Consider the following 140,738-nt stretch of genomic DNA (forward strand, 5'->3'; position numbering starts at 1 on the left):
TAAATACTTAACTTACTCAGCATTTGTGCTTTGCAATGCTTTCACTTGCTACAGTTTGATATGCTGTTATTAAAGAATAAGGGTTGGTTGGGCTCATGAATTGGTCCAGGGGAAATCTCGTGCATGTTTGCTGGACAGCACCAGGTAGCTTGCGCTACAGCTGCCACTAACACTTGTGTCCTGAGGACAAAGAGAGAGCTTTAATCTCCAGTGTCTTCAATTCAGCATCGCTTTATCTAAAATCACAGGTATTAAAAAACCTGCAAAGTTTAGACAGCTGTGTTTACTCTGAGCTGATCTGCAGAAGCCTGTAATGAGTGGTAGAACCAGAGCATTGATGCTTCACTTTGTGAGTGTTACTGACCTGATTGGAAGCAAGAAAAACTCATGCTTTCTTCTTCATACTTTCATCTCTCACCTAAACAAGCATTTTGAAATGAAGTGGAGGACGGGTTTGATAAGGAGCTCGGAAACATCAAAAAGCAAATCACTTATAGTCATCGAATTAGGACTGAAGTCCCGGAAAAAAGTAATTGATTGTAAAGGTGACTAATTCTTCATAGCTTCAGAGCCAATACCTTTGGGACGGGTAATCTTTCATGTGCTAATCGTTTCAAAATGGGAGGAGGGGTGCGAGCCAAGCATGACTTTTCAAATGCAATTATTATTGACTCAAAAACATCACAAGAAAAATATTTTTTAATAAGCAGATACATTTTCCGTGAGCCAACAAAGGAGCTGGTTGGCCAAGCCCTACAGGGCAATGCAGTTGATTTCACAGCTTTAATCTCAGCACAAAAACAATTGCTAATATTACTGGTCTTTCATGATACCATGTGCGGTGCACTGTGCCAATGAGCCAAGAAAGACTGAGAGACGGTTTTGCTGGAGAGCAGAATCTGGCATTTACCATTCTTTAACAGACGGCAATGCTTTGAGATCCTTCGCTCACAGCGAGGAAAGAAACACAATGAAACCATATCAATAGATGCAGATGCTAAGCCATTTGTTGATTTGTTTGATGATTTTTGAAATTATTTGTTGTACATTAGTCGCAAGGAAAGCATCTTATCATGCTGACCATGCATGCTTAAAGACTAATGGCTAATGCTGTAGTATTATAGGGACTGAATTACATAGAATGATAGGAAGATGCATTTTGGGTTCGAGATTTTCCAAGTGTCCAATTTCTGGAATACTTAACTATGGTGGCCTTTTATTACAAATACCCAGGGTGGATCAAACATAGGTTACTAATACTAAATAATACATGTAACAACAAAAAAAAACCCCAACAAGTTTGGAAGTCTTTTGTAATTTAATTATGTTTTATTGCTGTGGCACAAGGAATCACTCTAACGTATCTGTTGGGTGTAATTAAGTAAGTATGTTCACAATTGGGCCCAAGATACTACAAAACCCTATTTTTAGATCTGTTTAGATTTTCAGAACAGCTGATAACTTTCCCAAACCCCCACTCCAAAAAACCAAAAAAACAACAAAAAAAACAATAGCAGGCTGTTAGACCCTATTCATATCACATTAGCATGCAAGTAAATGCATTGTAGTTCTATATGCATGTATCGACCTGCTAATGCTCAATGAATCTGTCCCATTATGAACTCCCAGGTATGCAGCCCTCAGTCTGTTGCCCCTGTAGCTTTCCATTTACAGCTTATGCTGGATTTGCTAAATGGATCCCTTTATCCGGTTACAGGCACTTACTTATTAGTACCATAATCCCCTGCTTATAACACTGATAACTGTATTCATCTGTGTGACAGCTTACCGAACTTTAGCCTTGTTGCTTCAGCCATCACCAAATTAATCGCCATAAACCATATTCTAAATGACCAAGGTACTGTAGCGTTCGAGACCTGCAGATGTAACCATGTTTTTTTTTCTGTCCTTTAACTGTCTTTTGGAATGTTGAATATAATTAACCTATAATCTGAAGATGAAGAATTTTGAATTTAGCCCTCAGCTGGGTGCTCAGAACGTGGAGGCACTGAAATAGACTGAAAAGAAAGCGATACAGATTGTTTTTGCCTTAAAGGGAATTAGTTCCATTCATCTCCCTTTTGAGTTTTTTTTTTTTAAACAGATTTTTTTTTTTTTTTAAACAAACAGAAGTTTTTAAAAATCACTCGGCCATTAAGCACCAAGATGCCTTCCAATCCCTGTTCAGTATCAACACAGGCAGAGACTTAATCTGATCATCACTTACGTTTTCAAATAAAGCATGACATGAAATAACAGTTGACTGACCGATATCATAAGCAGATGGCAATTCTGTGAATGATGTTTCCTCTCAGTCTCTGATTAAATGAAGTCATTATTCTCAAGCAGATTTACTGAAAGAGGCTTTCCTTTTAATTATCTGGGGGTCGCACGGGGTTCATATCTAGTTTAAAAAGAAAAGCTGTGAATGTTACGCTTATGAAGTAATACTGGCCAAGAGCACAACTGACAATGCGCTTCAGTCTAGTGAAACTATTCGTTCTGGATCAACTAAAAATTACAAACTAAACCTTGATTGTTTCCAACTGTATTTAATTAAACCATTGTAAAATGTTTGCAAAATAATTGAAAGAGAATGCTTCTGGCAGTAGGAAAGTATCATATCAGCGACTCTGACTTGACACTTAGTTGATTGGTCAGATTATTACTATTATTATTATTTCTTTTGCACTTGTGAATAAAAGTCAGTATTTCCTGTTTTTGCAGCATCCCACTGGATTCAAAAGAACCAGGGGTGAGATTATGAACCTCGATTCAGGTTCTGATTACCAATACAAGTATTACACTGGCTATGTGATCCACACTACCCACAGGCTGATTCAAATGAGTGCCTCTATTACTCAGCGTTAGTTAAACATAGTCAGCAGCCCTCTAAACGACTGTGACAGGCTGAGAAGGGTAATACCATGCTTTGAGATTACTTTCTTTACTCTGTTTTTGGTAAGAAATCAAAATATAATGTCCGCCCCGCTGTTCTTTAACTGTAACATTGCCCCAGGCAACTTCAGTCATCATTTGGTTTGGTTTGGTTTCCATTTAATTGGCTCAGATGCTACAGTAGATATTGGAGTTGCTGTTCTTGGCTGTGTTTTGATGTTTAAAATGAAAAGGGGCTGGTCTTATGAGGTCATATATAAGCCGTGGCTTGCTGGGCACAACATGTAGTGTTCATCACTATGCAAATCAATCAATCAATCAATCTTTATTTTATATAGCGCCTTTCATAGTGGTCCACCATCACAAAGCGCTTTACAAAATGCAGTAAGAAAATCCATAATACTTTAAATACAGAGAAATGTATACAAGTATTACATAATCGGCAGGGTTACATGCTTTGTAACATTTGTAACCACTTTAATCTAAGCAGTGGCAGATCTAGCCTAATCTCATTTAGTCTGTATTACAGGTTGTATGTCTATGGCAAGCAACTAGAACTGAAGAACAGCTCTTGAACACAGATGTATCCCAAACACAGTATTTGAGTAAATTCAAGAAGAATCACTCAGAATGATTGCAGACATCATACAAATATAAGGGGACAGACAGTAAAGACAATCTCTCAGAAAAGATATGTGGATTAAACTACTGCTGTATCCCTGTGTTCTGATGCCCCTTATAAAAGTCTGCCATAGCAAAGTGTAATAGGGCATAGTGAAAGCATGTTATATTATGCATCATCAATTTTCATCAATTACTGGGCAGAAGAAAGGGGAGCCTAGTTTATATCATTTAAGCACAATGCAGATGTATAAAAGCTGCAGCCTCTTTTTATAAACACCTTCTATTAGCAGAACTGCCTGAATGAACCATTCCTTTGAGATTCCAGAGTTACTGAGATTTCTATTACTGAGTAATAACATTAATTGACAGCTCCAAAGAGTGTAATGGCTCGGTGTGTCACAACTACAGTGCCAGGCAGTGTTAGTTCAATTTGTTCTGTGTAGTTATGTCTTAGTGAAGAAATTTTACACGGCTGCTGTCCTCAGAGAGAGCATTGCTACCATGGCAGTTAACAGTAATAGCTTCCCTGCAGCTACACAGAGCAAAGAGAAGGACTCTGTGCACCAATTGGCTTAGTTCTGTTTTGGGGTATTGCGGCACCCTGCTTTTCATTAGTGTTTCCTGTTCTTCTGCTGGGGAAAAGCAATTGTCAGAAAGTGCAAGAAGTACAGGTCCCTGAGTGTGCTGGATGAGTCATGCAGTCAGGGGAGTGTAGGTCAGCATCCTGGTTGTGTCAAGTTGTCGATCTTCACTGGGGTTCCCACAAGGGAGGTAAATCAGCAGGGACCTCTTCACCTCAAGGACAGCAGCCTTTACTGACCCATTGAGCTTGAGCAGACACCTGCAGGGCTGGCCTTTGTCCTTTAGTGGGATAGCTCAGCGGCATCCACTGTCGAGGTCCCAGGAATATAAAGGTGATTGGCTTGGTGGTGGGATTAGAGGTCCTCCACTGGCTTTCAATGCAAGAAATGTAGTAACAAGACTTTATTTATGTTTTATTTCTTGATGTCAAATCTGTTTAAAAATAAAACTTGAGGCTACAGGTAACAGGGGTTCTGTTCTAATGAATCAATAATGCAAATGCTATTTACATGATCCTATTAAGAAATTAGATCGATTGTTTCTCAGCTTTCTCTATTTCCACAGGATCTTGCAAAGGGGGCACTAACATACCTAACAAAACATATTCCTGCTTTTTTTATTATTATTTGCTAACTTAGCCAGGTTAATATATACAGTGGGAAGGATAATCTGGTGCCAAATACCAGAGCACATAGCTTCACTTCACTCAAGTACCACATAGACTATTCATTAGATCCTCAATCTTCTTGCAAAACACAATTGTTGAGGGTGTACACATAAACCAGATATCAACCAGCAGGCATACATGACCCCGGGTCAACACATGATTGTGTTTAGGCAAGAAGCCCATTAATCTGCTGCCCTAACTGTATACTACATGTTCTGATGAACTATAAAAATAAACAGTATGACATATTGCAGTGACTAAGTGCAATCAAAGTGCTGACAATGTGCACTGGCAGTAAGTGTTGGCAACAGAGCTAAACTCATGTGAAGCTCGGTTATATGGGTGTTGGTTATGTGATGATAAATGGATGCCTAACGTGGGGAAATGTCAGATTTAAGGAACATGTAGTGCCTGCTTTTCCACTGTTTGGGCAGATTGCCCACGTCGTTGTTTTCTCTTTATTATGGAATGGGCATTTTGCCCACAGATCTATTACTGCCTGTGTACTTATTGCTTGATAGGGGCTATTTCCCCTGGAGGATACTGGGGCATGATGTATAGTGTGATAAATTGTGTTTAAGCTAAGCCAGAGCATGTTCTTGATACATATACACACCTGCACTGACAGAACAACAGCTGTCGCCACTTTGCATTTTATGTTTTAGGAATCTTGTAATGATTATCTATCTACCTGTGCAGGTCTAAGGAGTGATCATTACCTGTTAAAGCATTTTAAATATGTATTCCAAACTAATATATTTAATTTAATCTAGCATTTACATTTTAAAGTTATTTCAAAAGTGAATCAGTAGCTATCTCTTCTCTGTTCTCTCTTCTCTCTCATTTCAGTTGCAGTCACCTGATTTAAAAATGTGTGTTCCAAGCCGTGAAAGAGAGGTGGCAAGATTTTAAAACGTTGTGTCTATATTCTCCGTGTCCGCCTTCTGACAAAAGACGCGTGTCACAGATGAACAGAACTACTCAATTGGAGCGCAGATCTGTTATGAAAGGGTAATTACGATTTATTTCCATCATTAGATCATCAGGCGGTCTTTATTTGAGAATATCAACACTATTGCATCAAAAGTGCTTTCATTGCTGAAAGACATGCTCCTTTCTGTATCTTCCCAGCATGTTTATGGAATGTACGGGACAGTTGTGACCTTCTGGTGGGTCTATAGCATGAGCGCAGGATTTAGCAATGACGGCAAGCGGGTTCACAAATTGTTAACTACATGAATTGTCCACGCCCAAGATAACCCTGTTTGCAGCCAGGGAAAAAAACCTTTTGTTACAACATGCTTAAAATACTAACAAGCCCTGTCACTTCTTTTATCACACGTCCTGACCGAGATCACATACTCTTCTGTAGGTAGTTCATCCCTAACTCTGAAACACCCACTGGGGAAATATGTAGTTGCACTAAATTCATTGACAACCTTTTCATGACCAGTTTGTCTGAGCAGTATTTCTGAACATAAACTATGTGTTATGGTTACATACTGACTATGGCAAACACAATTTTGCTTGGTATTACTACAAGAGCACGTGCTGTAAAGCATCCTTATTTGAAAGGTATTATGTACCATATTATGTAACAACTATATAGTTAACTTTCAGATTGATTTTAATAGTACATAAAGTTGATTTTTAAAAGTAATTCGTTCGTAAGTGTAAATGTAAGACTGACTTCACGTCATACTCTAGATTAAAGGTAGGAGGCTTTAATTAAAGATGCAGGTAATTTTAGTCTTATTTTATTTTTTCATTGGAAGATAGTATTGCAGTTCTGAGCACAGTCTTTGAATTCTCAAGTTGAGGCCTCTATTTGTGAACTGTTCATATTTATTTCAATATATTCCATGATTCTTTTACAAGCATTGCTCTATCATTGATAACAAGAGCACTGGGTTGTGCGTCACATGCACAGAAAGATCCTGAATGGTCCTTCAAAGCATTGTCAATAGCAATGCTGTCACATAAGAAATAAACAATTGACATTGTGAGAAGTCAAGGTAGTTAAGACTCAGCGACAATGGATGAGTCGTGGTGTTGCGTTTTGCCAGCTGGAATGAATCTGAGTCATTCTCCAAGAAAAGATGATTGATTTGTAAAGATCGTTTTCATTTCTATGGAAAAATGTTAATTGATTTAATTTGACCTATGTGCAGAGATGAACGTATAAAAAATAAAATTGTGTAAAAGTATTGTTGCCAAAATTGTATATGTTGCTTCCAACATATAAAATTTGAGCTCTTAACAGTTAACTTAAATATAAACATTCCTAATTATATATATATATAATATATATATATATATATATATATATATATATATATATATATATATATATATATATATATATATATATATATATATTCATTCTTGTGGGGTGGGATAATGCCATGCTCTTATTTAAAATGCTGTCTTATTTGTTCTCTGTCATATAGAAAATAAAATGAGTGCTGGTTCACAGAGGGGTTCCTTACACATGTGTTAAATTTCCCAATGCATTTTAGTATTCAACACACCTGACTCGATACACAATTTATTGTTTCTGTGTGAGCTGAGATCTAGTTTACAATTTCTGGAAATGGGAGATGGACCACTTACAACAGTATGAGCCTTACAGGCATGTTATCTGAACTGTCCCCATTCTCAACACTCTATGAGTGGGACCAGTATTTTGTGAGGGTTTCATGCTTCACTAATACCATCTGATTGGGTTCAACATCATACCAGTTCATGTTTTCTCTTCCTACAAGTACATACTGCATATTAGATCTAGATCTTTTGAATGTTTGTGTTGTGTTTTTTGTTCTTGGGAAGTTCTGCTTCATTTAATCAGCAGTGTCAACAAGACTATAAACTGCAGAGTATCCGAGCCGCAATATAATTTTACAACATGAAAAGATTCCATGTGTATAACACCAAAGTCCATTAAATACTGCAGATGTTGGGGTTCCTGCAGGGTTATACAAAAATGTAATGCTTTTTTTTTGTTTTTAAAAGATGACAAAAAGGACTTGAGACAGGGAATGTATGTACTGTATATAAAAAGAAAGCCATGAAAACAATTTCCGCAGGACATGAAAAATAGTCGAGAAACTCCTTAGAAAAGCAGTGTCTCTCTCTCTCTCTCTCTCTCTCTCTCTCTCTCTCTCTCTCTCTCTCAAGCAGTGGCAGACTGAGAGACAGAGACCCTTTAAATAAAACATTCTTGCAGCCTTCAGTAGAGTGCATTGAGACAAATGCCGTGGATGTGAAAAGGTGTTGCTGGGATTACCAATGACGTGCTAATGGTTGTTCAGGCAATCTCTCTGCCTCCTTCCTTCTGACTCACTGGCTCCCCATGGGCCCAGCTACCACGTCATTGTGGGACTGTGGGTCATTCACAGACCATTGACTGAAGGCAAGCTGGAGCCCTGTGTCTGCCTTTCACCGATCATGGAACAAAAAGAGCCCAGGTCGCTGACAACCAGCACTTCAGCTTCAATAAATAACCCTCAAATAATTTAACACAACAGCTAATAAAACCAAACAAATTGAAAACAGAGAGTCTTAATATCCAAATAACAGTTTTTTGTTTAAATTTGAATTCTTGCAATCTTCTGTTTTACAAAAATATGTAAGTACTGTAGTTATATCATTACAATGTAACAGAGGTACCTCCAATAACTTCTTTTTTTTTAGTAATGTTGTACATGACGCAGGCCCTAGTGCAGGCAAAATCTAGAAATTATTTGGATCTGCATTGGAAACACAGCTCTGTACAGTACTCACAGTTTAAATGAAACTGTTGAAGGTTTAACACAAACTTTTGTCTAGGACTGAAATCTTGAAGGTTAGGGATGAAATATTTAGTATTAAAAGTCTTTGATATTATATTGTCTGTGACTTTTCTGCCTAGGAGTAAGCACAGCACATGCAAGGCAATGTGGGGTGCCAATTTAATGAGCTGATTGCCGATTGGGTGCTGTTTTATAATTGATTTGAAGCATAACTAAAAAGAATATATATATATATATATATATATATATATATATATATATATATATATATATATATATATATATATATATATATTCTTTTTAGTTATGCTTCAAATCAATTATAAAACATATATATATATATATATTATATATATATATATATATATATATATATATATATATATATATATATATATACTGTATATTGCGGATTAACTCAGGCGCCCCTCTGGGTACATAGTGTAAAATAGATTTTTTGCAGCACAGTTTCAGATATTTTTAACAGCCAAGGGAGGGGGTTGTTTTACATTAGTGCCAGACATGCTTCCATTACGACCTCCACCAACCAGGAGCTGTGAAGGAACACATGGATTCATTGTGTACTTGCCTTTGGGGCACTTTTCAAAAAACAAATCTCACTCCTTCTCATTAAGATGTTAGAAACGTGACTTTGGGGGCCTGCAAAACATTATGAATCAAAGCCTTGGTACAAGCAAGCACATATTTCAAAGGGACTCTGGAAAGCTGGTAAAACGACAAAATGAAAGCTGTGTTTGGTCAGACCAAGCAGTACCTTCCCACACTTGTTGTCTATTGTGTTCACGGCATTGGCCCTGTGCCACATTACTCTAATGACAATCACCAGCATAGTCTTATGGCTGATTCATGGGCTAGATATTTTAGCACTCAATAAATGCATTAGTTATTGGAGCTGTAAAGAGCCCAACACTGAATATCTCTCGGCTCACAATACAGTTCACACAGTGCAACTTTTGGCTAGTGCCTTCTTCAGAAAACTAATTGTACTCTAGACACTAATAAGCTTGAAAAACTAGAACATGGAAGCTGTATGTAGTCAGACAAAACTGCTTGTTCACTGAAGAAAGCACTAGCCGAAACATTGTTCTACTTGACTCGGTTTGAACTGTACAGTTTACTGATTGTTTATGAGTAATTTACACTTGTTATCTGAGAGCGGGAGACAACCTCATATTGTACGCCAATATTATCGTTGTCATATTTGAAGGACTCTCCTGATGTGAAAATGACATATAATTATGCACCACTGCAATTATGCATTTCAAGTAATTACCACTTAAAAATGTTTTGATGGCATAATCTGCCCTTTCAGTTAGTACTGTCAGCCAGGGCTGCTGGAATAAAACACACAACCCACACGTATGCCTTCCTGTATCTTTTGCTGGGTCCTAAAATGTCAGCGGTAAGGTATAATACTGACTGACGCTTCAGTGATGATTGGAGGCTTTAATAATTAATGGTCACCCAGCATCATAAACAGGTACTGTAGGGTAGTTATGCTATGTTGTGCTTTATAAATAGACTGAGTAAAACAGTGCAGTTGGTGATAGAAATGTGTGCTTCTTCTAAATCTAAACCCAAGTACAGAAGCTTTATTCCGATATCAGAATAAACCTTGCCCTTGAACTGGTTTTTGGTTGTCAAACTGGATGTCAGCGTGGTTACTCCTCTTAACAAAACTTGTCAACTGATTTGTTTATGGCAGCCAGTTATTGACAGCCCAGTGTAGACTTACTCTGTTTTACACCACAGACTGCAACAGGAATTGGGAAGTCCTGCAACCAGCATTGTTTATACAGCTCCCTGTTAGACCCTTGCAAATCTGTTCTGGTTGAGATAGACTATTTCCTTCCATGGTTGTCTGGATCTCCTCCAACACGTAATCAATAAAGACCTGAAGATATATCAATCTGATTTGCCAGCAACAGAAAGGGGCATTATAATTCCGCTTTTTAGTAGATGTATATTAAAACAAGAAATGTTACATTCCGTGAAAGCAAAACCATAAAATAATCAAACTTATCAAAAAGCCCCAACTTAATCATGAAAAAAATGTAAACATTTCAACAGTATTTACCCAGCTGAAGTGTCCAATAATGTGGCCAAACAGTATAAAGATAGCCCCTATTTTAATATATACGGGACACACCCTTGCTTTAGCATGCATTTTAAACAGCGTTACCAGTGGTACTAGTAGGTTTACTACGATTACCTACTATGTACGATGTATGAGGAAACATACTTATTCTGTAAATGCAATAAATGGACATGCAATCACTAATAGAGCTAAGGCCAAGATCAGTTAAGCCCACTTACGCAGACTCTGTAGAAAGATACATCAAATCAATCAATTAATCAAGTGGAATTTTCCATGTATCTCGTGGCTCGATAATTAATTGACTCAATTGAATTAGCAAACTGACGTTATTTGGCTTGTGCTGTTCTACAGTAATGGAAATAATATATCTGAAATCACATCTGTGTTGCAGCGTAATTGCTCATAATACAGCTGAAATCATCTTAATTAATATGGTATCTGCTGAACAGAATTTGAGTTATTTGTTCTAGCTGATTTATTCTAGGCAGATTAATTGCACATCCCTGGCCTAGGTGGTCTAAAACTTTTGTTTTGTTTTGTTTTGTTGTAATTATCAACACCAGTGAAATAGCTTTACATTTACATAAACTGCTTCTGATTTGCATAAGACCATAACCCCTGCTGTCCTGCGCTCGTGTCTCAATTAACAACAAGCTGTGCTCATTGTTATTTGAACATATTGTGTGGTTATCTATATATTTATGTTAGCTGGCAGCTCCCCTTCACACCATGCATCACAGCCTCCTTAGCACTCCCTGTTTGCTATTATTAATATTATTATTATTATTATTATTATTATTATTATTATTATTATTATTATTATTATTATTCATTTTATCATGTTGATTTTATATTCAGTCCTGTTTTAAATTGTGGTGTCCCCTTAATTAGATTGCTTCCTTCCTTGCCTTTCCTCTTCTGAATCTCATTGCCTCCAAAAGGTCATTTCTCTTAATTCAATAACAGCGGCAGTGGTGTCAGGATTTTAAAATGCCGTATGTTTTCTGTCAGCTGTTGAACATGCTTGAAAAAACAATGGTAATCATTAAATAAAAGCGGACAGGTAGGCCGCTTTGACATATTGCAAACTGCACAATCTCTGAGTCACTATTATTATTATCATTATTATTATTATTATAAAAGTGTAATAGTTACCCTTTAGCGTATATAGGTCAAGTGAATCACATGACATATCACCTGATCACTAAAAACTGCATACAGTACATTCCAGTCCAGGGAATGATTTTATTTATGTCTTTTTTATTTTTATTTTATTACTTCCAACATTCCCCATTTTTATGTCAAAAAACGGATTTAAAAAAAAACAAAAAACTTTAGTTAATAATATGAGTTTATCTTTGCAAACATGCCCCATGATATCTGAAATAAAATACTATTTGTTTTTCCTTAAACTAAGTTATTCCAAATTGCATTTTGAAGGCTTTTGTAAAGCTCTAAGCTTGTAAAAAAGTTATAGCAACAGGAAATGGAAGCAGAAACTTCTGATCTCAAGATTCCGCCCCCAATTCACGAGCTCTGGTTCTGAAAAGACACCCATGTGGACCTGATTTAAAAATCCACCCAGATCCCGAAGCAAATATTCAGCAAGACACATCCTGTCGTACAACATTAACAACAAAAAGCTTCATACAAAGGATTTAATAAAAATGTGTATTACAGATTATTTCATAGAGTCAGAAAAAAAAAAACCTTCGCCAAAACCTTGGTCTCATATATAATTAGTATTGAAGCATCCAGCATTGCATAACCTTTTCTTATTTCATTTTTTTTTTAGCTTTAAACATATTTTTTCTCCTATACGTTGTGGTTGTATGAACAGAATAATCAGTGAACGTTCAGGAGTTTTGTGGCTATTTCACTTATGAGTTGGGTTACCTGATTTTCAGAGTAAAAAACTGGGAGGTCTTTTTTTTCCAATTCATTGACGCCGTAACAACTCTGAAGCTGTTAAAACAACTGTATACAATAACACAATCATCAGGTGTATTTATTGTATGTTTATAAGTATTCTGTGTCTACCTCTAATCTAGTTGAGAGTGTATATTAGAGGGACTGGGGGGACTCATCATGCAGTGCATTTCAATATTTGTACGTGCTATTACATATGCTTTTGCACAAGGCAGATAGGATATTAATCAGCCTGTTCTCCCACTTCTAGTTAAAAGGCTGGTAAGCTGATCACTGGCTAGCGAACGCTTCGCTTTTTCACTCCAGGGTCCCTAACAGTGGGACAAGGAGATTCAAACCAGATAAGCATTGTCTCGTTATTTTCATGATACTGATTAAGGCCCTTAAAGTTATTCCCTTGAATTGTATGTGCATTTTAATGTGATGACTATCTTTCCTTGGAGGAACAGAAATACCATTGTGGCAAGACTTGAATGCATGGATTTCTCTTGTAAGTAGCAGTACCTGGGATGAATGTGTACCTATAACATGCGTTGGACATGTATGCGTTACAGTATGACTGGGAGCAGTACTACATACAACATGCGCTTCTTTAGGTCTTTTGAGTTACCCTAGAGAGAGGTAGGCAGGTTATACTGTATAAACAGGATGGAGAGGAGAGGGCAGAGTTAGTTTGCTATTGTCGGAGGAGCCTGTGATTTTGGCCTGTTGCATCTAGTTGGGCCTGGGAAAATGTAGCCACTCTGTTTAGGGTAACAAAATTTCTCTTTTACTGTAACAATTCAGAAGACACAGTGGTTCGATCCGCAGACTAAGGGTTTGAGGTTTAGGAAACTGAAGCACCAGCAAGAACTTGGATCACACCAGGAATCCTACGCTCTTCAATCAAGGAATTTAAGAACTGCACCAAAAAGCCAAGTTGTTAGGGAAAAGCCTGCTGCTGTGATCATTTAATTAGTAGTTAATCTGGTACAAAACAATGGCAAACTAAATATGGACTGAGTTACAATTGTGTCTGCCAAAACAAATAAAACAAGCAGAGGATATTAATAATGTCTGTGCTATTCGGCACCAATTGAATCGATGTTTCTTTGGCTGTTGCTTGAGTCTATAGTAAAGGCAGATTGAGAGAAGAAAGAAAGATCAGGTGGAATAGTTCTTTATCCCTGCTTGTTGGGATTAGCAAGACTCTGCTGTGTTCCGTTCACCCCACTCATCAGAATTAATCCTTTGATACAAAAACACATTTACATAGTTATTGTTATAGTTATAGTTATTGACAGAGGACACGTAGGGAAACTGAATGCAAAACCTGCCCAAAGTCCTTGACGTCACTGGTCTTATTCACACATATTTATATGCATTGGATTCACGCAGAATATTCACAAATCTGTCTATATCCGCACAAGTGGTATAGTACAAGATTCATTGGAAGCTTAAAAACATATTCCTACCACACATGAGCTTTTGTATATAATCTTTGATTAAGGGCACAGAGAGGGGATCTGTTAAGTGAGAATAAGAATGTCTGTGTGTTCTACTAGAAAAGATGGGATGCTGTTAAACTCTTCAATCGTATTTATGATCTACACACTTCCTAGAACCAAAAAGAAAAAGAGACTCGGGTTAAGAATGTGCATCTAAAACAATTAGAAGCTTCTGGAGAGGTTGCAGCACTTTTTTTTTTTAATGGATCACCCCAAATTTGATAAACACTTTTCAAAATATTGATAAAGACTGTTGATAAAGACACAGTAATTAGGAGATGACTCTAGCTAGGATAGATTCTGAAGCTGCAACAAGGTCTGTGAGATTTGGTAGTCTGGTAGAATCAGTTTGAGGTTTCCATCTCCGTCTCCAGGACGTGCACAGAAAGTCTAGGTATTTCGAAAAATACATACCAGCTGATATTCAATGAATTCCACCTGAAAGACACTTATTGTACTGCAAAATAAAAACAAGCCCTTAATTAACCTTGTGGTATTTTCCTTTTGACCGGTTGCAGATATTACTGCTGTGAAGGATGTGAGCAGCAAGCGCTGAGTGTACAGCAGACAGTCTTCAGGCACTTCGTTAAAGGTTTCTGTGTGAGGAGCAAGGGACCGGTAGGCTTGTTCAACAAAAACATTTGCAAAGAGCTCAAAGACCCACGAGCAGAAAGCATAGAATTAGTGCTTGGTCTTGTCAGAGTGTTCATTGGACTTGTCAGAGTGCTCATTGAAAGAGTCTAAGGGGGTCTAGAAGCAATATTCAGCTAGGTTGGTGCTGGGTTAATGCCCCCTTTATAGAAAAATCAAGAATTTTCAAGAAAACATGCCTATCTTACAGATATGTACATTGTACGTCAGGCTTTTGGTCTCAGAGAGAGTTTGGAGTTCATGGCTCAGGTTCAAGCACACCCCTAGTGAAAGTAAAACGAAAGCAAACGGAGGTGGATTGAAAACAAGAATTCAACTGTAAACTGCAATGAAGAATGTCTGTGGAAGATTTATTGACAGACATGAAGTGAGTCACTTTTCCCCTGATTAGCGCCTCAACTTTTAATTACCAACTTCATACTTCATTTATTAGCAATGTTTTTTTTTTTAATTTATTTACTCAGGAGTCATTAGTACAAAGTCTCTGTAGGAGCTGGATAAAGCTAGCAAAAGCACCTAACTCCTAACTTTATCTGATATACATGCTGCCTTCAGCTGGGATCAAACAACTAGCTTCAAAAACAAGAACTGAGCAGATTCAATGCAGAACTCAGCAATAACGAAGTATGAGGGAAACATTACAGCAATGGGTGAAATTATAGGGTTAATAATTACAGAAATGGGTGGAATTTAATCTTCTAGACTTTATATGAAGACATGTGGAAGATGCAAATGCATGATGACCTCATATGAGCTTGATGCCATTTGTTTCCCCCATATAAAGCAATGGGAAAAAAGTTAAGCTTTTTCAATTAAAAATATATTTATTATGTGTTCCAAACTACTTTATTTGAGCTATTTTCAACATGCATGAATGGGTTAATATGCCTGAATCTTGGGTGTATTGTGTAGATTTTTAATAATTGCATATTAATAAAACTAGCATGGAACAATTTAATTGCATTGAGGAGCTCTTGAATTACACTGATGAGTGTTTTCTTCACTTTGTGTGCCTTTCTCAGTAAATATAACGTATATTAGACTAGACTGTCCAGATATTAATAACCAACAAGACTTTTAGACATTATATTTTTTTTCAAAAAGATCAAATATTTTCCATTGCAACCCTATGCAAGCCAAGAGATACTAATACACCATTCATAGGAGCAGCTGTACTCTTCCCAGGTTTCTTTCCCAGTTCATTTAACTCTCCCACCAGCTGAGCTACCGACTAGAGGAGGAAATCATTCGTACTGCACCTGTGAACTGCAGTGGTGCGAGTAAGCCTCCTGTTGGACTCATCCTGTGTTTCATTTATTAATAGATATTATAAATACAAATAATAAGGCACAGCAGTCAGAGAGCAACCTTCAATGGTGGTAAAAGTTTGGCTGAATATCCACGTAAGTAAATTATAACAGATAAAATGTTGTTTTTTACATTTATACACAACAAAATATATATTGTTGTATTACATCTCAATTGATTTGAAAATGATGTTTTCTCACTCAGTGAGGCACATTAAAGTTGATTGTTGAAGGATACAATTTTCTACTACACATCTATGTTATAACTAGGGATTATTAAATGGCTCATGAATCGATTTGTTTCTGGTTCACATGTGCTGAATGGTCAATAACAATCCAACATCCCAAGATTACAAAAGCCATAGGTGTCCTCAAGCCAAACGCTTAACTTTGACACTGAGCAAGTTCTATATATATTGTAACAGACCAGGGGGAGGAAGGGGAAAAGATGTAGTCAAGGAGGGGCCAAAAGACTACATCCCCCAGAATGCCACAGGAGGGAGCCAGGATGGGGTACACCTGGCTCTAATAATAAAATGAATGCCACCTGCCTGCAATTAGCAGGCAGGTATTTAAACAAGGACAAATATTTGTTCCGGGCAGTCTGCAGTCAGTGTGAAGGACAAATATTTGTTCCGGGCAGTCTGCAGTCAGTGTGAAGGCTAGAGACTGTCAGTAAAAAATAAATAAATAAATAAGTAAATAAATAAAATAAATAAAAAGGTACTGTTTAAACCTTTTGTGTATTGTGGTTATGTGTAGAAGTGGTTTTGTAACTGGTTTTTGTAACAGAAGTGCTATTAAAAACTTCAAATTCTGGGTCTGATTTTAAGGGGCTACGAACCTTAAATTAAGTGATATCTTTCACTATCTATCTATCTATCTATCTATCTATCTATATATATATATATATATATATATATATATATATATACAGTATATACAGTATATACAGTATACAGTACTGCTTTCAAAAATAGACATGTTAATAGTTTATATTTATCAATTAACAAAATGCAAAGTGAGTGAACAGAAGAAAAATCTACATCAAATCAATATTTGGTGTGACCACCCTTTGCCTTCAAAACAGCATCAATTCTTCTAGGTACACTTGCACACAGTTTTTGAAGGAACTCGGCAGGTAGGTTGGCCCAAACATCTTGGAGAACTAACCACAGTTCTTCTGTGGATTTAGGCAGCCTCAGTTGCTTCTCTCTCTTCATGTAATCCCAGACAGACTCGATGATGTTGAGATCAGGGCTCTGTGGGGGCCATACCATCACTTCCAGGACTCCTTGTTCTTCTTTACGCTGAAGATAGTTCTTAATGACTTTCGTTGTATGTTTGGGGTCGTTGTCATGCTGCAGAATAAATTTGGGGCCAATCAGATGCCTCCCTGATGGTATTGCTGGGGCTACGTGGGGACACTGCTGCTGTACCCTTGAGCAAGGTACTTTACCTAGATTGCTCCAGTAAAAACCCAACTGTATAAATGGGTAATTGTATGTAAAAATAATGTGATATCTTGTAACAATTGTAAGTCGCCCTGGATAAGGGCGTCAGCTAAGAAATAAATAATAATAATAATAATTGCATGATGGATAAGTATCTGCCTCTACTTCTCAGCATTGAGGAGACCATTAATTCTGACCAAATCCCCAACTCCATTTGCAGAAATGCAGCCCCAAACTTGCAAGGAACCTCCACCATGCTTCACTGTTGCCTGCAGACACTCATTCGTGTACTGCTCTCCAGCCCTTCGGCGAACAAACTGCCTTCTGCTACAGCCAAATATTTCAAATTTTGACTCATCAGTCCAGAGCACCTGCTGCCATTTTTCTGCACCCCAGTTCCTGTGTTTTCGTGCATAGTTGAGTCGCTTGGCCTTGTTTTCACGTCGGCGGTATGGCTTTTTGGCCGCAAGTCTTCCATGAAGGCCACTTCTGACCAGACTTCTCCGGACAGTAGATGGGTGTACCAGGGTCCCAATGTTTTCTGCCAATTCTGAGCTGATGGCACTGCTGGACATCTTCCGATTGCGAAGGGAAGTAAGCATGATGTGTCTTTCATCTGCTGCAGTAAGTTTCCTTGGCCGACCACTGCGTCTACGGTCCTCAATGTTGCCCGTTTCTTTGTGCTTCTTCAAAAGAGCTTGGACAGCACATCTGGAAACCCCTGTCTGCCTTGAAATTTCTGCCTGGGAGAGACCTTGCTGATGCAGTATAACTACCTTGTGTCTTGTTGCTGTGCTCAGTCTTGCCATGGTGTATGACTTTTGACAGTAAACTGTCTTCAGCAACCTCACCCAGTTTAATTCCTCCTACACAGCTGTTTCTGTTTCAGTTAATGATTGTGTTTCAACCTACATATTGAATTGATGATCATTAGCACCTGTTTGGTATAATTGTTTAATCATACACCTGACTATATGCCTACAAAATCCCTGACTTTGTGCAAGTGTACCTTGAAGAATTGATGCTGTTTTGAAGGCAAAGGGTGGTCACACCAAATATGGATTTGATTTAGATTTTTCTTCTGTTCACTCACTTTGCATTTAGTTAATTGATAAATATAATCTATTAACATGTCTATTTTTGAAAGCATTCTTACTTTACAGCATTTTTTCACACCAGCCTAAAACTTTTGCACAGTACTGTATATATATATATATATATATATATATATATATATATATATATATATATATATATATATATATATATATTCTCACATACAACATTAGATATTTGTACTCTTTATTAACACAGAGCAAATTATTTACAGTACAGTAGTGTATTTGCTGCTGCAGCAGCAGGAAGACTCTTTGGTCAGGGAAAGGGTTAATGATTTGTATATATAATAAAAGACGCTATTATATATAAGGCAGCATTCAGAAATACCATGGTTTAAAAAGAAAGAAAGAAAAAAGAAATCATTTAAAATAGAAATGTAAGTTAGTATTGAGAAGCATTCCTCTTCTTATAGCTGCTCAGGTTAAATCACTGCATTCCCCCCCAGAGGACTACAACTTTACAAGTCTCGTTTTGATCAAAGTTTTAATTGAAAGTCTGTGAATGGCAGTGTTCCTCCCAGCTGTGCTCTCATTCTCATTTAACATCTTAGTCTCTTCAGCTGGATTTGATCTGACTCTCCTGAGTGTTCCGCCTTGCGTCATTCACAAAAATCATTCAAATTGCTTCGACCTCAAAGCTTTTCATTGAGAAATCTTTTTATAGCGGGGAATGTAGTCCCTACCTGATTAGCATTGCTCGCTGTATTCCTTCAGAACTCTTAGTGGAGGGCTGCAGTGCAGAAAGGCAATGAACTTGGACGCTTGTTTCCTACAGACGACGCCTGTGGGTTTGAATAACAACAAGCGGCTGCTGTTTGCAGGTTCCTGAGTCCTGGCCGCTGTCAGCGTGATTGAGCCACGGTGCAGGAATTAACTTGTTGTCCTCAGAAAAGCAAAAAATAAGGACAGGTATCTTTGCTTGCATGTAGATTAGTGATCATGTTTTATTACGTTTAACACACCTTTGAAAACATAGGCGGGTCTCAATTTTTCTCAATTGAACAATGCCATTATTGCTATTGAGCTGCACCTACACTTCTACAGTGACAGCTTTGGGAATAGCAGACGCAGAAGCAATTTTTTTTTAAAGCAGAAACAAACCCAATGAGATTCACACCTAGTTTATAAAGGCTTCCTGGCAAATAGCAGGATTGAATATATGCTTACACCTTTTTATAATATAAAAACAATAATGTAAACAATACTTTAAGAGCAGCACAGAAAACCAGGACCAGAGCTGGAAATAGACGCTTCTTTACACAGAGAGGGTATGGAATGGGTTACCTGGCCATGTTGTTGACGTTGAGTCGTTGGATCTTTTAAGACCCAACTTAACAAAGTTTTTGAGAACTAATAGGAACCAGATGAGCAATGGTATCCCTCCCCTCAATCGTAAAATGTTTTTGTTATAAAGAAGTATATAAAGAAACTTAATCAATTCAATGACAAACTTTTTGACTGGAGGTCTTTTTCAATGTCTTCGACTTCTAGTTGAAACGTTTGTCATTGAATTTATTCTGTTTCTTTTAGTATTTCTGAATTCAGTACTAGTGTTTAATTCTTATGGACGTTGTTATAAAGCAGACATCACCCAAACAAAAGGGTTTGCATATAACAAAACAAATACGTTTACCTGCATGTTGTATTCATTTCAGAGGTGTTATGCATTAAAAGTCCAGCAGGTGGTGTTGGTGTATATAGCTACGGTTAGTTCTGGGTGTAATAAAGCACTGTTTTAGATTAGAGCAAGAGTACATTCATGAACTTATAGTGACACCCAGAAAAGGATCTGGTATTTCAGGTTTGTACAGAGTCAATTCTGGTTTAATGTTTACAGTCTTAATTGTGACTCGCAGCTAATCCCATTTAGCGCATGCCCCTTATGGAATATTTTCAATATGCAGCTGTACAAGTCTGAAAAGAAGCCACTTAATCCATCAAACAAATCTCAGTATTTGCAGGCTTTCATATAATATCTGTACAATTTAAAAACGCAGGGAAATGTACTGTAAAGTGCCCAGTAGCACTTCTTTTAATATTTGGCCCTTGTTTTGTGCATACTTGTTAGGTGCCGACTATTCCCAGTCTGCCTTTCAAACTCGCTTTCCTTTCATCCCTACCTAGGATTTCCACTGTAATCAAGGATACAAAGGGATGTGAAGAAGTGTATCACTTAAACATCTGTTTTTTGTTTTGTACGTCCTGCATAAAGTTTGTTTTTAAAAATGTAAATGTTGTATAGAATATGGTCAAGATCCAAACTAACAAAGGAAAAACTTCATGTGTGGCTTATACTATTATTTGATATTATTTATTCTTGATATACTGTTCAGTTATTCTGCAGATAGAAAAAATGGTCTGATGTGGTGTTTAATGAACCTTTTCAAATACCCAAGCGTTATGTACTTTTGTTTATTTTTTCAGCTGTTTCACATTTATAGATACATTACCCAGATGTTCATATTCAAAGGCAGTGCAACTCATGCAGAACTGACAAACACATAAGAATGATAGTTTACATGGAGAACAGCACAGTTGGTTGGTTACACATCAATGTTTACATTTAATTGCGTGGATGGTTTATTGTTTCTATTATTTTGTAAGAGTTACTTGTACACAGATAGATAGACAGATAGATGTGTCTAAACAGTGCAATCAATTGCAGTAGTACTGCTGTTTTTATGTGAAAATCGATTCACGTCTGTTTAAGTAACCAATACAAAAATCTATAGTGGAATATGTTTTCCCTGCGTTTAGGTATTCTTTTAGAATTCAATGTCTATTTATTTCTCACAGAAGAGAAACATCCCTGCAGGTTAAGTGTAATTATTGTAATGATTCAAATGCATGTTTACTTTCTGTCATTTTCATTTAAAGGAGGCCGACAGGAGATAAAGGAGGAGCATATTTCCAGTCTCAATCCGAGCCCATGCCAAGCAGATTCAGGAAATCAATAGCAGCCTGTACTTCCCATAATCAGGGTGCATGGTTTCTTTAAAGCAATTTTATTGAAGGTACACTTCTGGATTATTTCTTTGTACTAAAACGGCTTTAATAAGAGTGTTAGGATTGCAGTGTGTGTCACAGTGCCCTCATTGCGGTCCTACACATTATACTCTTGACTTAATGTATTGCTCCGTGGTTTCCACTTAGCATTTCAGCTTGCTTAGAGTTTCGCTTCTATAGCTTCTGCTGCAAGTACGTTTTCTGAGAATCCTTTGTGAAGTTATTTCTTTATTTTTAAATAGGTTTTTTCTTCTTTATGCTTATCTGCAGGAGTTTCCCTGTGGAGATAAAGCACTGCATGTCTTGCACTGTACACCAGATATCGTTTTATTTATTTATTTTTTTATTTTCTATTGGCAGGTCCTCTACAATAGATAGCTGCCTGGTCTGACTAGCATAGTTTGCAGCATGAAATAGTCTGACAATTCAAAGTAGAGCAATGTTTGGTGTTTTAAAGAATATTTGATAACTATGAATGCATTTTAAACTTAAGTACAGTGAAGCATCGTATATTGTGTTCAGTGCAGTTTTGACACAGATAATTTTATGAAAACGTTGCTTTATATAATATATTCATATAATATATATCCATTCAGTGGATAAAATAAATGGAGCATTTACTAAGAAAAGTCCATGCCTATGTACAGGTAAAGAATAATACACAATTGGAGGTTCTGTCGAGATATTTCAGTTCTGTAATTGGATGGGACAGAGAGAAATGTTAAATGGTTTGTGTCAGCAGCAGTCAACAATGGCTGTGTGATGTAATATAGACCCTCAAAAGGGAGATGCTGCTCAATGTCAGGTTATGAGGGGTGGAGGCAGAATCTCTGCATTAACGCTGTAGCAAATACACTGAATTAGTGAAAGGAAGAAAGTCACTTTACATTAAGTGTCTAATTACTGTGTATTTACATAGTAGTTGCTTAGTAAATACATGTAAACTTACACATAACTACAATGTTAGTATGCATAGTTACAATGTACTAAATGTGTAAATCTTTTTTGCATGATACAACCCTTACCCCAACTCTAAACCCTAAACATGCTTCTGATACAATTGCATACTTACATATATCGTGCAAAATGATTTACACATTAAGTACAATGAATTATGTGTAAGTACATATGTATTTACTATATAACTACTATGTAAATACACAGTAATAAGAGACACCATGTAAAGTGTTACCAAAAAGTCAGTATAGTTATTTTGTGTAAATTCACAACCAGTTAACCAAACTCAATCATTAACTTCTTAAAAATGTTCAGAAAAATTCACAACTGCTGCCGTGCGACCAGGCAGCATGCTGTAATCTGTGTCACAGAGATAGGGACATGCTGCTCCCATTGTCTATAAAGGGTTTGCAATGCTAAATGCTGATGTGGTGTGTACATGTTTATCAACAATGCATTCATAATGAACGTCTTGTAAAGTATGATCATCAGTAAAATCGCATGCATTAGCAAATTAGATACATGTCTTGTATATTAGCAAGATGATAAACTGCTAAATGTCTTTGGCTATGGCATAAACAAACAGATACTTTATATTTAAAACATGTTTGATTTTTAATAATAATAATAATAATAATAATAATAATAATAATAATAATAATAATAATAATAAAATGAACCATAATTTAATAACACATTTTAACATCAAGTCGTGTAATGTATTTATCGTGAATGCTGTTTTGTTTTTTTATTTCTTTACACTGTTAGATTTATTTGCTGTGCTGCGTGTCATTTTTAAATACGTTTTATAGAGCAATCTTGTTTGTTTTCTTTGCCTTTAGTCATGTTAAACCACTTCCTTTGCTTGTCTACACGCTACCTGCTCAACAGCTGCATTTAGTCCCAGAGCTCCCAAGGCTGCTTGAGGCAAGGAGAAATATAAGCTGGTGCCCTTGTAATAGTTGCTATATTATGGGCGTGTTGTCAGTTTAGTGGCCCGTGTCAATGCCCAAAAGGAACATAACTGGTGATGTGAACCGGGAAATTTGTCCCCTACAGCAAAGCATGCCTGGTCCATGTTGATCTCTGCCATTTGTTAATTTGGTTTCTAATTGAGATTGATAACAATTTCCTCGCCCTGTCAAGCCATGCACATGCTCTGATTATCGTGCAGTGCGAGTCTCAGGTCTCTATCCAATAAAAACACTTGTGCTTGAAAGACAACCGTTCAATTATTGCCAAAATGTATTTCTCTGGTGCTTTCTGTCCCTAATGCAAGAGCTGGCAGGGTGACAGGATTAAGTGAGCATTGCTGTATATCCGTGGCCAACAGACATGGTGATACAGTACTTAACCCAAAATAAAGAACATAGCATTTCTGCTTGACAGAGCCCACCCACAACTGAGTTATTTTATTGCCCTACATTCATCATGCATAGGGTACTACAGTATACAACAACAGCTGGATTTCATATAAGCCATTGTGTGTTTTGTAAACTAGAGTAAATGAAGTACAAGGCCAATTATAGCTGAATGCATTACTCATTACTGCTACTCATGTTTCCTGTTGTGCTTGCTGGTCTTCGACTGGCATTTCATCTCCCCTGGGTCTGTTCAAGTCAGTACACAAGGATGAGGGCGCTGTTAGGTCTATGAGACCCATCTAACTAAATACCAAAAAAAAAAAACGACAAAAAGGTCAACTTTGCCTAGATTTTAAAATATCCACTGAACCAGAGTCCTTGATAGTTACAGTCTGGGAGCATAGAAGCTGAAATTCAGTCCCCTTGAGTGCGATGATTGCCCTGGGTATGGAGAGTAAACCCTGGTCTGTATACTACTTACACTGAGTAAGGACATCATGTATCGACTGACTATATTAGCTGCGGTCCATTCTGTGAGTTAATACACAAACAGTATTGCGGTACGTTTAGAATTGTCAAAGTGAATGTTACACGTATAGTTTCCATGGTAATCCAACGAACAAATTAAACCCTTCAGGAGAAGTTAACCTCCAAGGTGTGCTTGCTAATGCAGCCAGAAACTATTAAAAGGCTACCTGAAAACAGACCAGCCCTGTACACAGGAGGAAACATTTTGAAATTCAATATCACACTAAACAAGGGTTGAAATGATCATTATGTTTCAATAAATATTCTAACTTCCTTACATTCTAAATTATGTCTCCTTTAGAACCTATTGGAAGCGACTACCCCAAAGACAAAAAACTCAACGCTTTAAGCATTCTTTGTAAGCTGTTCAAAAGACGTTACTTAGCTACTCGTCAGTTCAGAGCTTGTGTATAGTAGTAATAACCACGACGAGTGCAGACGTTTATGAGAGTTTCTGCCTGGGAGACCTGCTAAACATCAGGAAAAATAAACACCTTCCTCCTATAATTGGTTCTGGAGTTTTGAAGGAGCTCTCTGTTTCCTCTTGTTACCCTGAAGTAATCCTCAGCTAATTCAACACTGAGCTAATGCTACAAACACCAAGATGAAAGAGGTATTTACAAATAAGTAATAGCAAGCCGTGGCTTTATTCCACACAGTTTTAGATAACACCGCATTGCTTTGTTTGCACTGCTTCCAATTCCCTGACCAAATCATCTAGTGAAATGTAACTTCCACCCCAGAGCAGGGACGGGCCCTTTAGAACAGACTGTACATATAATAACTCTGTTTAGCACAAGAGAAAGCAGGCATGCTTCATGCATGTGTGTATTTATTTTCACATAAGAGAAACATGAAATACATTTCAATAAATCTCTTGTGGGGGGAAAAAAACTGGGAGGGGAGGGAATCAAGTCTCTTCCTCATCTGTTTGTTCACGTAAATCCGTTTAGATACACGGATGGGAAAGTAGTGGCAAAATATTTGCACAGTTGGGAGTACGTTTAAGCAAGACTTGGAAAGAAAATGCACACTGTTACACCTCTGAATGATGTGTGTTCTGGCATTCAACAGTGACTCCGCACACCTAATATCCATTACATTGTTTCCAATGATCATTGGAGCGGGAGAAGCCCATGAGATCCCATAAACCTGGTTCATCTGATATCCACCTCCTTGCTTTCTCCCCATAGTCTTCTATCCATCTCCTCATCTCACCCTGAAGTGCCCATGCTTTCAACATGAATGTGCTAATGCCAGCCAATGGACCAACCATGGACACAGATCACAGACAGAACATAAACTTTTTTAGCTGAAGAACTTGTTGGTTTCAGTCTTCATTGCTTGAATTTTCCCTGAAGGAATAATATATATATATATTATTGTTCATAACAATAACTCTACTGCTTACTTTCTGTCTGTGTGCACCCTGACTCTGAAGGAAGTGGCTATCCTAATAATCCTAACTGTCAATGTAGGTGTTTCAATGGAGTCTGTTTCCCACACGACTTCATCAAATTATATACAGTGTTACCCTGTTATAACATGACCTATAAAAGTGCAGAATCGGTTATAACATGGTAAGGTCGTGGCTCCCATTTCCCTGGTGATGTTATCGTGAATTATGTTAGGATAAATTGTGATTTTGTTATATTGTTGTTTTTACCTTACCATATTTTGCATTTGTAAACTCCTGTGCTTGCACTGTATTTTTTTTTTTTTTTTTTTTTGTCCGTTAATGTTACAAAACAAGTAGGAAACAGTACAAGTGTGTATAAACGTCCTTGGATTCTGTGTTATTTATTTAAAGGTTACAACATTTGTTATAAAAAATATGCAATTTAAATAAGAGTGGTGTAAACTTTAAAATTTACCATAACCAATTACAGTTCAAGCATCTGTTGCAGCCAACAGAATCATAAAATCTGTCCTTTTTAAGCCTTTTTAAACAACCATTGGTTGCTTACGAAATGACGGACATCTCCAAAGGCTCCAATCAGGGACGGTTTTATATACTTTCAAAACAAAAGTAAAGTTAGATGGACGAGTGAGTTTTATTTATTTATTTATTTTTTCTATCGGGAGATTTGATCACAAGTACAAGCTTACCAGAAATCATACTAAATTGTCCAAAATGTTTATAAACCCAAAACTAAATTAACAAAATATTAACTGTAGTGAAATATTCACAGGATAAACTTCAGGGGTGACACTCCAATCAAAATGGATTCCACTAAAGCCCCAGGCCAATAGAGATAGCTTTTATTATGAGGTGCAGCATTTCAGTACCTTAGGTTTCAGTTTCGATTATTGTATATACCATGATTTTAAAACGCAGCATTACCAGAGAGCATAATCAATTGCTTTAAATAACCAAGAATGCTTACCAACCTTTTAAAAATGTTGATGAGTTGACAGATCTATCTGATGGCTAAACTAGGTATAATACTGTATACTTTCGGTGGATATTTGTCCTGATACACAAGCTGAAAGTCACATTATGGCAGTCAGATCGCAAACAGGTGGAATGTTCACCGGAGCATAAGGGTTAAAGGGAGAGAGACAATCGATACTGCAATACCAAAATACTTTAACCTATGCACTTGCATAGAAAACCTAGAACATCTGGTCCTTTATTTTATTTTCCTCTCATGACAACCCAGTTGCAATAGATCACATTTGACAAGGCTTAAAAAAGTCAGCTTGTAGCACAATCTCCCAACCACTAAACCACGCTGAGTTACCACCGCGCAGTGTGCTCAGTGAACCCTGTCCTCTGATAACCGAAGGGACTGACTACTATTGTGAACTGTTTCACCGTTTCCGAGCTGCTCTGAGTTTCGCAGATCTCCCACGTGGATTTTCCAGCACCTCCTGTGGGTCTGGAGTCAGAACTTTCTTCTGCACGTGGTGCCAGTTTGAAGAGCAGGGACCATGAGACTGCTCCTCATCATCATCCTCCTCCTCCTCCTCCTCCGCTTCACCCCCATGCTGCTCCGCCCAGCCCCTTCGGCTATGTCGGATCTTCTGGCGGACGTTGAGATTATGCGGCGCGGCCACGTCGATCCCGTGGAGGAAGCGCTTCACGATGCGGTCCTCCAGCGAATGGAAGCTGACTGCCACCAGGCAGCCCCCAGGCTTCAGGAAGCCCTCAACGGCCCGCAGCCCGGCATACAGCTCGTTCAGCTCGTCGTTCACAAAGATCCGCAGCGCCTGGAAGGTCTTGGTGGCCACGTGGGCTGGGCGGAGCAGCAGATCTCTGCGGGCGTAGAGGGCAACAGCAGGGAAAGCTCCTGGGTAGGCAAAGATCACAAGGAGTGTTATTTAATTAACAAGCAATATCAATTACGCACAGCTTATTCGCCTGGACGTCCGATCCCCAGCAGTGTGATAGTGTGTCAAGTCAATGTGTAGAGTCGACTTTGTGAACACAGTGAACAAATTCATTGTTGCCAGTAAACCCTGGTTTGATGTGCTGTGTATAACTGGAAACAGAATGTCGCTAATTGAAAAGGATCTGTGTTTAACGTGTTAACACCTGAAACAGAGAGTGCAATTTGCAGATTGCACACAACTGAAAAATTTGACATGGTGATGTTTCAATAAAGACAGGGAATGTGTGGCAAATCTTGAAATCAATTATTTTAAATTAGTCATAAATTAAAAACATGAATTAAAAGAGAGAAAAAGAGAGAGAAAAAAAATCTACTTTTCACTGCTCTTGGTTTCTCTGAGCATTCACATTGAGTGTTTTAAAACTCCCTTTCTTTTAACAATAGGAAATATTGCATCTCCATTCAGTTCTCCCACCAGATATGAGTAAATCGTCTGTGACCCTAGCCTCAGCCCACTTGCCATCAATAGGACTCTGTGCAGAAGACAATCACAAAAAGACAGCCTTTCTTATGACTATCAATTGAGCACACTTCAAGATGATTGGGTTCACTCCCCCACAATTGCAGCACAAGACAATCAGACCTTTCCCACAAAGAGTTCCTTCTGTGTGCTATGTCAGCAGGCTGAGTGGAATAAAACACAACATGTTACTTAGCAGGAACATGTCGTGTCATGATTCTGCTTTGAAGAAGACAACTAGTCATAGGTCATGAGAGTGAAAAGTTTATTCCCAAATATTTTTGTTCTTTATTTTTAATTTTCTGTAAAACCTCTAAAGATCGACAAGGTGATTCATATGCCAGTCATCATGACTACAGTTCAGGACACTTTTTAACACCAGCACATTCCCAGGCTATTGGATAGGTGGCAGAGATTGAAGGGCCTCCGACTCACTTGATTTCACTTACATTTTCCGAATTAAGGTTGGTTTTATTATAAATTATTAATATTTGTGGCTCACAAATAAGTTTACTTTCCTTAAATATTTTTTACATGACTAATACACTTCTTATACAAATGGCATCCAGCCATGCATTATATCATATCTATTTATCTATCTATCTATCTATCTAGCTATCCATCTATCTAATATACAGTTAAAGCTCCCGTTTCAGCCAAGGTGGGCAGACTCTTTGATCCAGGGCTGATGGAAGGCACTCGGTTGATGTTCTTCTAATATAGGACTGCAGAAACTACTGTCGTTTAAAGATGTACTCAAGAAACTTTCATGACTGCGGATCATTCTGGAAAACAGACTTCTGCGAATTCCCACCAGCAACAAAATGAATTGGAGGTGGTAATCCCCGAGGGACTGTCATGTATCTAGACCCCTTGTAGACCCCCTTTCACTGAATCAGTGAGGCCAGAGACTCATGATTAGATTTCAGCTTGCTCGCCGGTACTGGAATTTACCTAAGAATGCATTTGGTACCAGGTTTGTAAAGTAGAATGATTCTGTGAAGACTGTATCTGCGTTATACATAATGGATGACAAGTACATGGCTGAACAGTGTTCTTTGCAAAAAGGAAAGAAAAATGACAACAAAAGTGTTGTGACCTTCGGCACACTATGCTTTCTGACACTAAAGATAAGGGAATTGCACTCATTGAAAACTGAACACCACTCAGGGGGCCATGAAATTCCCTTCCAACGAACACAAGCAAAGATACTGTGGATCTTCCATTAGCTCGTGAGTCCCATAGCCTTTCTGTTTGAACAGTCACAAAGCACGCCCTTGGAGATCAATCCTTTGCTTCTTTCACAGAAATGTAAACTGTGCTTCTGCATAGCACTGGTTACGTGAGCCCGTATGAATCACTGAATCAATAAGCAACAGGCCCTTCCTCTTGAATAGATGTACAGAATTAACTGCACCCTCTTTGTATTCGTTTTTTTAAACACCTATGAGATGTAATGATGCTAATGGTCTCTGCTGACCAATTTCAGTAGCCATTGTGAAAATAAGCAGACTCCTAATTCACTATGGGTGTTCTGCTTTACTAGGGATGAGTGTGGCATTGAATATGGAGTTAGCTGCACACCTTCATTCATTTGAAAACTGTGAATGCAAGGCCCATTTTCCTGATGCTCTTCAGACACTGCAGCCAACAACAATAGTGCAGGATGCGGCCCATAGCCTGGACGTCGCCGGTTCGAGTCCAGGCTATTGCATTGCCAACCGTGGACAAGAGTTCCCAGGGGGTGGTGCACAATTGGCCGAGCGCCACCCGGGGGGGGGAGGGTTCAGGTCGGCCAGGGTGTCCTCGACTCACCGTGCACCAGCGACCTCTGTAGTCTGGCCGGGCGCCTGCAGGCCTGCCTGTAAGCTGCCCGGAGCTGCGTTGTCCAACGACATTGCAGCTCCAAGGTGGCTGCATGGTGAGCCTGCAGTATGAAAAGAAGCGGTCGGCTGACAGAGTGTGTTCGTCTTCGCTGCTCCCGAGTCAGCGCAGGAGTGGTAGGGGTGAGCCAAGCTTAAATAATTGGATATCCTAAATTGGGAGAAAATAATAATAAAAAAAAAATATTTTATTATTTATTCAATGAGGACCTGTCTTCTAATCTACAGCATAGCCCTCGAGAAACCCATAGTGACACCAGACAGACTAAATCAATACCCTTGTTTACTGTTTGAGCCAGGTTCCTCAATGTAAAACAATAGCTTTTTATTTTAAAGTGGTCCCCTGCTACGTCCAATCTGCTCTTAAAGTGGTCGTTATTTTTAACAATACAGTCCTGAGGGCCAGTTATTTGACACCCTGATCTAAAATTAAAGGGCGATTTCTCTCAGAAACTGTTGCAGCTCACAAAAGAAGTAACACACTATACCTTTCAGTTTGATATAGTAGGTTGGAACCACTGTATGCATATTTTAAACAGAAAGGAAGATGATGGTTTACGGTTTAGCTTACTGACAGATACCTAGTAAAAAAAAAAAGGCAATGGATTTTTTAGGTAATATGAAATTATCACGTAGAAGCAATAGCTAACTCGTTAGTATTATGTAAATGTATTAATACAGAAAAGATCCACTAACGTTCTATTGTCAAGTACCACATTCCTAATTGTAGGGGTTGGGAAATTAGATACTTTAAAACAATTGCCCGTCATCACAGGATTTTGCCAGGTCATGTCTGGCAATGATGTAAATAAATAGGGCATATGCTTCTACATATGGTACACTAACCAATCTGAACTCTACGCTCCTACAACAAGGTTGAAAAGTTAGCATTAGGGGAACGCAGAAACATGGACTTGACTTTCTAAAGCACATACAATCTGTAAGACACAGATGGTAGTCTAAACATCTGTTCACCAGCACAGCACTGAAGAGAAAGAGGTGTATGTTGGCTTTAAACCATTCTCAAAGTTCTAACTGTGCTTTTGCATGAGGTCTGGCGTAAGCTGGAAAGGGTTAATATATTAATTTACAACTTTACAAGGATTACAAACATTTCACCAGCACATGTATGGTCTTCTGTGTTTAATAGTTTCCTTCCATATGGGAGACATTACTTTAAATACCTTCAAATTTTACTCAACTTCCATTATAATGCTTACAAGTCACTGGGGTACAGCTTTCTCCTCGTATAAACGATATTAACAGAATGTTGATTGCTCTTAATATCCTCCGAGGCAGGTTAAATGGGGGCATTTCCCTTTAAAGTTAAAGGGGATTTTTTTTTTTTTTTTTTAATTTCATTGGCATTTAAATCAACGGACACGGAAACATAGTTTTGGAATATAAATTCCTATATAAAAAGGCTCTTGGGATTAGTGAAAATGTTTTCGATTAGCCCTGTCCTTTTTCCAAAGAAAAGACGTCAGCGTGCATTTCACCCAGTGTGGCAGTTGGAGGTAACGGTAAATGCAGCCATAAGCATCAACCACATGAAAGTGGTGGAAGCAGTTAATGATGCTTCTGTCTTGAAATCGAAGGTTAAAAAACGATGCATTTTTTTTTAATATATGGTTTTCTAATTCCTGGAGATTCCTTCAGTTATATTTCCCAACACAATGACAGTTTAGAGTTCTGTCCGTTAAAGCTGAATTCCTGACTGATCTTATTTCCGTCGGCCTGTCTGGTTTGTTATTGTAGGACAGGGCAGTGGGTCACTGGCTCTTCTATACATCACTATGAAGCCGTCCCGTGTCGTGTGGGTCAGCCAGCATCCTCCAAAGTGCACCAGCCCCAAAAAGAACCTTGTTAGCAGAACCATTAGCGGCTATTGATATGTATTTCACTTTAGTGCCACAAGAGAGCATTAGGTGGTGTGGTCTGGTAAAAATACACAGAGCCTATAGAATTCCAGTAAATCTTACCCAATTTCTACTGCCATCGTTCTGTGGGGCTCACATTTTCCTATAAAAAAATTACACTTTATAGTAAACAGGTGTTTCAATGCAGCACTTCTACCACCGCTCTGCATTGCACTTTAACACGTGGAACCTGGAGACCTTTAAAAAAAAGATGTGAGCCAAATACAAGTTTACCATAAAGCGCTTTACAGAGGTAGGCTGTGAACTGTGCATTATATGCAGAGTCACTTACAATACGACATTGATTTAACATCTCAGTATGGAGCACAAGGAGGTTAAGTGACTTGCTCAGGGTCACACAGTGAGTCAGTCAGTGGCAGAGATGGGATTTGAACCGGTGACCTTCTGGTTCCGGTCGCCATGGGTGCCAGGTTCCTTTCTTTTTAAAAAGTTTACTGTTACTGTGGTTGATCTCAGCAGTAAGTGTCTTGTCCTGCAACAGCAGCTGCATTGTAAGATGCATTTTTTGTTGTTGCCTTGTTTTTATTCCAATCTACATTTAAGACACCTGTAATACTGGGTATCATTTTCACCCCTTTTTGCTCAAAATGGACAAGATGTTCAGCAGCAAGGCTTTTAAATGAAGCAGGCGATTCGTTAGAGGAACAGATACAGCACACAACCCAGAATAACGTGTCATGAATTTCTTTGCGCAATTTCACTGAAAATAGATTATGTCTCATTACCTGTTAATGAAACATGTGGGAGTCTCAATTTATACAGAATATGGTCAGATTTGAAATTAACACAAGTAAGGAATACTGCAGTGGGGGGTGGGGGTGGGGGCTGTGTTGAGTTTGGAAGTTTAGGCACAAACTTTCTCCCAGTATTTTCAGTAAAAGGTCATTTCCTGCTCTAGGGGTACCAGAAGAGAGGCCAAATGTCTGTCCAAAGTACCACAGGTTTAAGAAAACAACTTCAAATGAACAACCAAAGTTTGGATTTAAATATACCACGTACAAGAAAACAAACATTCCTTCTAGGAATGGATGCATCACACCACAAAAAAAAAAAAAAAAAAAATCGCCCAGTTTAAACAGTTTTCAAAATGTCTATGTTTATGTTACTTCTCTGAAAGTAACTGAGAGATAATTCAGTTTGCCAGGGAACATGTTTAGGGTGTGTTAGCGTGTTACATTGTACAGACTTGTTTTTTGTAACCCTCTAGCTGAGAATAACTATTCGTTTTCAGCTTTGACTTGCAGCACTGGCCTCACTGCTTGTCGTAAACCTTTGAGCTGGATTATAGCACTGATTGCTAATTATCCCTTTTATGACATAAAAAAACAAACAGCAAGACTAATTAGAAAAATGAACTGCAACCTTCCCAATGCACAGATGCCTTTTTGCGAAATTCAGCAAAATACCACCCCATGCTTAGTGCTCACTGTGACGAATCCCTCAATAAATACATTTACATTCTTCAATCTACTGCAGGTGAATACCGCTCTTCTTTAGAAATGATAAAACGGCTATGCAAGCTGTCCCTTACATCAGCCATCATAGGCAGAATTGTTAATATTGAGTGCCTCTCTACTTCTTGCAGGTCTTTAAGCAAAGAGGAACAAATTCAGATGTGTGGGTGCGGCCAGTCAAATTAACAGAGAACATCTAAATCAGTATTATACAGTGACACCCTGTCTCTGTTTTCTAGACTGCCTTTACTTTCTATAGTGTTAACAATCATTCTGTTTTGTACAGCCGATATCGTGTCATCAGATTTCTCAAGAAAGCCTTTACTGGGTTTTGAACTTGCTTTGAGCTTGAGAAGTGCCAACTTTGAACAGCCTTACTCATTCAATTTAAATCATGTGACATTATGACCTTTCAACTCTTCCAGCCCCACCCACTCCCCGTCTGAGTAGATTGGCCGGGCGGGGTGAAAGGTCACATTGTCATTTGAGCTGAATAAAATGAGGAGAGGAAGGCTGTTCAGTGCCGGCAGTTAGGATTCTTCAGACAAGCTCAAAGCAGCTCAAAGCTGGGTAAAGGCAGATATAAAGACAAATGACAATAACTCAGTATTGAAGCAACCACTCACCATGAGTGCAAACACCATGCAACAGTACGGAAGATATGTAAAGAAAGCAATTACAATGATATCTGACACTACCAAAGAGAAACATAAGAGATGATCTTCAGTTTAGGATTTATAAATGAGTTTAGGATTCACTTCAAGGTATTTTTCAAGTGTCTGCTCGCTTACCTGAGTGGCAGTGATTTTTACAGTACTGTATGTACATAAAACACTAAAAGCTCCTGCTTGCAACACCTGCACACACCCCCCAGAGGGTATTAGCCTTTTCCTGCCTCAAACGCTCCTATGGAGCTGAAATGTCATACCACAAACTTCTAATGACACACACGGTGCGGTATTGATGTGTACCATTTGTGTAGTGTGAGGCATCCCAAACTCAAGGGGTTTGAAAATGACAGGAAAGGAAGCTCATGGTTGCAGGCAGCAGCAATTAAGGGGTATGACTCACGTCGTGTGTGCCCCAGCCAAACTTCACTGCACCTTTGACCATAGCCTTTTTTTTTCTTCTTCCAGAACTGCAGATTTAATGCCCTGACGCTCCCCTTCCTCAATAAATGGCAGCAACAGTCACCTCGCGTTACAGACATGTACCTAATTAAACATCTATACAGTCACTTGAGGTGCATAAACAGTGACAAACTGGTCTAATTACCACCACTGGAGGATGTTTGATGATCGAACGGATATTAATAACTTGCGGAAAGATAATTAAATAACAGTCTGGCTTGGGAGGGAGAGAGAGAAAGAGAGAGAGAGAGAGAGAGAGAGAGAGAGAGAGAGAGAGAGAGAGGGGCGGGGTGGTTGGGGGTTGCACGACACACTGTAAGAAGATTCTTTTTTTATTTTTTTTCGTGGAACTTTCTGCAATGTACGTCATCGAATCAGTCCTTAAAAGGTGTTGTCAGTCAACACCTCGAGAGAATCTCCCACCCACTCCCCATATTGCGCTGCGGCGGTCTAGTGGGCGTCAGAAATAAAGCTTGGAAGGGTATGGTACATGGGAGAATGAGATGTTACATTTTTTGCAAGCTGTTTTTTTATTTAAAATTCATTTTTGTTTACTTTGTAAAGTAAATGCGAATGTTAAAGTAAATACAAAATGTCTTTCTTATCATTAGATAGATGGATAGCTGGAGGATAGATGTTTAAAAATATGGATTGATAGACAGACACAGTACACAGATGTATTTCATTAGGTAGCTAGCTAGATCTATAGAAATCTGTATTCTTATTCCCCTCGCTGCAGATCACTGTGGAATGTGCACATGACCCAAAGCAGTGGAAAGATTATTAAAAGTTCAAATTAAATGTTAGCAATCTTGTCTTATAAAACACTACCAAGAACCCCTTTGATTTACAGTTAATATTCTGTAAGCAGTGGAACAAAAATGAACTGTGCTGTTTTTTTTTGTTTTTCAGTATTTTAGATTTTTTTTTTTACCATGATGCTCATTCATGAGATTCACATAACTACATTTAAATAAAGCACGAAAGCAACTTCGTGTTGAACAAACAGGAGGGATGTCGCTCTTCTGAGTCTTTTTCAAATCCCCAGTAGCCCATTGGAGTTCTTTATTGCCCCAGTCTATTAAACCCTCTATACAGGTCCTTTACCTACAGCAGTATATATAAATTAAGACACTCCCATTTTTCTTTCCCTTACCACTTGGTGGATCTCCATTAGAACCAAGTTTATTTATCTGAAGAAACCGAATACACCGCAGACAGCGTGGTACGATCTTTTGAGACAATTAGGTGAGGCTGTTCCTAGAGCAGCATTATCAGAGATGGTTTCTCGGGCAGCGCCACTCCTACCCCCCTCTGATACATATGCAGTGCATGCTTTGAGTCAGCAGCAGTGTGGATGCCAGCAGAGACATTCACAGGACTTTCACATCTGTTCAAACTACCAAGGTGCAATGACGAAGGCATTAGCCCAAACGTGTGTCTATAGTTATCATTTTAGTGTACCTCCCAAGGTGAATTACATCCAAGTGAGGCAAGCCAATGCAAACTTTGGTGTTGCGTTGCTTGTTCCTTTGCTTCTTGGCTTAATCAAGCTCACAAAATGTAACAGACATTTTATATTTTATATACACACACACACACACAGTAGATGCCGGTTATTAGCAACCCTGATAAAGACAATTTTCGGTTATTAACAACATTTTCCCAGGAACCAATCCCGGCCCCATAGACTTTAATGTTAATGTAATTCTGATATTAGCAACTGCACGCCGCTTATTGACAACTTCATTACTAGTTGCCAGTGCTACAGAGCGAACTTCCATGATTTATGCACATACTTCATGCAGCTTTTATAACACACAGACTTTGCAACTGCGTATTTCTGGCAGACTGAGGCAGAATCGTGGCTTTGAAACTGGCTACGAAGCTGCATGCAAAATTGAGATGGATTTACAGCGGGAGGTGGTACATTGTAAAAAGCAGACAACGTTGGACAATTTCTTACTTTAAAATTGTGCTCTTTAGAATTGATTGTAAGTACAATACATTTTTTGTGTATTTTACACATTGTACAGACAATTGTATTACATCGTTGTGTAGTACTATTTGGGTTTGGGTATTTGCGTTTTTCATGTTAATTTTTTAACACTAACATTTAAAACACATGTATTTCACTGCCATATTTGTACAACTACAGTATATATCGTTTCATATAAATCCACTTGAAAACGGGGGCTTTTCGCTTATTGGCAACTTTCGGTTAATGAGAACTTTTTGCAGGGAACCAAGAGGTTGTTAGTAAGCAGCATCAACTGTGTGTGTGTGTATATATATATATCTATATCCATTAAGGAACTAAACAAAAAAACAAGACTATTACTAATAAACTCATCAATAGGCAGATCTAAAAAAACACAAGGCTAACATCAGAGGATGATAGGTAGGATTAGATAAGGCTTGGTTTCCAGTACAAATTGATCCCAGTAGGAGATACGGGATTAATATATTTTTTTCTCTCTCTGAGACACCGTACATAATTAAAGAGGGTACCTGCGACTATGCTGGCGAGCTGTTGTGTTCTGGTGATGGGGTAGATGCTGCGTGCCTGAACAATTGCTGAAGCTATTTTCCTGGCGTGTCTCTCCTCCCCGTATGTTCTCAGGATGGACGCAAGTGCCTGTTGATCTAAGGCATTCACCACGTCAGCCGCGCTGGGCATGGCAAGGTACCTGTGCACAGACAAGGGCCCAATTAGCTCACTGACATCAGTTTCTACTGACAAGAGGTGAAGCTCCACAGTGCCCAGACACACGGACCTTTGTGTGTTTGATGTCTTAAAATAGAAAAGAAGGAGAAGAAGAAGGAGGAGAGAAGGCAGCAACAATGAATATATACTGTAGAAAACACATTTGTCTTCTCCTTGAGAAATGTTTATACCTGGAGGTGAATCAGTTTCAGGTTTCAGCAGAAAAACACAACAATAAAAAAAACCAACACAAAAACAGGAGGTTTAAAAGAAATTAAAAAAAAAAAAAACAGAGCTGTGTTCTGTGGGTGAATAAAAGGCTTCTGTTTCCGGTGGTGTCCTTTTTAAGCACCTTGCATGAGTTGCATTTAAAACCTAGAGTAATAAATAAATAAATTAGTAAGAAAGAAAGATGGAAATGGGCAATGCTGCAAAGGAAGTGTGCTGTGTTACCAGTGGGTATGATGGCATGGAGCCACAGCTGCCACTGATTTACAGCCCTCTCTAACAGCCTCCTCCAAAGCATGTCCTCGGTGGCCACTCTGCAAACAGGTTCTAAATACAGTACACATAAAGATAATGCCTGCATCCTCTGGATTTCAAAGGGGAGGACCCTCAATCCTGTGTTTGCACCGGGAATCGCTGTGCAATTCCACAAAGGAATAACATACCTGACCCGGAGAGAAAGTTTCAAATTCATGATATGAATTTTGCAGAATTCCAAATCTGACACCCCTGTAGGCACTGCTGTGTTTTCAATGTACAGTATAGTAATAAAAAAAGATCTTTCAGGCGTGAGCTTAGCTTTGCATTACAAGCATCGTCTTTGAGTCTCTGCAGCTGGGCTTCACATCCTCCTGTGCTTCATCTGTAGCTCTTCAGAAGGGAAGCAGCCTGGGGTCACAGACACTTGATTTGTTTATGGTTCAGACAATTCAAAGCTGCCTGTCTCCAGCTCAGGTCTTCAGCCAGGTCTGCCTTTAGGGTCAAGTTCTGTTTCTGCTCTGGATTACAACATCTTTAAATCTGTCTGGGATTACCACACTGTCTTCAGAACCTTTTCTAGACCCTTAAATAATCTGAAATACTCTCTTTTCCCACAAAATGACTAGGGCATCCTACCCCAATTCTACACGACACTACTTATGTAAGCGATACTGCTGTACAGACTGCATATGCTTCTGCGAGACGTAAAAGACATACATCTTTTTTCTTAGTCGTACTACTGCAATTTCAAAAATCGCGGCTAGAGGAGTGGCAAAATATAGTACTTTCTTTTCATTTTTTATGTTGCACTAATAGGGGGAAAAACAATATGAAATGTCATTCAAAGTTAATAAAGTATTAAATAAACTAATAACAGTACATTCGGGCGATCTATTATCTGACGTCAGTAGGAACGAGCTCCACTGTAGATACCTTGGTCACATGCAGCTCAATGTAGGGAGTAACTGTTTCTTTTCTATAAAGTTCAAGAAGGTTGGAGGCACTATAAATCACTACCCCAGAGTTGACCTGATGATGGATTCATGCAAGGAAACGGGCACTAAGGCATGCATGCGTTTCTGAGCGGATGAAGAGTTGCAGAGCCTGCTCATGCCCGGTCGGTTCTCTGCTGCAAGTCTCTGCTCACCTGTCGCTGTCCATTCTCATGTCCAGAGGGCCGTCCTTGCTGAGGGAGAAGCCCCTCTCGGGACTGTCAAACTGCATGGAGGAGCATCCTGCATCCAGCAGGACCCCGTCCAGACTTCCAGGCTCCACTCCCGCGGAGGGCAGCAGGGCCTGCAGATCGCTAAACCGACCCAAGAGAGGGTGGACGTGTTTGCTGCAAAATAAAATAATAATAATAATAATAATAATAATAATAATAATAATAATAATAATAATAATAATAATAATAATATATAAATATCTTATACATGGATTTCAAAGAGGTGCCACTAGTCCTGTCTGATATTTGCATTGTAGATGCTGTAGATGGGAAAAATTGCATTCAGAAAGCATTTTGTGATGCAGGAGGTATCGGGTTGTGACAGGAAATGCAGTGAAGTACAGTAGGGACACATCATTACCAAAAAACAAGCCCCCAGAATGCTCAAAAACAAGCCTGTATAATGGCACTCTGTCCAAGGGTATAAACCACACAGCTTCCCAAGCTCTGACTGCAGTTCACTGCTCTTTCATTATTAACAGAGAACAGGGAAGCTGTTTGGCATCGTGTATGAGAAATAAAAAAAAAAAATTCAGAAAGAAAAACATTCTATGCCTACGATTTCTCACTTTGATACAATTAAAAGAGGTATCTGTAGGTCATTTCACTGCAATGATTTTCAGAGGGAAAAACCCAGAAATGCACAATGCAAGTTACTCTTCAGCATGTTAATCTTCACAATGTATTTGCGTTGACAGAAATGTCATAGATGACTTGTGTGTCTCAGTTTATTAAAAAAAAAATAAAAAAGGAATCCAGTGAGATTATTTGCATGCTTTTTTGAAGATCCCTTAATGTTTAAAACTGATTATCAGATGATTCCAATAAGCATATTAAAGTGCAGCGTATGGCAATAAAAGCATGGTAAAGCACAGGCAACGTGGTAAATTACAGCACGGTGCGAATCAGTTACCACAGTAAAGAACAATTCATGTGCAGTAAAAGTTATCACCCCAGCTTTCTTTGGGGTATATATGTCCTTCGCAAGCAGGAGATCTCTTATAAAAGTTTACCATGGTATTTGTGCACAGTATTTTTGCAATTTTACCCTGCTTTGCCATGTTTATTAATGACTTACCATACCTTGCTATTCTTCATAGTGCTTACCTGTGCTTTACTGTGCTTTCACTGTGCTTTATTACACGACATTCAAAATCCAGCTGACTGTGTCTTTACACTTCTGCGCAGCTATGCATAAAAACACAGTAGTCAAGTATTGTACTTCACTCATGAGATACATTATGGATATATATACACATCTATACGACTTCAATTCTAGCTTTTGCTTAGTATATACAGACATGTACTTTTCTCTCGTATTCAATAAAAATTTTTTTTTACAGTGTTTACGGAAATAATCCGGTACTCTTGAAAGGGAAATCACAGCTGTTTGTCAGTTTTGAAAAAAAGGGGGACAATGACCAGTGCTAATTGAATCCGATAAGTTTAACCAACTTTTTATTTCATGTGCTGCAGTGCGGTCGACGGTGCTGTTAAAGAAACGCTGAAATATGAAACAGTCTGAAATGTAATGTATACAGTGAGGGGCCAGCAGTGTGTGGAAAAGCAGAGATCACAGACTGGAATGACGGTCCATGTTGTAAACTGAAGGTGCACCGTCTCTCTGCCTGAGTGACTCTCATTTAACACTTTTAACCCTTTAACAGAACAATGTGTAAAAGTTTTATAAAAAGCCACTGCCTAGGGGCACTGACCCATTCACTTTTGTTTATTTCCTTTTTGTTGTTGGTTACCCTGTAATTCTGTTGGGTAGCATATGGACAGCAAGCAGCATGGGCTTCAAAACCCAGGCACACTTTTATCCTTTTTTATGTTGAATTGGTTGGTAATATATTCTTGTAGATCCTGCTGCATTCTCCCTAAAAATGAAACAACCCCCCTCCACCCCGCCCCTCTAGAAATATCATGTTACTTGAGCAGGACTTTATACCCATTTGACTACACTGGAAAGGCACCCTTGCTACTCACTGTAATAACTTTCTTACTCTTGCTTGACCTGTTGCTCCCCCTGTGCTGTACGTCACTGCACATCTCCCTTGCAGTTCCCTCTAGATCAATCACAGAGCACCTGCCTCTCACTAAAAGTAGTTTATTTCCATTCTCCGCACTCTCTCTCTTCACAGAGCCCTCCATTCAGGGCAGGGTGTTTCGTGATGTACGCTAGAAAACTAGACTTTGGTGACGGCAATGTATTTCTCATGTGACCTTTTAAAGCTGTCAGACTGGAGGGATCGGAAGAGAAGTGTATTGAGACCAGGAGCAGCCTAGCCACTAGCTATCAGGAGTGGCTACAAAGAACCCTTCATTACTAGCTACGCTCAGGTTCCTATGAGGAGAATAGGTAATCTTCAAATTAAATCTCACTATAAATACAGTAGAAGGAATACTATATATCATATTATTATCCTGACATTATATTCCGGTTTAATATCCTGTTGCGAGTGTTCTGTATGATTTCTGCGCTTCGATCATTATTTGGTATACTTCTGAAAAGACTCCTCAAGGTCGGAGGTGGGGAAGCATATGAGGGTCGCACAGGATTCAGTCCACAGCACAAATGAAAAAGCTTCTCATCAGAGCAGAGGATGGTGGCAAAAGGAGAGGTTTTATTTTGTTCTTTACCTGAACAGTTCTGCCTACAGCAATTCTTATTTGCTTATTTGCCTCCTCAGACATCAAACAGATAATACTTAGACCCTGTCTTTTTTATTCTCTCACAGCAATACTTAAAAATAACACCTTTTTTTTTTCTTCCCCCCTGCCAGCCCCGTAGGTGGTTCTATTTCAGAAAAGTGCAGGAAATTTCAGCAGAGACAAACCTCAAATCCGAATAAACAAAATCCCAGAAATGACACAACATCCAGCAAGCTTTGAAAACCAGAGTGGTCCATTTAAAATGTAGCAGTCGAGTGTCTTCTCTCCATGCAATATTTAAAGTATCCGCATTTACCTCCTGTGCACGGGTCATTTCAAACTTAATGCCACCCCTCCCCCCCTCTCCTTTTTAAACAAAAAGAAGATGAACCTTAGATGACTGTATAATCAGGGTGAGTCAGCATAATTCACCTGACCCCGTTTTCTCCTTTCTCTGTTCTTTGTGAGCAAAATTGCGGGGGGTGCTCAGATCAGATACAATACTGCTTTTCCACTCTCCAGTCAACTCAATCATGCCACTGAGACAACACCACCATTCAGACCTGTCAGGTTTTTATTCAAATACTGGAACTCCTGGCCATGTCATCCCTTGAGCTTCATTTTACTACAAATACAGGTGGACTAAAGCTATTGTATTAAAAGGTAGGAGCAACGAATTGACCTTGTTACATGTGTATGAGCTGTCTAGTAGAACAAACGGCAGCACATTTGTCTGGATGGTTGTTAGCTTAGGTTTGTTTGTACCTTTAAGTATGATTAAGGTCCATGTGGTTCCCTGGGCAGTTAATTCCAACTGAAATGCTATATGGATTTATACCACAGGAATTTGGCAGGAATGTGTCAAAGTATCTCCATGTGTTTCGTGTTAGCTAGTTGTTTGTGGAAAATTCGATGAAGGTTTCAACCAGCAGGCATTTGCAAGACAGGGCTGGGGTGTGTTTGTGACGCCTCTCTGTGTTGTCTTTTTTGGTTAAGTAGTTGTTTTCAGGTGATGACAAACTCAGGGTGTGGTGAACTTTGATACCTATTTCATACCTAACCATTAGGAAACCCTAATAACTGGTTACAAAACCAATTTTTCTACAAGGGTTGTCAACAAGACAGGTTGGGACAGGTACAGTGTCAAATGTGATGAATGTGATTTGGCCTCCATTGTCACACCATGCTATTTTGAGAAATCATAAACATGTATGTCTTTCATGTGAGAATTACCAAAAACTTATTAATCGATCTAATGGTTACCATAAATGTTTTTACTAGTTCAGGTCTCAGGCTGTGTGGTTTGATGTCTGATAGCTTTTGATGGGGGAAAAAAAAAAAAAAAAAAAAACTAGCCACTCAAGAATCCTTCGTGAAGGAAAAACCTCCAAAATAAAAATAAAAACTACAGGAGACAAGAGATCTCATCTTTAGAAGCTGAGACTAATTTTCTGACGACACACTGCAACATGATAAAACACTTCTTGGGGATGAAAAGGAACTGATATCCCCGTTAAACAGCAGTGCAAGGAAAAAGTGGTTTTGTTTTAAAATGTCTGATACCACAACCCTTTACACGATCACAGACACATGATGCTTCTTGATCATGGTTTAGAACCTGAGAGTTAAAGAAGAGCCCAATGTCGTGATGCGCCAATCCCTGGGCTATAAATCAAAAAACAAAGCAGAAAGGAAACTGAAACCCAAGGCACAGCACTGTAGCCTGCTTGGATCCTTCAATGCCACATCCTGTATTAAAACAAGGGAAGAGAAAAAAAAAACCCACACACACATTACTAATTCAGTAATACAACAAACCTAATGGGTCACAGCATTCCTGAAACTTTAAAAGTGGTTCTCATAACAGAAGTGCCAAAGGGTTCAGCACTGCTAATGGTTTTCCGGTAGACGTTCTGACGTCAGAACCTTATTCCAGTCCACTGAGCAGCTCACTTCGGCTTACAAGTAAAGTCAGTGACACGCTCCTCCTGAATAAAATACAAATCACTCACACGGCGTTGGTTTTCACTCCTGTTTATCGAGTTGAATGAACTGTGCTGACGTTATTCTTCGGGGAATCAACTCGGCATGGCAACAGAACACCCTTGCGCTTGCTTTTTCTTTATTTCGTTCTTTTTCGGGAATGTATCTGTACTATATTTTGGCACTCCTGAAAAGCTGCCAGACTGACAGCATTTGGTTTTCACCTCTCATCCAAAATACGGCACTTTCAAAAGCACTGACTCTGAGGCACTGGTACACCCCTGGACAGAAGGGAAGAGGGCTACCAACATGCCCAGGGATGACCATTACATACTGATCTTCTACCACTATTTGGCATTGCACTGGTTATGTACTGGGGGAAAAGGTACAGTAGCCCAATGTCAGTTACAGTTCAGTGGCATAAGCCACTAGAACTCGAGAACCCAATTCAAAACACTTTTTTATTATCGTGGTACCACAATGGTACAATAATGTAACCAATAAAACGAGCATAATTAAAAGGAGTTACATTAAGTTTGAAATGATTAAGTTCCTAATAAAAGCGGCATGGTTTGAGAAAGTCTCTGTAGTATAAGTAAAGTAAAATGTGTTGTTTTCTTCGTGTAGTATCATTATCAACTCAACATTTTAAATAAAGGCTCCAGTTGCCTTTCTATTACACTATGAGAAAAAACTGCTTAAAAAGGACACAAAATAGTTATTCTGTGCTTTAAGCTCACCTTCACAAACATTTCTAAGGAGAACCTGCCAAAATACAGTGGGCTAGCCTGACCAAAACCAAATATAAATCAAGGTCGAGTTAGGGAGTATAATAGCCTTATAGATTTGAAATTACTGATGTCCAAAGTGGCAGCTGTGGTTATTTAGTCACCAGAGTTTGGGTAAACCATGTAGCATTTAATGCTACACAGGAGGACTGCATTGTAATGCCAGAGACAGAGAAGCGCTGTGCCTTCGTGTGGGTCGAGTCAGATTAGAGACAGAGAAGCGCTGTGCCTTCGTGTGGGTCGAGTCAGATTAGAGACAGAGAAGCGCTGTGCCTTCGTGTGGGTCGAGTCAGATTAGAGACAGAGAAGCGCTGTGCCTTCGTGTGGGTCGAGTCATATAAGAGACAGAGAAGCGCTGTGCCTTCGTGTGGGTCGAGTCAGATTAGAGACAGAGAAGCGCTGTGCCTTCGTGTGGGTCGAGTCAGATTAGAGACAGAGAAGCGCTGTGCCTTCGTGTGGGTCGAGTACGTGTCTTCCTTTTGAGGTAGTCTGCCAAAAATTGCCTTTTCAGAATGTTTACAGTACTGCCCAACAGTACTGCCACCCTCCTATATTTGAAATGGAAATGTGGCATTTCTAAGTGGTAATAATATCAATGAGAATCACAGCATTTTTCATTGGCAAAAATTGTAATGTGTCAATACTTTTGGGTTGTGTCGTGTGCTTATACACCTACACTGCATTTCTCAAGGCTGGTTTTCTGTCAAAACAAGAGCAACATGATGTCCTTGTGTTGTTTCTGAGCTTAAGGTATTACAAGAGTGACAGTAAAAAACGTTCCTAGTCTTTTGTGGACAGAGACTGCTCATCACAGGTAAAAAAAAAAAAAAAAAAAAAAAAGAAAACACACATCATTCATTTCCATTGACTCTCCAAGGAAAGCCACACACCATCAGAGATCCCCTATCCTACGACTTCATGCTGGTTAGAAAACAAAAGTCGTCTTGAGGAGGAATAGAAACAGGGATCCCATACGCACAAAGTGGTTGCAATGCCTTCCAAATGTATGCTAGCAAGGACCCACGCTGTATTCACTCTGAACATGCTGGGAAACCTTTGATGTCAGGCACCCAACAGGGCTTGCAATGAGCCTGACCCACACTGGGATTACTAAGGCCCTAAAGCAGTACTTTATCAAGTAGGAGTTTAATGAAAGCACTGGCTTTGTACCTGCTTTCTCGTCTCCTTGTGTTTATAAAGCTGTATGTTAAATATGGAGCATTGCAATGCTGCCAGCTTTTCAGAGCTCACCACAGGACTGACGTGGCTGGAGCTCACACCCAGACTGCAGATTTGAGATGGGAAACACAGCGGGCTTTAGGACCAGGAGATCGACAGGGTGGGTTGTGTTGAACAGTTAGCAGGTCACCACCCTGGTTTTGTTTTATGAATATTCTCCTGAGTGCTAAACTGGTTTGCTGTTGAATCTGGTTGGCTGTCTGTACAATCTGTATCTGCATAACCCACCCTCTTTTCCACTTATTTGTATTATGCTAAATTCCCACAATAGAATACATCAATATGTTATAAAAAAAGTAACTTCTGTAGAATCCTGCCCTTTGAAGTTAGTTTTGAGCCTTGATTAAAAATGACACTTCACACAAGTTCCACAAAAGCTTGACGTCAAATCAACATCATTATAACTCGGGTCAAGTACAAAGCAATCCTGTATAGCAGAAAACAATCCAAATCTCGTTAGATTATTTTTTTATTTATTTTTTTTAAGATCCACACAACAGCAGACCACATTTGGTTTGACTGTCACTGTATAACAAAAAAAAGCTGACAGGTTTTCTGGAGGAGCTGGTAATAGGCTGAATAAAAAAAAGATTCTCATTATTTAAAATATTAATATGTGTCGCTGACACTATAAATATAGATTGTTAACCAACGCTGAAGATAATGACACTACCATAATAATAATCATCTGAATAAACAAGAGACAGGCTTGTCACACTAAAGTATGATGCAGCCTACAAAATGAGACTTGTATGCTTAAGGAAATAGCCTGGTGTGTAAAATGTAAAAAAATATACACATACATACATACATACATACATTTCAAAATCACTGAATATGACCTTTGACATGTAACTCTGCCAGCAAAAATATTTCTTTTAACGTTTGACTATTGTGCCAATAAAGACATGTTTCATTAAATACTGGTTTCATATTGTTAGTGCCGGTTAGTGATTCCTTTTTTGTATATGTAAAAAAAAACGTTGAATTTCACATAAAGAGATTTATTCCAATTCAACTCCTAGAGAGCTGAAATGTGAACACTACAAATGTGTTAATTTTGATTGCACAATGAAAACTGCTCTAGAGATTTGAATCATGTTACTGCACGTGTGCACTTCAAAATCATTGAATTTGATTTAACCATCATTTCAAACTCTCAATCTATGTTGAGTATAACCATGGCTAATTTACAGGGTTCAAGTATAGGATCTACTCAGCAAATCAAGAGCCCAGAACGAATAAAAAAGAAGAAATCAAATTAAAAGAATGACTGACAGGCTGAATGAATGAATGAATGAATGAATGAGTGAGTGAGTGAGTGAGCGAGCAAAGACTCCCCATCCCCCCCAAGATCCCTGCTGCCGCCAGAAAAATTATCACAGGACAAGATGTCAGAAAAGCCGCCACTTTGTGAACATCATCTACTTCATTCCAGATGTAAGGTACGGTGCATTTGTTTTCCATGAATCTATGTTTAGGCTGCCATTCAAGCTTAAAATATTCCCGAGTGCGGACCTTCCAGCTTGCCCAAGTGCGTCAAAGTTGCTGAAGGCCACCCACAGACTGATCTCTTTCCAACAGGGGAGCATGGACGGAAATATCTGATAGGACAAATACCTGAGGCAAAGCTTTCTCGGATTCCTTTAGAGGCTACTGTGGGTTTCTGTACTGTTCTTTTTTATTTGTTTGTTCCTTTCTTTCTTGATTGATTTTCACTGGGAGACCAGGTGCAAAGGGGTTATTGGAAAAGAACAGTCCAATTTGTTTTTACAGAAGACACAAGAGGAAATAAGTTTCATCTTAAATGATTAGAACACCTTTACCCCTTTTCTCCTTTTGTCAAAGGTGTGTAACTGGTCCGGGTGACAGCTTCCAACAGCTTAAAAATCTAGCCACAGATGTGACCATTCCTAATTAAACTTGTAATGAAAGCACTTTCCCTCTGCTTCTATTATTATTATTATTATTATTATTATTATTATTATTATTATTATTTCATTCAAAATGAACCAAGAAGCAAGGGAAACCAGTGACCCCTAGAACACTTATTTTTTTCTTTCTTTCAAACTCTGCTGCATGGAAACATTTGTGGAAAATGACATGTTCATGTAATGGAGCTGTACCTATTAGGATTCAATATAAACTTTGGGGTAAATGCCCTGACACAATAAGGACAAGTCTACAAGGTATAGGATACTACATCATGCTACACGCATACAGTACATGCACATCACTACACATACTGTACAAACTTATGCTACAAGTCAAACTGTATATGTTTGTATTATTGTATTGCACATTTTGAAGACAGTGCCAAATAATGCAAAATACTGAGAGACCAACAGCATTCCCCTGAATCCAAATGACCTCGCAACTCTGCCTGTCTATCATGATTAAAGACCAGTGTCATTTTTTTTTTTTTTTGCTTCACAAATCTGGCAAAACGTAATTAAATACTGGGGACCTCGGGTGCTATTGTATGTTTTTACCAGCGAAACCAGCAATAGTCTTAGCTATCCATTCCAAGCATTTTATGCATGCATTCAGTTGAACAGCAGCATTGAAAGACATGATGTTAGGAACACCGCCCCAATGCATTAGCCTGTGTGTCCTGATCCTCGCATGTTCCTATGACTCAGCACTGTAGACTACATACATTAACTTGCTTACTTAATGTTTAGGTAAGCCTCATTACACGTGAAACACCTGCACGGTAATAACATACATTTCATCACTTTCAATTGGTTCTAGTGGTGTGTTTTGTTTAATTTTTTGGCACATAGTAGAACAAACAGTTTGGTTCCCCTTCAGTGTAGTGCTAGTTTTGGTGTAGTTGTTTTCGTTGACGGTTGCCTATTTGATGTAGGCTTGGGGTAGTTGGTATATGCATGCCTCCTGACTACTAAAATTAGTTGAGCCCTTATCTGCTCGCAGTATAAATGTAATGCCAGACCTGTAGAACAGAGAAAACTGCATCCAGGAGTCAAAAACGCAATGACCTCCCATTCTGGGCGACCCCCTTCTCAGCCGATTAGCAGGTCATTCTTTATTACCATGAAATGTGTGCAATCAGACTGGAAGGGTTCTCTTAATTAGTTCCATCCCAACAATTCAATCTAATTTGCTTATGGCTATAGCAGGCAGTCACAAAACTAATCAAGCTCGGAGAGATACCTGGATCTGCACTGTAATTTGCTCCTTAAAATGCGGGACAGCAGCAGCGATAATGCATTAGATTGGAAGCTATCAGAGCCAGCCCCATTTACATTAAACCATTAGCATACAGCACAGCTCTCCCCTGCTGCTGCCGTCGTGACCGCTCTGTATGGAGCGCTGCCCTCTTTGTCAGTTCACTTCGCAAATGTAATATAGCCTCTTTCGTTATGGTACAAATCTGCCCAATAACCGAAAGGATAGCATACTATTGGGAAGGAGGAATTAACTCATTTGAGATTGCTCAGATCAGGCTCAGAAGGTCAAAGCAGCCTGAAATAAAGGCCAAGGGAAAGGGGAAATCTGGACTTCTGGTGTTGGGATCGATTGAGTTTTTCAATCAAAGTGGTATCATAACGTTCTGCTGCTGCAGTGGTCTTCTAAATTGCACCTGTGGGCAAACCTGTGCCCAGGAGACCAGACTGTTGTGCCTGTGACAGTATCTAACATAATACTGTGTTTGGTATAGGTAGGGGAACTGAAGTCATTACAGTCTACTGCTATGGACTCTCAATTTCTGTTTCTGTGCCGTTAGATAAATGTGTATTTTATTGTCTTTTTATTTCCCATTTTGAAAGAAGTAGTTAGTTGCATGTCAAAAGGAAGAAATGATCATGCCTTCGACCTTCTGGCAAATACATAACAACTGTGCCTTTGGCTAACAAAGAAATTGAGGACCGCTGTGATTTAGCACATATATTGAGAATCATTTTTCTTCAGGCTTATTGAAAAAAGGGGTAATGAATGACTTGTTAGAGGCAGCAATAACCCCGGACTTAGTTACCCTGGTGTGGGAATGTTAAAACAGTGCACCAGAGGACCTTTCATATACTTGATGTAGACCGCTACCCCGCTCCACTGCAAGACAATAACTGTTTAGCTAATTTATTAAAAAAATAAATAAACTTGTCTGCAGTTCATTAGTCCCTTCTCTTCTCTGTCCAATGCAGCAATACAGTTGGAATTTATGCAAGAAGTTTGCACTAATATCCTTATGAATCCTTGTTTTTAGGCTGTACTTTCTTGTGGAGCACAGAGCATTATAAAAGAAAGAAGCAAAAACTCATCTGCCTCCTGTGTGTGTAGGCACTGCGTAGGCTACGGTGCTTGACACAGGCTTCCAATAATATTGGCTAATTGCTAGATTTCAGTTGCTTTTCTCCCCTCTGTCTTCAAGTGGGTGTCAAAGGGTTTATTGGCAGCTTACATTGTTACTGACAGAAATGTATCTATTTTTTCTTTGAGCTCCTGGAGCCGCGATTCCCGATAGAGGCTTCCCCAGAATCAACGTCAAAAGGATCCCTGCCCACGCAGAAAGAACAGAAACCCTAACATCTCCTTTTCTCTCTTCCCTTATTAAACGCAAGAACCAACCACATCAAAGCGTCTAGCTCTCCTGTTTAACTCCGTGCATAAATAGTGCTGCATGAGCTGGTAATCACCCCCCGCCCCTCCCAGGTACGCCTGGATAATGTGTGGGCAAGTTTGAATTAGGAGTGGGCTGCTTTGCAAAAGCAGACAATGTTAGTGGTTCTGCAGGATTGCAACGTCTGGGGTTTGCTTCTTTAAAAAAAAGGTGTCTTGAAACCCGAAAACCTTGAATTAAATCATCGCTTAAAATCAGAATATTTCTCGATTCGTCAGCAATGAGGCTGATTTTCAAAGCCTTTTACTCACTCCAAAAAGTATATTCTCCATTGTTTTCATAAGGAGGACAAAGTACCTGTTAAAGATACGAAAACTAGAAATAAACACAGCATGTATTTATTTAAGTAGGCAAGTCAGTTAGTAAATAAGTTTATTTCTCATTATATAGCTGGAAAGGTGTTTTTTTTTTTTTGTACACCTTTTTAAAATAAAACTGACTCACTTTCAATTGATAGCCAAAAACCCAACCTGTGCAATTCCATGCGTACTGTTCTGGCTGATAAAGCTTGCTCACTTACCCTGCATGCTCTGCTTCAGTTAATAGGCCCCGTCAGCAAAGCTTTATCCTTGCAGCATAGACTTGCACAAAGACTTGTCTACTGTACTTCAGTTCATAACAGCCAGTAACACAGTGTATACAGACAGGAACATGCGATTGAGACAGGGTGGATACAGAAGTTCCTAATGAAGCGACCGGGAAGTTTAGCATACTTACGGGTGTTCTTTGGCCAGCTGATGAGCCATCTGGTGTGCCACTGGGTCTCTGTCCAATGCATACACAGTGATGTCAGATGCCTGTTGTAGAATGGCCTTGCTGTGTCCTCCTGCCCCAAATGTCATATCTAAGAAAGTCTGGAAATTAACACATGTAAGTCATTACTAATGTGTCCCGTATGAACAATGATGGGAGACTACATTTGGGGGCTGATTCGTGAAAGTGATTTACAGTATAATCGTAAATCTCGAAGAACTACTCACTTCTAAATCTTTTGTGGTCATTTTTGTATTACTTTAGTATAAGTACATGTTAATTTGGATTCATATGTTGTTTTTTTCTGACTTTATGTGAACGAAAAGACACATATTCGCCTGTTTTCTCATTGGAAATAGGTAAATTTCAAAATATCACTGTCCTGGTCACAAAAGCAAAGTTTGTGGGGAATAATAGTTATTTTCTATACTTTTGAGGCATAAGCAATTAGGAAATAACACTTACTACCCAGGAACAAAAATTGTGTTACATAGTGAAACGATCCAGTTTGATGCGTTTAATGGAATTCACAGCAGTATTCCTATCTGGGATCCGTCTGCTCGCCTCCCAGTCAGCCACAAACACCCTGATTTTCCAGGAAAGCAATAACAAATCAAATAGCTATCAAATCAATACCCACTCTCTCTCACACCTCCTTCCAGCTTTCTACCCAGGAATAGCCAACCTGCTGAATCTGCCTGGAAAGTAAAGAATACCAGTTAGGTCTGGGATGCAATGGACTGTGGAATCTGTTGTGTTCCTTAAATAAATAAACCAGAATGCTTTAAGCATCCATCCGTGGAGTAAAAGCCAGTGGGAAAATAAATCTGTTCCGGAAGACACGATCCCCTGCATCTCATTATCCATTCCCGGGACTCCGTTCATAGACAATCTGCAAGGCCCTGTCTATTCAGCACCAGCCAAGCGTCAGAAAGATGAGCTTCATATTCACTCAGTTAAAGAATAAAATAAAATCGCTGCCCCGTGGTACATCGGAAAATGTCCTAAGCAAGTATACAGGTTTTCAGCGAACCTACAGCATACGGAAATCTCTTTTTGTCTTCATAAGGGTCTCTTAAACAACTGAAGAGACAGACGGAAAGATTGTTTTTACTTTAGTCACTGATGTCCTAAGTACCTGCCATGGAAATATGCAGTTTTCTCAAGGGCAGGTGCCCTTAGTCCTCTTTGTCGAATCGTTTCAATAGTTACAGGAATAACATTGTTTGATCTGAAAATTGCCCGGTGGGTGCTTTTTGTAGAGGGTACAAGTATTACAGAATCCCCCCCCAAAAATAATAATAAAACGAACCTAATCCTTGCTTATGCACCCTTCAGGTCTCCTGAAGGGGAAGGTTTGGAAATAACAATTAGTGCTGGGCTTTCCAGTGCGAGACTGAAGACAGGAATTGATTGCAGCACTCAGCTCTCCAATATCCTTAGAGATGTTGTAGTTTCAGTACACAACCTCCAGCACAAAAATGCCACAAATGTGTGTTCAAAACAAAGGATTAGACTTTCAAATGCCCATCACAGAAGTTGCTCAATTTATCGATATATCTTGAAACTAATTGATGCACTTGCTGTAAACAGAGTTTAGCTTCTTCAAGTACATTTCATGGTAATATAGTAACGCTGCCAGTAAAGTGGGGTTACCTCTAACCCCCCCCAAAGCTTTATAATGACATACTTTTTGCCTTTTCTTAGTTTTAAAAAGTGTGAAATGCGGAAGGATAAACCTAAACAAGGTTCAACCATAAAAGGGCAGTTGTCTGTCGAGTCTAAAAGCCTTTTCCTTCTCTTAAAATGTCTCATGTTCTTATCTCTGACAACCTCACAAAGGAAAAGAAGAAGGTAAAAATGAATAATTGGTGCTACTCCCCAAGGCCTTTTGGTTTGCCTCACATCTTCTGACAAAAATATAAGTGACAATATTCTTCTGACAAAATAAAAAAGATCTCCCAAAACTATAATAACATATCATTATTATAAAATGCTATCTTGTGGTGCACTAAAGCTGTGCTTATTTTCAGGCAACATGCTCTTGAGGAATGGGATGCAAAATACAATGTACAGGTCAAATACCTGGTAGGGGTGTCTATGAACCCAAATCATGGACCATATCGAGCGGACGGTATTTTCTCACATTGTTTCTAATGACAGCACAAACTCCAACTGAATCTCTGAAAACACGCGTTATTTAAAAAACGGAGGGGGTAAAGGTAGGTGTAAAGAACAAACAAACAAAAAAATGAATACTGGTACCAAGAAGAAATAACTAAAAAAATGTCAATATCTCATTTTAAAAGTCAGCAGCACCGGATGGTGAAAGATGAGTCACGATTCTCTCCCTCTCATTCTGCTAGAGAACAAATCCCCATTCACCACAGCATGACCAAAGCCAGCCTTTCAAAAAGGTTAAGGAACAGGGAAGGTGGTGCTTGGTAAAAGGCCACTGGATTAAGGGGGAGGCTTGTTTCTAATGATCTTCAGCTGCCTCCTATCGAGCAACTGTTCTTGTCAGTAATTGCTATCTGACATCGTATATGAAGGAATGGGGATGGGGGTGGGGGGTGCTTGCCTTATACAAGCTGCAGATGGCAAGGTCTGTCCCAGCCAGGCTGATGTTATAGGAATTTCCAGTATTGGTGTTTTAAAACATGACCGGGGTGGGGGGGAGGTTGGTTAGGGATAGGGGGAGCGGGGGTTGGAGGGGGGTCCCTTAAGTACGTCCCATGCGTCTCATCCACTGGAAATCCAGTTGAGGATAAGAAAATGGAATAGAATAAAAAGTCCTTCTCACTCAGCATGGGGTTTGGTGTGGGACCCAGCCTTTTAATTGCAGCCTATGTAAACACTTTTTTCATAACAGAATCAAACTTAGGCTAAAGTACTGCTTGTTATAGAGTTTACATATATATATATATATATATATATATATATATATATATATATATATATATATATATATATATATATATATATATATATATATAAGACAGAACTGCTGTACGCAGGTTTGATGCAAATTGTCTTAAGTTTGGGGTTTTAAGGTCTTTCAAGAAGACCCATGAGAAATCATGAGCTGCTGTCAAGCAAATCTTCTACACACCAATATGTGCTGATACCCTCTGACCATTTCATTGCAATGCATTTTTATTAAATGTTTTAGCACTAGTGAGGAAACATCAAGGTCCTTGGTTCACAGGTCAGGCTCTAGTTCTTACACCATTCAAGCATGGGCTGTATCAAGTTGGAGAGATCTGTGAAAAGAATACAGTTTTCATGTACTAAGCAGCTGAAACTGATCTGTGGCAAAATATACCCCCCAGTGGTGTGAAAAGATTATATGCTATGCATTAGGCATCTAGAAGTTCAAAGGCGGTCATATCAAATATTAACAAATATCACCTGGATGCTCTGAATACGTAGGATCTTTTCTTTACTAAACATATCGTTGTTTTTTTTTTTTGGACTGATGGTAAAAATTGTCTGCTAAGCAATAGGAGATAAGAAATTGCATCATTTCACCCATTTTGAACTACCAAAGCAACAGGAATCACCATATGGGTTTTGTTAAGAAACTGTTGTAGAAACAGAAGTTAAATATCCCACCCCTACCACCAAATGTAACATTGCCAAGAGGGAGGTATGGAAATACATAGTGACAAGTTGCAAGCCGCTGGCATGGTTTTATTAACACAGGCTGTGCTATTTTAGGAACGGCTATGGGCTGATTTTATTGACTGATTTAATGTATTTATTTTTAAAGACAACATGGACAGAATAAAAATGTCAGTACGCCTATAAAACAATTCACCATATCAGGGATGAAAGACATATGGATATAGTTTAAATATACCATTTAACTATAGCAAGTGTCATGGTTGATATGTTAAGCATGTGAAAAATAAACACTATCAGCACATAAACAGATTTTTAAAAAATCAACAGATTGCCCTCAGGCTTAAATCTAATTCCACTGGGTGGCCTCAACACTGGACAGTAATTCACACACTTCAGCACAAATGAATAAGAAAGTGCTGGGTCTGAGACACAGGCCAGGATTTAAGTAGATTTGAGAATGCTGGTGGAGTTTTGTGCAGAAGTTCACACTGCACCCGAATATAGCCAGAAGCACAAGATCTTCATCTTTTATTATCTTTACATTCAGTAACACAGATACCCCTAGGCTGCTCTGTCTAACTCCTCTTTAGCCTTCTGCTTGTGTTACCACTATTGGATTACTCCCTGATAAAGTAAATTGTTCTATCAATCAGTTTGATCTCACCTAGGTTTATCTCTAGTGATTTCAACAATAAAATGAACGAGCCTCGTACGGATTAGACAGTTGAAACCCCAAGTTGTTCAGCAGTACAAGTGGGACATCTTAATAGCCAAGGCAGTAAATTAGTTTGGTGGGTAGGCTTAGACACAAAGGGGGATCTCTGCTGGGGAATACATCAAAACTAAAATTAGAACCAGGGAGCGGATCTTGATCCTCAAGCAGCTTGCCACCCGCTAACAAGAAGTCGCTGATCTATTGTGAAATCTTCAGGATCCATTGGTTTACAAGGCTGTAACTGCCTGGAGTTTTCAAGCACATCATTTCAAGCACATCATTTACAGGTAACCCTGTCCTGGTTCCTTTACTGGCTTCCCAATGCAGTTGCCTTCACTTGACCCTCACACATCTGCCCCAGTCCCTCTCTCTGGCTCTGTCCTGCTTCGTCAGCTTTTCCAGCTCTGTTCTGTGTTAGCAGTGTCATGGGGGTGAGGGGCATACCTTTACAAGAGGGGAGTGGTTTCAACTATAAAAACTAAAGCATTCTGAGCGTAGTGTGTGCAAAATTCCAGGTCATGGGTTTGGAGAATTAGTAAACCTGATAATGCATTAATGTGTAGGGGTTTGCTGATTAAATCATTAAAGTCTTTCCATTACTTTCCACTTGCTGGGGTGGTTGAGATGTTTAGGTGCCGGTACGTGGTATCTGGTGTGGTCTACAGTATAACCCCATAATCCATTATTGTGACTGGGGGTTGACAGCCTTGATAAGGTTGCTCAGGTCTATATAGTCTAGCAGATGTTGTGAAGCCTCAAGGCTTAAAGACCTGTGTGGCGAGCTAAGCTAAGTCTCCTAGCTATATAGGTTAAACTCTAAGGGTTGAAAAAGTTGAAAGCTGGCAAACATTATGCCATTTGCTATGGTTTACAGAGGCTATTTTTTGTTTTGTTTACATGTTATTGTTGTCTTGTTTTTCTATGTCTGTGTACCATTAATAAACCGGCCATCCATTTAGCTGAAAATAAGTGAGTCATCTGGACTTATTTCATCCTGGGCATGTGAACCCCTGCCACAGTCCGTTTTTATAAAAACGCATGAAATATTAACATGCGCAGAGGCCTTGCTAATGGGTTCTTTCCCCTTTAAAAATAAGTCATTTCTATAAACCAGCAGCCGGAGCGCAGCGTCTCCCTTAAGGATTGGGCTGTAATGGGCTTGGCATTTGCAATTGCGATTGACACTAAACTGGAAATGAGTCAGCCTCATTGATATTTTATACAGAGCTTCGTCTGCACAGTTCCGGTGTGACCTGTCAGAAGCATGAAAAAGTTGGTCCTGAAAAGGGTGATGGGATACCTAACGAAACAGGCTGGTGGTACAGGGGCAGGCAAACCTGTTTGTAATTTTTATGATATTGTATTTTAAGACGGTCTACTTGAATACAGTAACTCAGAAAGAATTACGGGAGTAATTTATCTCCCTGACAGCAATGTGGAGTTAAAATTGAGTGTATTCATGCAGCCGGTTTTGATTAATTTTTCAGTAGTTCAGTACAGCCCTCACAACTCCGGTAAACTAGAATGCATGCGTTGAATGATGAGGCCTGTTACATTTGCTTCAACGGGGAGCTCGGTTTTGAAATACGAGACTTAAAAGGTGAGAAAAGGTGGCTAGCATTTTTAAAGATGTTTTATTATGAGGAAATAATTGGGAAATGCAGAAATCCCTTTGCATTTTAATTTTTAACATTTTCAATGTATTTATTTACTTTTATGTCTTTTTAATTAAGGTTAATATTTGTTTTAGATGGAAGTTTGTTGGGAAGATATAGAATGTCTGAATGTTACTTTCCCTTATGAGAAATACTGCTATTAATTTTCAAATAATAGCACACATTCAATATTCACTTCAAGGTTTTTTTTTAAAATATTGGTTTAACTGTGTGTGTGGCAGGGGAATTCTGTCTCTATACAGTAGTTATCTTTTGTCTGTCTCTTTGTGTATCTGCACTTGTCAAAAAAGGGATACAGTGGTAAGAGCGATGACTGTAGATATCCTGTAAAAAAAATAAACATTACCACATTCCATATCCCTAACTCTGTAAAGCTACCTACAGCATATCTCTCTATCTGCCCTTCATTATCCATTAGCAGTCCCTCAGTTCAGTTACACCGGGCGCTCTACAATGTTGGCGCAGAGTTCTGAATCTCCTTACAATAACATACAGCCCATTAAGAGGAGAGAGAGAGAGAGAGAGAGAGAGAGAGAGAGAGAGAGAGAGAGAGAGAGAGAGAGAGAGAGAGAGAGAGAGAGAGAGAGAGAGAGAGAGAGAGAGAGAGAGAGAGAGAGAGAGAGAGAGAGAGAGAGAGAGAGAGAGAGAGAGAGATTGACGGGAACAGGATCACTTTCTTCATGCCAGGGTCTTTTCCCTGTCACCCGGAGTTCATTGTGGGATTTAGTTTACAGCTCTATAAATCTACCTGTTGATGCCGCCACCGTCGTCACTACTGGCTCCTGTGATCAATGAGCAAAAAAACAAACCAAACACAAATACAGTACTGTACTTGAACTGATCATTGCAAATTAGAGGTTTTTGTCTAAGTGGTACTGTGTGACTGGCAGCGACAGCTCAGAGATGATTACAGCCGTGAGAGTCTCCTGCTCGGAACCTGTCATTTTGCTGCCAAGGGATAATGGAGCTTTAAGGCCAATGAAAGAATAGGAGGGTACTAAATCAGCCCCATTTGGAACTGATGCGTCCTGTTCCACCACTGTAACACTTACAAAGTGTTAACCAAGAGCCACACTGTGTCCCTTTGCTCTGGCTGATTACACCACTTTGCATACCGCTACATTTCAGCTTCGGTCTTCTTCTGACGGCATGGTAGAAATAGCTATCGATTTATCAAACTTTCAAACGTAAAACAACATCATACGGCCAATAGATAATGCTATATTGTCTGGTGTTATTTTTCCAGCACAAGTACAATAAATAATATCTCTTCTATCTGAGGAGAGAAGGATTCCCTTTTTTTATTTCCTGAAGGCATTTTATTTGAAATAAAAGGCTCCATTTGTTTGTTCAAGGAACTTTTTAATAGTTTTTGTTTTCATTAACCAGCCATCGTGCAGATCACCTACGACCCATCATTTATAAACCAACTGTTTGAATAGCTCTATTATGAACTATGCCACTCATATACAAAATATCTGGGAACCCATGTATATATAATATATATTTATATATATATCCATATACTCAGCTGCTGCCCAGCACAGTAAGCAGCTAGTTTAAATGGCTTTGAACAAACGGCAACTTAAGAACCAGAACATTCTCATTAGGCATGCAGATACAATACGCTAATACATAATTAAAGAACAAGCAGTTCTAGTGATTTATATTTATGCAGGGTCAGCTCCAAAAAGCATCTTTCAGGCACACACACCTGCTGCAGTGAAATGACTGCACTGCACAGCAAGTCATTTATCAGCCCCATGAGACAATAAAGTAGATTCAATAGTGTTTTGGAAAAATGGAAGCTGTTTATGTGAATATCAAATATCCTTCCGGTTACCCTGGGAACTACAGAACGTTCGGTTTCTGTTCAAAGGCAACACCTCTACACCTATTGTGTTTTACAACAGGGGCTTCTAGATTTTTAAAGACTTGAAATTATAAAATTGCATCTGAGAAATCAACCAACCGCTGTTCTGTCAAAAATCTTATCTGGTGTGCAGATATTATCCCGTGCACAGCGCGGACAACACCTTTTTTTAAGATTAAACCCACTTGTTTCATGATCAATAGTAGATCAGGAGCACAATCTGTATTTTGGGGATTTCTGGGGGATTTTGGGGATATGTAATATGACGTGTGTACGTGTTTTATTATGTCTCATCTCTTAATCATTTTGAACAATAGTAGCGGACAGAACAGAACCTGCTTTTTAAATTGTGACTGAAGGGGAGTTTTCATTATAAAAAAAGGTATTTATAATGGCGATGACAGGCGAAACACACCCGGCTCATGAAGGGTTAATCCCGGCTCTGTTCCGAACGAACGCAGTGGAATCTCTGCTTTCCAAGGTAAACGTCATGCTTTGTTTACTTATCCAATGACGTCTATATGATCTGCATGCACTGATCTTTGAGCCAGGAGACACCATATCAATACAACTCTAGAGCAAAGAGAAAACTGCAAAATCTATGCCAGTCAAGGATTCTAGAACTAGAGGGAGGGGGAGCAGCATTACATTGTAATTAATAGAAAAACTAAAAAGTGCAACAACATATGTGCAGTTTTTGTGGGGGTTGCAGTGAAGAATAACAACTTATATATCTTTGCTAAGTGCAACAGTCTACAGCAACACATATGCTACTGTGAGCTCTGGGTCTCCAGGTTACCAGTCAAACATCCTACTATATACCTGCCAAAACCTGGTACCTTTGCATGTACGCTTAGTATTGCACAGCCTCTATTACTCGGCAGCTTTTCTTTTTACGCAGATTCGGAAAACGCCACTTCTCTCAATCGTGACTGTGTGCAATTGGATTGTTTTGGCAATCCTGAGTCAATCACGTATGATCTAATATCATTCTGCTGACTCTGTGGGCTTCTTATCAGAGCAGTCAAAGTGATCAGGATGGCACATTGTCCTCACATGTGTTGCTAATTCAGACACTGATAAACATATGATTTCAAATAGATTATGTTTATTAATAAATATCATTGTCTGCCTATGGTATAATGTATACCTGTTCATTTTCAGTCTCCTTAGAACAGCAAGTGGCTGGCATCATACTGACAACATCACCTTTCTTACAGTCTTATCTCACCATTTTTGGGCCAGTATCCTTAATAGCAACCTTTAAAAGGATTGTTTGATCAAACTGTAAAAACTAGGATTGGAGTTCAGGCTATTTCAGTAGACCTGCTTTGTACTTCTCTTGTTCATCCATAACCATAAGGCCACTGTGTTGTCTGTATGGGTAACATAGCTTACGTTGTCTTCCTCAGTCAAAAATGGATGGTAAAAAGGATTCTTTTCATATTAAAAATGCATGCCAGAGGAGCGGAATATTTAAATAAGCTTGACTTGCATGTTTAATGAATGCTTTTACAATACAAAAGGATTCCTAATTTCAATCAAAACGTATTTTTACTACATGAACGTTTCTTGCAAAATAATAATAATGACTATAGTGAGAATCCAGAAAAAAAAAAAAAACTAAAATGGTACAAAGAACAACTGCTGAGAAGAATTCAAATCAGGATTCACATTGGGTTTGGGTCACTGCTCTTTGACTTTGGAGGGCAGACCACATTACTGTTAATAATCCCCCAGACAGGAGCAGTCAAAATTAAAATCAACAACTTACCAAAACACAGAGCGAGGGAGCCCAGTTCATTATAGTTAGTGTGGTGTGCAATACATTAACCCTAGCAATGATTTACACCTACACAATTTTAATTACAATCCTGTTGAACAGTCCTGATAAAAAAAAAAAAAAAAAACTTGGAAATTCAATGCTTTGGGCACAGGATCAAGCTAAGAAGTACTGAACAAACCAGAAAAAATACACACAGGCAGTGAGCTGAAGTCTTATTTGTTTTATTAATTGCATTATCTCCACTGGGTTTGCTTCCCACGACCACAGAATGTGGAAAGAAATGAATGTATTTGAGACTACCTGAATATGATGAACAAACGGCTGAAGCTTCTTGTAAATCAAGCAAAAAACTTTTTTTTTTTGTTTTGTTTTAATTTTTTGGTGGATTACTTGAAAGATAGATATTGTAGCTACGACTGCAAATGCTTCCATAGAATACTATTTTATTTTCTATGGAAGGCTATCTATTTACAACCAAGTTTAATAATGACGTCTGTCCTTACTGTATTTAGTGATGCTGATAAGCAGGTCTGTTAATATCCTCTGGGGAGAACACAATTAGACCCGTTGCCGTTGATTAAAATTGACCCCCTTCATCTTGCAAGCATGTGTGGCAACCGTGAGATGATTTAATGAGCGAGACATGCCTAATCCAGACACACCGTTGATTGATACAAACCACTGTGTTAACGTGTCCATTGTGGCTGTTCCCATGCCTTTGCACTTTAAAGTTTTGACATGTTAAATCAAAAGATAAAGGAAAATGTAAACTGTGTACAAAACAAATGAAAACAGGTGTCATATCCTCACTATTAGAATCGAGATGCAAAAACAACGGGTGCAAGAGCCTTTAACCCGTACCCGACTGTGAAGCGAGTTTTGAAATTTCACTCTGAACTAGAGACTTGTTTCGTTTGGCAGGGTATTAATGACAAGCTTGTGTACAGAATCAGCCTTTCCTAAGAGGCTTTAAAGAAATGCGTGTACTGCATCGGAATAGTATAGTATATTAAACAGAATTTTCTACTTTCGTGAAACAAGCCTTGAACTCAGAGATGCAGAACGCAGCGTGTGTCTAGATCACGTCGGAGAGTAATCTGCGTCTGTTAAGGGGAGAAGCAGAGCCCCCCTGAGGAGAACCGAATGGGAATTTGAAATACCCTGCAGCCGGCAAGCCGGCACATGTTACTGGACTAGGGGCAGGCACCAGGAGCTGTGGCTAAAGGGGGGAATTCACAGCACCCAGTCTGCTCTTTCCCAGCAGGGGACTCTGTTAAACACAGGTGTAGACATCCTCAGTTACACTTACAGATGCAATCGCACAGAAATGACAGAGCCACCCATGTCAAGCATATGCTTAGTAATACATTTTTATGGGTTGGCCTTTGACTGATTAGACTAATAGTTTTTCTGAGTATGTTTTAGCTTTAATTTGTATGCGTCATTTTATAACACTACAGTTGGCGGCGCTTTATCGGGAGAAGGAAAAATATCCCGACTGTCCTAATTAAACGAGACGCAGTTGAGACGACCTTAGTCACACTTTTTGGATTCTTAATGAAAAAAGAACAAAATCACATCACATTATGATTAAGCGTTAAATACGTCATTTAAAACATGAGTCAATGTTTTTTTTTATTCCTGAACAAAATTAATCTCTGATGAAATGAAAAATAATTTAATTACATCTTATCACAAAGCGATGTTGACAAGACAACTTTCTTTGCAACAGCGGCCTGAAAAATCACAGCAGACTCCTTCAACTTGGTTTACGCAATTTACGCAAGTCATAATCATGTACTTAATAATAATAATACATTTTATTTATAGAGTGCTTTTCTCAGACCCAAAGCACTGTACAAGAACAATACAAACATACAGTATACAAAGGTACAGACAAAATATCAGTTCAATAAAACAAATCAAAAGTTAAAATAAATCAGCAAAAGCTATCTTACAATGGTGTGTCTTAATGCGAAATTTAAAAAAATCCAGACTCAGAATCTCGAATAGATCCGGGCAGCATGTTCCATAGTTGGGGGACGGCACTACAAAAAGCTCAGTCTCCCATGGTACGGAGCCTAGTCCTAGGTTGAAGAAGACATCAAGCATCTGTGGATCTTAAATTACATGCTGGAATGTACTCTTGCAATAGATCCCTCAATAAAACCGGGGAAGCACCATTTTTAGGCCTTATAGGTAAGGAGCAGAATTTTGTAGTCAACCCGATACCTCACAGGGAGCCAGTGCAGTTTATACAGTACAGGTGTTGTGTGCTCACAAGAGGTATGAGTTAAACCCAGGCTGCATAATTCTGCACATACTGAACCCTATTTTGTAGTTTAGCAGAAATCCCAGACAAAAGAGCATTGCAGTAGTCCAATCTTGAGGAGATGAATGCATGAATTAATTTCCCAGCAGAAAATGAGGACAAAAATGATCTTAACCGGGCAATGTTAAGCAAATGAAAGAATGACACTTTAGTTATATTTCTAACATGAGCTTCAAACGATAAGGTGGAATAAAAAATAATAGCACACATGAGGTGAAGCTCTAATGTCTAATGCTAAAATCAATGACCTTGCGCAGCTGCACTGTGCTACGCGACCTGTCTTGCTCTGAAAAGCGATCTCTGTTCATCATTTGAAAATACCGTATGGTATGATATTCTGCTGTGTGTGGCTGGTTAAACCCCCAACCTCTTCAAATACTGCACAGTAACTTACTCTACAGATGCACAGTCTGTCTCTACAAAGGGGCTGCGATTTAGTTTGGTTTTACGCCATTCAATTTGAAGTCTATTTCCCTGGAAACTACAGCACTGTACATGCTCCCACTATTGTCCCCCTAATGTGCACAGAACATGTCCTATTTATATCCAGAAGAAAACAGAAAACAAATTAAGACGAAAAAGCCCTACATTCAGCTGCTGACTGAAACCCTGTCTCTCCTGAAGGTGAATTTCACGGTATTCAACAGGACAAAGGGAACAGGCCAAATCCATTAGGATAAAAAATAAATAAAATCATCCCGCTAACTGAAGTGCGGCCTAACCTCAAACAAAACAAGAATGCTCAAGATTACAAGATCAGCATGGCACCCTGTCGTTAGAGGGGCAGAGAGCCACTATGACATCACTGACAGCCCTCTCTGCATGATTTCGGAAGACGTATGTAGATTGGGGACAGCATCCATTCATGGCATTAGCAGGTCATCACTCTTCAAATGTCGAAGCCCAAAGGCCTCCCGGAGATTAGACTCTAAAATTCTTGATAGTTCAGTAATACTCTAAGTCGCCTTGGATAAAGGCGTCTGCTAAATAAACAAATAATAATACTGCATCTTGTGCCGAATACAAAAGAGAAGGCTATTCACTGTTTTAACTCTTTCCTATTTGTCCCCAGGGATTTAATGTGGTGCTTGTACAGGAAGACGCAAGAGAAGTATTCTGATAAGCATGATAAAATGCATAACAATTAACACACACTAATAATATCAATCTTGACTTAAAAATATAAGAAGGTCAAATAAGAAACAAAGTGAAGTTGGCAAACTTTGACCAGTGCTTTCATCGGTGTACAGTGCATTAGTTCACTGCAGAAGGCGCCAGCCAAAAAATGTAAAACAATATGAAATAAAGTCAAGTGCCAGTCAGCTTGTGCCTTCATCAGTCTGCAGTGATTCTACCGTGCAATTCTGAGTGACTGTCTTGAAGAAATGACGACAAAACGATAAGAAACGTTTGTGTACCAGAATAGTTTTATTCCATTTTCTTTTTTTCTTTTTTTTATGATTTATGCAACAAACTGTTTGAAACTTTTCATCCAGCCACTTTGAAAATTAACTCTGGTGCTAAAATGTCACAGCTCTGCTGCTAAATCACAAGCGCTGGTGTGAAAATAAATCTCCAAATTCACAGCATTGAAAACTAGCCGCATAAGACCGACAGCAGTGCTACCAATGGTTATAGCTGAGGACACAGAGCCAAGAGGTCCTGCTGTGAAGCCGAGAGCAGCCACAGACACAGGGCTTGGTGTGCGGTGCTACGGAGTCTGTCGCTTTCCATCCATCCAATGTTGTTTTCCTGAGATATCTACGACAGGTTTTATTTTCTAAAGATGAGCTGATTAAAAGACCCACAACATATATACTGTAGATAAAGACTGGTCTTTAAAAAAGATTATCTGCTTGTACTTCAGATTACATTGCATGCATAATCATTTAATAACATGGCAGTCACATGCAGTAACATGGCCTTGACTGCTGCTGCTAGCTGGCAGCTGCAAAAGATGTCGCTAAGAGAGAAAGGGTTAAAGAAATGACGAACGTGCATTTAAAAACAATGCAGATGCCGCACTTAATAGCGAAATGCCACTCGGTCTAGTTTAACCTCACAAAGTAAGCACTGATACACAATAATTGCCCTCCACTGGAGCTCCAGTGAATAGAAGACAGTGCTGTGAGCCACAGCACGCTTTGTTTAGAGGTAATCATTATCTCCGATATCATCTTACAGTATAGGGATCTGATTGAGGCTGCCCATTATTACCCATGGGAGGCTAGAACAGAAAGCAAACAACATGGGGCCAAGTTCATTATCTGAATTGGGTGCATCATGCTTACATCTTCCAGTTCTTGGCTTTAACAATTTACCTTGGATAGAATTAATTAAAAGTACATTGGGGAGGGGGGGAGGGCTAGGAACTGTGTGTTTCAAGGGAGATAGAGGGGAGGGACAGCAGGTAAAAGTTGCTTCATTTGCCAAAAGCCTGCTTGTCCAAATTGCAATCAGACCGCCATTAAGAGAGGAAAGGTTAACTAGAGTTAATGGCAAACCCCAGGTTCTAATTCTGTGCTTGTTTCTTCTGCATTTAGCACAGTTACAGTACAATACAGCATATATATTAACATTAAGATACAAGTTCCTGCCAAAGAAAAATAAATAGAATAATTCACATTGTTGTTTAAGAAAAAAAAACAATAAAAAAAACAAATTGAATTTAAGACGCAAGCCATTTTCAAGAAGAAAAAATTAGTTTAAAAAAAAAAATGCCACTGCAGGAATATTCAAAGTAATACAGTGTAACCTATTCCAGTGAAAAAGCCAGAAAAAATGTAAACTTCCTTTAACCTTGATTAATTCCAAATATCATGTTTTACAGTGAAAATACATGTCTGCTATTACATGAATTATATCAAAACTGCAACTATGTAGCTAATCGAAGTGTAAAATGGGGATGATTTGTGGAATTAGTTTGTTAGCTACAATTATTTGTATTAGTTTATTATTTGTAATGAAACCTGCCATACTGCTACCATCACACCACCAATATACTGTACACAGGCTTGGTGTGGCAAAACTTAACTAAAGCAGCTTTGTTTTGTTTTTGTACTTCGATCACAAGAGATCCTGTAGGGCTGCAAAACAGGTTGCCCTGTTGGTCTCTTTCCTAGAAAACAGCAGATTCACATTAGGGATGTTGAAACAAACACATTGGATTTCACTTACCAATCAAAACAACAAGACCCTGTGTTCCATGTGCAAACAGACCTGTCAATCATAATACATTTAATGGACATTATTTTTTTCTCTTGTGCCGAAGCGAACAAACTTGCTTCCCCCACCCTTCCCGAGCCAATTATGTATTGTGGTTAAAAGGGGATATTTGCCTTGGGATCAGGTAAGCCGAGAGACACAGGGACAGGAAGGGACACAAATACAAAACCAACAATAGCATGAGCACGGAGGCCCGATGATGTTTTAATGGCTTCCTGAGTAACACTGCTGCCTAAGAGACGAGCTAACCAAAACACCAGCGCCTGCAGTCACTGAATGGCAGACTTCATCAGTCATGTAACTCCTTGATTGCTTTACAAAAGGATTGTCCTTAATAGAAGTACAGATTGAATAGTCAATTTTAAGTACCGAAAGCACAAAATATAAGGAAGCCTAAAGCTACATATGAATTCAATAAGCTCAGGGGACAATGAAACCAATACACTGCACGTTCAGTTAATCAAATACCTACTTTTCTGTTATCTGCATTTAGTTGTTATAGTGTATGTATTAAATGGCCAGCAGGTGGTGCTGCTGTATATACCAGTGGGAAAATCTGGTAACCAAGAAGGCTGGGGGCAATTCTTTTTGGATTTGGCTACAAGAAAAATATTACAGCAATGCATTGGCTTACACAAATAAACAAACCAAAAATGTCTGACCCAAACCATTTAATTTTAAACATTGCAATTGTTTTGTAATCCTGTTGCAATATACATTAGTTGATTAAATATCACATATGTATATGACTGATCTGTTTCTTCTACCTTGGCTGTTTCTCTACATCCAAAATGTTTCTCGTCACATTGGAATATGTAGCAACAGAGTAATCTGATATTGTTTAGATGCCATACATGAAAGGTGAAATAACACTAAACAAAATAGCTGTTCTGCTGACAACCCACAATGCAGATTGCTGGCAGGATGTCATGACAATGCTGACCCCCTGCAGCAGTAGACTAACAGCCAGGAGATTCTGGGTTTGAATCGCAACCACAACAGGAGGGGAAAAATGAGCTATTCTAATTATATTCTGAGTTACAATGATAGCACGGCAAGCAGCCGGAATGCGCGGAAAACGGTTCATTAGCGTTAAATAAGCTGGCACTTATTTTTCTTGTCGGGCCTCATTTACAGTTCTCCGATCTGAACCAGAAGGGCAGACCTTACCCGCCGTGGGTAGGCAAATTATCCACACCCCCGGCAAGCTAAGAAAATGAGCCACTTTTATTAAATACCAAGAGGTTAGCTTGGCACATATGCAGAGTATAAAAAAACACATACAAGAAATGAAGTTGACATCAACCAGAATGAAATCCCTTAGCAGGAGGTGGCAATCCTGTAGGTGGATGAAATACATATTTCACGTGGGTCACATCTGAAGTGAGGTCTCGGCAAGTTATTGCAGGGAGTCGTGTCACTCTCAATAGGCTTTGCAGATGTTGCCCATGATAACCTAGCCGAGTATGAATAATAGAAGCCGGGTCACAGATGTATAGGGATACAATACACGGCAAAGGGAAATACTTCATTCCTTATTGCTTCTTAAACTAACAATAATAAAACAAAATAAAAAATAAAACCATGGCACAGATAAACAAAGGCTTGACGAAATAGTTTTACAAAGTTGAACATACAAGCGAATGCTAGCTCACAATCCACCTTTCTCTGTATGTCGCACTTTTAAAACACTGGTTACAGTTTAGTCTGTTTAAACACTGGTAGTGTTGTTTTGTTGAGATGCCTTTTTCTTTGTGGTAAAGATGAAACAGTCATTTTTCTTAGTTTCTTGTTTTTCTTTTGTCACCTTTACCTTTTGATGTATGAGTTAGGGTTAGGGTTATGTGTTACTCGTTAGGGTGCTTTCAGGAGCTCTTCAGCTCTAGTTGTCTGCTGGAGATATATGTGATACAGGAACGGTTACACTCGACGGCCCAAGAGTAATTGCAGGATTACCTCTAATCTGGTAAATGGAAACAAGGCATCCGTTTCCTGGTTACCTAACCTCTGAACTTGTGTGCATGGAAACCAGCCAAATGGATGAGGTCAGCATACAAAGCAGACTTGCACCTAAGGATGAGTTTGTATTGTTTCACCTTCCCCAGCTGAATGCTAGGCAGTGGTACAGCACTGGTAGTGGCTGCTGTGTCACTGTTTAATCAGATTAATTGTATGTTTAAAGTGTTGTATATCAAGATATTGGAATAGTTAGGCGGACCGTATAATGTAGTAGCATGCATGACAAAAACGGGTGCTTCCAAGTCCCTTATACTTATTTAAGAAGAAAAAAAAAAACACCTCTCAATATAAATATTATAAGTGACGCAACTCTTAATACCAGGGCAAGCTATAATACCAGGAAGCAGGATGGAGTGTGAAATGAAACGTGTGATACAGGGACTGTGTGCGAGCGAGCAAGCAGGGGGTCCCACTCATTAATCTATTTACAGTACACGTAATGAGGGTATCTGTTTATGTCACATCAGTTCCATTGCTTTTCTGGGCTCATACTGGTTCTAACATACGGTACAGACCCGGACTCCTGAGCCACTAGCAACAAATATGCTTATTATTAAATGGCCAGTGAGGGGTTGTTTTCAGTGTTTTAGGGGAATGCTTTGTTGCAGCAACCTGTAATTCTGCTTGTTTTGCTCACCATCATTGTGAAGGCCAATACACATTCATAAATCAATCCACAAGTTTTAAGTGTTACAAACTTTTCATAGAAGCACACAAGAAAACATAGAACACTGTATTTGAGCTGCAAGATCCCTCTGAAGTTCACACGCTGATAAACAAAACAAACACATACACACGCACCTACTTGGTTAAGGGATTGGCCTTTCTTCACAGTGTCCTGCTTAAATGAGGGAGGCGTATAGGACCTCACCACTCAAAATGATTTAGTGCCCCAATTCAGCTTGCCACCACGGATAGAGACAGACGCATTGAAAATCAATTTGCAGTTGATATCTTTAAAATGATTTTCCACGCCAGATGACGTAGCAAGACAGCTTTTCACTTGATGCATGTCTCCACCTGACTTCAGGGAAATTGCATTGCATAGTGTATTTATTCAGAAGCAGTGCTACACTGTACGATTAGATTTTTTGATGTAATGTGTTGTTGGATTGAGACCTAATAGTTTTGAATGAAATCACATGGTCCATTTATCAAGATCTTTCCAGGAAAAATACTCAATTTACAGTAATATATATATATATATATATATATATATATATATATATATATATATATATATTTATCAATTATTCACATTTTTTGTGTACCTACATTACCTTGAAATGCCATCGTTTGTAACGTGTTATTAGAATTAAATGTGTTAAGAACAGCCACAGACAGAATGTGTTTTTGTATATACTGTATTCAAGCACATATGTATGTATTCATTTATTACATCTCCATTTACCAGTGTTAGAAATGTAATAGTAAAATGTATTGTTCACAAATGTATGTACGTATGCATGTATATCTGTCCTGTATCTATTACATCTAATTTTACAATCCGCAGGTTCAATGTCATTGGAGTATATTGGACATAAACTGTAGTCTAAATAACTGGTTTGCAGATATTTTTACCAATTAAAAAAAAAAAAAGGACTTACAATGCACTACATTGTATATACACGTATATACAAAAGATGATTGCTCTCAAACACAAAAAAGTATGATCCCTTTGTCACACATAAATTGGCATTTTCTGCAAAACATCAATTACTCCAGACCACAGTGGCTTGTGATATTAACAAGATTTATGACGGCAGTGCTTCGTTGTCCAGCTCATAACTGTTCATAAATGAGGATGCTGAAGAGGGGTTTGCTGAAGAGGGGTTTGCTGGAGAGGGGTTTGCAGACGATGGGAGACTGTCTGAATGCTAATGAGCAAATAAAGCGAAAGGGCCCCAGCAAACATGCAGGTGAAGGTACTAAAGCAACATACAAGGACAACAAGCTGGATTGATAAAACATACTTCTGCGCGTTGTCAATCAGTTACACTAAGCTGACAACTGCACTTTAATTAAATCTCAGACTGTTTCCAATTAGTTAGTCTAGGCCTTATGCTGCTTGTATGAGTCAGTGGGCTCTGACTCATCCCACAAAACTACTCTTTCAGAAGAAATATCCGAGGGCATCCGCAAAGGATAGCAGATCAAAAATAATAATAATAATAATAATAATAATAATAATAATAATAATAATAATAATAATAATAATTATTATAATAATTATTATTATTATTATAATAATCTTCCCGTACCGAGATGACCCTGACACTTCTATAGGATGTGCTTGGATTAAAGTTTGAAATCTGTGCGAGAGAGACAGACAGAGAGAGAGAGAGAGAGATGATTGTATTAGAAAACAAAAATAAATGCTACAGGTATACGTCATTATATATATATATATATATATATATATTGTAACGGCCCGGCACTCACTCGGGTTCGTTGCCCCTTTAAAAATACGACCCAACACAAGAAATGGAGTTTTTAAGCGCGGTTGCGCTAATTTTTAATACACACACAAAAATAAACAAAACATAAACAAACACCTAACTCCGATTTGGAGCACTTACTACACGTTTTATGCAGGTCCCTGACTAGCTCGCAGGACGGCTAAGCCGTTTACCTGTCATAAAAACCCTACAACTACACACAGCACTTACTCAGGACTGCTCGGAAACAGAGCACGTCTTCTGTCTCCTTCTACTCAGCAGCCCCGTGCAGCCAAGCTGCACGTCTCAAATACCCCGCGCCTGGCATTAATTTACAATACCGCTCAGGTGCGGGTGATAATTAACCAATAAACAAATTAACAAAATGTGCATGCGCACATGTTTTCTTCAGGGAGGACACTAACCCCCTCCCTGATGTGTTACAATATATATATATATATATATATATATATATATAAAAAAGAAAGAGACAGGTGTAATCATTCATCTAACCTAGTGGTTATTAGGAAAGCTAATCTGCTTGAGATAACTTGGGTTTTGATGAATATGAAGAAAAAGAATGCTCCCAAGTGCACTGGTATTTGTTTTGACTCAAAGGCACGTGTTACATTGTAACACGAGCCCTGATGCATTCAGCCCAGTTTATTTGGATAGATATAAGAGAGAGGAAATTAGTGGTGAAACTAATGGTAGGCGAGTTTCCACAAATACGTTGCTCAGATCTGAATATGACTTGTTTTAAAATGCCTCGTCTTACTTCGCCCCAGTAGGGTTTTATGTGTTACAATCTCGACCGCGAGGTTCTGTCATTCTGACCCGGAATCACAAGGCAGACGATGAAGGGATTGAGCCCCAGTGAGCACTGCTGGAGCATGTTGCCGATGTGAGAATACACACAGCTGATGCCTCCTGATTCACGCCTGCTCACAGTAAATGAAGCAAGCTCAAGTTTCCACAGCGCTTTTCATAAAGTTTTTCCAGGCGGGCCCTGTTCATTTTTAAAGAAATGTTTTGTTAAAGCCAGCTGTGATCGATTCGGTCAAGCTTGCAGTCTGTGAAACCTGGTTTGCAACTTTATTCCCATTTAACAAAGCACTGCAGAAAGTTTATATTAAAAAAAAAAGTAGGCCTTAAAGTTTGTGAACAGGGCCCACTGATGAAAAAGAGATGACACACTGTGTGTTTGTCTTTTCAAAGAGCTTGGAGAATGGTAGCAATTGATTTTGACACACTATGCAGTGGTGCGTTCTGGGCGGGGGGATGGGGTTCTCGTACCTGTAATTGAACAGCGCCATAAAGCAGGAGTTTCCACTTTAAATAGAATCAGCTGTATGTCAAATATTAAATAGAATCAGCTGTATGTCGACTATTATTACAACCCCATTTGGAATTTCAATGTTGTTGGTTTTGCCTTTTTTGCATTCTAGAACATCTCCATTATTATCACAGAAGTGGAACTCCCAGCTCTGCCCAATGAAAACTAACGCAGTCTGAAATCTAGCAGAGGAACTGAAGTCATTACAATCTAGGCTAATTTTCTGTGTTCTCAAACTCTGCTTTTATGCCATCTCATAAATCGGTATAGCAATATCTTTATAGCCCCCGATTTTGAATAGTAGCTGTGAGTTTAATGTCAGAAAAATGTCAAGAGAGCAATGACAAAAAAACATGGCCAAAAAACAATGTACAGACCACACACTCACTCACTGCATTTCATTACTGCTGAAGTTTCAGCATCTGAATTTACAAGTTAACTGTGCATCTCAATGCTTATTATTCATAGGGCAGTCAAGTAATTGACCTTGTTGAATCAATAAAAAAAATTTAAAAAAATTGCAGTCCAAAAATGCCCTCCTCCACCATGTGCTGACATTATATTGTAAAGTAAAAAAATAAATAAAACAAGATTATTAACAACTCACCAAAGATAAGGCGCAGAGAGGTCTTGAGAGGTTGACAAGCATGAAATAATGTGGGCAAGTAACAGCAAACCAATCGCAGCTCCAGGGAACACCACAATAGTGAGGCTAAATACACAGACTGAGTGCTCTGTTATCTCTCTTTGTTTCCACATGTCTCTGAGTGATGGACAATCACACAGCCACTGCTTTTATAATAAAGTCTTCTCAGGTTTTGAATGGGAATGGAAACCCACCAGTACTACATTTGAGAAGTTACTTCCATCTAAGATACAGTATAGGGCTTGAAACTCGCACAAGCCCACACACAGTCCATGCTTTCATACCCCCCCTCGTTTAGGTTTAGTATTGAAATGGTGAGGTTCCACGAGTGTGAATAATCTCATACATGCATTTTAAAAGACGGAGGACAACTCTAACGCATTAATGAAGCGCTTTCCACATGCTAAAAACTGTCCTTGTAAAATGTTTTGGGATTTCAATCTTTTACCTTCTCTGCAAAGTTACATCTCCTGTATACTACTCAAGGATTCTATACCATATTGTATATGGAATACAATAAGTGTACTGCGCTCCTTGTATACCCAAAAGAAAACTCCTGCACCCTACACACCCCACATCCAACCCTTTTTACATCAGATCATAATTGGTGGTTTTAACCGTTTAAAAAGGAGATTTAAGGCACTTTTTCCAGATGATGTTTTCCATTTTAAAGTACAGAAATCCTGTAAACATCTTAAATCAGATGCCAATATCCCTATACAGAATAACTACCGTTAATAATATTGTTCAGGGTTTTTTTTTTTGTTTGTTTTTTTCAAATCACAACAGAAGACGTGTTGCATGCTGGCTGTTATGCGTCATACTTTCATTAGTGCTGTCCACAGGGCATTAGGGTTCAGTAGGAAAACACATTTCATGAAAGTAAATATTTTAATAAAATGCGCTGTAATAATTTCACAGCAACATGTTTCTGCCTTTCACAACCCCCGCAAAAAGAAATAGTAAGTAAGTCATTTAAAATACTAGCATAGATTGTTTATGCTGTACTGCATAATTTCATTGCTTTATGTAAAACAGAAAATTATTATGGAAATTGTTACATTGCCTTATTTCTTATTTACATAAAATACTGTACCATGCATTAGAGCAAGATGTTTTTATTTTGCTTAAGGATTCTGTCCAGACGTATATGAAGCTATGGATTTGTTTGCTCTACATCCATGTGCTGACTAGGGTCAAGCTCACACAACTTCAACTCAAGCTGACTCTTCCTTGTATGGTTGCATTGAAAATGCCCCTTCACTTAACCCTCATAAGGCAACCTGCGGTCCATTCGGACCCCACGGTGCTTTAGTATCAGTTATTATGTGGATCTAGTGGTTTTTGTTTCCTTCTAGGTAGTTGTCAGGCACCCACCCTGTTACACTATGCAAAGGGTCATTCTAGTCCAGGTAGCCTGGTTGAATTTCCCAGATTGTTTTAGGTTTGTCGGTGGGTGAATATCTCAGGCACCGTACAGATTTTCGAATGATGTATTGTATGTCCTGAACACATGTTCCTAAGCGAAACTACAGCAAAATTAACTACAGCTAAACTAAGGCTTGAGTCATTAAAATGTTGTTGAAGCTGACACCCTGGGATCCTTCAAGAAGCTGCTTGATGAGATTCTGGGATCAATAAGCTACTAACAACCAAACAAGCAAGATGGGCCGAATGGGGCCTCCTCTCGTTTGTAAACGTTCTTATGTTTTTATGTGACTTCTAAGTTTCATTTGTTGCCTATTACACGGTCGCTTCAACAGATAGCATTCCAGTTTTAACATCATTTAAAAGCGCAGGCTTTGCGCTTTCCATTGATGTCAGGCATGCCTGTATGCGTCCTTTCTACCACCCCATCATTCAGTGCTCCAGTGCTGTGACGCACAGGAAATCGGTAGGTGTGTTCAAGTGCCTGTAACTCGAAAATGGAAACACAAAAACACAGTCAATATAAATGTTTATATTCAAATGAAAGAGGAGGCTTGGGGCTTTCCAATGATATCTCACATGCCTGGCTGACATGTTCTTAGAATAAACTACATCGTCCAGAATACAGTGGTGCCTTCACTTGCTAGGAGACAGCTGTGCGCACTGGGCGTGTTATCCATTTTGCACAACATAAACAACACATTATACCAAACGATGGCTAGAAGTAAAGGAAAAGCAAAATAAAGTATTCATATACACATAAAGTGTTCATGTACACATTCATTCATTCATTTACTCCAGTTGTTAGTTATCTGTTGTTTTATTGCTGGGGTCCGGTTGGACGCCAGGTTACCAGGAAAGTCAGTTTTCCAACGTGTCCTACATGAGGGTCAATCGCATTTATTTGCTACGATTTATTCCATTTTTATTTGCAAAAGCAGTTTATTTTCCTCTTTTCCTCCTACAGAAGTTGTTCAGTTTTTTACGAATTAATCACATCATTTTTCCTCTTTAAAATTCAGGATATCAGTTATAATAGTCTGCTAAGAAATAAATAAATAAATAAATAAATAAATAATAGAATCTTATCTCGCAGTAACACAAATTTTGTTGCGTGCTCTTGTAATGTGATTACAAAAAAAAACAAACATTTAAATAAATACAGATTGCAGTAAAATCAGGAGGTGCCCAATACTGGTCCAACAATGTGATAATTAATTACTTTAGGACCTACAGTAGATGGAGGTTTAATTGATTCAATTAAACCATTAAAAGAAGGGCTGAAACAAAGAGCTGGATTGGAAGGGTCTAATTTGCCCACCGCTGGTTCAGATACTTTACACATCATTTATTAAGTGCCCTGAACGGCTGTCAATAATCAAGCATCTCACTGAAGCATGCCCAGTCCTATTAGTTCAGTGGTTAGAGTGCAGGCCTACAGTACACATCCACTTTGTCAGTAACTCATCATTCAATCAACAGTCCTGCTTCTACACCTGCTTTTTTTGGTTTGTTTAACAAACTGTGGATTCCACAAGTGGTCTTGAGTGTAAAATCTGAAATTTTACCTAAAGCAGCTTTTAACAGGAACGTCAAGAACTGTTTTGCTAACTTTCAAGGGATGTTTAAATCTGAGCCACAAGATGTACTTAAACCCTTATCAATAGGCCACTTAAGGAACATTCTTGTTTTTTTTTGTTTGTACATTTGTTAGACAAAGGAATTCAATGCACAGGAATGTGGCATCTCCACGGAAATGCCAGCGTACACTCCAACTTGGCAAACAATCAATATTGAGCAAAGTTACGTTCGTTAGAGCACATGCTGGCTATTTCTCAGGCTGATACTGTTAGATCAGTGACCTACAAAACCCAGCTGTCAATGAGAAAGCCTGATGGCAGCATCAGTAGAAAGTCAATAAACCAGGTAGGAAGTTACTCTGCGATTCAGAAAGTAAGAGAGCATACCAATGAATAACTTTCTCCTTTCAGAGGCCTCCTCTTCATGTATTTTCTCTATCTAATATTGTCATGCATGTTTGCATTAAAACGCATGCCATATTTCCATCTGCACCGTGAATCTAGTGTGTAAAACTCATTCTCATCTAATATTAAACAGGGGCTGCAGCCGACTTCATCTACATTGTACAATCTACAATCCAATCTGACACTTGACATTACACACAAGTCAATGAACACCACCAGGGAGTGGATACCAGCTTGTATCCTGCAACACCCTATACAATACCCTCTCTCTCTCTCGATCTATATCTAGAAACCTTGTTCTGCAGGGTTTCATTTCCCATTGTCAATCACTGAGCCAAACAGCCCAAACCGCTAGTGTCTAATTACAGGGATTAATTATTCAAGACGCATTTCAATACTTGAAGCGCTAAAATGATGCAAGACCCACAGCAAAACAGAAACAATATTTAAAAAAAAAACAACAATCAACTTTGCACCAATTTTACATATTGTGTATTTTACTGATTTTATTAGTATTATATAAACCTGAGATGGATGCACTGCTGCATCAGGTGTATTCAACTGTGAAATCCTATCATAGAAATACAGCTCAAAACCCCCTTTACTCCTTTATTTATAGTTTTATGGTTTATGATTGATTATGTGTTTTTTTTCTTTTTTTACTCCTTATTTAATGTTGTTTGCTGTGGTGGTGTGAGCCTCTTGCCAGGTTGTCATTGTAAATAAGAATTTGTTCTTAATTGACTCATCTGGATAAGTAAACGGATTGATTGACCTCCTTTGAATTCTGCATGAAATTTAGACAAACACAGTGGATGTCATTAAATTGTTAGATTTGTTTCTTTTTATATTAGGCAGATAATGGTGAAAGGGAAAACAAGTAGTTTTGCCCCATCTGTTCTTTATCTGTGCCAAGCTTACAACTTTTATAACATCCCATATATATTTCAAAAACTTTTAATACTGCAATATAATAGAAATCCTGGGACAGACCAACTGGAATCCCCACTACTGAAGCACTGCAGTAATTCATTTTGTCAGCCGCTAAAAAAAAATATAAATAAATACCTGCGGCTGGCCTAATTTTGACGAGGGAAATGGAGCCCCGTGGGGCCAGGTAGTGGACTGGTTTGAAAGCTAAGTTGGTGACAGCCCAATTTCTCAACCAGAGGAACACTCTTCTGACAAACGCCCACCGGCGCCTTCATTAATCTGGCACAATCGGTCACGCTTGAGAAGGGCCAGGAGGATTCCCCGTGGTGCATCCTGGATCTGTGCCTGTCTGCCAGGCCCTGGGAGAGAAATGAAAAAAGAAGGGCTTCCCGACTCTCCCCAGAACTGTCATCAATCCCAGATGCTCTGCCAAGGGGGAGCCCAGAACTTCTTGTCCACTGTGGTCGCCCACACGCAGTGGGTGGAATTGATCAGCTCGCTAAACCACAACGAGAACCTTCAATTTGCTTGACGTCTCAGAAGCTGGTGGGGGAGCATGGTGTAAAAGTTCTGCAATTTAGAGATCAGATTGTTCATAGGATAAACTGTTATGAAGAAAATGAGTCAACAGGGGCAGGTGGGCTGCAAGTGATCAATACTCACTTGCAACCCCCCCCCAACACACACATCTCTAAATGTTCAATAGCTTATACACAGGCAGGATTAGTTACTCGACAATCCCTGTCTCATTCTCTCATTAACATGCTGTAAAGTAAAAGAAATAAGAAAAAAAGTAAATGCCTGTATCGCTGAGGCTAAGATTCTCAAGTGATGCACGTCCTTTTCCAACATTTCACTCCCACTTTGTACAGCAATGACTTCAAAAACACTACACTTGCAGCCTTGCGTTTGTCTGCTTGGCTTAAAGAGTTACAAGAAACTCATTGCATTACCTTTGCTGGGTCCTGTGTTGTCCACGTGGCAGCTTTGTACTTTTAAACATATTGCCAACTCTTTTAAAGTCTCACAATCATAAATCAACTGCGGAATACATTTCTCAACATTCACTCGGGAGCGTTCGCCCAGGAGAAAGACAATTTTTCTTCTAAACATCGCAGTGTATCCAGATTATGCTCCCTCCTGCAACAAGTATGTTTTGTTTTTTTTTTGTTCCCACAATACGGCACTCATTTCAATCAGAGCACCAGCATTGTTGCAGCATGGAGCGTGATGTGGATACACTGCGATGTTCAGAAGAAGAAAAACATCTCTCTCCTGGCAATCACTCCCGAAAGTAGGGGGAAAATACATTGCTGCGTTAAGGTCAGCACATCATGGTAGAACAAAGATCAGGTTATGTGTTTCTTAGAAAGACTGCAGGGGGTTCTGGAACACTTTAAAGATCTGACAGCATCTGTTTTTAAGTCAGAAATAATTGGGGTTTAGGCTATATGATGACATTTCTCCGTACCTTATTTACAGATTGGTAACAGCGACACTGACTGTACACGTGGTTCTGAAAATCAGTGGTTCAAATAATCCAGTCTGCATTAACAAACTGCACAGGGAGACGCGGAATTTGTTTGGACAGTACAATCATAACATGGTTTGCTTTGGAGTGTCACTAGCGGTGCTACAGAAACAGCGTGTAGAAAATAATGAATTTTTTTTTTAACAATTTCATAAAATTTGCTTGACCGTAAGACCTTCTTCTCCTCCTTAGAAACAAGAGGAAAGTGAAGGGGCTTCCATTAGGGACGCTATAAGTAAAGGACACTGACGGTACTATCCTTAGTTCAGGTAGCCATACTTAGAGAAGAAGCCACACAAACTGCTGGAAGTGATAACTGGAATCACAGTGGCTTCTTTATTTGAATTGTATTGTGAGTAATTGAGTTTCAGTAGCTGTACTGATTTGAGCGTACCCTCCACTGCATCAAACCCTGATGCCACGGGCTTCTGTAGATGACTAATGGAAAGCAACTGTACCTCAATAGAGAAAAACTTACAGAGGTGATCATTGGTGTTTTAATGGAAAGCTGGGTTTCCTACAGAGATTTCCAGCTCAATAAGTTTTACCTGAAAGATGAAGTAAAAAAATAAAATAAAATAAAATAAAATAAATAAAATAAGTAACTCCTAAATAAAATTAAAAGAAATTGAGTCTATGTGGAAGAGAACTAGTGATTAGGGTACAGTCACGGCCGAACGAGAACTTAGAGGTGGAACTCATTTACATTTCAGCCATTTAACTTGACAAGCACGACACATTTTAAAAGCGATCTTTCTCTCTATATTCTTTGTAGGACGTAGCTGGGAAACAAACCCTTGAAAACCAGACTTAAAAGTGCCCAGCGCCATGACATGCATATACGGTACAGATTCTAACACTCATTCTCACTGTTATAGCAGGATGTTTATGTCACTTGTCACAGCCTTATTAATGTCATTCATTACAAGGACTGCTGTTGACATAGCAATCCACCAGTTGTGCCCCAACGGAATTTCAGATCTATAAGATTAGCAATACCCCTTGTTCTTGCCATAGCCCCTTTGACCATAATCCAATCCACTGCCGCTGGGACCTTGAGCAGAATGAATGTGGATAACATCCAATGACCCCTCAGTTCCATAATCCTGGAACTGCACAGATGCATAGCTGAATGTGCATTGTGGCAATGTGTCTGTATTACTGGGCAAAATATTTTGCTGACTGCAGCTGTATATTCCATTGTGCAGCAAGGAAATCAAAAGCGATTCCCATTCTCTCTGATTCAGAGCAGGCTATCAAATCCATATCTGTAATCACCGCTCAGGCCCCATGCTGGTCATTATTCAATTTGCCAAATGCTACAATTGCATCTTGATGGCTAAAATAATTAGAGTAAACCGGTTAACCTGGCTGGCGGGACGCATCTGCATCAAGGTGAATGGGATAATATTCAATTGTGTAAAAAGTAATCTTTTAAAGGCTAATTTGGCAGTTAATGAGCCCTATCTAGTTTGTGTAATTTATGAACATGAGGAGGCGAACGAGGCAAATGTGAGAGCAGAGGGAAGGCACATTATCAAGTGAACTTTATTTTATTTTTTTATGATTCCACTGCCAGCTGCAGAGCAAGACCTAACTGCCCACATTTTCCATGAGTTTTCCACTACCTATAAAAAAACACATTGTCCAGGTTTAAACTATGGCTTGTATTCTAACATTACGGTAATGCCAAGCCACGGCCATCATGATTTTTTCCCCAATAGACTGAACAGGAAGTAATACAAGCCTACGAAAAAACAAGAACACGTAACCGATAACCACACCAACAGCTTAGGTAAGCGAGATGTTTAAAAGCATGTGCTGTGTATTCAGAATGATACTGTTTTGCACACAGTTATGACATGTTAGCCAACTGTTTATTTATCAGAATATAATTCATATATCCTAGATGTATTTATTTATTCTTTTAATTTGGTAGCTGGTAAATAAAAAGCATCACATCCCATTGTCAGGTGTGTTAAGATGATAACCCCTTCGGTCGCACATTTTTTATTTCATTTTTTGAAATTTTAAACTCTATGGATTTTGAGAAGTTGCCCTGCCAAAACATTATGCATTCACAAATAGATATACATAAGACAGTAAACTTAACATGGTATAAATGTGCACACACTGACTGAAGGTGATATACGGCATATACATCACATTTTATACGAACTGAGCTCAGGTAAAAACGTGCTACATAAAAAAAGCTATATAAAAAAGAATAAAAAACAAAAACACAGAAATTCCTATAGTAAGTATGACTAAAAAAAAAAAATCCAGCCATATCAAATGCACCTGTGTGCTACTGTGTGTGTGTGTGGGGGGGGGGGGGGGTGTAGCTGAGTGGATAATGGCTGCGTTTACCTACTCATAGTAATTACAGCTTGCTCTTAAATTCATTTGATCAATAAAGTGCTTCTTTGAGACACTCCAGTATGGAACAGAGCTATAGAAATGTAATTGCTAAGTGGTACCTGCTGCATATACAAAAATAAACCCTTTATGAGCGATTGACACAGCAGTAAACACAGCTTTCCCTGAAGTCTCATGCTCAGAAAATGGCCCGTTTTGACACTGGCTGGGTCTTTGCCAGGGAAACTGGCAGGCTCCAGTTAACCAGTCAGGGTTAATCAACACAAACCAACTCTGGTCTCATTTAGCAATCACAGTGTGTGATCATAGTCATTGATCAGGTTTATTATTTATGACTAAATGGGATTTACCATTCCTTTTACTTTAAATCTGGATACACTTCAAGATCCAGGTACCCAGCTTACACTGCAGTTACTATTTATTAAGTCACATCTTCACCCAAGATACAAAACAAAATTACTTTAATTAGGTTTTAAATCTATTTTACTACCACTGGTAACGTGCAGTGACTGTATCCTACGTACTATTTGTGGCCAGAACAGAAAGGTATAACTTTACAGCAACCTGAATCTTTTCTATACTGGACTGTGGTTTCTGGGTCGACTTGGGGCTCCAGAGCCCCTGAGTCACAGTGAGAGCCCCTGGGACTGGCCGCTTTGCCTCATTGGTGCCTCCCATTCCGTGCAGTCCCGCTGGAGGCAGTGACACGTGGCTCTTCAGTTCACTACACCCTCTTCTGGTGTTTTAGTCACAGCAGCAGGCCTTGACTCACTCCCATCTGCACTGATACAGGATTGGCATCTCAGGCGTTCTAATACACCGCCCAGTTTACTGATCTTTTTCATCAGTTCAGTGTTAAATTTGAAACCTTTTTTTTTTTTTTTTTTAATGAACTGTGAATACAGCAAGATAAATAAATGTTGTTAAGGCCGTGGAACAAGTTGCGACTTTCCGTCACATTTTTTTTTTTCTTTTTAAGCCATTTTCATGATGTGTAAAGTCTAAACAATGTTTATTTGAGAAACTTGGTCAATCAGCTACAGGTTGCTTCAACAGTCAGAAAAAAAAAAATGTTGCCTGAAAGTTGCCTGCTGTTCCGTGGCCTTCCAAAGGCATCCAAATCTCTGATGTTTTCACAATGGCTTTAACCAGAACGACTGACTTGAACTAACAGATACCACTGAACACAAACCCACCAAGAGCACCAAGGCATAATTACAACTTATTAACAACCTTGGAATCTGCCTGCAATTTCTATCCAACTGACAACTTACACTGCCCTTCAAAGCTATCACACGTTTAATTCTCTCGTTTAATTCAAATGCACATATAACAACATCGGTCTACCTAGCTATTTCTACCATGCTAGAAAGGCGGAGACCGAAACTATAATAGTTTTTGCTCAATAGAGCCAACGTCCCAATGTTTCGGCATGTTTAACATACCTTTGTCAAGGGAAAGTGTGTTTAAAAACAAACAGTGGAGGTTACAGGCTTCCTTTTTTCACTATGCTGTACAATGTTGTTTAAGATCATTAAAATACACTTCAATGAGCCTGGAAAGTAACTCACTTGTCCTTGCTGCGGGGCCAAACACTTAATGACCTCCTTCAGCATCACTGGTGTGTGCAGCTCCCTGCTTCCACCGGAGACCACATTCTCAGCTGTAGCCGATTCTTCCAGCCTCGCTGCCGATGACAGTAGTGTTCTGGCCGGCAGCAAACAACAACTTTCAAGCCCGTTGACTTTATTTTCAGCCAGGATGAGTCTGCTGTGCAGGTGAAGAGCAGGCCATCTGCAAAGCTGCCGACAGCTACCCACCCAAGACATGTGCATATCCAAGACCTGAAATTAAAAACGATTTTTAAATGTCAGACACTGTGACTGTTTGGAAATCCGGCGTTATCTTTAAGTGTTCTGTATAATAAGGCATTAACCACTTAAATTAGCAAAATTATGTATAATAACTTTTTTCTGTTATTACACCTGTAATTAGATATGTATGCAAGCTTTGCTGTTATGCAACTTGATCTTTGGTTGTTTAATTATTATTATTTGTTTATTTAGCAGACGCCTTTATCCAAGGCGACTTAGAGACTCGGGTGTGTGAACTATGCATCGGCTGCAGAGTCACTTACAACTACGTCTCTCCCGAAAGACAGAGCACAAGGAGGTTAAGTGACTTGCTCAGGGTCACACAATGAGCTAGTGGTGAGGTGGGATTTGAACCGGGGACCTCCTGGTTACAAGCCCTTTTCTTTAACCACTGGACCACACAGCCTATGATAGCTAGCGACTTTTATAACTTGTGAAAGATTTATCAGGATGATTTGGAAACGTTACACAGATTCCTAATGTTGGGGGATCTGAATTTGCAGATTGTTATAAAGTACACACTAGCTAGTAACAGATCCTGGATGAATGGACATTTTCAACACAGCTTAATAGAATAAGGGAAATGCAGGCCATTAATCACATAATGAGAAAACTTTCAATGGGAATTGATACTAGTTTTAGTTTAGCGCTCATCTGCAGCACTTGGGGAATCAGTGACTGTCCCAGGCCTTGCGGGACAGAGAAGACAGCTGGTCCTCAGCAGTTTAACCCTATTAGGTCTCAGCCTGGGATTGCATCAGGAGCCCTGTTATGTCCTCTGTGGGGGGGTGGCTGGGGCAGGACTAGGTCTAGAACAGTGTGTGTACTACGTGCTGCACATCTCCTAAGAAAATCCAAACACACAGCCTCTTCCTGTGGGGCAGCCTGGAGCAAACTGGCACATTTAAACTCCCTGAATGTGTCATTCGTCTCAGAGGCTGTAAGGTAACAACAGCCTTTGTGGAGCTCCAGCTGTTTAACCACACAAGGGCCTGTCAGTGTAGCAGGCACCAAGGTGTGTCATCCTAATAGGTCTGCTCCCTAATCCTTTATCAGTCTACAGTTACTGTAGGGGTTAGATGCTGCATGGGCTATTGAAAAAATAAGGTATTCCCTAAAGTCAATTTTCAGAGAAAACACCCCAAGCCATGTGCTTTGTACTACATACACAGAGCCACACAATAGCCACATACATCATAACTCAGCAGTTCTCAAACTGGGGTCTGCCAGAAAGCTCTAGAAGCCTATCATTGGTAAAAACAACACCTATATTTAATGCATGGAAAAAGGGGATCGCTGCTGTGGCTCTACGTGGGCTACATAAACCACAGGATGCTGACATACCCTGAGCCCAGCTCCTTTTCCCCAGCCCCATACATTAAACATGCGCTGCATCTGCAGTACTTTTTCATTCTCGTTTGCATCATCCGTTTTCAGCTGGCGTTCCCTTTTCAAACACCTCAGTGGGGTCCATGCAACTGATCACTGGTATTTAGATCTAAATAGCACCGTCATTTAAATCATTCATATATGAACCTTCCTTTGGTTTCATTGTTACTGAAATAATACAAGTATGACAGATAGCGATTGATTGATAAAACACCTGTTGTAGGTAATCTATTAACACAGAGTTGTTTATACAAAAAACACAGTTCTACAGCAAGAGAGGCAATTTATCTTGTGTTTAATTTACTCTGCAAGGCTGTAGGTGAACTCTGCCTAATGTGCCAATTTTTGCTCAAACTTTTTGAAGTGATTTTAAAAGAGTTTGGCTCGGCTGCAAAATCAAACACATCTTCCAAATTTATATATATATATATATATATATATATATATATATATATATATATATATATATATATATATATATAATATGGATTTAAAAAGGGATGATACACAAAAGATTATACTTTTTGTCTATAAAGTTGTTCTCGGCAAAAAAAAAATGCTTTGTAGACAATAGAAATAAAAAAAATTAAAATATCTAGCTCTGGGCTCTAATTTCAAATCCCTAATCCCACTTAACTGCATTTGAACATTTGAGACACTCTTTACTTTATATTTTCTGCATCCTGTGTGAGTAATACAGGATCAACTGAAGATTCTGAGCGAGAATAAGCTTTGTATTCGATGCCACAAAAAGCATTACAAAAAAGAAAAAAAAACATAATCCCCAGCTCCTATTGAAATAGCTCAAAGATAAAACATTAAACTCATAACTAACTTGAACTTTTATTATACATGAAAGAACTGATTATAAAGAACTTAACATTATACAGCGTTCATTGAAAAAACAAAACTTGCACTTCAAAGTATGTAACTGTATTGTGAATGTCAGTAAAGTAGTATGAGCGCGAGTCTGCCTTTGAGTTTGACCTCAAAGCTTGCATTTCTCACCTCTCTCCCTGCAGCAGGCTGAGGTTCAGGTGGAAGGAAACAGTGACAAACGACACACAGTAAAATGAGCTAACGATGTGTACAAAAAAATCATGACGTGGCCATTACAATATGTCGCCACCGGGTGGCACAGTGCCCTACACAAAAAAAAAAAAAAAAAAACATTAGAAATCTTACTGGTACAGACAGGATCCAGGTGGCAATTATATGTAAAAAGTTGTCAAAGTGGAACTTTTTTGACAAATGCATTTAATGTTTTATCCTTGAGCTATTTCAATAGGAGCTGGGGATTATGTTTTTTTTTTCTTTTTTGTAATGCTTTTTGTGGCATCGAATACAAAGCTTATTCTCGCTCAGAATCTTCAGTTGATCCTGTATTACTCACACAGGATGCAGAAAATATAAAGTAAAGAGTGTCTCAAATGTTCAAATGCTGTTAAGTGGGATTTGGGATTTGAAATTAAGAGCCCAGAGCAGGATATTTTTTTTTCCTATGCAAAACTGCAAGGATGCCAACTTTTCTAGAGTGCCATAACTTGACTTAGTGGGTTTAGATCGTGTATGAACTTGCCAAACTGGGCAATTAGACAAAACTATATTAAACAAAACAAAAAAAACAGAGGGTACTTCTGCAAAAAAACGCATCTTAGTGAACATGTAAGATAGCGGTACTGTGTGCTTTTAACTCGTACATTCCGGTTTAAACATTCTGAATCACCCAATTCAATACATATGAGATAAAACATCATAATAAAAATACAATCTTCAGGGCGTATATTGTCATAAATAGTATCTCAGTTCCATAATAAATAGGCTTAGACACATTTTCTGTAACCGGTTCCCTGCAGCCAAAAGCAACACCAAGGGGCAAACTTATTTTCCATACAGGCAGGCTAGCTGCAGCTTAATAAAGACAGGCTCTTCTGCTGTTGAAAGGGGCAGTCCCTCTGGTACCTTACAATTAGGTAAGTCTGCGTCTCGGTGGCACAGTATTTGGTAGGGATTTTAGATTGGCAATCTGAATACATCTCCACTGCTGAGTTAAAATGTTAACTAGAGCTTGGGAACAGAGGGCGGATGTGTTAAATACAGTCCAGTGCAATATTGATGTGTCTTGTTTCCTAAGGCTCTGGAGGGATGGAGAGACGTGATGGCCACCAGCGCTGTGTGACAGGGCTGTTCACACTGCTGCATGCCTCAGACAGGGTGAGATTCATTTAAGAAAACCCACAGAGTTTTAGTGACTCACGCTGCATCACCCACGAGTTGCACTGATGAAGTTTAAAAAACAAAAGATATGTACTGGGGACCTGCATCATGTTGTTGTTATGATTATTATTTTTGAATTCCTATTATTTTAAAGAGATTTGCAGCAACAACAACAAACTATATTGCATCTGAACTAATTGAGACCAGGGGATGTTCTGATACCGGTAACTTAAATACCTTTCCTGCAAAATAATTACAATAGTCCTCCCTATACCTTGAAATATATGTATTGTACCTTAGATAGCGGTCTTGATACTGTCTTGTCTATGAGAACAGGGCAGAAGTGCATTACACACAATAGGACAAGTTACCAGGGGGCAGGATAAATACACAGAGATAATGTACTGTACTGAGGTTGGGGATTTGAGAATATATATAATGCTGGGCTGCATCATTTTATTTACAAGACCTAAGACCTTAGCATCCTTTCCTGTGCTTTTATATCCATGGCTAGGTTGAATTAGCAATCAACTAACCGATTCAAACGGATCCCATTCCCCACATGGATTCCTCCAAATCAGACCAGGCCTCCCATTCAAGCAACACAATTTCACATGTATGGTTCTTCGGCCCTCAGAATGTACAGGCTAAACACTCATCATCAAGCACGGTCCTGGAGGGGCATTCCACTCCAGGTTTAATGGGTAAAATTAAATAATTACATCAGGGTCTGGATGGGGTTGGAACAAAGACCAGGAGTGGAATAGCCAAGTTTGGCCATCCCTGTACTTGTATGTACAACAGTGGTTCTCAACTCTAGCTCTCAAGATCCATTCCAGTCCAGATATTTTTCCAAATGAACAAGCTAGGGGTCAATTAACCAATTTAGCACTTGAATGGAACAAAGTCCTGGACCGGCATGGACAGCGAGGGCCAGTTGGGAACCACTTAGCTTACGAGTTAGAATGCAAAACCAGGAAACTATGGATCGGAAAGAAGTAGAAAGGTAAATCCTAGAGTAGTTATTTTTACAGCTGATGAAACCAGAAAACCATTAGATTACATATTGAAATGATAATGCTGTATTACAAATTGCAATATGCTGTTAAATAAACATCGGTCAGAGAACAACGTGTGTTTGAAGTTGGAGGGAATTTGTGTGTGTGTGTGTGTGGTGGGGCGCTGTTAGTAAACAGATGACACATTCACACTAGTGAGATCCTGTCGACAGATTTATCATTCATCTTTTACATCATTAACCTAAAATAGCTGAAGGGCAGATTCATTTTTTTTCATTTATTTAGAATTAATCAGAGCCTACTCTGTCCTGTTCCTCCCCTCTGCACCCCTAAAAACAAACACACGCATTTTATATATAACATATTCATAACAATTTGCAATTGAGGGATTCCAACTGCATCACAATGAGAAATCATTAATGGCACCGGGCCAAACAGTTGCAAGGAAGAAACACAGGCATTGTCATTCCATCGATCACAGCACAACAAAAAACTGGGGGGGGGGGGGGGGGGGGGGATATTTCACAAGAGATGCCTACAGTACTTCGGGTTAGGGTTTGGATTCAAGTTAGGGTTGCAGGAAAGAAACAAAGGCGTTGTCAATCTATTGATAACAGCATAACAAAACACTGGAAGGGAGGGGGGTGATTTTACAAGAGATGTATACAGTACTTTGGGGGAGTTCATTTAACACAGTACTAGACAGATACAGCAGGCAAGACAGACACAATTGCCAGTGCACAGAAAAATGCAAACTTTTAAAATAAAGTTCCCTTAACCCAGCAAACATGTTTTCATTTTGCTACAAAAAAAAAAAAAACCTTCTTAAGAAATATTTTCAAGAATCAGAATTTCTCTGAAAATGGAGGCCTTGAGTATTGTTCCTGTGATCATGTGTTATGTATAAATGGTCTAGCTGTATGCACATTAGTACAATCTATGGCATTGTACCAGCTGTTCAAACTGGGGATGGAAATAAGACCCCCATTGCACAGCAGCTTGATCCATTCCTGCTTTTAGTGTGAGTTTAATAGGACACACTGCGGCTAATCAAGGGAAAACTGCTATGCAATAGGAGTCTTATTTCCACCCCTGGTTCACACCATACAGTGGTCCTCAGTCAGGGAGTTGATGGTGCACAGGAGCTCTTTCCTGATTGGCCAAAGGCTAAAAGTGGAGTCACTGTTGATTGGAAACACCTTAACATCCACCTTACAAACCTATTTAGAAGATATGACCCATTCCTGTGGACATCATTCCTCCACTTCTGGTGGATGACACATATGACTGTGCAAATGGTGACATGATAATAATAAGAATCCTATTGCATAGCAGTGAAACTCTGTTCCCGGTTTTACAACAAACTTGACTGGTTACAGTGTGTGCAGGTAACAAGCTCAGGTGTCTCTTGTTAAACTCAAACGACTATGCAATGAGAGTGCCCAAATGCTCATTAATGACTTATCAATGTGGAGAATGACAAAACTAAAGTCACCTTAAAAGGGCTGTTCAGCAACAAAATGTAAGAGGCACTGGTCCATTTGCGCTGGAATTACCTAAATGGGCTGGGAGGAACTGGATATTAAACGAGTCTACGTTTTATAGCAATGCATGTGCAAAAACCGCATCGTTGTCATGAACTGAGCCACGAAAACGGTGAATCGGTGTTTCTGATGCAACCGCCCAAATGACGTAGAAACAACCCTAGCATAACAAAACAGCGCAATACACTGTGGTGAAAACCTCAATCTCCGTCTACAAGAGATAGATGAGCGATTCTGATTCGTAAATAATGCCTGTATTGTGACGAGAATGATTGACGATCCGTATTAAATTATTTTCCCCATTGGCACGTTTCACAGTTAAATTAATTATATAAAAAAAGGTTTGTCGTCATCACCACTCTTTCCCGGTCATTTCAGAATCCGCTTAATCAGAATATCTAGCGTCACCCAAACGTACATTTTCTGCTGCATAAAAATCACTCACATTAAACATACTTGTTGTGAGACAAGTAAAAATATGCGGCATCACTAGATAACATAGTGATGCCAAATTCACTTACAGGACGATGTAATTGAATCTCTTTGGTATAGCTGCACAACACGTGAGGACTCAGATCTGGGATTCGGTTCAACCCTGGGCAAGGTTGTACTACAACAGCTACCTAGTATTTTCTGTTCCGTTTAAAAATTGTTACATTATCATTATGCAGAAAATTATCTGTATTTATAAATCATTAAAAAAAAATCATAGCATTAAAGTATGGTTTAAGAGACCAGTTAAAATGATTAATTGTGATCAAACTGGTTACTTTAACTTCGTATTGTATAATCCCGCCGAAATTGTGCGCTGATGCTCTGCAGAAATTGTCTTTATTTGTAGGTATTCTTTGTTCTTTTCACGTACTTGAAAAAAATCTAAAACATTTCTAGTTTGTGGTATTTTTTTTCCAATAAAAAAACACCCTAGCAATAACACTAGTTTGTAAATCATATGAAATGCAAAAGGATAGAACTAGACTTGTATGTTTTAATTTGCATATTTCTCGTCTGTTTCTTGATCCAAACAAACGCATGCGTTCGTGTTCTGATTTTGCTTACGCCTACACTAAAGTCTGCATCCCTAAATGTTTATTTTTTCAAATATACCTTTCATATGTCTCACTGCATAACTTTCTCTCCGAGAAAATTAAATTCACATTTTCGGCGGGGCAGCTTAGTTACAGCCTGGAAAGTCAGCTCCGCCCGACGTACTCTTTTCTGTTAGCGTACGCCGTGACGTTATGGCGCGTAACTTTTTGTATTGTCCAATAAAATCGCCAGGATGAAAAGTGGCTTGTGTTTGAATTTTCCTGCAGAAGAGTCGGCCGACACAAGCGTTGGGAAACTTACATTTTTCGTAGTAGGAAAGGGATATTAGTAAATAGACAGTACTTTGACACATCGAATCAGGTGAGTGGCGTCTTATATAACGTGTAATTTTGTAGAGTTGTTAATGGTTCAATGCTTTTTGTTTTGTTTTGTTTTTTATTTTGAAAAATGCTCGCCCCCGCCTCGGTGATAATTAATGATTTGTTTTGTGGCCTTGCCAGCAATGTGTAAGCGCTTCTGCCCATTTCAACTGACATCTTTTGATGTTTTTTTTTTTTAAAAATACAATAAATGTTTGAGGATGATGTGTTTTGAAACCTGGTGGTGTTGTTCTTGTAGTCGTACTAGTAAAACTAGTATTATACACCCAAGTCGTGTGGCTTGGGCGTGCATTAATGACTTTAGACTGTATTACATGTTTTTAAAAGTACACGCGTATGGAAATGTTTTTTTTTGTATGTTTTTTTTTTTAAATATACAGTAGTGGTAGGTTATTGTTTTCAGAAAGCACATAGCCCTACACCAGCTAGTTTGTAAACAGGATGTCGAGCTGAGTTCTGGAAAGAGGGAACCTTAAGAGACAGTATTTAAAAACACCAGGGTACCAATTATTAATTATTAACGTAGAAACATTCTACGTAATTTGAAATCAGTCAAACATAAGTCTTAAGCCTATACAGCGTAGAGTTGCTGTATGAGAACAGACACTCGTTTCTGCCCATCAATATAATACACTTTATTCATATGTATTGACACGTAGTTAATATACAATGTGTAACCCAGTAAAGGTGAATCTTTTCTGACCTCAGGCAGTTACAATTTAGAAATTCATTATGACTAACGTTTCTAAATAGTGAAACTTGCTGTGCCCCCCGCCACGCCACGCCTCTCTGCTAGATGAGAAGAAAAATCTACATATCTACATCTGCAGTAGTTGTACTGTGTATATTTTGCACTTTATATCCTTTTCTCCTTAATTAAGCAATATGTTTGTTATATTCTCAATTTGGAATTTCAACCACAGCTTACTAAATACAATGTGAGCAATAAAGAAATGTGGATATAATAAAGTAAAGCCTAGGGTGTGTCCATTTGTTCATCCTTGAATGTGTTTGTTTTTTTTATTTATTTATTTATTTATTTATTTATTTATTTGCAGGGGATAGAACAATAAAGCCGAAAGGAATTTCTATGTTGTAAAGAAAAAAAACCCAGCGCAATGTCAGCCAGTGGGAGCGATGTGTGTAGCCATGTGAAGGTCGTGGTTCGTGTCCGGCCTGAGAATCAGAAAGAGGGAGAGGGAAACTTCAGGACGGTGGTTCATGTGGTCGACAACCACATGCTTGTCTTTGACCCAAAAGAGCAGGAGGTTAGCTTTTTCCGTGGTCAGAAAATAAAAAGCAGGGACATTAACAAGAGGGCGAACAAGGACCTCAAGTTCGTCTTTGATAATGTCTTTGGAGGAAATTCGACCCAGCAGGAGGTTTTTGAAAACACAACCAAAGGCTTGCTTGACGGAGTTTTAAATGGGTACAATTGCACAGGTGAGGACTTGAGAAGCGTGTATCTTGTACAAGTCAAAGTTCACCTATACAGTATGTAGGTACAGTATATACATTTATGAAACACAAGCTTGTTTCATGTAGCAACAATCACGTAATGATAAATGGGTGACAGACATCATGACTACAGTGCCCTGCCCCATGCAATGCTCTCTACTGTAGTTGCAAAACAAACAAATAAGCATGGTCTAATCTTAAACAGCTTGCATTGTGGTTTAATTCTAAGTGTGCTGATTTCAAACTGCTTGCACTCTTCTAGTGCTTGCGTATGGCGCTACTGGAGCAGGGAAGACCCACACAATGCTGGGCTCTCCCAATGAACCAGGAGTGATGTATCTCACCATGAAGGAGCTATACAACCGCATCGAACAGGTTAAAGATGATAAAACGTTTGACATTGCTGTATCTTATCTTGAGGTGAGTCCTTTTTGTATTCTCTTCTTTTATGTGCATGTTCTTTGGTTATCAAACAATGAAGTCTAAATTGGGGGGGGGACGGGACCCACAACTTAGTGTATCTAAACTTAATAAAATAAATGCTGTTTGTCTGAACAATGTGTTAACAAGTGTCCTGAAAATACTTCACACTTCTGTTTTACAATCCTATTAGTAGGAGCCTAGGGAGGGGCTGAATGCTAACTACTACTTTACCACATACTGTAGTTTCACCATGCTGTTGGGAACATGAGCTTGTAACTCCTGCTACTGTGCATTGATCAATGTTATGGTAACCTCAGGGAGGAATGAATAAACCAGATGTGCATTGTTTTAAGCCAGGTTTGTGTGGTTACAGCTACCCTGGCATTGCATACCATTGCAACACATGAAGAAAGATGCTGTTGGATATATTCTAGTTAATTGTACTTTACCTTGTGTGCACAAACTGGTTTCCTTGTACAGTAAGGTTGGTTGCTTCTGTTAGTTACTCCATCAGTTTTGCTGTGTACATAACCTACTAGAATAACGAAACTACCCCAACAGGTTAAATACCTCTGCCTTGTGCTGTGTATGTTGTTCATCAGGGTAGACCTGGGGATCTTCTAAAGCTGATACAAGCTACATGTGCAAGTGTAACATGGATATAAACATTTGTTAGCCATTTTGTATTAGTTACCTTGACTTAACAAGATCATCACAGTATTGATAAGGTACAATTGGGAACTTCTTGTCTCTCTGGTGACTTCACGACCTGGGATCATTTTTCCTGCAGGGAGTTCTGGGAAATGCAGTTTTCCCAGAACACGCCATACTTTTAATATAGGTTTAATGTCACCTTGCTTTTGACTATTTCATTAAAGAAATTATAAAATACAAAGCCTGAATTTGTATTCAACTACGTCTGCTTGAATTGTGTGGCACTATAATTCTAGTCAGTATTTATTAAGGGTTTTTACTGCTTTCCTTTTAGTATGCGTCTGCTCTTATGACATCCGTAGCCAACCTCCAAAATAACGTGGTTTTATCTTTTTTTTTTTCTTTAAGGTGTACAACGAGCAGATCCGTGACCTCCTTGTGAACTCTGGACCACTGGCTGTTCGAGAAGATGGCATTCAAGGTGTAGTTGTGCAAGGGCTAACACTAAGTCGGGTACGTCCTTGTAGCAGTGGATGTATAATTAGTCGTAGCGCAAAGGAGAGGAGGGATCCTTTTTTAAACAGTTAAAAAATAAAAAATAAAACAACTTGACCAAATATAAATGTGCGTATATTTAAATCGCATGATTGGAATCTTTTGAAAACCAATGAAGTACATTAAAGCCACCAGTTGTTCTATAAAGTTTTTATTTTTTAAAAATCTATAAAAACTCTGTATTGATTTAAAACCTCCATAGATAACCAAGACCTTTTGTGCCAACACTTTTGTAGCCTAAATCTGCAGAGCATATCCTTGAAGCATTGGATTACGGGAACAGAAATAGAACACAGCATCCAACTGATGTGAATGCCTCCTCTTCGAGATCCCACGCAGTGTTTCAGGTAAACAGGTTGTCCAGATTCAATTTAGAAAGTAGTATGTGTAGGGTTAGAGGTTACTTTTCCTTTTCTGAGCTGTAGCTATGGGGTGCCCAGTTGTTCCTCCAGAAACAAATACAGAAAAGAGTTCTTACAAAGAAGTAAAGCAAGTGTTTGCATGAAGGTATGGGTGTATTGCAAAGGTTACAAATAAGCAAGGCGCTGATTTGTTGAAACCTCATCAATGTATTCTTTGTTTGAGAACAGCTGCAAAAATGGCCCTGAATGTTGCTGTCTTTGATAAGTTGTGTTATGCAGAAGTTAGGGAGTTTTTTTGTTTGTTTGTTTCAATACATGTATGTTTAATTGAATAATTTATATAGAAAGAATATGTGGAACTTAACTGAAATCATATTTTATTATTGTACCTGGATATCTGTCTATTTGCTTAGAGTGGCAAATTGTACAATTAACAAATTGATATGTTTCAATGAGGAACCCCAGGCCTCCAAAACGAATATGTTTCTCTAATGGGTGACTTATTACAGTATGTTGTGCACTCCTCAAACTTGGTTGAAATAAAAACCTTAGACTTTGGGGGGGATACTTGAGCAGGACTGAAAACCATTAATATAAAGTGTAATGAATAAATTAACTGATATTGCAAAACAAATGTGTTTTTCCTATTCCTTTTAGATTTACGTAAGGCAACAGGACAGAACAGCTAGCATTAATCAAAACGTCAAAATTGCTAAAATGTGCCTTATAGACCTTGCCGGGTCAGAGCGGGCCAGTGCCACCAACAGCAAAGGAGTGCGCTTTCGTGAGGGAGCAAACATCAACCGGTCTCTGCTGGCCCTGGGCAATATAATCAATGCACTAGCAGATCCTAAGGTAGGTCTTCATACAATATAGTGACACAGCGTCATTCTTGCCTGTGCATTTGAGTTCACTGATTTCTGTCAAAATTGAAATATAGTTATACTGTTGTGTGTGTGTGTGTGTGTGTGTGTTTTTGTGCATGTTTTCTGTTTTGTTGGAATTGATCTATGTGTTAATGTTGTTGTTTTACCAGGACCCCAAAAAACTATATTAAAGTGTTTTTCTGAGAACAAAAAAACGAGATTTGCATCCCTTGCATTGAGTAAATAAAACTATGGTTAAAAAAAATAAAGGGTTTATTTTTCCTTCTTTGCATGTCTAGTCTTGCAATTAGTGTGCAGGGAGTGGGTTGGGAGATGCTGCAAACTGAAAGAAGACAGAGGTAGCATGATGTAATCATATTGTGGGAAAAAAATGACAGGCGTCACAAGGAAGTACACTTGCATCCTGTACCATCTGGAAACAAATCCTTTACTATATAAGCCAAATTAATGTGTGTAATATTTCTTCTACCTTATCTGGACATTGAACATCGGAAGTCTCAATTGCAATCAAATCTCCCTAAGTAATGGAAATCCTTAGCTGGACCCACCTAGTGCCTGTAGTGACCTCTTTCCCAGACCCTAAATTAGGTCTCTAATGTAAAGCAATTTGATACAAAGGCAACATTTTACCGGTCCCATAGGTGTTTTTCTTTATAGACTGGCATCCCTGTAATTGTTTCCGACACTAGTTAAAAGCCTTGTTTTGACGCTGTTGTTCTGAGGCTATGTTTGGGTTTTAGACAGTGTGCTCGGCTGTGTGAAGGGTTCAATGAAATCGAATAAGTCCAGGTGGCTCTTTGGTCTCCCAAGTAATAAAACAGGTGACAGAAACTTTGTTTACTCATCCACAAAAGCAAAACTTTTGCTACGAAAGTTTTTTCCTATAATTGTTTTTGAGAAATTGAGAAATTATGAATTTCCATTGGGGTATGTAAACATTTGACTACAACTGTATATATATATGTATGAGAAACAAGTCTATGTGGACTCACAATTACCTCTTCCAGACAAAAAATGTGCTGTAAATATATTCAGGAGGAGGGATAAACATACAGTAATGGTGATCAGCTATCTAATTCTTTTAATTTTACATTAAGAATTGAAAATCCCACAGATTTTATGTCCCCGAAAGGTTAGCCTGAATGTTTCATATGGTTAGCTGAGAAGTTATCCATCCATTTACCAGACCAAACTTCTTACAGTATTGTATGTACTTGGCTGCCCAAACTCCCTAAAGGAATCCAAGGTGCTAATCATTGAGAAATGTTTTTATTGCACCAGAACTATATCAAATAGAGAAATATAAAGTCTCTTGAACTGGTGGACTTTGTCCGTTTTGCTTACTGAGACAGGTGTTTCTGCAGGTCCTTGTAACTGTTCTCCTAAAGTAACGCAACGCCCGTCATCTGCAAGCAGCCTTGTGAAATGTTGTTGTGATTGTGTTTTGGAGGATGAATAGAAAAACTAAATGCTTTTGTTTTGACGAGAAAGGGACATCTGTATTTGATTAAACCCTTAACCATTTTGATAATTGTTTATAGTAAGCAGTGTCTTAAAATTAGCAATGCATTTTTGCATATAAATATTTTGTATTTCTTTCGCATTTGTAGTGTGTGGGTGTTTTTTTTTGGGGGGGGGGGGGGGGGTAAACGTTACATGACAAAACCTTTCTTATTTAATTCTTGTGTTATTCAACTTTGGTTGGTAATAGATAATATACAGTAAAGCTAAAACAAAGAATAAGAAACCACACTGCAACCACAATGCCCCCAGAGCAAGAACTGTCAACATTCGATTCAGCTGTGGGCAGTGTTGGAAGTTTGACAGGAATTGTAACTGTTGGGATGATAACCTGCCTGTATCAGACATTACTAAAGTACACACAAATCTGTATGATAATAATCAATCTAAGCACTGTATGCTCTGGTCCCTTCTCCCAGTAGCCAAAAGTTTTAGATTTTTCTCATTAATAATCTTTCACCATGAAAGAGAGGTCTTGCAATAGATGTATTCTTCTCCGGGGGGGGGGGTATTTTTAAGGTTCGTCCAACATTCTTGAAATATCATGGTTTTATTTTGCCTTCCATAGAACAAGAAGGCACACATTCCTTACAGAAACAGTAAACTGACTCGGCTGCTGAAGGATTCTTTGGGAGGAAACTGTCGCACAGTAATGATCGCCAATGTCAGCCCCTCAGCTATGTCTTACGATGACACCTACAATACGCTGAAATATGCAAATCGAGCCAAGGATATCAAGTCTTCAGTAAGTTTAGTATCTGCTTTATTTTTACTTTTTTTAATATAGTGTTAATGCCTATTACATCTGTAGAGTTGAATACATCTCTTGAAATATTAAACTTTGATGTAATACATTTCCCCCCTCCAGTTGAAGAGCAATGTTGTCAGCCTGGATAGTCACATCAGCCAGTACGCTGTAATTTGTGAACAGCAAAAGAGAGAGGTAAGCAATGGAGTAAGCAATGGCAGTTTTGATGTACCATATGTACAACTAAAATAGATGTGATGGTTATGAACATTGAAATGCACTGTTAAACTGACTTTCTGTTGAGAGTTTAAAAAACAAACAAAAAAAACCTTTGATTGGAAAGATGAAGTTACAGAAAACAGTGGGACAAATACCTATATAGGAATTGGGAAAGAAAAGTTAGTGAACCTGATGCCTTTTTGTACAATGTTGTTGTTTATACTAAAAAGGAGGAGGGTAGGCAAACATTCTCGGGCAGCAGTGTGGAGTAGTGGTTAGGGCTCTGGACTCTTGACCGGATAGTCGTGGGTTCAATCCCCGGTGGGGGACACTGCTGCTGTACCCTTGAGCAAGGTAGTTTACCCAGATTGCTCCAGTAAAAACCCAGCTGTATAAATGGGTAATTGTATGTAAAAAATAATGTGTAAAAAAAAATAAATAATAATGTAATTAAATGTAAAAAAATTATTAGATATCTTGTAACAATTGTAAGTCGCCCTGGATAAGGGCGTCTGCTAAGAAATAAATAATAATAATAATAATAATAATAATAATAATATTTTAAAATGTATTTTTATTTCCCAGATTCTTATGCTGAAAGAGAAGTTGAAGCAATACGAGGAAAAAAAAGTAGTAGTTCCAGAAAGCCGTCGTCTAAGCCTTTTGGCAATTTCTAATCAGAAGCAAACGGACTTAGAAAAGTAAGGCTTTATTATATTACTTGCTTTAAAATGAGTTTTGGAAGTGGGTAAAATAAGTCTGTTTCTTTCTCTTCTCTCTTCTTCCTGGCATCATAGTGGAGGTATGGGAAGCCCTTTCTTGTTTGCGATCAAGTTCTGTTAAACAAAACCAATCGCTTTTACTGAAATATAATCATTTAAATTTTTTTTTTAATTAATAAAATGACTATTTGAAAATTATATATAATATATAACAAAAAAAAAAAACTTCAGAACAGCTCTAGGATCTGGACTACGCCATGAAATGAATAACCAACATGCTTGTCATATGTATTGACTTTAAAAAAAAAAAAAAAAAAAAAAAAAAAGAGGTCAGACTGTATGTTGTGGGTCACACTGCAAGTGTTGTAAATTTGAAGTATTAGTACACCTACACAGTGCATCCGCTGGCATTCACAACCTACAATATAGGAGTTGAGCGCTGCAGATTTCTCTCCTTATTAAAAATTCAGAAGTTTGGCAGCACTATCTACGTAATAGAGATTACATTGAGAAGTACAGTCTCTCTCTCTCTCTCTCTCTCTCTCTCTCTCTCTCTCATATTTATATATATATATATATATATATATATATATATATATATATATATATATATATATATATATATATATATATATATATATGACGTAAATATGCCTTGTTTGTTTATTACTGTCGGAGCACTTGGCTTTTCTTTGTTTGTAAAGGAAAGAATTGAAAATATTCGTCTTTTTTACTGTTTTTTTTTTTTTTTTTTTTTTCTTGGCTTAAGTTATTTATTCTCTGTTTCATACTGCAGATTACAATGGCAAGAAAAACAAGGTTAAGGCATGCAGCATTTAATAGCATGAAATTAATCGGTTTAATTATAAGAATGTGTGAATACTGTACTTCATTTTAAACACAAGTGGGGGTGTCCTTGTTTTAATACACACTTTCACTCTAATTTTCTTCAGCCTCAACTAGTATTGGGCTCTTGAACTACCAGTCCTGACTATTTTTCTAATGAAATTGACTTCTTACCAGTTAGAAAGTTTAAACTGTTTTGTGTATTGATGAATCTTGATACATCATTACCAAAAACCATTACTGAGCTACTTGGGCAAATAAATGTTAAATGTATGATTTTAGTAAGTTTGATTTATTTGAATACATGCCTGTCCTTATTTTAGGTTTATTGTTCCCCTTTTAATTACTATCTCTTTACTCATTATGCAATGTAGACCTTTGGGACCAGCACCTGTATAGTGACCTGTATGTGCAAGTATCATTATACCGCTGCTACCAGTGGTTCAGGAATGGATCATGGATTTTCAGACCTATCATGTAACATCAACAAGGGTGTGGTTGCCGGTGCTGCTAGTTTACCATATCCACTAATGAGAGAGATTAATTGCATATTATAAATAGTGTTGTATGGAGCATTTTAATAGGGTTTCCTAACGTCAGTGGTGGTCTACTTTTAAAAAAAATGTATTTAAAAATAATAAATTATTGTTAATTTTGAAAAGCTACACTACACTTTTTTTTTTACTCTTATCCTTTTTTTTTGGGGGGGGGGGGGGGGATTAAAACATTTTATGGTAATATATATAACCATACAGGTTTACCATTTAAGGTCATGGCTAATTTGGTTGTGTCTTGTTTTCTCTGCAGGATGGAAGAATCCCTTAAAAGTGTCTTTACAAACCGAGTTGTGATCCGAAAAGAATTTCTGGACTTAGAAAAGCAACTGAAAGCGAACGAACTAAAAGCAGCCCACAGAGAGCAGTGTCACCAGCAAGTACAGCTGCTGTGCTCAAATGATAAAGCTGAAAAGGTGAGGTTTCCACAGGCACATTAAAAAACCCAACTGTATAAATGGGTAATTGTATGTAAAAATAATAATGTGATATCTTGTAACAATTGTAAGTCGCCCTGGATAAGGGCGTCTGTTAAGAAATAAATAAATAATTAAGAAAGTAAAAACTATTAATTATGGGGCAAGGTTAAAGTAAAATCACCATTCATATCCTCTTGATGGAATTTACATGAAACTGAGATTTAAGTAGTGCTCGGTCTATACCCACTTACTGAAGATACAATGTACTGTAAGCTGCTGCTCTTTTTTTATTTAAAAAAAAAAAAAAAAACTTTTTTAAAGATGCAAATATTTTGCAAGATTGTTTTGTATGCTTGCTGTAAATCCTATTTACATTTTCATACTTTCCACTGAGCTCAGGGGTTAAGATGCAAATTGTCCTTTTTTTATTTTCATATGCTCTTTAAAAAGCCATCAAAAAAGTAGTCGATAAATCCATACAATTAAATTATTCTTGATTCGGTAGTCCATGCACATCCTTTTAAATTACTGTTTTACAATATCTCAGCACTTAAATTCAGAGAACTTGCATAGTTTAAAATACAGCAGAGTACTAAAATTCTGCAAATTGATGACTGCAGTTTCACTTGGCAATCTCTGAGCAAACGTGATTCCCAAAACAAGGTGATATTTGAATAATTTGGTCTCAGTTTGCAATGCAGATAGCTTGCACGTTTGGCTTGAAATAAGGTCTTGTGATGGGTCGTTTCTCTCATTGGTTCTCCCCTGTGAGCTTTTTACCTTTTGATCCTTGGGGTCGTTTAAAGCAGCGCCTTAAAATTCACTACTTTGGTTCAAGTTTTGCATTTGTTATGCTTATTTGAATATTTTTTTTTTATGTAGTGTTTTCTGAAAGTCTGCCATTTAAAGAACTTAAATCCATCCTATTGAAATCCAGGTTCCCTTAGCTGCATTTAGTACATATTAGTCGGTGTAAGAGGGAGCTATGAACTACAAACTTTAATAGCACTTTTCTGCTTTTATATCTCTATGTGGTGTAGTTTAATTGTCAAATTTGTATTTAAACTGATATTGGCTGATAAAAAAATGTAAGCAGCATGTAAAGTATTTCCCACTAGTCCCGCGAATAAAGGACAGCTGTTTTAAAAGTCTGCAAGTTCAGAGATATACAAAAAGCTTTTTGAACATTTTATTTTTTCTTCCCTTAAACTGCTACAACAGAGAGACTCCCTGTAGAATTAACAGCTTTGTACAGCTGAATAGTGGATAACTGTCTATCTGTCTTTGAAGGCTGTGCTGTAGAGCAATTGAGCTGTAATTGCTGGCTGTCTGGTCAAGTTTAATGTCCATGGGGGTGGGGGAGCTAAATACTACTTGCGGTGATTATTATTTTTTTTTTTTTTTTAGAATGTATGCTTGATTTGAACTATATTCATGCTCCTTTTGACATCACAAAACTGCTGTCTGTCTTCATTGTCCATCATCCCCCCTTCCTCTCCATCCGGCTTTTTTAAAATACATTCCTAAGGCTAGCATTTGTTTACCTTGAGCGATACTGATCGATATGTCCATTGTTATGTGAGTAATTGCAGAAAGTTTGGAATGAATATAATGACATTGGTGATTTCTCACAGTCTGTTAGTTAGTGTTATGTTGATGGATAGAAAGCATTCCAAAACTTAGAAAAAGTGTCCCCCTTTCTTCATGTTCTATTTTTGCACTTAAAATTGGAACTGTAGGTGCATGCCTTTTTTTTTCTCTCTAAGCTGCAAGCCTGTAAAGTAATGCTATGCTCTTCTTGTTTTAAGGCCACCTGTAAACGTGAGCGAAGGATGGCTGCCCTTGCTACCCATCGTTTGCACATGAAGCGAAAGCTCAAGGATGTGCAGCAGCGCTTTGAGGAAAACGACAACTGGCTGCACCGTGTGGAAAATGAAATGCGATTGCTGGGTCAGGATGCTCAGATTCCTAAGGTAGGAATATCGGCAAGTGGCAATTGTGTGTGTGTGTCTGTGTGTTTTTTGTTGTTATTTATATTTGTATGGAGATTTGAGCGTGACATAAAATATACAGTAGAAAAAAAATACTCCTTTTACAATTGCTTAAGTACTTAATGCAGAATTTCACCTGTTGAAAGAACTATGATCAAGATGGCTGTTGCATCTTTAGTTTTTAAAGGATTGGTATTTTTTTAGGTTTTGTTCTGCTGTTTGTGGTTGGGGTGTTGTGTGTGTTTTTTTTTTTTTTTAATAAACCAATACGTTTGTGATGGGCTCCCCCTAATTAATACTACAACAGGCAGGAGTGTTTTAGTGTTCTGCAGAGATCGTAATGAGGCAGAGATCGATGATGGTCACTGATCACTGCAGGACAGGGCTGTCTCACAGTGAGATACCTGAAACAAGTTTTTATTAATTTTAAAGAACCAATCACAGAGGATGATGACGCACACTGGGGTGAGATTTCTTGGTAGTCTGATCTCTCCTGCGTCATTGTCATAGCATGGAGTAGAGATGTATTTTTATTTGCTTGTTTGTTTGTTTTTTTTTGGTTTTTTTTGTTTGGCTGTCGAAAAATATTAAGTATAAATGTCAAGTCAGTAGTAAACATATATACATGCATAAAATATATATGTGTATATTCATAAAGAGCCTGACCCTCACAAAGGTTCTTGCATGGTATTTTCATTTTTGAAAGGAGAGGATCCAGTGGAGGTGCCTGTAAGTCCTTCATATACCTCGAGCAAGAGAGCTGCAATTCAGACACACTTGTTTCATACAGACCACTGGGTGTGCCTCCTGTCATTCAGTGGGACAACTTTAAATACTCCCGGTTTGACCTCCGCATCCAGGTCAGCCCCTTTAGCACCCAGTCACACTCCATCCTGGTTGACTGCTTAGGTTCGTTGCTTTACAGTGCAATGAAGCATATTTTAAAAGCTGAATAAGACACATTATGCTGTAGTACTGTACAGTGTGTTTCCTGAAATCTTTCTTCCAGTCTACAGTTCTAACCACTAGGCTGCGCTGTCTTCCAATTCAGCAGCATACACTGGCTGTTCATGTACGAGATCTCTCATTCCCTTCCCTCTTGGCCTACTCCCAAGAGGTAGTGGCCCGCTTTCTTATGAACTTACCTAAGGCAGCACAATACATTATCTGAAACTTGTCACATTCTTATCGTGACCCTTCCATATCTCAATACTGTGGGAAGTTAACACACAAACTTACATTTAAACAGTGCTTGGATGCTGCTGTTAACTGCAGTTGCATCAAGACATGGTATACTGTTTTGAAAATGTTTGCATGGTTTTTTGTATTATTTCTTTATAGACCATACATCCTTGTTTTGTGTTCTCTTGTTCAGATGCTTCAGAAAGATCTGGATTGCCACCATTCCCAGCTGGAGGTTCTGGATTTGAAACAACGTATTGAACACATAACCTACCTTATTGGCCTTCAGGACCAGGAGAACAAACAAAATGAAAAGTAAGCAGAAGATGGCCTCCTGGCTTGTCTGGGATTTGTGTGTGTGTGTGTGGAGAGAGCACTGTCTAATTTTTAGTTCCCCCCCCCCCCCCCCCCCCCCCTTGATTTAAAAGTGACTTCTGTTTTGCAGGATATTAAATTCCTTGCTGCCAGCCTTCCGTAGACAGTACGAGACCCTGAAGGAGGCTGGACTGGCAAGCTTCATGGTTGAGTCCGAATTCAAGGAACTTGAACACCTGGTGCTGCGGGAGAGGGGGGTTGTGTGGGCCGATCAGCCAGTACCGGAGGAGCCACAGCACCACCCAAACAGCCAGCAGGAGCTGTCCTCCATCATCTCCTTCTCACACCTTGTCTGCCATCAGAACACTCCTTGCAGTATGTGCTTTTTGACTATTTTTTTTTTTAATGATGCTTCACCTTAATGGAATTAGAAAGTGTTATAATACGCTCCTGACCATATAATTCTCTTCTTTCTTTCTTTCTTTGTATTTTCTATTTTATTTTTTGTAAAATGTATTTTTAAATCCTGCTTTTCCTACAGGTGCGGAAAGGCATAAGAGGAAAAGCTTACGGAAAGGGCGGTTGGTGGAGATAACTGAGAGTCCTTTAGCCCGAGAGAAATGTAGTCGAGGTAAGGAAGGTGGCTCTCTTTTGTGTTGGTTTTTAGAGTGTTGTATATTTAAGTTGTCCTACACCACTTATAAATGTAAAGAGCACATTTCCAATGCTATCTTACTAGTTAGGGTATCTAATCATTGGGTATTTTGGTAGGCTGCTGAATACATTATTTATAAACGAACTTTAAGGTCTTAAAGAAGAAAAAAGGTTTGCTATTTAGCACTTGGGCTGCCAGTTTTCAGAGGTAATTAAGGAACAGGTTACTTGACCCAGCTTATTGTACCACTACATTCCCTACGCTAACTTGCGGTTACTGGATATGTGGAAATGTTGTTTAAAAGCAACATGAGATGACGTGGGGGGGGGGGGGGGGGGTGTCTTCATCTTGTATCCCCTTTTTTTTTCTTTTAAGTTAAAGAATCCATCTAATGGTTCTTAATACACCCATGCACTGTTAATGCTGCATGCCTAGTCAGATTTTATACAGCTAGCTATGTGTTTTGCATAAAATCTATTGCATGTATATCAAATACATTTTCATATTTAAATAAAAGCAAATTAATGCGCTATCAAATATTTAATGCATGCAAGTATTGGTGCATCTTAAGTCTAATGTACTATTTAATTTGTCTTTACATTACTGTATGTTGAAGTACTTTCTCTGCATGGGTATGATTACCTCAGTGGTACCTTTGGATTAGCACTTAAAATATTTGTTGTAGCTGATATATAATTGGGGGTATGAGCGAAGGGAATCAAGTAACAAAAGTATTGCTGTCTATTGCTAGTACTTTTAGATAACTAGAAGTTTAGTTATTTAGTGGAAAAGCTAGCAGGTTGGTGTTCTTCAAATCCATGGGGCATTTCAGTTTAAAACAGTAATTTGCTTATTGTGTGCATATATAATCTTAACACAAGACAAGGTTAATAAAGGAAAGATGCACTTTCAAAACCTTTTTTTTTTTTTTTTTTTTTTTTGGTCACGCTATTTCTGCACCGAAAAGTTCCTTTTCCTAATTGTTTCAAGATGTTATATTGAAATCTGGTTTTCCCACCATGTGTTAAAGAAAACTGACCACCTGCTCCACAATGGACATCATTACTACTTATTTAAAAATCCATATTTCACTTGCTTGCTTTTATATAAATAATCTTCCCCCAAAGACATTGTCCAGGTTGTTGGATTAAGTTGTATTCTAGTTGTTACCCCCCTCCCCCTAGAGATCATGGTAATTGTATAAAATACTTTCTTTATCTTAATTAAATTTGTGGGTAAGATGATCCAGCACGTATAGGAGAACGTATATCTTAATTTCAAGGCAGCCCAAGCAGAATAATACTTTTTTTTTTTTTTTTTTTTTTTTTAAATGCAAGTTTTTTTTGTTTGTTTCATAAATACTGTATAGTGGAAATAGTGTTTGACGAGAGAGGGGAGGGGGGGAAAAGGACAAAGTTGTGATGTCGGATGAAGTGGTTCTAATGAGCCTCTGTGCTTCGCGTTGTGGAACACTATCCTAACAGATGCAACGTGTTTTTAATTAGTGCGTCCGTGTCTGGTTTCATTGGTGTCGATGAGAACCAAATGAAACTTAAGGTCCTATCTGGATGAGTGGTAATGATGTTATTTGTAACTGCTTGCTGTTTGTTCATGTGAGGTAACTTTTTACAAAAAAAAAAAAAAAAACTACAAAGAAAGCTAAAAGCAATTAATAAAAATAAGACAGTTAAATAAAATTTGTTTTAAAACAGTTACGTTTTTTATTACTACAGTAGTCCCATTTAACGCATCTATAATTTACATATGTTACCTTAATTGCTATGTTTGCAGCATACAGAGGCAATGGTTGGGGAAAGCTTATTTTAACCTGGACTATGAAACTAATTTCAAAATGAAAACTTCACTTAATGAATCTAACTTTAGCAGTACATGTCGAGCACATCTAGGTATTGTCATTCAAACTATCGTTTTTAACAACGTAAGTAAATGTACAGTTTACATGTGCCACTTTTAAGATCTATTTTACTGATCTTTTTGTTTTAAAGGCATTATTTCTGCTCTTTCCAGTGAGGTTCTGAAGCATAGAGAAATCTTGCATTTTACTTTGCATATGTGAATTATTTAAAATCTTTTGCTTGTAAGAAACGCGCTCATTTGCAGCCCTCACGCATATAAAAATGTATCAAAAAAATTTCTGTAAAGCATGGTTACATTAGGCTAGGAAAACCTGTGTAAAGAATTCCCAGTACAATGTGGTTGACTGTTACGAAGAACAGTGTTGGTTTGGCAGTGTACAATGCCATAGTAGGAAATGTTCCTGTTTTTACTGAACAATGCAGAATTATTATTTCTTATCCATGCAAATTAAGGCTGCAGCTGTATTAGGTGTGAGCTAAGCTCCTCTGTTAGTGGCACTGTGCCAGAAGTCCGAGCAACAGAAAGATCTATAAATCTGCAGTCTTGGGGGTTAAGTGCACCAAGTTTCAATTTAAAGTTGACAAATAACTTTTTTTTTTTTTATATATATATCTTCTACCGGCAATAATAATCCTTCCAAGCCAGGTGCAGTTGTGTTGAACAAATTGCGTTTAGCATCCATGTATACACATGGGATAACGTAGTTTGTATTGATAGTGGTGACTAAGCCACATACTGTTGAATCATTTGGGAGTTTGTTCAAGTTGTTTTTTTCTGCTCAAGTTATACAACAGGTTTATCTATTTAGAACCCTTCATAACGCAAGGTGGCTCTTAACTGCAAACAACCAAGTACAGGCAAGCGTCCATTTCACATATTTTATTTGTGATTGCAACTAGATATCTTGCGAACTTTTATAATTGATCTTAAAAATTACAAAGGGACACTTTCCCCTTCTTTTTAAAAGTGATATATAAAACTGTATATTCTCTGATTTTATGAAAGGAAATCTTTTGTATAGGAACCCTGAACATGTGTGGATGGGGTGAAATGATGGTGATAACAGTATTACCCAAAATCTTTAAATCCATCCAGTTTAGATGATTTAACCGGTGCAACCTTTTTTTTTTTTTTTTATGTTTTTCGATATTGGAGTAACTGTATGATGGTGCCTTGTGAGTCTAATGAGGGCAGAAATTGGGTGGACCCTTTTTTTTTTCAAATGAAAGGCAACGGATGCAGTGTGAACGTGATGCATGAGCAGCTTCAATAATGTATAGAGGACCATCCTGACCTATTAGAGAGGCTGCAAGCTGAGCCAAAGTACAGCCCTCAACACACAGCAGTCTGTACCAGCTAATGTAGTGTTGTGACATGGGGGATAACATTACCGTTTTCATTCACCCACATATGATTGGAATTCTGAGTTCCATGAGTCAAACAAAAAAAATTGAATTTGTAGCCCATAAATGTTTATAGAAATGCATATATTAATATTTTATTTCAGTTTTAGCCATGCAAAGACATATATAGAATGTTCTTAATTTAGCACGGTTTCCAGAAATATCTTCTCATGCATGTATTAATATGCACCGAAGAAAAATCCCTGTCCTATTCCATCCCAAATCTCCATTAGAACTAATTCCATTTATCAATTTCTTTTTTGTCATGAACCCCCCAGCATGTGGGCCGTGACTCATGTTTGCAAAGTATTGCAACCTGCTTTTCACATTAACGTATAGATCCATAAATCTTCTTCAACGTTGGTACACCTTGCCTTTTGATGAATTACTGTGGATGAAGTCCCTTCGCATAGTTAGAATGGCAAACTAAATGGCAACATCAGACAACCATGTCTGAAACTTTAAAATTAAACACTTAAGAAAGGGAGCTATAAAATAGCTCTTTTTTGTATAAATGCAATTCCTAATGTTTTAGGAAGTAATTTATTCATTTTAAGATTTATAATGAAAACGAATCCAATACCCATGATGTATATGTGTAATTTTAAAATAGCCTTAAATTTGACAATTGACTTTCTCATTTTTCATTTCTTTAATTTAACATTGGTGTAAATTATCCATTGCAATTTTTAACAGAAACATTGGGAGTCAATATAATTACTGCATTAATGTTTAAATGTATTAGAGGGCCTGGGGACAACTGAAACTGAGGGCTGTTTAAAAATGCATTTAAATGTTTCTTAAATCCAGTGCTTTAGAAAATGCCTTTTAATATTGAATTGGTCAATAAATTGTAATATTTATATTAATATGATTGTATTGTAATAGTCATATTAATATAAATATTCTGTGTGTGTGTGTGTGTAAATCTACAATAAACTGACATTGCTCCTACATAATATGTTAATTCAGTATGATGAGAAAAGAGGGTAGAAAGTAAATGTTACAAGCAAAGTTAAAGTGGCATCTCCAATTGAGATCATTAGGCAATTATGTAGAGTAAGTGCTGTCTGTCGATTCTTATTGTTTTGTTAAGAGTGTGCCAATTAGGATTGGAGTGGTGGAAGAAAAATGACAAAACCTGTTTTATTATAGCTGTTTAAATTAACTCTGAATGGAATATTTATCTTTTTATATGAAGCATAACCAAGCTCTTTCTAATTTAATTTGGTGTTTATGTTTGCTATACTTAAGATATTGTGGCTTACAGTAAGTGCAATTCATCTGCTTTTTGAGCACTGCTTTCTGTCTACAGCTCCCTTTATTTCAGGACTTTAGTGTGTGTTGGGTGGGTTCTGATACATGGCTCCAAGGCTGCAGCTGAGATTGATATGGTTGTGATCTGGAAATCCTGTTTTTTTAATGTTTACTGAGAATAAATAACAAGCAACTCAGATTTTCTAAACAAAAACAAGCTTGCTGCTGTAAAGTGTAGGACTGTAGTAGACAACGCAAGCTTACTAATACATTACTACAATGCATATTGGTGAAAAGTCATTGACATTGGAACTACTGCAGATCTTTTAATTTTTATTGTATTCATTCTTCCTTGCTTGCAGGCAAAGTGTCTAATGCAAAGCTAAATTATGATGAAATCCATCCAACTATTAAACTGGAGCACTTCCTTAAAAATCCTTTAGTGTTGCTTCGCATTGAAATGGTTGGTGTACAAAATACTGACTTTTTAGAGTGGAACTTGACATGCTAAGAAGTTTTGCATATTTTAATATTTAAGGGGAGTGTTATCTGTAAGTAAAGTGTGATGCAAGAAAGGCTTATAGCAAAACCTCTGTTCAGACTAACTTGAGTCCCTCAATAATGAATGCTTTGTGTGTGTGGGGTGAGGGGGTGAATAACAAGCAATTAAATATCATCATGATTTATAAGGCACCAACAAAAAGCTGGTAATAAAAACCTTTTGCCATTAGTATACAAGTCTGCAGTCCCTCATTCCTTGGTGGAATGGTAAGAAGTACTCTAATTTTTGTATGGTAAAGATGTATCAGTCTGCACGTTTGTCTGCTGACAAGGAAGGCTAGTTAGAACACAACGTCAATACGTTCATTGTTCTAATGAGGTACAAACTGTTAATGTACCATCTGACGAGAGGGAGTTGGTAGCATGGCGGATGATGTATTTGGTTTTAAATTAACTTGAGTCATCCGTTTAATAATGCAGGGTCTGAGTTGCCGAGGCTCTGTAAATGTATATGGATTTTTGTATGCACCCCCCCACCATCCCCATTTCAGATGGATAATTTTATTTTGTGCATTAGCTACTAGGAATTCTTAAATATACTCTCAGAGCCCTGGAAGCAAAAGAAATGAAGGCAAAACTATAACATCCATTTTTTTTATAGAGTTTGTCTACCATCATGGTGGTTAGATCTAGAGCGAGGGATGGCTGGCCAGGTATTTCCTAGCGGTTTTCAGAACGCATTGGTGAAATGTATAACGGCTGTTATGCCCTTACAGAAATTGAAGACAAATCCAAGGAGAACATCCTGCCATCCACGGACGAGCCCTGCCAAGTCCCCTCGCACAAGCCGACTCGGAGGAAACTGGTGGAGTCCCCTTTGGCTCAAGTCTCTGCAACAATTCCCTGCGCCTCTCGGCTTGACGATTCCCTCAGCAATGAGGGTGTCTACCCTATCCTGTATACCCCAGAGATCTGCCGAGCACAGCCCACACAGGATGCCTGCAGGATTGGGGAGTTCCGGAGGGAAGGCTTAACCACTAACAAGGAGGAAAGCCCAAGGCTGACTGGCTCTGGCACCCCTTGTGCAACAGAGGATGGCACCGGCTGCAGCAGCATCCCCCTGAACCTTACCTTTAACCTGACAGATGACTGCGGGAAAGCTGACTGTGACGCCACAGTGATCCTAAGCCCGGGTTCGAGCAAATTAGAGACTGCTCTCGGCAGTGCAGCACTAGAGCAGGGTCAGGAGAGCAGCAAAGGCAGCAGTATTCTTCAAAGGTTTGTTTTTAGTTTTTCCCAGCCTGGTAAACCTGTCTCAAAAACAGAAAAATAAATAGTGTCATTTAAGCAGTTAATGCATTTAAACTTTTAGGAACCTGTTGCATGGCTCATGGTGATGGTGGTCCTAGGTTCTTGCTGCCCATTGTTAGGTGCCTTCATCTACAAACTAAATTGCTGCTGTAATTATTATTATTATTGTTATTAACGATAATATTATTCCACTGCAGCATTGCAAAGTGACCTACTGACTTTATAACCCCCCCCCGCCCCCTCTAATCCCATTGCATTTGCTCAGCAAGGTGAAACACTAACACAGTAACCGCAACCATTTTTTTGGCCCTGTTCCTAGAAGGGGTGTTTCAGTAATTAATCCTGTGAGATGGGGCTTTATTGAAAACTCTTGGAATTTAAACTAGATCATACACAGGGGGATTCAAGAATGGCTGGCTTGCTTGCTTTGTTGAAGAAAAATGACATGTGGGTGAGGTGGGGAGAGGAGGGTTGATGTAGCAGGTGGTACATGGCAGTTTTTAGCTGCTTTTTTTTCTGTCCTCTTACAAGTTTACTGGAGGGGATCTCAGTAAACATATGGCTTTAATAGAATTTGTTACACAAAAATAAAACAATAGATAGATTTGTGTATTTATTTATTTTAATAAACAGAGGCACCAAGCTCCATCTCCTCTCCCCTCCCCACTTTTTAAAATTAAAACCACATTCATACTTTACAATCCAGAAAACGGATACAATTGGGGGGGTGTTCCTCAAGTGTATATGGAGACTACCTTTTCCCTCACTAGTATAAAAACTTTCTCGGGGAAGATCTCTACATATACTCGATTCTCCATCCAGTTATCGCTTCAGCGTTTGTGATAGAAAGCAGTGTTCTGTTTAACCAGACCTTGTTTCAATAAGAATAAAAAGCTTTAGGCTTTGCATTATATGTTCCTATATTGAATCTTATTTATTTATTTTTTTAACAGGTTGGGTCTTCCTTCATTACTGAATAATAATAATAAAAAATCTGCCAGGTCAGGAAAGCCGTCCTACATGGGAATGACATCCGCTGCAGAAAGAAAGAGAAACCTGTCTAGGTAAGAGTTAAGCCTATAGGGTTATGTGGTGCAGTTGTATCCATGCAGTTCATAATCCTGTTTGTCCCTCATTTTGGTTTGCTTGTTTAGAAAATAACCATGACAGGCCGCTGTTTAAAATACAGGCTGTTGACCAGATTTATTGAAGAATGTGCAAGATGAGGGGAGAGAGTGAGGCAAAGCAGTGTCTGAGCAAAACCAATGAAATATTGCCCATGAGTAAAGAATAAATTAACCTGAACTCCATTTGTATATTTGAGGTGCTTTTAATTGCAGAGTCCTCTCCTATAAATACATGCTGTTGCCACCACAGGTTAGGAGGTTAATGCCAGCTTTTTATATTATACTTGCAAAGTAGATGGTGCTAGTTTTGCATTGAAACAATTAGTAATGTTATCAATATAATGTGTTTTGCGTGATTTTTTTTTTTTTTTTGTGTGTACATAGTGTTTTACTACTATGGCTTCAGTTTACATCTGATATAGGTGTGACTCTGCTTGCATCTTATTTCAGCAGAACAAAATATCTGCTAGCATTTGTTTTTTTGCAGTAGTTTTGAGTCATTTGTATTTTTTTTTTATTTCCTTTCTGGTTGTCCAATTTTTATTTTGATTAAAATAATAATCTTTGGATACTAATATGAAGCACTCTAAAGCAGTCTGATTATTGAATCCTCCGGAGAATTGGGAGGAAGGGATTACAGAACGTGAGGCCTGCAGAAGACTAATTTACATCTTTTTTTCATTTTTTTTTTTTTTTTTGGCTTCCCTCAGCTGTATGTCTTTGACTAGTTTGAGAGGGAACATGCAAGGCCCAAGTGCACCCAAGCGTGTTAAAATTGACAACGCACCCGGTGGAAAACCTTTACGAGTGCGCAGGCTTGGAGGTAAGTGTGATGGGGTTAATAATAATAATAATAATAATAATAATAATAATAATAATAATAATAATAATATTGTATTACTCAGATGAGTGTGTAAGCGGCTGTGCTGAAAGATGATCTCTGATGTTATATTTAATAGACAGGGACGTTATAAACTGGCCATAAAGCAATGACCCCTGGCAGGTGGAGACTCCAAATGATGGCAAAAATATTCTTGGACCTCTACCATGGGTTGTAAAGGGACTGTAGTTGACGCCTATAAATATTAAGGTGTTAACTGCGTGAATATGGGTGCTGTTTACTCCTCTTTTGGTGGGGGGGAGGGCATTCCTATGGTCTTGTCTTGAATCAATTTTACTGTCACCCTTATCATATCACGCAGCTTAGATTGTGGATGAGATGCAGATTGCAAAGCAGCTTTTGCAACAGCTACTCTAGCGCTAGCCCTGGAACTGTCCATAATCAATCATGTATCTGTCAGCAGAATGCGCTCCTATATAATTGCTGCGTAGCATCACTCTTGAGTAAATACCACCTCTTGCTGTGTTTTTAATGGTTAAATTGTGTTGCAAAGACTGTCTCTGCCATATCTGTTGTGATTTTATAAATGTTTTCTGGTGCAATTTGTGTCTGCATTTTTATTCCAATTAATATTTGTGTTTTCAGATTACAGTCCGATGTTCTAAAGCGCTAAACATTTTCAGTTTTTGTTTTTATGATTTTTATAATTGCTATATTAATGACCCTGCTGGGAGGTTTTTTCTTTTGTTTTATTTTGAGGGGTGGGGCTGTGGCTTGGAAGATGCCTGTCAACTACAACATTTGTAGTGTCAACAGATTTGCAAAGTTAAGGGTCTGCCATCAGTCATGTTTGCACGTTATCATTTAGAAGTTGTTTACTAGGGGTTCTTATATTGTGTTTCATGTTTGTTTTTTTGCAAGTACTATTCTACCTATCTTCCCTTATTAAGCAATAACTTTTATTCACATAACAAATCTATTTAACCTTTTTTTTTCTTCTTCTTCTCTGATCAAGTCCTTCATTTCCACCAGGATATAAAGTATGTTACTCCATCTATAGGTCATAGTTCCATTTTTACAGGAACAAACGGAACACTGATGTAGCACGCTTTTTTTTTTTTTTTTCTTTGACACTGGTAGTGAATGGTTCTTGCCTTGTACTGAGTCACAACAGCAGATATGTAACTATGTTATCTTGATTCTATATCTATTTTAATGTTTCTTAACCACCTTGTCAATAGAGCAAGGCGAGGAGTCTGATCCTGGACGGATGGTTGTGCGGAGTTTTTCCGAAGGAAACCTACAGCTTGTTGGGGTCAAGGGGCAGAAATCCAAGTTCATCAGACCTGCCAACTTGTTAAAGAAACAAATGAAGAAACCATGAGCAACCAAAACGCCAAGCCTCTGTCACTCGAGATCTGAGTTTAAATATTTTTTAACTGTTTTATTTTTTTTAAATGTTTTAGTTTAAAAAAATAATAATAATAAATAAAAATACATGTTACACCTGTGGATTGTTGGTAACTTGAAGAGCAAAAATGTTATGTTTCAGGTTTAGTTATTAAAACTTGATGTTGAATGATATTGACAAAAAAAAAAAATTAATTGTCTTTAATTTCTGTGTCTTGTAAATCAATCTCTCAAATAAATGTCTATAGTGACTTTTTTATTTTCTGTTCTCGTTGGTGTCTCTTTTTTGACCTGAAAAAAGAAACAAGGACCAGGGGTCACAAATGGAGATTAGATAAAGGGGCATTCAGAACAGAAAATAGGAGGACCTTTTTTACAGAGAGAATTGTGAGGGTCTGGAACCAACTCCCCAGTAATGTTGTTGAAGCTGACACCCTGGGATCCTTCAAGAAGCTGCTTGGTGAGATTCTGGGATCAATAAGCTACTAACAACCAAACGAGCAAGATGGACTGAATGGCCTCCTCGTTTGTAAACTTTCTTATGTTCTTTTGAGATCGTTGCAGGAGTGGCAATGGGCTGCCAGCTATGGTGTTTAATAAGCAACCTTCCCTGAAGTTGGCAGAGCAATTTGATAATATTCTGTTTGCTCCCTGCCTCCCCCTGGAGTGAAATTGCTAACCCATTCCTAGTATGGGGGGGGGGGGGGGGGGGGGGCTATTTCTGATGAATTGGCATAGCTGCTGCCTTATGCTATCCTTGCTTAATCTTTTGACAGCCACACAAATACAATTTGTGTTTTTGTATTTGCTGTGCGATGGTAAAAAAAAAAAAGTGCACTTACCATTGTTTTGTTAGAATCTAGAATAAAGTGTTTTACATCGTGGACAATCAAATCCCATGTAATCGAAGAGAACAGTCTGGTGCACTGATAACATATAAAGACTGGGGAAATCTGTAGCAATTGGGGGAAGCTTGTAACTGAATGGTGTCAGTTTCAGAAACAGCGCTGTCAAATCCTGGTAGTTTTACATGTTATACTTATTGCCAATGGTGATCTGAAGTAGATTGCTGGAAAATAATCCTCAGGTGAGCCATTCCTTGCACATTTGTATTTAAACCTGATCTTCTAATGACTCAAGTGTCTCTGGTTGGATGTTGCTCACAGTGAGTGCAAGAGCCTACGGGGGATGGGGCAGCCCTTCTATACTTCCTGCTGTGCCTCCTGTGGATCACACACCACAACATCAGTGTCATTACCTTAATCAAGTTTTTAAAATACTGTAGAACTAATCAAATTCAAAGTGTGAGCAGGAAATGTCCTCGATAAGTGCAGGCGAAAGAGCATTTAGCATTTCCAGCGTTCTGGTCGTAGGGAACAAGGGCTGTGGTGTATTCTGTGCAGTAGTGACAATGTATTACTTTGGATTTAAATGGCTTGCTGGGGATTCAAGCAAAGCTTATAAATCCAGATGATTTGAATTGAATACCCATACTGTTAAATAAATAAACCTTCCCAAATCTCTTGGATCTCAAAATTAAAGGACAGTGGATCGATAACAACGCTAATTGCTTAATGGCTCAAGTTGACAGTGTTGAGCAGACCAGCCTTTCGGGTCAAATGCAACCCAACTGATAAGATAGCTTCTAAGGTTTTTTTTTCCTTTTGTGAGAGATGTAGAATTTTATATCCTTATGTACAATACGAATGTTTTCAACGCTTTGGGGGCTGGGCATAGCTGAAATCTTATTATTTTTGTACCAGTCAATAAGATGGCAGCTGTGTTTTCTAAACTGACAAAACACTGTAGAAGTAGTTAGGGGGAGGAAGTTACTTAGCAACCACATGCAAGATCTGGGGTCAGGCCAAAGTTACTGTGCTTATGCTTATCGTTCCCATCAACACTATATTAGTCTTATTTTAACAGCTGTATATAATTCACAATGCTCCAACGAGGCATCAAAAAGCTGATTTGTAATTAGGTGTTGGATTAATTTGTTGATTTATTAAACAGTAGGTGTCTCTGTGGCTTGCAAACTTGCCATGTCCAAATTAATTGAAGAGTCAAGCGGGTTTAATACCAAACTCGTATTGTGAGACAAGCCAACGTGTAATGTGACACACCTACTGGATTTACACCCTGCCAAACCCTGCTTTGTGGTCTCAGACAATATGAGAACATCAACCCTCAGTATGAGTTGTTGATGTTTCTTCTGTGCCCTGGTGGAAATCCCAGCAATGACATGCACTGGTGTATGCTGGTTCAAGAAAGCATAGACCCATTTAAAAAAAAAAAAAAAAAAAAAAATCAGTTCACCGTTCAGTTCTGAAGTACATTGCTCATGGTCTACCCTTGTGGAGTAGTGAATGTAATAACTTGACAGTAAAGTAAGAGCCGTTGCAGGTTGAGGCAATCTTTTCACTAGGCAGTAAACTTAACCTTGACCTAGCATAGCTACATATTACAGTTAAATGTGTTTTGGAAATACTGTTAATCGGTGGACAATGGACAAAGCTCTGAGTTGGTTACATCCTGAAAATGATTGCTTCGGGAAAACATGCCTAGAATCTGTTCTTTCATTCATTAATAATGATTACTGGTTTACATGGTTAAAACAAATAATTTGTGTGTGTGTGTGTATATATATATATCTGTGTATATATATAGATATAGATATACACGTACACACACAGTGACTACCTCTCCTGGCAAAAAGCATGCATTGAAAGATTTACTTTTCCCCAAATGTGTTGCAATCCTTGACGAACACAAACAAACAAAACATCCGGAATGAAGCTCTCAATTTGTACGTGTCGTTTTTCATAGAAATTGACATGAGTGGTGAGCAGGAACCCACACGCACCAGCTCGTAAATCTATCGTGGATGTGTGACTTTGGTCTCTTGGCTAATTAGGGGTCTCGCTCTTGTGACACAAACACGCCTTGGTGAAGTGTTCTGTTAGATGGATCTGTGACAGCAGTGTTTCCCAATGCTGATCCTCAGGCACCACCTTATACAATAGCTCCCATGCAGACGCAGCTTTTATGTATAATGTGCCCTTAAAAGCAGAGCCGATGTAAAACTAATTATCTACATCACAACTGGATAGGCAGTTCTTTAGATACCCAGACATGTCCTTGTATTTACATATTCTTAAACTCATGGTTACTTGTGTTGTGCTGAAGAGCATCTTTGGAAAGTTTCGTCACAATTGGATAAGCGGTTCTGCTATAGGTATGTGTTAATTGTAAAAGTGTGACTAACGTTAGGGTGGCACTGCATGACTACTAAAACATGAATAAGCAGAAAAAGAATACTCAAAAATACTTCAAATATATCCGATCTCGGCAGAAACTTTTCATTCTTAAGTGGGGTTTGATAGCATCTGGGAGCTTGTCAGCCAAGCTGAACTACAGTACCATTCTTAAACCTGCTGTATTACAGTAGGTATTATTATTCTTAGGAAGTTCAAATGTTTTTAACTGAATACATCCGAAGCAGAGTTTCTCTAATCTCATAATGCAAACAATGCTATTTAATTGTGAAGTATTTTATAATACCTAACCAGTCTTGTCCATAGCTACAGGACAGTGGATCCCACTATCTAAATAGCACAGTTGTACTGTGAGGGTTTACAGTATATTTATGGGACAGCAAATGACTTTAAGATAAACGAATGATTTAAGGGGTTTAGCACGGTTTGCATCAACCCCCCTGCTCCTGAAATTATTTTTTAAATGAGGGTATAGCAGATTTAATTTGTAAATGTTGAGGCAAATAATTTAGTGATAATGATAGAAGTCCAGTACGTTTCTTGGAGGCCAGACATTTCAAACTGTTTTACCGTGTTCTGGGCTTGATCTTGCGCTTTGAATCATTTACATTTTCAGACAACAGCGACAAAATGGCATCCATTATTATGTCCTTCATTGCAAGCCATTGCAAACAAAATAAATATTACAGGGACAGCACCAGGTTATTAAGATTGAACAAAAAGGAAAGTTTACCGTAGCAGGAATTCTGAACCCGAACTCCCACAGAATCAAACTTCCATCTCACCAGGACCTGAAAATCGTCTCTCAAAGCTTTTTCAAAGAAGTTATCCTGAATTATCATCAGTGCATAAATTTCATCTTGCTGCCCACGATTTCCAAAAGAAAATAAACCGGGCCTTCTTGTAACCCGTCGCTCCTTCCAGGCAACACAATGATGACCTGCGTTTTTAATTTTTTTGGGGGGGGCGAGATAAAAGCTAATTTTTGAGCATTCTACGGGTTGCTCACACAATCAATCCTGAACAGTGCTGGGAAGCAAACCTTAATTCAAGCACACCAAAGACAGTACTGCTAAGCACTGCCTTGTAATTGATAGCCTTTGCTTTGGAGGGTGAAAAGGTAGATTCCAAATGACTCATCCTTCATTAGTAACTGACATTTAGATTTTGAATGCTGCTTCCTATTGAAAGGTTTCTTCTTAGCTTTTGGGATAAAATGACTTCAAAGTCAGAAGTCCCTCGATCACCAAAGCATTCCTTAACATCTGATCCAGATTACAGCGAACATTACTTGATTATTGCGTAAGATTCTGTCATCCAAGGGTACCACAGTGAGGAAACACTGCAGAATACAGGAGGTTACTATTTTGCACAAACCTCACAGCAGTCATATGGTATATTGTAGTGTGGAAATAGGTTTGACAAGTTGAATTGGGAGGCAAAACAGAAGTGAAATAGCTTCAGAATTACTGTAGGACAAACTTCTCCCCCTCCCCCCCAGTTTTTATTTAATTGAAAAAAGTGCCCTATACTAATTTCTAACTCTGGAGGCAGCTTAGTCCCAATTCTTGTCTGAATGTAACTTTTTGTTTGATATCATATCTGTCTTAACTGTTTTTGTAAATAATAATAATAATAATAATAATAATAATAATAATACAAAATATGACCCATAGTCAGGCTAGCCCTATGAGTACCAGTAGGGTAGAAAGGCAACTCTTCTCATCTTCACACCAGTCACATTTTACAGATCTGTGTCAAGTGGACACTGAGTCTGTGTTGAGGTTCAGCCACTTGTAAACATTAGCTTTTCTTTATTCTTGTAGAACCCCAATCAAGCTCAGACATCCTCAGAGGTACAGCTGTGCAGAACACAGAGCGACACACCCCGGAGAGCACAGGGGGTTCTGCTATTGCAGGAATGTGTTAAACAAATGGAAATAAACAAATTACACATATGGAAATCACAGGATGTGCTTCACTTTGGATTTGACATGTAAAGCAGAGTGTGAGCCTTCAGTGTCTGGACTGGAACGCAGTTCTCTGAGCTCGTTTTCATGTAGCTTTCCATTCAACTGGCACATTAACCAGTAAAGGATCATAGAGGGACCTCCACTGAGAACTTGCACACATACAGGACACAATGATAGAAACACCTGTCGGAACACTGTCTGGGGGTGTGGAGGGCACTGATTTGATAACAGTAAAGGTTCTTAATAATAAATCCTTCAGGCAAGTGGACAATACACAAAAGCTTTTTTTCATCCAAACAGTCCTATACTTTGAGACTGTCCCTCGTAGAATACCGAAACACCTGCCAACTGAGAGTCTGCTATCTTGCCCATCATGACTGAAAGTGCAGTTTGTATATTTTGCAGAATAAGGTCAGGGATGCAATTTTGCATAGCAAATTATTGAATGTGAGCTGCAGCTCATTTACACGTGTGTCTGCTGTGTGCGCTGGTGTGACTGGAGAGACAGCGTCTAATGCCATGCAGAGTTTTTTTAAAGTAAAGAAGGCACGTTTGTTTAAGTACCATAAAGTGACAATATATAATACAAACCTCAGCTTTTTTTTAGTTTTTGTTTGTTTTATGTCTTTTAAAACAAAGTGTGTTATTTGACGGAGAGCTGCAGATGGTGGTTTAGTGTCAAAGAGAGGCCTTGAAGAGGAGCTGGTCACTTTGTGGGATTCGACTGCACTTAAATATTAGTACAGTAACAATAGTAGAATCGCCTACCTTGTCCTTTATGTCATTACTGCCTCATGCCTCTGTATTTGTTTAATCTGAATTAGCTCTTTGAAAGCCTACTTTGTCACATATTTAGATTGTATGGTATGAAATTGTGCATGTTTGAAGCATTATGGGTTAATCATGTGATACAGTAATTGTTTCCCTGAATACAAGATGATGCATCTAAGACTCAAGAGTGGCTTGTTTAAAATGTATTTGTTTTGGTTTGCTGGATTCAGAGCAAGCCTGCAATCCGTGCTAAGAAATTATTCGCAAATTATTCAGTTTGTGTTGGAGGGGGAGGGGGAGGGGGAGGATTATCATATAGTTTTCCAAAGTATTTGTCATTAATGATGATTTTTTTTTATTATTTTGTGTTTGAAGGTTAGGTGAGGTGGGATTTGAAACCTGTCATAGAAAACATGCTTAAAATACATTGACAGCCTTTATCATTTCACATGTGATAGGGGATATGAGGCTAATCAAAAATAGTGCAACTGAATTATTGGAATTTTTTACAGTTTTCTTCAGACACCATTCTGCTTGTTATTTATTATGGCGTGATTTATTAAATGTGTTATGTATATATATATAGGGGGTGTAATTTGCTGACAGCTTCCCTGTGTCTGTAATTCTGTGATGAAGTTTCTCCTGTTTGCATTTTTCTGAACATGTCAACAAATACCATCCAGTGGCGACAGAACCAATGTAATGGTGTCAAAGTGAAGGCCCCAGCGGAGAAAACATTAGGGTCAACGTCATTGCTAAGTGTGAATTCTTAAAGAATGATTTCCAGGGCTTTGTCAATGTTACCCTACTCGTTATCCATGAGATTTCATGAGATCGGGGCAGCAGTGATTTACATTCCTTTTCAACAAACAACCAAAATGAGAGAAAATAAATAAATAAAAGCCAGCTTGGATGCCTCATGCAAAAGGAGCTGAAGATATAATTGGCCAATTCTTTAAGAGCAGCACAGAAACCAAGACCAGTGGATACAAATTAGAAATAAAGTGGAGGCAGACTTTAGACAAAGGGTAGGAGACGTTTCTTTACACAGAGAGTGGTGAGGAATATGGGATAGGTTGCCTACTGTAGTTATGTTGTTGATGCTTTGTAGTTGATTTTTGTGATAACTCAATTCACATGCACCAAAACTGAAACATAAAATAATAAATTCATGCATTCATGCATTCAGAGATCGAGGTACTCATTGATAGCTGTGGTTTAAGAAAGTCATGGGATGATTGGACTGTTTGATTCTGGATTTCTTCTGGTCCAGCAGGAGCCCTGCTCAATAGAGGGCAGCCAAACGGATTAGTATATCGGGCTGAACCTCACCCCTAAAATTAGAGCTAGCCTCTAAATAAAGACAATTAAAGCCACATTCTTTCCATGCTGCAGTCCATCAACTCAACTTATAGGCTTCCAGACATTCCAACTGAACATTACCGAATCATCGGAAAGCTCCCCTGAATTGGATCTTTTTTTACAGTTTACCTGGAAATGGTGCTGCTTTGTTTTAGGCCCTCTAAATGGATGATACAGAGATTTAAAAAAATGCACATGAGGCATCCAAGCTGACCCCTGGTCCACAGCACCACTGGGACTGGAAAGAGCATTGGAGATCTGCATGTGATCTCCTTAGCCAGCTTTCCTGTGAGTCCTGCTGGGGGAGACAATAACAATGGAGCCATCTGAAACCACAGCTATCCAATATACGCTCGTAATTAGTTCCATTTACAGAGGAATAAAGGCTTCTGCCTTCCTCTGGCATGACCTTTTCTGACATTTTTAGGAATCACAATACAATCTTTTTGCATTAGCAAAAGTTTTTTTTTTTTCTGTGAAGTAATGGTAGCTGTGATAATCTCAAAGCTTTTATTTAAGCTAGGGGTCACCTTGGCGGAACAGAGCTAATCACTGCCTCTGAACTTGTACCCAGGCAAAGTAGTGTTTAGTTCCTGCTGCTGGCATTTCAAACCTGCAACGGTTTCAAAGCAGATTGTATCCCGTTGATCTTAACAAATACTGTGTTTAACTTCTCCTCTTGATTACTATATTTCCTTGCCTTATGTATGCGTTTACCATACTTTACAAACAAGACCGGAAACTTTGCCCAAACTCATCAATGTAAAAGTTGTGCCCATGCTGGTAAAAACCTATTGGGTAGACCAGCTGTTGTAGGAAAGCTGTTTTTAAAAGACGAATTATCTTCAGAACAGTCAGTATGAGAACGGGTAATGAAACCACATGAAACCACTCCTTACTTGGAGGATTGCTATAAACAGGCAACCGTCTTTATGAAGTAGTTTTCAAAGAGGTGGTGGCTCACGATGAAGCAATTCCATAAATCTTACCTGTCACACTTCTATTCTCTACTGTAGGTCAAACATGCATTTTTCGTTTTTTAAAAAGCTCAATGATATGTGGTTCTGGGTTAAAGGGAGCTCTGATGCATGGCTGGTGTTCAGGCAGTCTGCTACTGTTTCAGTTCCTAGGTTGTTTCACCTTTTCACTGTCTTCAGGGTCAAAGCATGTCACACCTCAGCATACAGTGATGCCAACACACCAAAGGCTCTTTCGAGCTCTTGTTTCCAGGAGGCCCTGGTTACACACATTCCTCAACCACAGCTTCTTTCTAAGCTCTTGAAGAATGCTACACAACACAAATTATTTTCACTCATGTTGTATCTGTACGTAGGAGTGAAACCTTTTTTTTTTTTTAAACAAATAGTTCTACCTGAACTTTTAAATATAACTCAGGCAGGGATTTTGTTTTATATGATCAGCATGCTTTCTTACTTTTTTGCCCCAATTGTATTTTCACTGCTGCCGCTATAATAAGCTTGCTGAATGGGGCTTTTCTTTAAACCATACTGACTACTGAGGCCTCTGCCTCTTAGCAATTGTGCCTGAAACACTAAAGTCTGATACTAGTGGGAAACTGGCCAGAAATCTCTAGCAGGGTTGAAAAGGCTTCAGCGTGTATATTGGGTGTCTTACTCTGTGAGTTATGATTTTAATTTCCTATTAAAATGTAATTAGCTGTTGTATTAATGCCCACATGAGATTGCAACAGGATTTCCCTGCAGTTTGTAACGCAATGAGCCTTGCTGGCTGGGAAGCCCCTCAGTAATGGGTTGCTGGGGGCTGTGGATGCTCTGTCAGCACACTGTGAAAGTGGAATTGAAGATACACAATGTAGTCAGGTTTTGAGCATTGTTGGACAATCCCAGACACCTGGAAATTTGAAATCTGGTTGGGTTTACTGTTCTCTTTTTCTTTCTAACAACAGTTTAGAAAGTATATAAAGATGCAAAATCTGGAAGCACCTTCTCCCTGTCTCCCACTGAAAAACATGTGCCGAGCCAGGTTCTGTATCTCCATTCCACCAACTGGGGTTTATAAAGCAAGCACAGGCAGAAATGGTGCAAAGATGGCAGCAGCCAGGGAACTGTTTTTAAATTCAAAATCTTAAGCATCAAGACCTTGCATAGCATTGACAACCATTAGATAGCCTTTTTGAGACCTAGCTATCCCACAACCGTAGACCCCAGCCTTGCTGCTCAGCGCTGCTCAGGGTCTTTGACTCTCAGATCCTGCCACAGGAGGGAACCCAAAATGATATTCTGCATGTTGAATAAGTAAATCATGAAGCTGGATTATTTATGAATAGCTGTACGGAACTACTAGAGCTCAGGCTGCTACTCCCACGGCTCTACAGCACATTCACTGTTAAAAGTATGAGCCATGTCAGACTGGCTTGTGATTCAAACAGGTTTTTAAATGACTCATTAAAGCGCCAACATTCTAGCGAATGCATCTACGATTGTTGTTGAATCACACGGGAGGTTAATTGCCAGGCTATCAAATACTCATCACAAAGTGTTTATGCAGAGATATTTAAGTCAGATTTATTAGTTGAGATCTGCTGCCTACCCGTCCTAATTCTTAAATGTATCCAAAAAAAAACAAAAAAACACATGGTACCTTCTACAGCACAGTGAAATGATTGGCCTAAAATCACATTTTGGACTACATTGTGAATACAGCCATGTAGAAAACAGAAAGTACTGATTAGAGGAGAAACCTCAAAATGGAGTGAGGTAACCAGTGGTGTACCACAGGGATCAGTATTAGGTCCTCTGCTATTCCTAATCTACATTAATGATTTAGATTCTGGTATAGTAAGCAAACTCGTTAAATTTGCAGACCACACAAAAATAGGAGGAGTGGCAAACACTGTTGAAGCAGCAAAGGTCATTCAAAATGATCTAGACAGCATTCAGAATTGGGCAGACACATGGCAAAAAGAAATTTAATAGAGAAAAGTGTAAAGTATTGCATGCGGGCAATAAAAATGTGCATTATAAATATCATATGGGAGATAGTAAAATTGAAGAAGGGAACTATGAAAAAGACCTAGGAGTTTATGTTGACTCAGAAATGTCTTCATCTAGACAATGTGGGGAAGCTATAAAAAAGGCTAACAAGATGCTCGGATATATTGTGAGAAGTGTTGAATTTAAATCAAGGGAAGTAATGTTAAAACTCTACAATGCATTAGTAAGACCTCACCTAGAATATTGTGTTCAGTTCTGGTCACCCCGTTACAAAAAGGATATTGCTGCTCTAGAAATAGTGCAAAGAAGAGCAACCAGAATTATCCCGGGTTTAAAAGGCATGTCGCATGCAGGCAGGCTAAAAGAATTGAATCTATTCAGTCTTGAACAAAGAAGACTACGCGGCGATCTGATTCAAACATTCAAAATCCTAAAACCCTGTCAACCCTGGGGACTTCTTTGACCTGAAAAAAGAAACAAGGACCAGGGGTCACAAATGGAGATTAGATAAAGGGGCATTCAGAACAGAAAATAGGAGGCACTTTTTTACACAGAGAATTGTGAGGGTCTGGAACCAACTCCCCAGTAATGTTGTTGAAGCTGACACCCTGAGATCGTTCAAGAAGCTGCTTGATGAGATTCTGGGATCAATAAGTTACTAACAACCAAACGAGCAAGATGGGCTGAATGGCCTCCTCTCGTTTGTAAACTTTCTTATGTTCTTATGTTCTTATATGTGAAACACAAGCTCAAACTCCCTATCTCATTCATCCCATAGCTTAGAATGCAATTAAAGCTCTCATTGTTCAAATGTGAAATGGTTTGCTATATCCAGGACAGTTGCACTTATCATGAAATGAATCATAGCAGTCAAGAAGTAATAGTTACAATGCTGAGTGTTCTTTGTCATGGCTTTTGTCCGTGATTCTTTCCCATAGACAAAGCATGCCAGCCCTAGTGATTGAGAATCATGAGCTGGTTTTGAATTTGTCCAACGCTGGCTATATTTTTGGTTAGCATGTTCCCAATAAACTAACACGCTGTGCTGTACAATGAATACTTGGATGCACGTGGTGTATTTTTTATGTATAGAAAAATGGTGGCCCTTTTATATATCGTTCCATGCAGTCTATGGAAATTTGAAGCTACTGGTGCCCTTTACACATCGAATGACCCTTTCCATTGTTGTACCTAATTCTCTGGTACTTTCACCTTTTTTCACCCTCTAAACTTAATACCTTGTACAATCAAGCATGCCACATATTCCCTGTCCCATCCCAAAAATTCAGGACCTTTGACCTGCTATACAGGGAATATTGTTTGATACTAAAGAAAGACCCTCCCTCGGCCTCTGCCTAATTGAACAATAATGTTCCCTGAAAAGAGACACCTTTTTTTCTTTTTTTCTTAACGCTTCGATGGGTCTGCCAGGGCCCCAGCGCTTGTCACTCCTTACCGCTCAAGCGTTCAGTGACTTTTGAAATCTTCAAGTCATCAGCCCCCCCCCCCCAAAAAACACAAAAATGCGTGCGGAACGAGGATGACTCACTGAGCGTTCTGAATGTCATTGTGAAGGTTAAGAAATATGAAAAAGTTAAACAAAAGCACACATCCGTCAAGACTAGTTACTGTGGAATCGAACTGTGAAAATAATCCCCTTTTATCCTGGTAGTTCTGAAAGCAATCCTTTGTTCCGTCTGCTCCCGTCGTTGCTTTCTGGGCTTATTTACCCACGTTGAACAACACCACAAACCCAGGTACAACTGAACTGAACTACTAACAGATCACCTGGCTGCCTTCTCTCCATCAGTTACTGTACTTCCTAATGAGCCTCCGTTTTACCAAATACCCCATTTTCATTTTCAAGAATTTTCCTGAATATGAAGTACACATTTCATGGATTGCAATATCATCACTGAAACATGTAAAATCCTACAGTTTCTAGCATATCTGCCACAACTTGGAAAAACTCAATTTCTTAACTAAAAGAAGAATAATAAGAGCAGCATCCATTTGTCTTTAAATCTTCAAACTAGTTAGACGCCCACGCTATTATACTTCTCTTACACTGAAAGGCACCTGACCCTACTGAATGACTCATGCCTTTATTGTTTTTAGGCGTTCGTGTAAACCCAGGTAGTTTTTATTGAAATGCTTCTGCAGATAATAGGTAGAAAATTGTTTATTACTGTCCAACTACCTCGATGTGTGGTTCTGTTAAAGAAATTAATAATAAACATATATTTCACCTGTATATGCCACCCTGACATTTCTATAGTAACAGAGCTCCCCTAGTCTAAGGGGAGGGATAAACTTCCTCATACAGGTGAATTAACTACATGAAGCTACACCGTAGTTATCATTTCCCATATGTACATGGCACAGAAGTTTTGTACTGTACATGTGTACCTGTATGGTAATTCCATACTAAGTGTCTAGTATTTAAGAAAACCATTGACAAGAATCGTGACATTCATAATTAGTTTTCTCTAGATATAAATGTGCATAACAAGAAGAAGAAAAAAAGAAAACTTTGGGACAACACCTAATGAAATACTGTCCACAGATATGATTGTGCCTTGGAAATAACTTCAAACAGGAACAATTTCAAAAATATAAAGACAGGAGTCTCCTTTGATCTCCTCAACAATCAGTACAGTTAAGCTGCATTAACCTGGCATCCTTCTTCATTAAAACAACTACAACGTCTCCGTGTGCATCACAGGTTCTGATTTTGGAGGGCTTTTCTTCTTTTTTTCTTTCTTTCTTTTTAACCATTTCGCTGAGCTCAGGAATCCTCTAACTCAGCTATGACAAGTAAGTCACAAAGTATACCGATGCACAGTGATTTTGGAATTTTATTTAAACTCTGAAATTGGGAGCTTTTGGTCTACAACGTTGGTGCAGAAACAAGAATCATTGGCTGGTAGTTGATTAAAGGTGGAACTTGCTTTAAACACATTCTTGTGTCCTAATTGTGTGCACATCAGACTAAATGAATGCTGGCATATGAAGACAGTCAATACTCTCAATTCACACCACTGTCCCACAGTAAATAAAAATTAATGGGAGTTAATGTTGGGCTCGGCTTTAGTTCTGTAAATGATGAGAGCAGATTGGAACTGATGTAACAAACAAGGTGACTCAGTAGCACGTAATACATAAGAAACACTACCTACTTGTTGCAGCAACCTTGAGTTAAATGAAGCGTTAGTTAAAGCTTCCAAGGAAACCAGACTCTCTTTCATTGGCTGTTCACGCACTTCGCTGACCCCTCAGCTTCTTTGGTGTGTCTAAATCTGAAAGGCTGCAGTCTGCTTGTGGCTCAGCTCTGCCTTCATGCAGGCTGTTGATTCCCTCACTCTAAACTAATAAAAATACAAATATTACAATCTCTTCAGCTAATCGATTTGTGAAACCCTAACCTAACTAAAAACAAAATCCTAATCTTGAACTCCTGTTTGTTTAATTAAAAATAAAATTAAACCTCTTATTGCTTTAAATATATATATATTCCAAATTCCCTACATAGACGTGAGCCTCATTTTACATAGCAAAGACCAGGATGCTACCTCGTGCACATTTCAAATTGCAGCAGCAAATGTTCCTTTTTTCACTGGATTAATTGATAGCCTGCAGGTTTTACACTGGGTTTATAATAGGACCCCAACCGTATTTTCTGAACTTTTCTCTAAGTGTTCTGATGTCAGTATGTGTGTTATCTCATATACTTATGTCTCCTGTCACCTTTGCTAAGAAAATCACCCGACTTAAGAGAGAAAAATATTATGTGTCTCATTACACATACCTCTCTTAAAAGACCACGAGTCTGACAGATGGTCAGCATAACAAAGTTTATGAAATCATATCATTACAACGGTCTGAAATAGTCCAAACCATGCATTTGCTATGAAGCCGAACTTCCCTTAATAACTTGTGAACCTGACAAAAGCATGATAAAAGACTGGAGTATACATTGTGCTTTGTTCAAAGGTCAGAGACTCTCTGAAGAGGACATCATATATATAAAGAAGCAAATAGATGGTGCTTCTAACCTGTTGTAATTTGTGTCATTCACAGCAACTTTGACATTTTGGAGGATATTCTCCCTCAGGGTAGAGACGTTATTTCAACAGCTAATTGACTGATGGACACCTTCATTCACAAAGCACTGTATCCGTGTCTATTTGCAGTGCCTGACAGCTTCAGCCATTTATAGTGTGGAGTGCAGCGAAGAATACTGATTTCTCTACTTTTATTGGCCAGTGGTCGACAGTCTCGGCAATTCATTGCTCTTTCAGAATCAAGTTTACTGCATTTTACAAGCAAAGTGTAGTTTAAAAATTCTTGGACACATTGTGAAAGCCTGCGTAGTAAAGTAATGACAGTTATAAAAATGTGACCGTTTCATTGATCATCGAGAAATTACTCAACTGTCAGTCACAGAAGTGGCATCCACAAACCTAGCTCAGTCAACTTTACCTCCACAACACTTGTGAACAAAGTGAAAATGAAAGTATAATTAACTGTTTTTCTTTTATTGAATTAATTCTAGTGTACCCATCGTATAAGAGGAGAATAATGATCAGCAGTTTATATAATTCAGATGAGGGGATTAGACATATCTTTGTATTTACATGCTTATTAAGGTTAAGCTAATTTGGCTTTGCAAAGGCAGAATCCTCCGGATTTGAGTCCCTGATTATGGGCTGACAATGACAGCGTGATTGTAACTCCCTTCCCCGTGCTTAGTGTAGTTTCCTTGATTTGGGGGGGGGGGGGGGGGGATATTACTGTACATTTTAAACAATATGTTCCTTATTTCTATTTCGGAATAGCTAGAGCCTCAGAACTCTTAAAACGGCCCTGCAAGTCAGTGTTCAGATATGCTCAAAGCTTGGGTGCCAAAAAACTTTGGACGCGCTATACATGTTTCCACCATGTTTCGTGCACCATGTCTGAGCTGTAAAAAGAATGAAAAAAGAAAATCCAGTCAAAACATTCATAATGCCAGGTGACCTCATGCAGCTTAGGCTTACATGCCGTGATGGAGCCTTGTGACAAAGCCTGCAACCTCACAAATACAGCATGACCTCTAGAAGTAAAATAAACAATTAGCATAATGGGAAGAGAGGGTGGCTGTTATAACTTCTGCATTAGCTCCAGCAGAGGGAGGCTGTTATACATAATGCATTAGCTCCAGCAGAGGGAGGCTGTTATACCTTCTGCATTAGCTCCAGCAGAGAGAGGCTGTTATACCTTCTGCATTAGCTCTAGCAGAAGGAGGCTGTTATACCTTCTGCATTAGCTCCCGCAGTGTCTTCCACTTACATCCATATCATTACTTGGTAGCCGATTCTGCAGGTGCTGTCCAAATGCCCAGTTTCTAGATGGCGTTCTCATGTTTTTAAACTCTTTGACAAATGTGAGCTTATCCAGATCATCACGAATCAACCCCCTTCGTATTTTCAGAAACGTTCATTAAGCCCACTGCGAGGTTTTAATGGCTCTTTCCCAACGAGGAGAAGCCTGACTTCCTGAAGCTTTCCTTGTAACATTCCTTCAGTAATCCACAGGATCAAACCCGCAATTACTGTGTGGATGTGCATTATTACCTGTCAAGGATGGATAAATACAGCCTAGCCTTCCTATAAAATCATGGTAGCAGGCATTTAATGGGCTGACATGGTGAAGGTAATTGGGACGAATTCTTCAAAACGCTGCAACATATGTTCTGCTATATTATGGCAGAAACGCACTAAAATACTGTCCAGATGCATGTTTTAAGACTACAGTCCATTCATCCTACCGCTCTCATCTGAGAAAGATAAGAACCCTCTCTGTGCGTTTGATCAGCAAAAGGGATTCCTGGGGAAACTCAATACTTTCCATTCCTTCAGTTGCCTGGTTAATATTCTTCAGCCTCTGATAGCAGTCTGCTGCACCTCAACACCTGACCTAGATCATTCAGCCTAGGAAATCCCAAACTCAATCCCTCCTTATGTAGGGGTTATTCGGGTCTCAAAGACCAACAGCATTGACTACTGGTGAGCGACTCCTTCACTTTTTTTTCCAACCTTTGTTTAAAAAAAAAAAAATTCTCTCTCTCTTGCAAGCTGGCTCAAACCTTGTGTGAACCAATTAGAAATTCCATATTAGGTGCACGATAATGACCTGCCCAGCATTTGTGGTGGAGGGGGGTGGGGATTACAAGGCAGTTTGCAGTTATCACACTGGCAAATTGGCAGCTTCAAAAAGAGAACGAAGAAAACCCCTCCAAGGAAATATCTTTCCACAGGATATCAATGTGGGGGGGGGAGCATTAAATTGGCTTCCAGGGAAGGCACGTCTCTTTCATGCAGCCCTCTGCAGATGCTCAGGGAAGTCGATTACTCCTGGAGAAAGATTTGGATTTTGCATAGAAAGTTTTTGTGTTTGATGTTGTTGTTGTATGTATTTCCACAGGGTATAAAAGTTGCTTCCTGATTTCAAATGTGAGGGGCTCACACCTTCATTTAGCACTTACATACCGGCTAGTTAAAACATTTCTATTATATGTTCAGTTGCTGCAGTTCTATTGGGTTATTCAGTGCCACCACATGTTTATTGCCAACTGCTAACAGTAGAGTAAAGCTCTACCAATGGTTGTCAGAGTAAGGCACTATAAAACTACAAATTTATAAATGACATGGAAATCAAATTAAGTCAGATAATCAAAGCTCTTAATTGTATCGAAAAATGATGTAGGTGTCTCCATTTTTTTATTTTTTTATTTGTGTTGATGCCATTATGGAATATTGAGTGAATGAAATGCAGAGATCCAATTGGCTCAGATTATCAGATGCTGATGGCAGCAGGATTATTGACTCCCTGCCCAGTGGTCTGGTCAACACTGCATGTGTTCTCAGTATTAAGGTACCAACTGTCTTTTAAATGACCTGCCCCTATTAATCATCGCCTGGTCTGAAACCGCAGTATATATTTACCCATATGTTAGCGGTTCAGTGTTGTCACAGGAAATCTGTTAAAAAAAAAAAAAGAAAGAAATACTAAATATATGTATATATCATAAAACCCAAGGGGAGATTCTGACTTCATGGAGTCAGACTTATGTTTTATGATTCTTGTCACCAAGGTATTGCGTATTCATAGACAGGAAAAAGTGCTGTTGATCGTATCTGTGACAATTATTTCAAATTTATAGCTTTCATTTATGTGGCTGGGTGAAAAGCCAGACAAACATGTCTTATTCATTGTGGCAGTTATTTCTACAGATTTGAGAAACACAAGCTATTTTTGTCAGCCAGCTACAAACAGATGGACATTATCTTTTAAATAAAAATATATACTTTGGTGGTGTAATCATTTATTGGTTTTGTTTGGGTTTTTATTGTCTAGTATACTGCCAGAGAGCTTTTTTACCATTTTAAAAACATTTAAAAGTTGTTTTTTTTTATTCCATTTCTTTAGTGTTTTTTCAACGTGATACTTTAACAGTATATTTCTTACCTTATTAAAACAATTTCACACCACTTGCATGCAAAAAAACCCAGCAACATTAAAAAAATAAAAAATAAACAGTCACACACACACAGACATACACAAAGCAACTAAATCCAGTATTATGCTTTATCACAAAACAGCAGGAGAGTAAACTTACTTTGCAATCATGGCTTATTATGAGTAACTCAAGACAAAGAGCACAACAGTAATATCTATGGCATTATTTTGCAGTCAGTTTAAGCTTTCTCTATTGCTTGGTTAACATTAGGGCTTTAAATGTTATTCCTTTCCAATTCTTCCCCACATGGATGGACTGAGTCAAATAAATCGTCTTGCATGTGAAATAAGCATCTCATTATTTAAGACTATTAAGCCCTGTGCCTAATTGGATAATTATGTTATCCCGCAAGCAAGACAAATAGATTGTACATCTAATGCGATACAGTTCTCTTTTGTGAGGGGGGGGGGACATTTTAACAAATTAAATTAAATGTGATTATTGTTAAATATCTCTGTTTGTTTAGCCGATTTCACTTAACATTTTTTTTTTGCAACTAAATGAAATGTGGAAACTAGTTACATCATGTTGCATCAGATTTTTCAGATTGATAGTTTCAAAAAAATAATAAATAAAAATGGCTAATTTACATCATGTTGGTTCAGAGAGGTAATTGAACTGAGGTTTAAAATACACTTGGGATTACAGGTGGCTTTAAGGCTTCACTGTATGGGAATTGTGTTTAATGATTTGGTGATGCATGATGTGTGTATGAAGAGCATGGCTTTGGCCCTTAGAAAGGGTTACAATCATGCTATTTTGCACATTATTTTTGTAGTTTTACATTCTCCCAGTTATAGTATGCATTTACCATCATTTACCCTGGCTTGCCATGTTTATTAATATACTTTCCCATACCTTGCTATTCTTTACAATGCTTACCTATGCTTTACCACGCTTTCACTATGCTTTATTACTATGGGGAAACTTTTCTACAGGGAAACCTCTACCTTCTGGCAGATGCATGTAAATTAACCGACTCCCCTGAAAACAGTAACGAAAGAGAGAAGGAAATGCACGAGCAGCTGATTAAAAATAAAAAGCAGATTAATATTTAGCATCCCTAAATAGACAGCGTGCCGTTTACTAATTGTATTCGGAATGTATGCATCACATTCCCAGGCAATGAATCAGAAACTGAAACCTGTGGTTTGATCTGATCCACAGAGCTGATGGCATATAACACTTTAAAATGCATTCAGCTCACTCAGCCAGCGGTACTTTTGTTTTTACTATCCATTTATTCTTCTTTCATTTTGTTTATTTATTTCACAGATTGAAACCAGGATATGTAACTTAGACAAATTAAGTCATATTTTCTATTGAGGTACCTGAGGTGGGAGTTCTGTTACAGTACGCTACTAAGTAAAAGTACAGAATTGTGAGCAATTTAAATGACAAAGTGCAGACATTTATTCTGCATATTGAACCAGATTGCTAAGCTTTCGCCCAAACCAATGTTTATGATCTGTAATATACAGTATATCTCACATATATTTACATTATATTTGGGAGAGAAAAAAAAACATATGTTTTAAATAAAGACATGGAAATTCAACCAAGGAATGACAAGAACTCCGAAACAACAAGGTTCTTACCAATGAATGAAGAATTCAAAGAAACATTTTTAAAATGTATATTATCATCATACTTATATATGATTCTCGACGCCGCAAAAACAACTCAAAAGTTATTATTGTGTGATAATATATTCTGATCCATATATAAATGTATTACTCTTATTGCATCTCCAATGACAATATTGCCAAAGAAAAACACCCTGCAATACATATAACTACAGTAGGTCAAGTAGATAGGCAACTCAGATACCTGCATCAGCCATACATCTTTAGGATGTGTGGTTCTATGTGCTTTGTCCTAATTGGAGTTATGCTTCACTTTGTCATAATAGATTGTAATGGGAGACCCCAGAAATGGGGAAGGGCGAGTAGGGGATTTGGACTCAGTAATATTATACTCCAAGCAGACAAAGGTGTACATCAAACCATCAAAAGCAGGTATGCAAGCGACATTGTAAAGAGGTCTTTCATGACCGACTAAGTCTGTCTGCTTGGCATTTCATTTGAGCTCATGGTTTGGAGGCAGGGGATGATCGAACACACATCGCAGGCAGTTTGTTTGTTCACTGCTGACAGTTTATCTTTAATTTTTTTTTACAACCCCATTTGAAGTACAAAAAAAAGACTTTGCAAGACTTTACAATTCAATACAGTTAAAAACAACTTTACAATTCAATACAGTTATTTTTATTTATTTATTTTTGGGGGGGGGGCTTTTTTGTCATTTCAGAATTCCTCCCCAGAAGAGATAAAGTCATTCTTGACTTTAAAAACTGCAAGTTTCTGCAGGAAAATGGCAAATGTGTAGTAACATGTAAGATCCGCGCTATTGATAGGGCATGTTAGGGACAGCTTGTGAACAGACATGCCTTCGTTAGGAGCTTAGGGAAAGTATTCTCAATAATGCCGGATCTGCCAAGAATCAAGGAATCCATCATTGCCAGCGAAGTGGCTGTCTGAATTGGATAAAAGCAAACTTACTGGAAGTTTTACTCCTCCGATGCAAAACAATCCCGAGGCTCATTTCATTAAGAATTTGTTTGTTAAGTTTTCCTGGTAATACTTTATAATAATCCTGTTTTTAAAACATAATTAGGTTTAGTTCAAATGAAGAACCTTTCGTTTTCAAGACTTCAAATGGAGTAAGCAATAATTCATACTTAACTATCGCACCTACATTAATTAAAGATGAAAAAGCATACTTAGCCTCTGAGGTATTAAGCTCTAACCAAAGAATTAGAGCCTTTTACCACCTAAAATACACACAAAAATAAGAATGATCAGGAGACAACAGAACATGGAAAATATACAAGTTATCATGATCTATATACAAATAAAATAAATACACTTTTAAGAATATGATTAGATGGGATTAGAAAGACCAAAATGAGTGTCTGTACATGGTAAAGATCTGTGTAACGCACATGCAACCAGGACATGAAAAATCCTTTAAAACTAAGGTGGCAGCTGTACCCACACATGACACAAGTGATGGGGGTCTAGCAGCAAGCACACCATCCAATGTGGGCAAGAAGCATATGTTCAGGCTTTCTGACATTTTTGCTTGAGCTTCATGAGCTGCATTTGTGACAAACTCTCTCCAATTAAAACAAGATACATTCCTATATGTCACAACCATATGCTTGACATTTTGCCAATTTCACTGGGGAGCCTACTGCTCCACTGTCGCCCACCAGCTTGGATCAGTGGGTGGCGAGCCGACATCTCTGCCATGCATCTCTTACCATGTCTCAGCCCATTGAAGCGATCATGGCTGTGTTGCATTGAGATAACTCGATAGAAAATCTTCCCTTTCTAGAGAATGGTGAGCTATCATTAAGTGGTTTACATGTAGCCTATGCGGCAAATGGTATAACATGGCAATGCGAGACGCTTTAAAACACATTGACTTTCTGTATGTTTATCATGCTTTATTTTTGTATTTGTTTCATTGTTTTTCTTTCATATGCTTCAGCACGGAAGCATTTCACCATCATACAATGATTGACTGTGCATATACCTTGGCTTCCAATAATACAAATGCAACTGGGTGAAACTATTATGTAGGTGGCAGTAGGTTAGGTATGCTACAATGTGTGCTGTTCTGCATGCGTACCCCTGCAATCTCTGTCTGTACCTCCTAAATTTAACACCCATTTACCATGGAGACATTTTGGTCTACACATTTTCCTCTTTTTTTGCACCCAGCTTTTCTTTTGGTGTTGATCTAATCCCACAGAGGTTGTCTTGCTTCTGTCAGCACATGCAAATTCTCAGGATCATAAGAGCAAGGCCAGAGGCTGTCTGAAACCAGCATTGGCTTTCTACTGTCACTAAACACCATGCAAATGGGATTTATTCAAATGCACATCCACCTTGTGCCGTGCACTTTCAGTAAGTCATTCTGCTTAGTCATTTTGGTTTAAAGGTGCAGAGTTCTTTGAAAGCTACAAAGGGAAAAGAAGTTGCCCTCAATATTTAATATCTTATCTGTTTAATATGCTTTTATGCATGCTCTGTATGATTGTGTCTGATTAGATCAGTATTCTCCATTTCTTGTTAATATTGCTCAAGGGTGACTGTAGGGAAGCATGTTAGTGTTGCACATGTCTAAGTGCACAATTCTCTAATCCAGGGGTGGCCCTTCCACTCCTGGTCTTTGTTCTAACCCTATTCTAAATCATCTAGACCTCCATCCAGTCCCTGAAGTAGTTAATGGTCTTATTTTAGCTGTTAAACCTGGAGTGGAATGGCCCTCCAGGACCGTGATTGGACACCCCTGCTCTAACCTATGGTTTTCAGTACCTAGTGAGACACTCATTTGTTTCTTTGCCTCGCTTCAGATGCTGGGAGGAGTTTTTTTTCAGGGCCATTTTATGATCTAAACAGAAACAACAACAGAGAAGCATGCAGACCATACGATTAAACACATGAAGAAATTACATATTAGAAAACTGTCATTACTTTTAAAATCCCAAATGGTTACTAATAAAGATAAAAATAAATAAATAAATAAAATAACCAGTCAAATAGAATAATACCCTCAGCGCAGTATTAAGGAATTAAACACGATTCGAAAAATGAGATTCTGTTAAGATCAATCAGTCCTAACAAATTGCTGTTTTGTTTTGCTATTAACTTCTTTGAATGATTTAAAGGAGTTAAGATCCAAACAACACCAAAACAGATCAGTAACAGAGGCCCAGGGAGGCTTTTCAACCCATCAGCATTTAGGCTATTTTTAGCCCTAGGTACTAGTACTTCATGACGTGGGGAACTCATTAGAGATATTTATGGAAAGCGAACTGAAAGAGAAAAATTATGCCCACTCTCCCTCAGGATCCATAATAGTTTTCGGTAAAATGAAGAAAGAAAAAAAATCTGCTGACTGTTACCTTTCAGTGTATAGCTTACCTCTAATAATGTTTCAGCAGGCCAATTAAACACGCATCTAACGTAATTAGGCATAATAAGCACATTCATTCCGCCATGAAGTCCGAGCCCACACTTTTCCAGGCATGCATCAATAAAGCGGTGCATTGAAGTTCAGGTTGTATCGAATGCTAACTTTTGTCATGTGCACCTGTGTAGAAATAGATCTTGAGATAAGCTGTGCAATTATACAACATGGCCTCTTCAAAAAAGAGCTTGCATTTCATTTTTGTCTTGGGGTATTACGGTATTTAATTGCACCCATTAAACCTGGAATGGAGTGGCCCTGTGCAACCCTGCCCTGACACTACTTATGGCGCTGCTATTGCTATACTTTATAATGGCTATGGCACTGCCATGAGTTTGATTGAATCCAGTCCCTAGTCTTTGTTCCTGTGCGGTACTTAATGTATAGTAATGGTTTTAAGTTATTTTGTCTTTGCAGTGCTATTAGATTTTATTGAGTATGGACTATTTAGGGCTCTCTTTGTATTGGTGCTCACGCTACTGAGAAGAAACTGTGCTGAACTTTTTTTTGCCACATAAGCCTCAGATGTATGGATTGCTAAGAGACTACAGTAAATGAATCTAAATGAATGTAGCCACACAGCGCAAACACAATTTGAAAAGTCTCTAGAGGCTGTGCAGCTCCTCACGGAAGCTTGTTGACCTGAGACCCTTTCTTTGTTTACCGCTCTGTGTCATACCTCTGTTATTTTTATGTTTGTTGTGCTACTTGCCCCCCAGTACTGACGCAATTCTTCCTGTTGTGTGGATACTACTAGAAGCTCACCAGCTGTTGCCAGCAGATGTTTTGGTAGACATTATCGGAAAGTTGTCTTTTTTTTTTAAGATCTGAGAAATGCTGGCACATGTTTGTGTGTTTATAGTGGACACTTTTAAAAGTTTACCACAGTAAGTTTGCAGTACATTTACTCGGCTTTTCCCTTGCTTAAAACAATGATTTATCTTACTTTTACTTCTTTACTAAATTTTACAATGTTTTTACCTTGCCATCAAAAGGGAAGACTGAGTGCTTTATAGTGCCACAGAACCCCAGATGAATTTTTTAAATACACATGAATTGTACAATACATAAAGATCCAAGAACAGCAGGTGCAACACAACAGTGAATTGTGACTTTGAGATGTCAGAACAGTGAAGAAATATTTTGTCATGTCAGAAGAATGAATTATTGCGTTGGTGATGTCAGAGCAGTTAATTGTGACTTTGAGATATCAGAACAGCAAATTCTGAGTTGACATGGGCCAGGCTTCAGTCATAGAAACTATTTATTCATTATAGAATCTCAAATGGTTCCATTCATGTCTAGATCTCCTCTTGTGTTGAACCAGGGAGTAGTTCTCAGCCAATGAAGTCATATTTACATATTTACAGTGACCAGAAAAAGCAATCTGTGCAACGAACACTGGGCATGTTGTATGTATAAGGTTTCCTTACTCTGCAACAGACAGACCAACAGCAGCCTTTCAACTCTGCCCTACTGAACATGTATATAGACAGAGAGTAGGTGGGGCTGGTAGAGTTCAAAGGTAACACAGCCACATGATTTCAATAGAATGGGGAAGGCAGATTTAAGGAAAAATGATAATAGCTCAATATTGGAAAAACAGAAGTACTCAGAATAATTGCAGACACCAATTCATAAGAAAATACACGTTCAAATAAAAAGCTATTAATATGACATTTGAAACTACTGCGCTTGCTGTTTGACAGCATGCCAATTTCAAATACTTTTCAAAATACAGTAATAATAAGCACAGATAAAGAACAACGACACTAGATAAGTGTCCCGAGTGAGAGGGAAATGAATGATTGCACGTCATCCTAAACATAATGCATGTTTTACAATTCAAACACTGAGCTGTGTAATCAACTTTCTATCAATCTCCAGAACGGTAACTCAAAGTGAAAACGTGTTCATTAAATGCAACAAATGCAAGTGTGTGAGCTCAAGGTTTACTGGTCCTCAGGCATTATCCAACATTAAATCAAATGCCATTTGAATATTACTTCAAAACCTCACAGTACAAGTTGGGCATGACTCGCCATTTTTTAAACGCTCTCTTATTAACACTGCATTGCTTATTTTTCCCTAGATGACACTGCAACATTTTCTTTATATCAGTCTTTATCTTATTCATATTTTTTACCCCTTTATCATGTACTTGCAGGGATGGAAATAAGATTGGATAGCAGTTTCACCCATTCCAGGTTTTACTATGAGCTTGATTAGCCACAGTGTGTATAGGTAACAAGCTCAGGTTTTGTTTTATTGAACTCGTAAATAAAACCAGGAATAGCTCAAACTTCTATATAATATATAGCCTATAATATATGACATTTTTTTTGTTTGTTTCTTTCCAAAATGTCTCAGTTCACTTGTTATAAGAAAACTAAGCTATTTCCACCTGAAAACATTAGCAACGCTCCTCCTACCCGTACACATCTGAACGTACATGAAGAAAATGATCTCTCTCATAATAGATCGTGTTTACATAGTCCTCTGTAACACTTATTAAAACAGTCTTTATTTTGTGCTTACCCTTATTAGAGAAGCAAAATATTATTTGAGAATTGTGCTATTTGTCTTAAAGTTTGTGTATTTATTTATTTGTTTGTTTATTTATTGTATTAATGTTATTTTTCTCTTATGGGAAGATAACAGTAACACAAACATGAAATGTTTTTTTTTATTTGTAAACTGTATTATATAGTTCACTCTCGTTGGCATTTAAAGACTTTCTGTATAGAAGCGGTGCAAAAATGGATTTTCTATGAATCGCCATCGGTCATTTGCATAGTGTGTACTATAATATTACATATAAAGCATATTTCACTATAAACATGTTACACTTTTTTTTTAAAGAAACGTTCTCTGTGTTTGTATATTGATTATTCTATTTGTAGTATATAATCAAAGCTAATTATGACGTAACCATTATCTAGCATACTTCATTTGCACAAAGAATCTCCGACACCCGAGAAACAATACTTTCCTTGAGGAACAAGGGCACTGCATGCGTTATACTGTGTGTGTGTGTGTGTGTGTGTGTGTGTGTGTGTGTGTCTATATAGATAGATAGATAGATAGATAGATAGATAGATAGATAGATAGATAGATAGATAGATAGATAGATAGATAGATAGATAGATGAATGAATCCACTCTCTCGCTGTTTCTCGGTATGTAAGAATGTTCATACTTCTTTATTGAACTCGGGTTCCAGAATACTCACCGAGGAACCGAGTTATCCTCTATAGAACGCCCGTCACTTCGTCATACCCTTCCTTACAGCGCTACGTATATTGTTAGGATACACTTAAATATATTAATTCGAAAGCTGTGTCAAACAAAGAGCTAAAATGACGTAGGCCTATCCAATAACCTATGATAAAGTGACATCATCCACAGAGTTGTGCTACGTACAGAAGAATGGCGCAAAACTGCAAATGCGCACCAGGCTTGGGCCAAGCTCAAAGTCAATGTTGAATATTTCAGCTTTCCGCTGTTCCATTTGGGTTTTGACTTACTGTGCTTAGGTTCTGGTAGGAACTCTGACCAATACTGGGTTCTATATAATGAGTTCAATATGCTTCATTTTTATATTATCTATTACCTTGTGTTTCAATAATTCGACAGTTTATATTTTACAAGTTTAAGGTTTTGTAATTCGATGCACAGGGTTTCATAAACGATTCTCATAGTGTAACTCACGGTTATATTTAGCGAACCCTGGTTTGTCACAATGGACCCATTCTATAACATTGTGTTGTTCAGTAGATGAAAGCGGTCAATGTGTTTTTATAGTTGAGTTATCTATGGGGGTAACTAACGTCTATGGGTTTATTTCGGCTCTTAAGTTTTTGGCACCTTCTCAACTCAAAGACATTAACAAGGCTACCAGAGAGCCATGTGAGTCTAG

General features: G+C 38.5%; 2 protein-coding genes across 3 annotated transcripts; one reads left to right on the plus strand and one right to left on the minus strand.

Moving 5' to 3' along the window:
• Positions 1-25,286: 25,286 nt before the first annotated feature.
• On the minus strand, positions 25,287-89,796 carry LOC117432209 (12S rRNA N4-methylcytidine methyltransferase-like). Its single transcript, XM_034053782.3, has 6 exons — positions 89,716-89,796; positions 82,723-82,995; positions 51,187-51,323; positions 39,085-39,276; positions 37,256-37,434; positions 25,287-27,775 (listed from the first exon to the last, which is right to left on the minus strand). Exons 2-6 carry the CDS (start codon positions 82,984-82,986, stop codon positions 27,297-27,299), a joined length of 1,251 nt encoding a protein of 416 aa, XP_033909673.3. The 5' UTR covers positions 82,987-82,995; positions 89,716-89,796; the 3' UTR covers positions 25,287-27,296.
• On the plus strand, positions 89,624-114,127 carry kif18a (kinesin family member 18A). 2 transcript variants are annotated; one of them, XM_059001908.1, is made up of 18 exons: positions 89,624-89,798; positions 91,683-92,067; positions 92,345-92,502; positions 93,568-93,672; positions 93,951-94,061; positions 94,734-94,931; positions 97,053-97,229; positions 97,353-97,427; positions 98,037-98,152; positions 99,827-99,989; positions 101,801-101,965; positions 103,359-103,480; positions 103,611-103,855; positions 104,022-104,111; positions 109,951-110,452; positions 111,439-111,549; positions 112,323-112,435; positions 113,695-114,127. In XM_059001908.1, the coding sequence occupies exons 2-18, from the start codon at positions 91,743-91,745 to the stop codon at positions 113,835-113,837; spliced, it is 2,919 nt and encodes a 972-aa protein (XP_058857891.1). In that variant the 5' UTR covers positions 89,624-89,798; positions 91,683-91,742; the 3' UTR covers positions 113,838-114,127. The 2 variants fall into 2 exon arrangements, with proteins under 2 accessions (XP_058857891.1, XP_033910261.2); XM_034054370.3 differs by lacking the exon at positions 89,624-89,798 and adding an exon at positions 90,371-90,604.
• Positions 114,128-140,738: the final 26,611 nt, after the last annotated feature.

This window comes from Acipenser ruthenus, chromosome 27, assembly GCF_902713425.1.
Source record: "Acipenser ruthenus chromosome 27, fAciRut3.2 maternal haplotype, whole genome shotgun sequence".
Taxonomy (NCBI): Eukaryota; Metazoa; Chordata; class Actinopteri; order Acipenseriformes; family Acipenseridae; genus Acipenser; species Acipenser ruthenus.

Bases quoted from the DNA above. Each gene is read 5' to 3' on its own strand.
- LOC117432209 (XM_034053782.3), bottom strand. From the start codon at position 82,986: ATGCACATGTCTTGGGTGGGTAGCTGTCGGCAGCTTTGCAGATGGCCT. The intron at 39,277-51,186 runs GTAAGTATGCTA...TTTATTTTGCAG, and splicing joins CAGCTGGCCAAAGAACACCC to CAAACACGTCCACCCTCTCT. The intron at 37,435-39,084 runs GTGAGCAGAGAC...GTCTGTGCACAG, and splicing joins ATGAGAATGGACAGCGACAG to GTACCTTGCCATGCCCAGCG.
- kif18a (XM_059001908.1), top strand. From the start codon at position 91,743: ATGTCAGCCAGTGGGAGCGATGTGTGTAGCCATGTGAAGGTCGTGGTT. The intron at 93,673-93,950 runs GTACGTCCTTGT...ACACTTTTGTAG, and splicing joins AAGGGCTAACACTAAGTCGG to CCTAAATCTGCAGAGCATAT. The intron at 112,436-113,694 runs GTAAGTGTGATG...CCTTGTCAATAG, and splicing joins ACGAGTGCGCAGGCTTGGAG to AGCAAGGCGAGGAGTCTGAT.